This window comes from Aythya ferina (assembly GCF_964211825.1).
Source record: "Aythya ferina genome assembly, chromosome: Z".
Lineage (NCBI taxonomy): Eukaryota > Metazoa > Chordata > Aves > Anseriformes > Anatidae > Aythya > Aythya ferina.
Genome location: NC_140299.1, coordinates 6,109,160 through 6,253,338, shown reverse-complemented (window position 1 = coordinate 6,253,338; position 144,179 = coordinate 6,109,160).

Below are 144,179 nucleotides of genomic sequence, written 5' to 3'. Positions count from 1 at the left end.
GTCATCGATGAAGATATTAAAGAGAACTGGCCCCAGCACTGAGTCCTGGGGAACGCCACTAGTGACTGGCCTCCAAATGGACTTGGCTCCATTCACCACGACTCTTTGGGCCCGGCTATCCAGCCAGTTTCTAACCCAACGAAGCGTGCGCCAGTCCAAGCCAAGAGCAGCCAGTTTCTTGAGGAGAATGCTGTGGGAGACGGTGTCAAAAGCCTTGCTGAAGTCAAGGTAGACCACATCCACAGCCTTTCCCTCATCCACCCAGCGCGTCACTTTGTCATAGAAGAAGATCAGGTTTGTCAAGCAGGACCTGCCTTTCATAAACCCATGCTGACTGGGCCTGATCACCTGCTTGCCCTGCAAGTGCTGTGTGATAACTCTCAAGATAATCTGCTCCATGAGCTTCCCTGGCACTGACGTCAAACTGACAGGCCTGTAGTTTCCCGGGTCTGCCCTCTGGCCCTTCTTGTAGATGAGCGTCACGTTTGCTAGCCACCAGTCAACTGGGACCTCCCCCGATAGCCAGGACTGCTGATAAATGATGGACAGTGGCTTGGCCAGCTCCTCTGCCAGTTCTCTCAGTACCCTTGGGTGGATCCCATCCAGCCCCATCAACTTGTGCACATCCAAGTGCCGTAGCAGGTCACCAACCAGTTCTTCATGGATAGTGAGGGCCACATCCTGCTCCCCATCCCCTTCCACCAGCACAGAAGGTTATCAAGTTGGTAAAACATGACTTCGCCTTGTTTTCTCTCCATGCTGACTACTCCTCACTCATGAGCTGTGTCTGCATGTGTCTGCAAATGACTTCCAGGACTTACTGCATCACCTTCCCAGGGAGGAGAGACTGATGATCCTGAAGTTCCTCAGGTCCTTCTTCTTGCCCCTTTGGAAGATAGGAACAACCTTTGCTTTTCTCTATTATTTTATTATGGATATATTCTCTAATCTGATCCTCTACTACCAAGGATGTCTTGCTTGCTTCTAAATTCTATGACCATCTTTCCTCCTACTCTGTCTGTTGTTTCTATCTCTGAATGACGTTGTGTGTTAATTTTATTCCTGCCCTTTGGTGGGTATATGTAGACTGAACTCTACCCTCTGGAATTTTATGATTTTCTCATTAAATTTGACCACAGTTATGAACTTTTTAAATATAGTTATTATTTTTTTTATATGAATATATATATATATATATATTCCCATGATGGTTCCAGCATAATTATCAGACATTCCTGGCATTCCAAGCAAATATTTTTTAAGCATGCGGTCTTCCCTCCACCTTCCATGGTATGCAGTTGTGACTTTCTGGTTTAGAGGGATTTTCAGCTTATCTCATACCCAAGAAATCTGCATGTTAACTTATGGTCACACATATAGCAGTGTCTCTACACTGAGAGGCAAACAAAGACATAGAGACCTATTTGATTTAATGAAGACCATATTAGATATTTTTGTTTCGGGAGAGTAATTATATATGCTGAAATTTAGGGTGGTCTCTCATTTCATCTCTTCCTTTGTAACAAAAAACTACCATGGAATTTAAAGTCTCTAAATTGCCAGAATTGCAGTAATATTCTTGCCAATGAGTTTACTGTCATAAGCATTTGTAGAAAAAGCCCATTTTAAAAGAATATTCATGAAAAACATATTCTGAATACATAATTGGGAGAAATGTCACAGCAATTGTTAGAGTTGCACACACTAATTAGAGAAGATACAAAATACCATGTGATTTATGTGTTCCATCAAAACTGAACTAGGATTTCTGATATTGTATATTCACAATGAATTTTACTTGTGTTTCAGTATACAGACTAAGCTTCAATTGCAGAAATCACTCACTGAATCATCAGGATGGAACAGATGCAAGAAAATTGTGATCTTCTTGATGAGAAACAGTAAAAAAAATGATAAAGGCACTGGATCAATTATTCACTGCAAATTACACACTCGGCTACCATGATCGTTATAACCCCTTCACATCCTGTTACTCTACACTATTATTTCTGCTTACCCCTATGGAGCCTGCCCTTTTACCTTCCTGACACTCCCCCCCTTTTCTAGCTGTCAAACAGTGTGTTTCATTCTACGTTTAAAGGATTTCTTATTTCTCCTTTGTGTGCTGCCTGTTTCCTGCCATCCCTATCTCCCCTCCTTGCAGCTCCATCAGAGTAGTGTCTTTCATGACTAAAATGGTGGGGGAAATGCTGTTTAAAGACCATCTGGATTCTATTCACAAGGACACTATTGAAAACCAAACTGGTTTCTTAAAACTCCTACTGAAGTGTAGAAAAATGTTCTTTTTTTCTTCTTCCTTTTAAACTATGGGATTTTTTATATTTTTTCCAAAGTCTTCAGACTGGTTCCTGAAACCTCTGCTGACAAGCAGGAGCACTGTATGGCTTCCTTAATGAATAGTACTAAGTAATTTTTAACGAATTCTTCCTTTATCAGCAGGGCTCAGCACAAGAAAGGATTATGCACGGTGAATTTGATATAGAGGACACAACGATACTAGCTTATGGGCTACCTGTTAATTTATGTGGGCTTACTAATGGTATTACTCCAATTTACCATTTAGCTGTCTAGGGTGCCTTTGTTGTTCTTACACTAAAGAAACCAAATATCGTCTCCTCCATCATTGTGAGGTAGAGCAGGATCACTCCTATTTTAAATTTAAGCTACTAATTCAAGTAAGTTAGCCCAAGTCAGGCAGGAAGGAAATCTTGTAGCAAAGAGAGGGGAGAAAAAGAAAAGTGTCTTGCAATCTATGCCAGCATGTTCCCCTGGTACAGCACATCCCTGACACTCAAAAAGCACAGAAGAGTTTACCTGACTGCAATACTCTAGAATTCATGGTACCATAAGCTACTTTATGCTCTTAAAACATAAATTTACTTTCTAAGAATTACTATTAATAGGGACAAAGGTGTAGGCAAAGGCACATAAAAGGAACAGAAATTAAATGTTAACTTCCTGATTCATAGTTCCCATAGCTTCCTGCCCACTGTGAAGCAGAGAACTCAAAATTTCAGACTTACAGCAAACACTTTTCATCTCCACTGATACCTTGTTTATTAAATAGGTAACTAGATACTAACATCTCATCTGCAAAATCCTTTCCTTACAGTTCTGATTTCTGTTCAGGGAGATGGTCATGCACAGATACTGTAAGTCAGTTCTCTATGGGACTACTCTACCCCATTTACAGTCTGGAAAACAGAGCCACCCAAGGGGTTAAATTGCTGCTCTAAAGGTCACACAAGGCAAAATCCAAAGGGCAGAAGACTTTATTTATCCTGTATGTACCACTCAGTCCCTGTGTTCACTGTTTAAAAGGATCTTCAGAGAGATGAAGGTAGTCGCTGTGCCTAGGGATGAATACGTCAATGACAGCAGGAGGACCGAATTTTTTCATCTCCTCTCTAATCACTCGGGCACAGCTACCAGTTTGCACACACAGGAGTATCTGCATCACTTCCTTATCAATGTTCCAATAACGTGAGTCTTACATCTGCTGGAATGACAGCTCAAGGCTGGTGTATGAAATCTTAGTTAAAATGCCAGCAGAGGGGGGAGAGAATATCTCTTCTTTAAATATATACACACACTTACATATATATAGTTCCCTCTTCCATTTAATACGTTTGTAAAAAATCCTGCATTTACTGTGCTAACTTTTGTCAGTGGAGCGGCATGAGTATCACAGTGAAAGGGGATTTTCTGTTTAAAAACAAACAAACAAAGAAACAAAAAGTCAGCCCACTCCTCCACTAGGTTCAATTACATATGTGCTTTCTTAAAATACATTATATATATATTGGGGGAGGGGGAGCATGTCTCGACACGTACATTATATCAGTTGTCTGCTGATGGCGACAGGTGCATTTCTCAGGCCCCAGGGAGCAACTCTGCTGGATTCACTTTATTAATTGCACAGATTATATATCTTGGGAGATCCATTCCTTCATACCACCCACTCCCCGTCTCCTCTCCTCTCCTCTCCTCTCCTCTCCTCTCCTCTCCTCTCCTCTCCTCTCCTCTCCTCTCCTCTCCTCTCCTCTCCTCTCCTCTCCTCTCCTCTCCTCTCCTCTCCTCTCCTCTCCTCTCCTCTCCTCTCCTCTCCTCTCCTCTCCTCTCCTCTCCTCTCCTCTCCTCTCCTCTCCTCTCCTCTCCTCTCCTCTCCTCTCCTCTCCTCTCCTCTCCTCTCCTCTCCTCTCCTCTCCTCTCCTCTCCTCTCCTCTTTTTTTTCAGGCAGGGAAAAGGAAAATTAACTTTCTTTTGGCTTTATCAGGTTATAATTAAGCATGAGAGAAGCAAAAGGATCCTACAGTAATGCAGAGGGTTATAACACTGACAAGGTCAATTATCTCCTGATAAGACATAAATGACATGTATTAATAATATGACTGGTATTAATTGCATGTGAGTTTGTTGAGCTTTAATTCATTTTAAAAATATTTCTTCTACATGATGCAGACAGGATGGCAGATGCAAGTGAGAGGTTGATTAAAGGGCCTTAAACCCTACAGGATTTCTTACTATTTCATTGACTGAAGGTTCTTATATTATTTGCTGTTGATGAAGAATGCAGCAAGCAGGAGAGGGAAGCTAGGAAAGTCCTGTTTCTCTAGGATTTGGATATTTTCTGTGTTAAAATAATTTCAGCATATCTCAGTTCATGATGATTACTAACAGTTAGTGACGGAGCAACAGAACAGTGTTAGGTTCAAATATCCCAAGATTTGGCAGAATGTAGATCACTTGTTGGGAAGTGTGGATGTGAGGAATGACTGAAGTCACTTAGTCAAAATTCCTGCCTGTCACAATCATTAGGGCCTCCCCAGGAAGCTGCAGCTTGTCCAACAGTTAATGATAATGTTAGAAATTTTTGGATTTTTTGCAAGACTCACACTGAGAGGAATTCTGGTAGTGGATACACTGCACCCCTTCCATTTTAAACATGATTGAAACACAGTTTCAGTTCTTCTAGCCTGAGACCTGCTGAACTCACAGTTCCTTTCATTGGTTTTGACTTAGATGGTCAAAGTCCTGTTCCCATTAGAGGTGCATCACAGTAAATCAAGAATAACTCCAATGCAAACAGACATCTCAGTGCAACATAACAGTACAGATCTGGCACCCCTCTAAAAACTCGAGCTCTAGAATGGTCATAGACAGAAATGATGGCTCTCACAGCAGTTTTATTCAGTTCACGTGCCCTCTGCTATTCATTATAATTTATATTCCAAGTTACACTTTGGGAAAAAATGTTTATTTCCTTAGGACATTTCAAAGATATTATCCTACTTAGCTTTATCTAAAGTTATCCTATTTAAAAACAAATATTAATTAAAATTCTTGTTTTATTGTGTACTGTATTACACTTTCATATTCACAGAGAATTAATATGGCTAATTAACCCATTGTTTTCATTTTCTACAGAGCATCCAGGCATTTTACTAAGTGATATCAAAGTTGAGATTTTCCTGAAAATGTTCATGCTTTCCAAATGACCTAACTCTATATTTTATTGGAGGTAGAATCACATTGACTGAGCATGCCCAGACAGTCAAAATCCAATATATTTAGTTTTTGCTCCAGAGAGAACATTTTTTCCAGGGAATAAATAATATAGGTAGTTAGACTGTCCACTGCCACATGCATGCATTTTTCATGGAAAATTTATGAATTCAGTACACAAGATATTGTTGATATACTAAAAACAGAAAAGAAAAAAAAAGAAAAAGAAAAAGAAAAAAAAAAAAAAAAGAAGAAAAAAAAAAAAGCCAGTATCCTGTCTCTGGAAGATGAGAAAAAAATGAAAAGAAAACTATTTGGATGCATAAAATGTGCTCACTGGGGGAGAGGGGAGGAGGGGGGGCAAGATTCATAGGGCGTTGTGTGCACAATGCAGCACAAATATTGACTAGTAAAAAGACTGTTTACTGCTGAAAAGATGGGAGACTCATTAGTGGCATAACAGTACCATAAGCTGGCCTCCTCCAGAGGCACAGAAGTTAGTAGCAATGAAAATGACGTCTGAGAAGGACGCTGCCATCTGTAAGTTTACACACTGGATGGCTTAGGGGGGAAAGAAAGGCATGAAATTATTCTGAAATCCTGATGAAAAAGTTCCAAAGAAGGAGAAGAAAGCACTTGGGAAATAGATGGAATATAATCAGAAAGTGCTTTGGGTTTTTGATAGAGCATGGCAGTTAGTGAGAGAAAGAAAAACAATTTTTTTTTTATTTAATGTTTTTGCATTTAAATGCCATCTTTTTTATTTCCCATGGGAATAGTGAAATATAAATTTACATTTTGACACATAGTCCTACAATAAACAAAGTGTCCTAATGATTATGTCTGGGCCATTTTCCCCCAAACCCTAACCCCCATGAATTAGGAAGTGTGATATGGTGAGTGACAGCAGTCTGGGGACAGAATATTAAAATTTGAAGCCTGCAAGTCGTGTTCAATAAAAATATATCAAGGGGATGAAACCTTTACAATTCACCAGCACATTTTACTCTACAATTTTCAAACGGAAAGTAGCAGGGGTCTCAGTCGAAGCACATTGAAATATTCCATCAAACACGTCTCTTCTAAATGTAGCCTGACAGTGCCTGCTTCCATTTCCCATTTTCTCACTTAAATGGGTAACACATGTGTAAATGATGTTTATGTTATTGTAAATAGAGTGTTTTCTCTGGCCTTTAATATCATGGCTCTGTGGTTGCACTCGTGGTGTCTCCTTCAACTACTAATGCAGTCGTCTCCTGTACACATTTATTAAGGCTGGAACGGAGGCCTCTAGCCAGCTACCCCATCCCCCTGTACAGTGGCAGGATTGATTTCATAGGCTTTTTCCATGCCTAGTAACTGGGTATCACATCTTGCCTTGAATATCATTTCCTCATTTACACAAGCTCTCCTGGTATTTTATTCCATTGCCTGAACTGTTCCTCTGAGACTGGTTAAAGCTTTTCTTCATATTTAACCTATAGGTTCTCTGCTGAAGTGTAGTATACAATGTCCTCTTCCGTCCTTGTTGAGAGACAGAGGAAAAGTTGTTCTTCCCTTCCATATACCACTTCGGAAAGGTGCAGTTTGCTGCATCCCCCATAAGCCTGTTGTGAAACAGGGATTGATAAAGACAAGATGGGACTGTCTGACTGCATAGTAGAGAGAGCTTCACCAGGACACTCAACAGAAGTCACCCTGCTCCTAAGTACTGTAGACTTCAGCTGACATTTGAGAGCACAGAAACTAGGGATTGCTTCAGAGAGATCAGGTCCCTCTAGTGGCAATTTCTGGCTGACATTACCAGTTACTTCAGAAGAAGCCAGGGACAATTATATTCCTAGAAAGACAGCTTCTTCAGAAGTCCATTTAGTACCTCAGTCAGCGCCCAACTGCAGAGCCTCCTTTCAAGGTTCCTGCTAGGCCCTGCTGTCAAACCTTAGCTGCTGTTTACCCATGCTTCACCTCCACCTGAAACCTCTACACTGAAGCAAAAGTGTGTTTTTTTCTGTTTTTGAGATAGTATTCTCTCATTGTGTTGTATTTTATTGAAGCACCAAGCACTTTTTTTTTCAGCTTGGGGAGTGCCTCTCCCAGTAGTGTGAGTGCAGCCAACTATGACCACGTTTTCTGAGTAAATGATTCCAACAGACACATTAAAGTGTTTTGCTTTGGATTTCTAGGACACTTCCTCAGAATTTCAGTGAAGACCAGCATTCAGAATTATGCTGGGTGTTTGTCCACACCTAGGTGTTGGCTGGGGCGGGAACACGGGTGGTCTCTGAGGAGCCAGGGCTGCCCTGTGCAGTACATAGCCAGTTCCAGCCAGCTTAATGCCAAAAACTGCCAGACGGAGAGCCAGTGGGAGCAAAAAGAGTGAAAAGGAGCAAAAAGAGTAAGTATCAATGCAAACACTAAGGTCAGGGGGGAGGAGGTGTGCAGAATCCCCTGTGTGAGAATGTGTGAGAACTGATATACAACCCATGAGGGACCCCATACTGGAGGTGGGTGTTCCTGAAGGATCTGCAGCCCATGGAGAGCCCCTGTCAGAGCAATAGAAAAGTATGAGAGGGCAAAAGCAGCATGGAGAAACTGCAGGGTGCTGGCCATGTTCCCCCATGCACCCTGAGCAGCTTGGGGCAGGTGGAGGAGACTAGAGCTAAGGAGTGAAGCTGAGACTGGGAAGGGGAGAGAAGAGATGTTGCTTTAAGGTTTGCTTGTTGTTTTGATGTTGTTGTTGTCTCTCACTACCTGAATCTATTTTAATTGGCAATAAATAAAGTTAATTTTCCCCAAGATGAGTCTGTTTTGCCCGTGACAGTAATTGGTAAGTAATTTCCCTATCTTTATCTCTGCCCACAAGCTTGCTTTCTGTTTTTCCTATTTTCTCCCCCTGTCCTTCTGATGGGTAGGGGGGAGTGAGTGAGCAGCCAAGCACCACCACAACAACAACAAATTTAATTTTTTTGTCAAGTATCATCCAGTTAAGATTCTCAGCTGTAAGCCTTTCTGCATTAACTTTTTTTTTTTTTTTTTTTTTTTTTTTTTTTTTTTTTTTTTTTTATATAAGCTATAAAGAAATAATTTGGGTCACTACAAAGAAGTTAAGCTGGAGCATAACCTGATCAGTTTTTTCCACTCATTTTAACTTGTTAATTCATTCCTCATTGGTTTAGTATCTGGTTCTATGAATATTTCTGTTAATAACTTTACACACATGAATAGACCCATTAATCACAACTAAGGAGACTGGAAGGCTCTCAGATGTTTGCAAAAGAGGGCTGTTAGACTGCAGAAGTCAGCTGCATGCAGGTTTTCAGCAGTGTTCTTCTCGGTGATGCTTACCAAAAGGAATAAATCTAAGGAGCATGGGCATGATTATTTTGGATGGGACCTAAATGCCTCTGTGAATTTAAACCTAAGTCATTTATACTGGCATTCTGTCAGGTTAAAAAAATGTAGCAGGCTCACACAAGTCTTAATCACAGAATCACAGAATTGTCTAGGTTGGAAGAGACCTCAAGATCATCGAGTCCAACCTCTGACCTAACAAGTCCTCCCCTAAACCATATCACTAAGTTCAACATCTAAACGTCTTTTAAAGACCTCCAGGGATGGTGACTCCACCACTTCCCTGGGCAGCCCATTCCAATGCCTCAGAACCCTCTCAGTAAAGAAGTTCTTCCTAATATCCAACCTAAAACACACCTGGTGCAACTTTAGCCCATTCCCACTCATCCTGTCACCAGGCACATGGGAGAATAGACCAACCCCCACCTCTCTACAGCCTCCTTTAATGTACTTATAAAGAGCGATAAGGTCACCCCTGAGCCTTCTTTTCTCCAGGCTGAACAAACCCAGCTCCCTCAGCCACTCCTCGTAGGACTTGTTCTTCAGACCCCTCACCAGCTTCGTTGCCCTTCTCTGGACTCGAATAAGACAGGACTTAATTTTTGCACCTGTAGAAAATTGAAATACTTAATGAAAATAGCAGCCCTCTAAACATAAATGTAGATGCTGTCTAGGCAAACTGGCAACTAAATCAAGCACCAACATTTGACAATAAAGGAAACCTTTCTGTGTATTTGCATATTTGTGTCCCTTTATCAAGGTGTAGAAGGCCATGAAGCAAGAGACGTGACACAGAAGAGCAGAGCTAAGCTGTGGCTGTGGATGGGGTTCTCAGACAGGGTTACCTTTAGGACTATTTTACTTATCCATGCTTAAATATCATCCAGAACCTCTTTCTCTACAAGTTCATTTGTGATTAACAAATAAAATAAAATCAGAGTCAACTCTGTCTGAGCTGTTTGCACTGGATATTGTGCACACAGAGCAAGTGAAAACCCAAAGTAAGCAAACATGGTCTGGGCCTAGTTGCAGTGTGAGAGACTCACAAGGTCTGTCTGTGCTTTTCAGATATGACAAATTATGTTCCTATGCCTGTTTGGGGATCTAAATCCTTCTGGATTCTATCCCAATATTATATGGACAATGGCCTGGAGGTGTTTAGAAGGAGAACATGCAGATTAATATTTCCTCAGCAGTCCTTCTTCTGTCAGCACACAACCTCGACACCTTAGTGTTTAAGTCTGTAATTCTTTAAAAAGGACTTTCATTAATTTGTCTAATCACTTTTGAATCTGTTTGATGTGGCTGGCATCCACAAGTTGCTGTGGCAACAAGTTACACAATTAATTATGTTTTATGTAAAAGTACTTTCCTTTGTTTGGCTTTAGAACTTCCCATCTGATAATTCTGTTTGAATACCTGTAATTTTTGTGCCATGAGAAATAATAAATACCCATTTACTATTCTTCTTCACAATTTAGAGATCTGTCTCAATCCTTTCAAACATTTTTTTTTTTTTTTCTTTTTTTTTTTTTTGGCTAAGCAAAAGATCTTTGAAGCAATTTCATATGTTCAGTCATCCTTGCCTGCATCTTTCCGATGGTTGTTTTATTCTTTCTGAGAAGTGAAAGAACTATACAGAATGCACCCTGTGTTCAGTGTGGATATTCCATATAGGAGAATAAGGATTTTTTATATTGTTATTTATTTCTTTCTCATCGATTTCTGATGTGCTGTTACAGAAATACCAACATAAATGCCCCATTGTAGATGCAGTTATGCCAGCATAAGATGCTTTGTGATACATGGGAATGGGAACAAAACACACTAGCATCAAGGAAAAACATTATAAAAGTCAAAGTGCATCCACTATGAGGGCTGCAAACTATCAGTAATAACAATAATAGCAATGATTTTTCTGAGATAAATTGTACCAATAGTTCTGTTCTTGGAGTCCATGCTCATACCAGCCATAAACCAGAGCCACCCAGGAAAATGTTTCAGTGTATACTTGATTCTAAGCTGTGAATAATTCTAAGATATTCTTTCATTTTGCTGGGAGAACTCATCTGCTTTTCATCTGTAGAAATGCTTTGCTGGGTCAGGGCCCAAAGCATTTGAACAAATATTTATCAGATATTTCATAGAATTTTCCAGCTCTGCTGGGAGCCAGATTCATTACACTACTGCATTTTCTTATGCCAGAGGTGAAAATGAGCCTATTCTCTTATACTTTGGAAAATAACTGACTTATCTGATTGGAACCAGGAACCTAAGTTTAAGCACATTAGCAACTCAGTTCTGTGTCTAGTCTGTGCAGACAATAACCAGATTTGTATTTGAATAGTGCAAAGCTTTTCATCCTGGTGGCTTAGTACAGAGGTGTAATCCCCTACAAAATGGATTACTTTTACAAGCTGGATTCTGTAAATAGGGTAGTGGGTAGCATTCGTGGCTGTCTACACTGATTTTGCCATTCTGGGCCAGGAATCATACTAGGACTTGGTGTGATCCCAAACCCACACTACTTTATCCATCTGTAATTTGATCTGTAGGCTGCTCATTACAAATGCCATCTCTTCTTCCTCCACATGATATTTTTGTCCTTGAAAAGGTACCCTGGATCCATGCTATCCTGCTAGTCCCAGATAGGCTAAATGCAAGTAGCCAAGACTGTCTCAAATATGCATAGGAAGTAGGTTCTGTTTTTCACTGGTGGTTTGGACCTGAAGTTTCTCCATTGTTTCCCAAATACATTAACTCAAAGCCACATAAGATAGATGCAGAAGGATTTTTGTACACAACTTTGAGCTTCAAGTGACATTTTAAATGTAATAGAGCTGATAAACTATGTTTGTTATCCTTCCAATCATGTTTTCAAACTCTTGGGTAGTTACAGAACTGGGCAAGTGTATATATATATTTTTATAGACTCAAGTTCATGTTTTTTGCATCCTGTGGCTAGTGTGGAGCGAAGCATTAGGTCCTGTCTACCTATCCAAAATATAAAAGGGAGCAACAGCCTTCTATCTTCTATGATTCATTAACGATTTGGGATTGCATTTATGTTAACTCTAACTTCATGTACACTAGCTGGATTTTAGCACCCATCTCCCCATATAGTTTTACTTAGAAAGTTGATCATTCACCTCTTCCTTGATGTTTTGAATATATTCTCCCTAGCCTATCTGGTTATTCCTTGTAGTACCAAGAATTCCTCACATCTGAGATTCCTAGTGCTATTTAATGTCTGTCAAGTTTTCCTGGAGTTCTCTTGGTGTCATTATTAATGAGATTTTATTTTTATTTAGTGTTTTTTTTTTTTTTTTTTAATTATTATTATATTTTTTTTTGAGTGTATTGTTGAAAATGGGTTTCATTTGAACACAACAGAGGCCCTTAAATTCAATGTGTATGTTACATTCCAGCCATCATTAGCTTGTCCTTTTGCTCATTAAAACAGTTCTAAATGATCTCTAACCAGTTTCCATGGATGTATTCATACAAGCACTCTTATTCTCCCTGGCTTCTTTGGTGAGCAGTAATTTGCAATGCTTTATTTATTTATTTATTTGGTATTATTATTGCTTCCCATCAAACCTTAAAAGATTTTGCACTTGTGTGGTTGCTGGGCTATTGAAGAAGAGCCACAAGACCGTGTTCCAGAAGAAAATTTAACCATGTTGTTGATAAAAACTGGAATCAAAAGCGTTGCTAGGATTCAGCTGAGTGAAATGGGGTGGTAAGAGGTGGGGATTTAACTCCAGGGAGCTTAGAATATTGCCAGGGGATTTTAGCCAGCTTGATTCCTTTCTGAAGAATGAGGTAATGGTGGTACACTGGACTAGAAGTAAAATAAAAACTGCTCTAATGTTTAAAATCCTGGTTTTCAAACTGAGAAGTCTCAAATAAAAGATGTTGTTACAAACAGAATGACTCATTTGGGGCTGAGCTATGATAGTCAAGGAGCTTTTCTTCATCTTCTGTTGTTAATAGAAATCATTTAACTGAGTTAGCTCCTAGTTGTCTTTTCATTTGCATAAATGTAAAGCGTCACTTTCTTTCCCCTTAAAATGCACAGATATTTTACTCTTCTGATTTGCTGTCAGACTGTAGAGATGTCCTCTGAAGGGACTTACATTTTTGATTGTTCATTTTACACCCCCAATGTAATAAAGATGAAGCTAAAGTCTGTTGACAGCACTTGCGAGACTTTGGAATTGTGAATTTCCATCATCGGGGAAAAACTAGATAGATAGCCAGCCCCTGCACAGCTGCATATGGAATTTAATTCAGTAAACATAGAACTAAAAGTAATAGACATATATAACAGTTGGCTTCTTCAGTAGATTACTTTCGTGACAGAACAAGGGGATGGAGGCAGCTGGAGCGAGTGAGAAAGAGAGGTAGCTTCCCTTTGAAAAATTATATTATTAACAGAATGTAATGGTTTTGACACTGAGTGGACTGACAGCTCCAGAAAAGAGAAATCTTCAGTTAACTCTGTGAGTCCAACTGCATTACAGATGCAGAACTGCCAGAGGGACCAATTACAGTAAGGTTGTCTCCTGACCCACCTGCTTACAAACCTGTTTTAGTCTGCACTACAGACAGAAACTTCACGAGGCTTATATTCAGACGCTACAAATTAGACATGGCCAAGTTTTAAGCTCAGTGACAAAGCATGGTTAAAGCTATATTTACAACATTGATCTGTTACAGCAGAGAAGGGCTTAATCATGTTAGATCTGTGGCCCCAGCAATGTTGATGGACCAGATGACGGTCACACAAATCCTGCATTCAGACTTACAAGTTGTTTTGAAAAAACATCGAAGACACAAAGGCTTGTCTGAATATATATCGATTTCTGTGGTTTGGCCAACCATGGCAAAGGGTCTTTCATATACAAATTTTCTCCACCTTCTGGAACTTCTGCCCCCCCTTTTAAAATGCAACTCTTAGAGAAAAAAAAAATAATAAATGATGTATATAGGCAGGTTTCAGTGTCCAACTGTAGCATTCAATTTTGAATGCTAAAATGGAAACTTTTCCAAATATGAATTACATTCATATACAGGGCTTTGTTTCAACTGCCTGAATCAACGTGCTAAAAAGATTCGTAAGATACTTAATCACTCCCTCATCTCTTTCACAAAGTAATTGATACATGCTGGAGACTTATGAACAAGAGGCAAAGACTCTTTCTCTGGGAAACCACGTTTGTCTACAGAGAGACGCCAACCCTTATTTCAGGAGTGGCCACATTTATTGTATCTGATCTCATGCTACATCTGGGTGAGATTTTTGTTTTTATTTTTATTTTTATTTTTATTTTTATTTTTATTTTTATTTTTTATTTTTATTTTTATTTTTATTTTATTTATTTATTTATTTTAAAGAAGGTGCTGTTTCTATCTGATTTTTTTTTTAATTCATCTAATTAGAGATAAAGGCTAGGTACAATCAACACTGACATCAAACTCTCCCATTGTCTATTATTTTCTATTGGATTCATTTACAACATCTCACTTTAAAATAGTTTTTAAATGGAGTTCAGCTCTTAAACATGAACTTTTGTTTTTGACATCTGTAACTTCACACATTTTCTGGAATAATTGTTATTTTACCCAGAATTGTAAATATCCAGAAAAAAAAAAAAAAAAAAAAAAAAAAAAAGTTAGTGAAGATATTCTCCTTTTTAAGCTACTAATTCTAATGGCAAAAATATGAACTCTCTTTGATGGTTTGTCTGTACCCTGCAATCTTCATTAGCTGGATGAAAAGATGAAAGATCAGATTTTCAAGTCAGTTACCTCTGTGAAACTCTGTTGTTGTCATCTTGAGTAAATGAACACAGAAAAAAAAAATAAATAAAATCCCAGCATGTGATTTGCTATCTTTTATTTTCCTAAAAATTCCCTAAAATTTCCACAACAAGAACATAACCATCTGGGGTCCATTGCCTGTATCATATTTGCTCTCTGCATGGAGACAGATTAAAATTTTATGTAAGTCATCCCCATAGGGGGAAGTCCTGCATACCTGTTAGCACAGTGCCTGATTCTTCCAAAAATTAAATAAAAATCTATGTCTTTAATGTTGCTCACTGAATTACAAACTGGGGAGCTGGCACATCTCTCATTTTATTCATACTAATTACAATTGCCCTGTCACTGAGATGCCAGCTTGACTAAGAGCAAATCAGGTAGTGACTCTCTAGGGTCTTCTTTGTAACAGGAAGGCTGTCTCTAGTGGCTTCAAAATGACAATTTCCCCTCTTTTACTTCAGAGTGGAGTGTTTCCCCTGGACAGTTTCACATTTGATTATTTTCACTAGCCTCTCTGTCTTGAGTTGCTTGATTAGCATCTCAGTCACCTAAGAAATTAGACTAAAGTTTGTGCCTTGGAAGAAAAGAGTGGAAGGAAAGAAAAAAAAAAAAAAAAAAAAAAAAAAAAAAAAAAAGAGCTAGTGAAAAATGACATTTCCAATAGGGAAAGAGATGATGAAGGTACAGGAGAAGTGAAATCCTGACAAAATTTTTTTTTTTTTTTTTAACTGCATCACCTCTGAAGGAAAGGCTGGCTCCTTGTTTGGAAAGGTCTCTTTACTCTGAATATTCTCCTCCAGAAATGTTAATGGGTTAGAAAATAATTTATACTCCTGTCTGATAATGTGTTCATCTATTGTTTTGAAAAGCAACTTGAAAAATTATGTCATAAACCCAATCAAGTGTCAGAATCTTTGGCTCCTCTTTAGGAGTGTGACTATTGATTAAGCTGTATAATAGTAGAATCTCAAGATTTAAGATTCCAATTGTAAACTTTTTATCTTGCCATGATAAACACAAGGGGAATATAAATACATGTATAAACCATGGAGAGAGTTGTGTACAAAACAACGCAAGAGAAACATAAACCCGTGAGGAGAACCAACATGATTTTTCATCAGGAGTTCAGTTACGTTGCTGGGGAATATCCTACTGATCTCACTGTGTTTGGGATGAGTTTGCTTATTCTCAGAGAAGGCAGAGGGCCTCCTTGGTGTAGTATTCTGTGTTAACGGGCTGTGTGCAAAAGCCAGAGTTCAGCCTGGATACTTGGTGCATGTGAGCCTTAATGAGGTTAAAAGCTGTGGTGGTTCCGCCTTGTTGATCTGTCTAATCCATCTGACTTTGCTGATTGGAATATTCCTGTTACCTTACTTCCTAGACATCAAATGTAAGAATTAGGGGAGCACAAATGGTGTTCAAAGAGAGAGCAAATGATCTCTTTTTTGTGAATCACTGGTATGGCTGTGTTCTTCCTGGTTGTCTTTGTTGCTTCCTTTTCCCATGTACAGTGCAATAAGGAAAGAAATAAATACATTTTGGAGAAGATACAAGTCTGCACTTTATCTTAATGTCACTTCTCTAAGAATTATGGAGGGAGTTTCATCTAAACTGTGATAATGAACAGATTTTCCTCTAGGTGTATGAATTCTTGGATTAAGTTGGTATTCAATTACATGTTAGTGTTGTGTACATTTCTTATCCCCACCCAAAAGATTTACAAAAATAAATCTAGAAGTTAGTATCATATTAACTCAACCTGAAGTGAAAGATGGAATAATTTACAGTGTCCAGTCGCACTGATCAAATGATTACCATCTTTACATCTCCTTGCAAAATATTTCCACCTTTCACTAATACATCTAAATTTCTGCCATTCCAGTCAAACTGAAATTTATTAGTGCCCACTTACCTAGATTTACTTGTGAAATGATTTGCATGGCTTCTGTCCGTGCTATTTGCATATCTTTATTATGAATACGGCTTATTTGGGGGCAGATTTGATTTATGACTGTTTGACGTGGTGTGTCTAGTTATTTAGTTTTAATTTCTGATTTACAGAAGAGGAACAAAAGAGTCAGTAATTCTTTTTCTCCTGATGCAGAATATGTGGAGACCAAAACAACAGAATTTGAAATATTTTGCTTTGTTTTATTTTGGTTTGGGGGATAAGTTTTCAAATGGAAACAATTACATGTCTGGTCAGGTCTTTATATTATTCTTCCCTATGTTCAGCTCAGATCAAAACTAGTGTAGAAACTTGAAAGTAAAAACATAAGTACTGAGTGAAACATCAGGAGGACAGGAAAACAACAGCAACTGGAAAATCTGTTTTCTGCTGTAGGATCTTCATCCTTACTACAAAGAAAAGTCATATAGTCTTCAATAGTGACACCATGACATGCATCCTTTTGCTTTCTTTTATGCAGCATATGTTAAAATTCATAGCTCACCTTTGCTTACAGGAAGATGAGGCAATAGCTCTTTGCACTTACCTGTTTATATAATTCTATATTTGTCACTTTTTGGCCTCGGATCACCTATTTAAGTAGGTGGGTGAAAGATAACCATACTTACCTTTTCCTCCTCAAAGTCAAGTATATAATTTTGTTTCACTGAGCAGAAAAGCATTTTGACATGTTTGGAATCAGAGCTGATTTGAGAGTCTAACTTTCAGGTTCAGGAGTGGATTCAAGCCTGCAGACTCTGGGTAATAGGACTAGAAATGATAGAACATTACCTGGATGCTACAGCATGAATGCTTCTTCCTACAGGGTTTTGCATTACATGTGTGAAGGATTATCATCTGAGATCTGCACTTGAATCTACTGCCTACATTTAGTGATATTAAGAGTCTGAACTGGCTCTTTAAAATAATTTGCAAACCAGGTAAATACAGGTGTGGAATCCATAAAATATAAACATAGTCAAAGGTAGGTCTCAGATGCAGAACATGGGATTGCAGTGGATTCGTTTAGACTCAAAGGAAAGAAGAAGCATTTCCAAAAAGTAAGTAATTTCACCTATTATAGAGAAATACCTCAGGCTGATTCTATTCAGGCTCTGTCTATTCTTAAACAAGCATGAAGAAATATTCCCAGATGAAAGATATAATCAGTAATTCAGCCTCTACTAAATTAGATAGAATAAAGAGTATCCTGTGTATGCTATTGTAATCACTTAATGTTTTGTTTGTTTGTTTTGTTTTGTTTAAATAAAATAGTTATTTCAGTGAGTTTTATTTAGGTTGAATTGCAGTAGCACTAGTGCTACAACACTTGTGGAAAATACTAGGCTCTATAATGGTTATGCAGTCAAAGAATAATGAATTATCTGAGACTCCTTATTCTTGATTGTGGGAAAAAGTCCTTGCAATACCTTTTTGCAGCAAAATAATATTGCTACCCTTTTATATGTGATAACAGAGTATGCAGATCTTTTGAGTGATCTTGCACCTGAGTAAGAATAAAAGCCAGGCACCTTAAACATCAGTGTTGTGCTCAATTCGTAAACTGTACTACTTTAGAAGTCAACTTTTCTATGGTTTCAAAAGACAGTGACATCCTGCAAGCCAGCCTAATATGAACTGGGATGAAAAGCAATTTTATAAAGATGTGTTTGCTTTAGGACTCTTTCAGCTTCAGCTTTTTCTCCTCTCCTGTCCCTGCTTTTATTCTCTGGCATAAGGTAAATTTTGACCTAAGAGAATGGCTTTTGGAGAGACTGATAATGGTGCAGATAATGCAGTAGCACAATGTCTACTAAGGTAACTTTCCTCCTACTGAAGAAAATTACTGCTAGGTTATGTATGAATTTTATTTCTCTGAGGAGCGCATGATACAGTCCTAAATCTATCTCCCTTCTCAAGTAAGGATACCATCAATGATGTTATTTGACACAACTTGTGCTTTTGTGCCGTTCATTTTAGAATGCTGTTGTAAAAATTCTTCATTCTCATTAGCTGGTTGCTATGTCATTAACTCACTATAGAGCCCCCATAATGTCCCATTATACTGTACTTTCAAGCTTTTGGCTGTTAATTAAGCATGGAACATTCTCGTTTGTTACAGGACTGAAATTAAAGGAAGGAAAACTTAAATTATGAATAATACTGTTAAATAATAATAATAATAATAGGATTAATGGACACCCAACTATGTACATAATTAGCCTAATTCCAGTGAGAGGGTGATGGTGAATGTTTTATCAGTGTCACCAAGACCCCGTAGTATAATTACAGACCTATTTGTTCAATGCTTAGTGTGTGCTATTCATTATGTTATGTGAAGAATTAAGCCTCTGTTTGGGAAGGAAAAAAAAAAAAAAAAAAGTAAAATTCAGGACAAACAGTTTAAAACTATTTTGGATGGGATCTTCTATGTTTGGCTTATGCAGAGGGTTTTTTTGCTTATTTTCATTGTCTTGTTCCTGTCCTTAGTTTTGATTAGGAATTAAAATGTCAGCATGACTTCCACTATTTTCATGAGCACCATTATACAGTAATGAAAGCAAGCCTTGAAAATGAAAAGGAAGAACAAGAAAAAAAATGCACTTGCTTCCAAAACTGCCCCCAAACAAAGATCTTTAAAGTAGCAGTGATAATGTTATCTCTGGATTATTTAGGTTTGATTTAACCAAGTCTTTCAGCCTTCTGCCCACTTCTAGGTACTACATAACATCGTTCAGTGAAGTCAGATGTTATTCTGGTCAGCTAAATGTCAAAACAGAATGCATGCCTCTTGAACCTGTTTCTCTTTAAAACTGTCTCCAAAATTTTCAAAGGTAATTTTCAAAATTTTCCTATTTATATTGTCACAGTCTCAATTACATATATTTCATATTTTCTTGGTTGTCTGCCTATGCCATTACAACTTCTGAGCATTACAGCAACTGAGCTTTGATACATGGATCAGAAACTGGCTGCAATTTTACTTCAGTCTAGACATCTTAATTTTTTCCCTATTTACAACTTTTTTTTTTTTTTTTTGACAAAAGTTATATTAAACAGTAAGTAGCCTTAGGAACACTAGCATTTTGGTCAGAAAGGGCTTTTGGAGGCTGTTTGTTTGAACTTCCTGCTTAAAACAAAGCTAATTTAGGTCAGATTCTTAGCTTTTCTCACAATCTTCAATAGTTCTGGAGCAGAGTCCTGAGGATGGAAAGAGGAAAGGATCCTAAAACATCAGACAACTTAAATGTGCATCTGTTTTGTCAGGAGCTAGATAAGAAAGGGCGTACCAATCTAGAAAACACTTTATTATTTAAAAACATATTTTTCTCCTATAGCTTCTCCCATTGTTTACTGGAGTGGAACATGAAAGTAGCTAAACTGACTTCTGTTGTAAAAGGTACAGTACAGGACAGTCTTCTGGTGAACACTTGTTGAAACAAGTGAGTAATTCTTAAGAATGAAAAAGATACACCTGAAACTGAACAGCATGCAGGTGATTATGTCCTCTGTTCTGTGAGGACAGAGCAATAATTTGAATTTGGATGAACAACCTCATGAGGAATCATCTGTCTGGACCTTTTTTTTTTTTTTTAGTTTTGATCTTGGCAAGAATGTAGATTTAAGATTCATGAAGTCTTCAGTAGTTCCCCTAAAGTTCTCCCTTCTTCCCCTAAAACATAAAACAAAACCATGTTGCTTCAAATCCTCCCAGCAAACTTTCTTACTTCTGAACAATATTGTTTTGGATGAGGGTCAAAGCTGGACAGATCACATAGTACATAAAAAGCATAAAGGTTAGTGTAAATAATATTCTTCCTTCATCTCTATTTCCCCTATGAACAGTTAACAGCTAATTCTTTGGGCTTTATTATTTTTTTGGTTTTCCTACTTTGAAATCAATTTTGGAAGTGCATTCCAGGATGGTTAAGGACTGTAAGAAAATCTGGTTGTTGGAAGGCAGAAGCTTGAAGAGAATGCTGTGATTACAGTAGTGCTGTGATCCCTGTTAGTTATTCAAGCAGCTACTTTGGCCTACCGTACACATCTTGACATGGAACTTAAAAGACACTTCAAAAATCTTCCTCCTTTTTACCCTTGATCCTGGTAACCATAAAGCCACTTGAATGTCTATACATGACTTAGAAGTTTCAGAGACCTTTGAAATAGACTATTGATACTCTGCCCCATTATTATGATTCTTCCATCTATTCAGTCCCTATGACACTATGGAAAATGTCTCATTTGCTGCCTATCGTAACTCTACCTCATTTTAAATATCAGCTTATAAGATAAATAAATATTATTATATAAATGTTATATTTTTATAACAGTTTATTAAATAATATTATTTTCTTTCCTTGGTATAGTCAGTATAGTTTCTTAATTATTTTTCAAAATGTTTCCAGCCTGTGTTTTTATTTTTTCCCAGTATCTATGCATTTTTTTGCAAGTGTATTTCTCAAGTTCATATTTTTTTTCATAGATCTTTGCAATTTTATATCTCTTGAAAAGTTGGAATTTGCAAGGTCTTCGTCCTTGTCCTAATCCAGCAACTCACTGAACAAGGATAAAATAGCTTGACTAAGAAAAGATCTAAGTTCTATGCTTTGCTTGTGTCTAGTAATAATTATTTATAGTGAGCGTTTATATTTTGGCATGATCATTATTATTAGCACTGCTGCATTTTCAAATACAGAAGAAATGATGCTGCAAAATGCAGTTTATTTGAATATTTAAATTCCATACCCTTAATTCTTTGAAAAGAGTGGTCAAGGGAATAGATAACCATGACAAAAACATCCATTTACATTCATGCAATAGATCTAAAACTACCAAAATTTATAGTGCTGTTCAGATCTGTCCTTTATTTATCATGATAATAACAGTAACTTATTTTTATAAGACAATGTTCCATGAAACAGGATGAAATGAATAGGACAATAATCCTTGTCCTAATTTTTTAGTAACAGACCAAAGCAAACAGACTTCCAAAGGATAAAATGTCCTTTTAAAATATGTGCCTCTATCCTTCTCCTCCCCTCTACAACCTTTTCTTTCACAATGTTTCTGAAATCTTCTCTCTTCCCAGTGTCCAGTGACAGTTGTCCCCTCTGTACCAGCGTTTTTGCTCTTACGGCTTTCTTAAACTCCAGAGATGGTACCTTCTCCCTTCTAAATTCAGCCACATGCTTCCCCTGTCTTCAGAGGCTCTGATCAAAAGAGCAACTCCCTCATCTAGAAGGACTAGTTTGCTGTGATTTTTATTTTTTCTTTATAAGTGCATGCATGTGTGAGTGAATTTCCAGATGATTTCCAACATGCAGATCACAGTAAGGGTCGGGTACCACACTTGAGGGCAGTGAGCAGTATGTAGTTAGAATGGGAAGGGAGATTACATAGAAATCCTGTCTGTCTGTCTGGTTAGGAGAAACTAATATCCATTTTATACTGTGAAGTATATACATAATTTATAATTTATACATAATTTACCTCCTAACATTGAAGAGCACAAGCCAGGCTGCAAAATCACTTAGCATCCTCAGAAAACTAAGAAAATATCCTCAGAAAATTAATTGTAGATGGTACCTTGGTGACTGGGGTACCTGAGTTAAAATCTTATTCTGAAAGTTGCTGATTTTTGAGAAACGGTATGTTTCTTCAGCTTCAAATAGAGTCAAAAGGGACTGACAGCACTGCTGAGAGCTACGTTAGGCATCACTTTTCTTCAAATCACCCTTACAGATGGTAAATAAACAGGCTGTTTTGGCAGCTTCAAATTCAAGCTTGTAATTATAATAATAACATTGACATCCTGGCCAATCCCATTTTTTTTTTTTTCACTGTGAGATAAATACCAATTTGTCAGAGAAGGTTGTGGGTGTTTTTATTTGTTTGTTTTGTTTTTAGTAGTCATTCACTTCCCTAGGAAGTAGCAAAAATCACAGGTCTCTTATAAGCCTTGAAGTAATTTCAGTCATATTCTTCAGACATACATAATTGAAAAAAGAGGTTAATGTGGGGAAGCAGGAGTGGATAAACTTTCTACAACTGAAACATGATGGGAGAGAGTGGGGGTGTTTTTCTGTCACAACTGAAAAACCCAGCTCTTTCCTAAATTATAAATGCCATCTGAAGTGAGTCAACATTCATCTGAAAGAGGTTACCCAAAAGTGGTAGCAATGAGTATACAGGCTTGAAGAATATGGGCACCAAATGTAGACCAAAGAGTGTAAACTGCATGACTGTGACAGAAAAGAGGAAAGAGGAAAGTGGATGGCATGGAAGAACATGAAGAGATACCAGAAACACATAATACTAAATGAAGCTATGCTGGAAAGATCAGTCTTGGTCTTAGTTGCACCTTTTGTTCATGATGAATGCCAGTATCTTTCGGGAAGGTGTTAAAAAAAAAAAAAAAAAAAAAAAAAAGACTGTAGTACTTCAGGCACTGAACATGAAAGTTCCCCGTCATACACACCATCTACATGGTGAAGAACATAGCTTCAAACAAGACATTTTTGACACTTGACTAGCAACTCCGTTATCTAACAGTAGTGGCAAGCATTTATCACCTTAAAGACATCAAGAGAAATTGTCAAAAATTGTCTTACTGGAAAAGTCAGCACAAAATATTCCATTTTAGCACAGAACATTCATGCCAAATCAGTTTGCTTGATCAAACTGAAATAAAAAAAATTCATTTGTGGCCACCTTGCTAATGGGAGGTATCAGGCAGGCTGGCTGCCTGATACCCTCTTTTCCTATCTAACCAGATGTGTCGGATGGACCCAACTCCTAGAAAAAGCCCAGTCTCCCCCTTCTCTGAATTCATACCACTGCAATGTATGATGAGGACTGTGTTCTACCTAAGAATTTAGATTTTATTGCAAATAAAAACTAAAATTAGATGTGAAATTGCAATTTGGTGTTATGAAGAACGAATCATCTAAATTAAAACTTCCTGGTTGAGTCTTCTGTATTTCTGTATATGAGATAGCCTCAAGTTACACCAAAAGAGGTTTAGGCTGGATATTAGGAAAAAAATCTTCACTGAAAGGATTGTGAAGCTTTGGAACAGGTTGCCCAGGGAAGTAGTTGAGTCACCATCCCTGGAGGTATTCTAAAGACATGTAGATACAGTGCTTATGGACATGTTTAGTGGTAGACTTGGCAGTGCTAGGTCAGTGATTGGCCTTGATGACCTTAGAGGTCTTTCCATCCTAAATGATTCTATGATTCTGTTTTACCAGATGTTGTTTTGCTGTTTACTTTTTTTTTTTTTTTAATTCCTAGCAATTTTTATTTATATATATTTATATATGTTTAAATACCTTTAAATTATTTTTTTGGGGGGGAGGGGGTCAGCTTAAGGTAAAATGTATAATAATAATAATAATAATAATAATAATAATAACAATAACAATAATAATAAACAGTTATTGCAAGTTCTCTTTTAAAACAAAACTCAGGTTTTCTAGCTAGTCAGTATTTTGGGGGCTTTAAAATATTTTGGTACAGCTGCAATAACAACACTGAAATTATCAGGCATAGGGAAATTAGGAGCTCTAGGCTTAATTCTGTAATCCTGTTTCAAGACTGTAATCCAGTGATTGGCAAAACTTGAAATTTCTCCAGGAAATTCACTTTTTTGAATGCTTCTTTTTCATAAATCAGAATGAACTCCTTAAACATCTACATTATCCACAAAATTAAAGTTCTGACAAAAAGCAGTCAACATGAGATTTATTTCTATTGATATTAAACTTCAGAGGAATCATTTTAACCAGGTTTTTGGTGAACATACCAGTGAAACTAGTAAAGCGTTTCATATGGAAAATCAGCATTTCTGACAGAAAATTGTTGCGTCATAAAAAGTTCCATTTGCTTTAATGTCATTAATGCTCAGAAGTTGATTTCTTTTGAACAAAATGGGATTGATTATGTGAATAACATTTCCTTTTATTAATCAGATTTTCTAGGCAGATCCATTACCTCCCTTTTCATACACATCCTTTGACTTCCAGTGTGCACTGGAGATTGCACTATTTATGACAAACTTTCTAATGCCTAAATCATCTTTAATGCCTAAAGCATGTTTACAGACCACTGTCTGCAACAGCCAAGTGAGAGATAGCATCCTGCTTTTTTCATTTCTGGGACTAAATATCTCCCTGTGCTAAGCAGGAATACTGGGACAACAAGAGAGAAGGAAACAACCTTTCCAGGTTGTAGTCAACATGCTGTCAACATGTTAATATGTAGTCAACAGGCTGTCATTCATATCATTCTGCTCTTCAGTAATTGACCATCAAGTAATAATATGTTATAATTACATCACTTTTAGTTACATTCTGAAGTGGCTTAAAAATACTTGAGAACTGTCAAGAGCTGGTAAGAAACTGCAAAGAACTTGTTGCTGGATTTTGGTCTGAACTGATTTTTCTTTTTCCTTTTTTTTTTTTTTTTTTTTTTTTTTCTGAGGGGGAATGAGGGTATGGATGATGGAAAAAAAGCAGTCTTTTCATTTATATGATAATACATGTCTTTCATAGACAGTGACAGGCCTACAATAGAATGTTATTAGGTAACCTCCTGTCTATAGAGATGCTTTGAATACAATTCTTTTCCACTGTTATTAAGTTACCTCCTTTGTTAACCAACCAGTTTTGGTCAGTCCCACAAAACATGCCTCAAATAAGGTGCACCTGTACAATAGAACATTTCCTGTGAAGTTTAACTATGAAATAGTACATTTTCATATTTAAAATAGGGACAATTATTAATAGCCTTAATGCTTTATCAAGGCAAAGGGGAAAAAAAAGGATAAAAAGGAAACTTTTAAGGACATTTGTAATAGTTCTTTTATTCTTCAAGTGAAAATCAGAAGTTAAGATTATTTTTACTTGGCTCTAGCTACCTGAATGTTAACCTTTTAGCTTAAGCTGTCACTGTAGTGGGTTTACGTGGCAAGGTTTTGGTAGCAGGGAGCCATAGGGGTGGTTTCTGTGAGAAAGATCTAGAAGCTGCCCCATGTTTGGGAAGGGCCCCATTGTTTTCCAGATCCGAGCCAATAAGCGATGTTGTTTTGCGCCTCTGTGAGAGCATATTTAAGACGGGAAAAAAAATGCTGTGCCACACAGCAGCTGGGAGAGTGAGAGGAGTGAGAGAACAGCCTTGCACCAAGGTCAGTGTAGAAGGAGGGGGAGAGGTGCTCCAGGCGCCGGAGCAGAAGTCCCCTGTGGCCTGTGGTGAGGACCATGGTGAAGCAGGATGTCACCCTGCAGCCCATGGAGTACCACGGTGGAGCAGGGTTCCACGCTGCAGCCCGTGGAGGAGACCACGGTGGAGCAGGTGGCCCTGCACTGACGGAGGCTGCCACCTGTGGAAGACCCCTGCCGGATCAGATTCCGGGCCGGACCTGTAGCCCGTGGAGAGGAGCCCACGCAGGAGCAGGTGATCTGGCAGGAGCTGCTGCCCGTAGGGGAGCCAGGTTGGAGCAGTTTTCTCCTGAGGGATGGACCCCGTGGTACGGACCCATATCTGGAGCAGTTCTGGAAGAGCTGCTGCCTGTGGGAAGCCCACGCCGGATCAGTTCATCAAGGACTGCATCCCGTGGGTGGGACCCCACAGCACAGGGGACGAGAGTGACCGAGAAGGAGCGGCAGAGAAGAAGTGCTGTAGACTGACCATAACCCCCATTCCCCGTTCCCCTGCGCCGCTCGGGGGGAGGAGGTGGAAGAGGGTGGATGGGGGGGAAGGTGCTTTTGTTTTTTTTTTTTCCTTTGTTTTCTCACTTCTCTCGCTTGTTAGTTGTAGGCAATAAATCTTACTATCTCCTTATGCCGAGCCTGTTTTGCCCGTTACAATAATTATTGCGTGATTTTCTCGTCCTTATCTCAATCCTTGAGCCCTTTTCACATATTTTCTCCCCATTCCTCTTTGAGGAGGGGGAGTGAGAGAGTGGCTGTGGTGGAGCTCGGCTGCCCACTCGAGCGGAACCACGACAGTCACCTAGAAACTCTGTGTGTCAATAGAGTGACATCTAGAGATGGTGATTCATCCCACCTATCTAGATACAGATCTCAGGATGGGGTGAATCACACACAGAGTTTCCAGTATATCACCACTTGATCATGGAGTGAGATTAAGAACCTAGTTTTGGTTAAAACCCAAGGATGTCACAGGTACATGAGATATAATTTGCCCCAAGTGTGAAAAACAAAACAAAAAGCAATAGTGATTTCTTACTTCATATTGAGACCCTTTTGCTCCATATTGACACCTACACATACAAATTGCTAGTAGTTTGAAGGAGGTGATTCTCCACCACTACGCCACTCACTATGAGGCTTCACCTGAAGCCTTGCATTCAGCTCTGGGATTCCCACCAGACGAAGGACATGGATCTATTGGAGTGGGCCCAGAGGAGGGCCACAAAGATTAACAGTGGTCTGGAGCACCTCTCCTGTGAAGGCAGGCTGAGGGAGTTGGGATTATTTAGCCTAGTGAATAAATGGTTCTGAAGAAACCTGATAGTGGTCTTTCAGGCTAAAGGGGGCCTACAGGAAAGATAGAAGAGACACTTTATTAGGGAGTATAGTTACAGAACAAGGGGTAACAGTTTAAGCTAAAAAAGGGTAGATTTAGGTATAAGGTATATAGGTTTATATAGGTATAAGGAAGAAATTCTTCAGTGTAAGGGTAGTGCACAGAGCACAGGTTGCCCAGAGAAGCTGTGGCTGCCCCATCCCTGGAAGTGTTCAAGGCCAGGCTGGATGGGTTTTGGGGCAACCTGGTCTGGTGAGCGGTGTCCCTGCCCATGGCAGGGGGTTGGAACTTTGGAACTGGTTGATCTTTAAGGTCCCTTCTGACCCAAACCAAACAATCATATTCTATGAAATTTATTTAGTCTCTACTCAACAAATGTGACTGGGAAGGGAGGGAGGATACCTCATAAAACTGATCTGCTGATGTCCAAAAAGTGGTCAGTGGACCACACAATCTTATTCCTAGTCATGACAGGCTGCTATTTCTTAATTGCTTAAAGAGTCAAAAGAAATTCAAAATAATGGGGAAACAGCCCTGGAAATAGCGTGCATACATAACTCCTTGTGTGGCTTAAACCAAGTATCAATGAAGTTAGCTAGAATATGCTTCATCATTAAAGTCTTGCTTCAGAAACTGCACAATGACAGCTAAAACTTTTTTTTTTTTTTTTTTTTTTTTTTTTTTTTTTTTGAATGCTCAGAAGAGATAAGAAAACTAGAAGAAGAACAGATGTGTCAGAAGTGTGAAATGGATTAACATCAAAGCCCCCTGGGAAAATCTGAAACATGAAATGAAGGATCCTGAATGACAAGAGCTATTCAGAATGCATTAAAAGCTCTGCAGTGCATTTTGGTTCTGTCTGTGTGAGCAACGCAAGGCCCTGTGTGCTAGGGAGAGATGCTGATAACTAAAGCTCTGTGAACTTCAGGCAAATTCAGTTCATTGCTGAGAACTCACCTTGTGGTACAATTTGCATGAGACAGAAAAAGCACCCAAAGTAGTGATTGGCAATATTCATTGTCCTCAGAGATAGGAAATGAATAGGTAATTTGAGTCTTGGACTAACAAGGCAATAAGTGAACCATCAATGATTTAAAATACAATGCCTATTTTAGTTATATATTCTTTGAGTGTTTAAAGCTCTCTATTAATATTAATCAGTTGACGGATTAGGCAAGGACAGCGTATTTTGATATGCCTAAAATCAGAGAAGGTAAACAAAAATGCAGTAAGAGAGATCTTTTCAATTCCTTGATTTTTACAGAGATTCTTTGGAAGCAGATTATAGATTAGGCAAATCAATGTTCCTAAATGGCTTCTGAACTGGCAGGTACTGCTCTCCCTTCAGTTTTTGATGGAAAAGGTTCACCAATATTTGAAGTGTGAAGGAGCATACATTCTACTGCTGAGTTTTTGCTTCACCTAAACTCAACAAAAGTCAAAGGAATTTGGTCAAATAATACAGAAAAATCATCAAGATTTAATTCCCACTTTATTGCAGACTGAATTTACTGCAATTTCAGAATATAAATCTCATACTGGACATTTTAGATAAGTACAAACCCAGGTGAAACTCACATAAAAGGACAGTCTTTTAGTTGGCCACAATGGTCCTCTGATGAGGACTCAGAAGAACTTCCAGTTAAAAACTGCCCAAAGTAATTTCCAGCACTTCATACAACATGAACTGCATTCGTTCTATAATATCTCTCTTGTACAGACATCATCATGACTTGAGTGAAAATTTCAGTCCTTTAAGTTTTGTTCCAAGTGTATTTTCATCCCACTGCTGATATAGAGCAAAGGGTGATTTAAGCCAGACAGCTTTCCTCAAAAAGGTATAGCTTTAGTCATCCGCAGGTGTAAGGCCAGGTTAAAAACAAACAAACAAACAAACAAACAAAACAAAAACAAAACAAAACAACAACAACGACAAAACAAAACAAAACAAAACAAACAAACAAACAAAAAAAGCAGGATTTCTCTGTCTGAAAAACAGGCTAGCTCTCAGAGATTAGCATCCTCTTGGTGCAAAGGTTTCTGCCTCTATTGATCTGTGTCAATTTTGGGACAGGTGCATCAGGGTCTGATACAAGTGAATTTATGAAGCAGACAGTTCCATCATTTTTTCGTGTTCTCTGGCAGTTAAGTTCATATATTGTCTGAAATATGTCATGAGCTTTAGAGAATTTCCAGCTTACTTGTGTATACTATCAACAAAACCCATTACTCATAGACTGAGGTACATCCACTGCATCTGCCATACGTGCAATTGACTGATTCTTTTGAGCTTCTTTTCTGGTGCCTTTTTTTTTTTTTTTTTTTTTTTTTTCCTGAAATGGCAAAGGATTAACTTGAAATGACATAACTTTCTTTTACTCTTTACTTGAAAAACTTTTAAAAATATAACCAGAAGACAATTCACTTTGATGCTTTCTAAAGTAAAATAATATTCTTCAGACTCAAAGTTTTATAGTTATGAGAATCTATTCTAACAAAATCTATTAGTTTGTAATCAATATCTCCTGTTGATTAACATCCTAATAAAAACTACATATGTCTTTGTGCTCAGTTCTACTGAATTCAGTTGTATTATTGGATTGTAAAAGATGATTCTTACACTCTTATTTATGTTCACACAAATAATTATATTTTCAATGAAACTATTAAAATGAATATTATCAGAATGCATATTCTAATGTAGAAGGATTTTGGCACAGACTGAAGTTAAAATTTTTAATAACGTGTGAGAAGGATGTGTGCAACACACAGGGAGAGGTTTATTTAAATCTTACTTAATTTTAGAGTTACATAGCTGAACAAGTCATCTTTGCCTCCCTTTATAGTCAACCGAGAAAAATAAGCTGTACTAGAGAATCATTTGTCTGACATTTTAAGTATCTGTTTTAGTGTGAAATGAATCATAGCCTAGAAATTTTTATTTCTATCCAATAAGTATATAGGGAGTGGCCAATTTAGCTGTAGACACCTAAAATTTTAATGATACGTTTTGAGAAACTTGTCCTTGTATCTATCGCTCTTAATGAAGTTAAGCATTATTACATCTACAGTATATAACAAACAGATGGGCTGCACAAGAAAGAAAAAAGAATGTTATTTTAAACTAAATAGTATCCCAAAATTTGCTTTTTTGAAACAGTTAGACATGGAATTCAAACTTTTAAAACACAAGTGGAAAGCTGAGTTAAAGATAAGTAGTCCCTAGAATGTTTCTTTACATAAGTTTGCTATGTAGCTGACAAATATTTTCTTCCAAATAAGAAGAGTTGGGCCTATTTAAGTGCCTCAACATCTTGTTGAAGATGAAACTTTCACTGTTATCTGTGTGAATTCATTGCTCTTGTACTTAATTTTTGTAGTAGCCAAAACAAATGCGGTAGTCTTGAAATGTTTAAAAACACTAGAACATCATACTTCCTGCAGCACAACTTCAGTTATAAAAGCCTTCTTTGGCATACATATTGTGAGACATTTTGTAGGCTTCGGTAATAATTCAGATATCAAATGAACTATTTAATCTTATAAATTTGTAGCTTCCTAGTGAGAGCTGTTTCAGATTCATCCCTCTCTGAAAAGCTGGGTGGACAAAGATTGGTTGTGTAAAGATGGAGGCATTAGCTGATTTCAAAAATCCAAATCTATCTTTTTCAATACAGCAGTGATGAAGAAAACAGAACTAATGCAGTTTTTGCACATACTTGGTAAATTATAAAATAATTAGTCATGTTTCAGTTTAAATAACATGAAAAAACTCTTTTAATTAAGATTCTTAATTAATAGTTGAAAGATTAATCAATCAATAATTATAACTATCATTATAGGGTGTAATTGTGCTTAATTGGAGGGGCTGATTAATGATCAGAATAAACCTTTCAAATTCTCACACTTGAAAATGGTGGGAAGTGATGGATTCTAGCCATAGAGTTATAAAGAAATCCAAGGATCATAGAAGATGAGTGTTCAGCTATGTGGCCACAAAAGAGAAAGCACGTGACTATTTGCACTATTTAGCATGAAAATTTTCCATTGTTGGACATGTACACTATTGCATTACTAATGTATGAGTAGTTTTGATTAGCATGAACAAAATACCCCTAAGAAGAAGATAAACCATATCATTTCTGAAAAAAACAAGCCTTTTTTTCTTCATCCTAAATGTAAATTCTCATATATCTAAGTATAGTTCTGCACCTCTGTTTGGCTTCTGACTAGTCTTGTAGGTGCCTAACATTTTTCTTGCAATTCACTAAGAATTTGGAGTCATAACTTTGAGCAGGACAAAAGCTGTCCCATCCATGGTAACTGTGATATGTGTGCTGTAACACATGTAACTGTGTAATGCACTCTAGCTTTCTCATATGTCTGTGGCAGTTCAGAGCTGAAGCTGTCCACTGCTGAAATGTTGGAGGAGATTGTTCCGGCAGCAGATGGTATTTTTTGAGAGAATCTACTGGCACCAGGCAAGATTTAAGACATGTTAGGAGACTTGCAACTTTATTCATTAATTTATTTATTTTGTTTCTCACATTCAGTAGCCTACAGATTAGTACAGTCTCTGGGGTGGCCTTCTTTAGTCCAGAAGTAGAGGATCAATTTTTTTGCCAGTGGTGTTTCAGTCGCACACCACTCCCAGGAATGTCTACAACAGGCTACGAGCTGCTCATTGTGATAAGGTGTGTGAGGCTAGCACCTATGGAGTTTGGCTACATACTGTAGTGACCTGAGACTTTTCAGCTAAGGAAGAAACTTGCATTCTGGTTCCTATTCTAGCAGCACTTTGACTGTTTGTTTGTTTGTTTGTTTGTTTGTTTTTCTGAACAATATTTAGTGTCACTGCTTCTCCCAGCCTATCAGAAATGAGTTTATCTCTTCAGTGATCTGGAGATTAAGGAAAAAAAATGGGAACATGAAAATTCTAACTATTAAGTGAAGCTTTAATTTTAACAGTATCCATTATTCCCCCTCTAGATATAGAAAAAATTTCTGGAGAGAAAACCACACTTTAACATGCTGAAACACTGTGTTAAAGATGGTAAGAGCTGTTCTTTGGAACAGAAAAGAGACAGAAATAATCCTTGCAGAAGTTAGCTGAGATGGGCCAGAATCACTATTGTTGTAATTTGCTTTCAGAGAAAGCAAGGCAAAGACATAAAAACGAGAGCGACAAAGGACAGAAAGAGGGCATAAGCAGAAAAATGCAGCAAACCTACAAAATCCAGTTTCTCTTTCTGATGTTCGCCCTGCTTTCCAACCTGGAGAAACACAATCACAGAACACATTCCTATTAGCCCTGCAAGACTTTGTACTTGTGTTAGGCTGCTAAAGACATTGCTTTAGCTGCCTTTTTGGTCACCAGCTCACAGCAGTTTTGTGAAAAAAATTATCTTGTCTGGCTAACCCAGACTGTTATTAAAGAGAAAGCCAACGCTATCTCTTCTAGGAGAGAGTGCAAGCAAGGGAGGAACGAAGTAGGACAATTAATGAATGAAAGCAGAAAATTAACTGGTATATTGGAAACATTTGAGACTTAGTTGAGACTACTGATAGACTGTTCCATGAGCCTTCTTCCCTGTCCCAGTTTAGGGAAATTTTCTCTCAAGGAAAAGAAGCAGTGTTTAGGAAATATGAGTCCCAGAAGTGGGGTTTGGTGTACTTTAGAAAAAGCACATATAAAGCTGCTTGCTTTTTTGTCTGTTGTGGGGTGAATGAAACACTTCAACCTTCAGGACTGTCACTGCGGCACCTCTCAAGAGTGCAACATTTATCAAATGTCTTTTTGAAAGTTCTCAGCATAATTGCAGTACAAGGTGTGTTTCATTATAATGATTCTGAAATCATGATACACAGTTACTCATCCTGTAACACAAAGTCAACCTTCCTTTGGCAAAGATAATTGAATTAGACCCTTACAGCTTGATTTGCAAAGCACTAAGAATTTGGGGTGATAACTGAGCAAAAGATTTAATCGGTAGTTCAAATTTAATCATGGTCCTGTGGATTTCAGTGGAGGTATGCAAATTTACTGTAGCTCAGAGATTGGTATTCTTTATACAAGAAAACAGTATAAATCTTATTCTTCATTACAACGCACAGCTGTGCAAACCAAGAACTTTTTTAGAAATAGAGGAGAAAAAATGCCTCAGTCCCAGTCTGATTCACAGAACTCATTAGTCAATACTAATATATATAATACTATACTAGTATTACAACTGTTTTCTGGTGCCAAGGCCAAGTAGCACAAAATAGCTTGTGTTCATAGTGTTGGATTCTTTTAGCCTCCAAGAATGGGTAATGGCAACTAAGCTGCTAACTGCAAATGGCCTTAATACATAAATTGCCTACAATAGCCCCAGAAATTCTGGGAAAGTCTTATATTTCCTTGAATTAACCATACCATATACTGTTTCAAGGTATTTAAGCTTTGGTACCTGGAAAGATTCCTGAACACTGCCTCAGACTGCTCTTTACACTGGAGAAGACAACAGTCTGATAACTGCTGAGAAAAAAAATAAATCAGAAATTAAAGATGTATCTGAGACTAGGCTGGAACAACCTCTACTGATATGAGCTGTAGAATTGATGAGTACCATTCTTACACCAGTCATCTCTGTGGGAATCCCAGGGCCGGTGTCCTCATGGTTTAAGGCAAGGTAGGAGATTCAGAACTGCAATCAAGAAAACTCAGGAACTTTCAAAATCTGGCAGAGTTTATAAATCGAACTATGTGCAGGGAAAAATAGAAAAGGGAAAAGAGATGCAGTGGTGAGATATGTCTATACTTTCGAAAAATTTCAGTCTGAAGCTGGTAGAATATATTTCTAATAATCATGCTGAAGTAGTATTGCCACTGCTTCAGGGCACCTTTGTCCTGTTTCAGGTAAACTTAAACCACAATGCTGGATGAGCAATGCTAAATAAGACAGACTATGTTAAAGCAATACCTTGCCTGTCTGCTTCCAACCCTTTTTTTTCAGACAAATCATTCAAGATAACATTTGAATGAAAATAGGCCTTTGGACCATGAGAATTGTATCCCACTGGTGTATTTGGTTTACCATCATTAGAATATGAGAAGCTCAATCCAATGGGGACACCGACAAGTTTAACAAAGAAAACAGATTTTGAATCCCATTGGGAATTTTGGCCAGAAAGTTGCACAACAATCTGAAGTTGTGCAACTTCAGATTTAGGTTATATTATGGCCAAAATATTTGTATCCAGAGGAATTTAGTAAAAAAAAAAAAAGAGTTGCTGAAATACTTAGATCATTCAAAGACCACATGGCCAAGAGTCAGGATAATAAGAGCATAAGAGCCAGGCAAGGTGGCAGTAAGCACAATTTCTAAATCCTTTCTTGCATGTGCCATTTAATCTCATTGGTTTTCAGTTCGCCATCTGTAAAATGGGAATAATGGTACTTATTTTCTTTCATTCTTTGTTTATTAAGAAACAAAAAAAAAGTCACGAGGATGGAGCGGGAGTGCAGGTGGTGTTTTCGTCCATCCCTATGGTGGCAGGGAGGAGTTCAGAGAGGACACAGAAAGCCCACCTGTTAAACACATGGCTCCGGGGCTGGTGCCAACGCAGAAATCTTGGGTTTTTTGATCATGGGGCACTTTACTCAGCACCTGGCCTGATGGCCGCAGACGGGTCCCTATCTTTTAGGGGAAAAAGGATCCTGGGCCAGGAACTGGCAGGGCTCATTGAGAGGGCTTTAAACTAGGTAGGAAGGGGGATGGGGCTGAGGCTAGGATTGTTGGGGCTGTGCCAGGGGGAACAATGGCAAGGCCGGAGGATAAGGCAATGGCCCAGCTGAAGTGCATCTACACCAATGCACGCAGCATGGGTAACAAACAGGAGGAGCTGGAAGCCATCGTGCGGCAGGCAGGCTACGACTTGGTTGCCATCACGGAGACGTGGTGGGACCAGTCTCATGACTGGAGTGCTGCAATGCCTGGCTATAAGCTCTATAGAAGGGACAGGCAGCATAGAAGGGGTGGTGGTGTGGCTCTCTATATTAGAGAGTCTTTCGAGGCTGTAGAACTCGAGGTTGGGAATGACAAGGTCGAGTCCCTTTGGGTTAGGATCGGCAGGGACAACAAGGCTAGTGTCCTGGTCGGGGTCTGCTATAGACCGCCGAACCAGGATGAGGAGACGGATGAGGAATTCTACAGGCAGCTGACAGAGGTTGCAAAATCATCAGCTCTTGTACTCGTGGGGGACTTCAACTTCCCTGACATATCCTGGAAGCACAACACAGCCCTGAGAAAGCAGTCTAGGAGGTTTCTGGAGAGCGTGGAAGATAGCTTCCTGACGCAGCTGGTTAGTGAGCCTACCAGGGGAGGTGCCCCGCTAGACCTTCTCTTCACAAACAGAGAAGGACTGGTGGAGGACGTGATCGTCGGGAGCTGTCTAGGGCAGAGTGACCACGCAATGGTGGAGTTCACTATTCTTGGTGAGGCCAGGAAGGGGACCAGTAAAACCGCTGTATTGGACTTTCGGAGGGCTGACTTTGAGCTGCTCAGGACACTGGTTGGTGGAGTCCCTTGGGAGGCGGTTCTGAAGGGCAGAGGGGTCCAGGAAGGCTGGGCGCTCTTCAAGAGGGAAGTCTTAATGGTGCAGGAACGGTCTGTTCCCACGTGCCCAAAGACGAGCTGGCGGGGAAGAAGACCGGCCTGGCTCAACAGAGAATTGTGGCTTGATCTTAGGAGGAAAAAGAGGGTTTATAAGCTTTGGAAAAGTGGGCAGGCCACTAAGGAGGACTTTAAAGAAGTAGCGAGGCTGTGCAGGGACAAAATTAGGAAGGCCAAAGCTCATCTGGAGCTCAATCTGGCTACTGCCGTTAAAGATAACAAAAAACGTTTCTATAAATACATCAACACAAAAAGGAGGACTAAGGAGAATCTCCATCCTTTACTGGATGCGGGGGGAAACTTAGTTACAAGAGATGAGGAAAAGGCGGAGGTGCTCAATGCCTTCTTTGCCTCAGTCTTTAGCGGCAATACCGGATGTTCTCTGGATACCCAGTACCCTGAGCTGGTGGAAGGGGATGGGGAGCAGGATGTGGCCCTCATTATCCATGAAGAACTGGTTGGTGACCTACTACGGCACTTAGATGTGCACAAGTCGATGGGGCCAGACGGGATCCACCCAAGGGTACTGAGGGAACTGGCAGAGGAGCTGGCCAAGCCGCTGTCCATCATTTATCAACAGTCCTGGCTATCGGGGGAGGTCCCAATCGACTGGCGGCTAGCAAACGTGACGCCCATCTACAAGAAGGGCCGGAGGGCAGACCCAGGAAACTACAGGCCTGTCAGTTTGACCTCAGTGCCAGGAAAGCTCATGGAGCAGATCCTCCTGAGAGTCATCATGCAGCACTTGAAGGGGAAGCAGGCGATCAGGCCCAGTCAGCATGGGTTTATGAAAGGCAGGTCCTGCTTGACAAACCTGATCTCCTTCTATGACAGAGTGACGCGCTGGGTGGATGAGGGAAAGGCTGTGGATGTGGTCTACCTTGACTTCAGCAAGGCTTTTGACACCGTCTCCCACAGCATTCTCCTCAAGAAACTGGCTGCTCTTGGCTTGGACTGGCGCACGCTTCGTTGGGTTAGAAACTGTCTGGATAGCCGGGCCCAAAGAGTCGTGGTGAATGGAGCCAAGTCCAGTTGGAGGCCAGTCACTAGTGGCGTCCCCCAGGGCTCGGTGCTGGGGCCGGTCCTCTTTAATATCTTCATTGATGATCTGGACGAGGGCATCGAGTGCACCCTCAGTAAGTTCGCAGATGACAGCAAGTTAGGTGCGTGTGTCGATCTGCTTGAGGGTAGGAAAGCTCTGCAGGAGGATCTGGATAGGCTGCACCGATGGGCTGAGGTCAACTGCATGAAGTTTAACAAGGCCAAGTGCCGGGTCCTGCACCTGGGGCGCAATAACCCCAAGCAGAGCTACAGGCTGGGAGAGGAATGGTTGGAAAACTGCCAGGCAGAGAAGGACCTGGGAGTGATGGTGGATAGTCGGCTGAATATGAGCCAGCAGTGTGCTCAGGTGGCCAAGAAGGCCAACGGCATCCTGGCTTGTATCAGGAACAGTGTGACCAGCAGGGCTAGGGAGGTGATCGTCCCCCTGTACTCAGCTCTGGTGAGGCCGCACCTCGAGTACTGTGTTCAGTTTTGGGCCCCTCGCTACAAGAAGGACATCGAGGTGCTTGAGCACGTCCAGAGAAGGGCGACGAAGCTGGTGAGGGGCCTGGAGAACAAGTCCTACGAGGAGCGGCTGAGGGAGCTGGGCTTGTTCAGCCTGGAGAAGAGGAGGCTCAGGGGTGACCTTATCGCTCTTTTTAGGTACCTCAAGGGAGGCTGTAGCGAGGTGGGGGTTGGCCTGTTCTCCCACGTGCCTGGTGACAGGACGAGGGGGAATGGGCTTAAGTTGAGCCAGGGGAGTTTTAGGTTAGATGTTAGGAAGAACTTCTTTACCGAAAGGGTTGTGAGGCATTGGAACAGGCTGCCCAGGGAAGTGGTGGAGTCACCATCCCTGGAAGTCTTCAAAAGACGCTTAGATGTAGAGCTTAGGGATATGGTTTAGTGGAGGGCTGTTAGCGTTAGGTTGGAGGTTGGACTCGATGATCTTGAGGTCTCTTCCAACCTAGAAATTCTGTGATTCTGTGATTCTGTGATTCTGTGTTGTGTTTTGTGGTATCTTGCCAATGAAATGCTGATCCCTACTGGGGCCCCTGGCCACTGCTGCTGTCTAAATAAATTCATAGCTGTGGTTGTCACAAAGAACTATTGACTGCAGGTGAGGAATAGGTAGCCAAAGCAGATTAACTCTTAAGCAGCGAGGATCCTGTTTTCCAGTTCTTTGTAAGAAGGGAAAAGTACAGAGAAAAAGAGAAAATATATAACACATAACATGAATCATTTCTAAAGGGAATGGTTTTGAAAATTTCTCCACAATGCATCAGCAGCCTGTCTGCAAGCATCCTTTTTCTTTTTTTTTTTTTTTTTCCTCCTTTACACATTTTTTAGCAAATTTCATGCCAGTGAAAGATGCAGGATTGACACTCTTAAATCTTCCTTTTATCCATAGAAAAGATAAAGCATAGTCAGGAAATATTCAGGTTTCCTCAGATTTGCAGGGCAATATGCCTTCCTTTGACCCGAAGGGACATCTCTAAGGGAGGAAAAAGCAATTTAGTCACCATTTTCATTTTATCCTTGGCCTTCATGCTGAAATGATTATCTTGAGAGCTGAGTGGGATACTTTGGTTTAAGTATGATACGGGCACCTGTTCACTCTGCTGATGCCATCCAACTCATTTCACAAGGGCCAATGTACAGTCTTCTGAAAACCTCCTTCAGTCACTTCCAACCAGAATGCAGTTGCAAGTTCATTACAGCCTGAAACAGTAAACCCTGATTTAGGGGGCTACCCAGACTAGTGCCAGTCTCCCAGAGCCATTTAGCCATCCAAAACACTGCAGCCTTGCCCCAGCATGCCTCTCTTAGATATTTCTAAGGGACACAGATGAAATTTGTTTTTTTGCGAGGGCCACCAGCTCTCACTACTGTCACTGTAATATGGTCACTAAATTCCCAAAGACAATATTACTGCAAATCACCTCAAATGTGCTGCAGGCGGTAGAATGATCCCATAATCAAAGAGCTAGGTCTTTGAGGACAAGTTTAATTACTTTAATCTATACAGCCTGGAAAACATAATGGTTAATGGGGTAATCTACTGAAGTATGTGGAATTTTAAATAGTATAGACTATGCCACTCTATGACACTACTCTCGGCACAGCAGAGATGATAAAACCAAGAGCATAAATGGTGACTGGAGAAAGCCTTAGATGTTCATAAATCAATAATTGATAAAATGTACTCTTGTGTAACTAAGTAGAATTTTATGTTGCAGGTAGAATAAACTGATTACATGATACTACAGTGCTCAGTGGAATTATGGAATGAGCTTCATTCATTCACTCTAATTGCTGCATATTTGTATACAAATGGCTGGAATGGTTCTATCAGTTTTGTAGTCTATAAAATCACAAGAAAATCCTGTCCTTTGAGTCCACAGATGAAAGCCATGATATTTTCCCAGCATGAGGCACCACACTCCTGGAAAAGCTGAGTGTCACCAGATACACAGAGGTTGATGTTCTTGATGCATCTGGCCATTACAGATTTCAAAGCATTTTTTCTCCTGGGTAGAGGTGTTAACCCCCCTGTACTGGCAAGATTCCAACCTGGGTAAGAAGCCACCTGGACCAGATGCTGCGGGAACTTAAGGATGTGGTGGTTAGGCTGCTAACAAAAACGTATAGTCTCTCGTTAACATCATCCACTGTAGATGTTATACCTGTCTTTTAAAAAGACATTAGGAATGACCCTGGGAATTACACACCAGTGAGCCTTACTTCAGCAAATGGATTGCAATGATAATTAAAAGCAGGATTATAAAAAAAACTAGATAAGTGTGATATGTTACACACAAAGAAATGTGTGTTGTGTGAAGGAAAATCAAACTTCTTTAATTTACTAGAATTCTTTGAAAGTGTCAAATAAATATTGGATAAAGAAGAACTGGCTGACATAATCTATTGGGACTTTCAAGAAACTTTTGAGAAATTCTCTCACAAAAGGCTGTTAAGGAAACTAAGCCGTTATGGAATACCAGGGAAAACACATTATAATGGGCCAAAGACTGGCTAAGAAACAGAATACAAAGAAGGGGAATAAATACTTCGTTTTAAGCAGGACTTGGCAGGAACACTGGATACATGCTCTGTTTTTTGTAGTTTTGGTGTGATTTTCTGTTTTTCTTTGTTTTTCTTTTCCTTTTGTCTTTTTATTACTGGTTGCTAATTGAATTAATGGAAGCTCTCCTTTAATGCTGTGTGAGAGGTGGAAAAATGCTTATGTTGCAATAAAGGAAATGCAGACTTTAAAAATGAATTTAGCCAAAGTTTGGTTTCTAGAACCAAATCCTATGATAATTTGCGATGGGCACTAGTGTAGCAGCCACAGCATTCCAGGTTGTCTTCTAGTTACAGGCTACCTGCTGACAGCAATAGGCAGGACTCAGATGATCCTACCCAAGTTTCTGGTTTGCTAAAGTGAGAGACAGTCTACATTTGGATGCTAGTCTGGGAGACAGAAGACTGAAATCTTGGCAGAGCTGTGAGATGCCTGTAAACCATAACCCTTCACCAGCTTGTACCTACAGGTGTGTTCTCCCCCACACCCCACACCATCAGTTTTAAAACATGATTGGAAAAAAAGAAAAAGATGTGTATTAGTCTTGTCAGACTTGTAAAAAAAACTGATTTTGTAGTGCGGATTGCAGTGCTTCTTCCAAGGCCCTTTCTAGTACTTTACAGTGTGGGACTGCATTACACGAGGCTGCAGCTACCCTGCAGCTACCTCTGCTTTCTCCAACTGTGTGCCTACCTTGTGTGTTCCCTGTGCATTTGTAAGGCAGCTCTTGCAAAATGAAAGGCTACAGAGAATGGGAATAGAAGGATGTCTTGGTCTCCGTCACTCCAAACAGAAAATGTTCCAATGATCTTTTTTTTCACACCTTGTAGAATTTCAATTTTCCCTTTAAAATGTGGATTAAACAATGTTGCCAAAAACATATGCTTCTGTGTCAAACATTTCACTTATTCAGGAATCTAGAGGCAGCTGGAGAGTTCTCACTGCCAAAGTGACTTCAACAATCGTCTCTTTCACTTTTAATTGGAAACATGTTTGTTTCAGGCATAGGTGTGGATAACCAATATGTGGCAGTGTTAATTTCCCTCGCCATTCAATGTACATATTTCCTAAGTGACCACTCGTAAATAGTTGGAGGAAAATGATCCAAATCCATTGCCAAAGTGCCCTGTGCACCTGTAAATCTGTGATTTTCCATGGCACAGATCTCAACTGCTAATTAAAGATGGGAGTGGTCAGCATCAGATAGGACCAGTCTCTTGCTTCTTGTAAGACCTGCATTGAGCTGCACCAGAGGGTTACAGGGGAGTTACTGAAGCTGAGGACTTTCCCATTACATTAGCTTTAACCATCACAAAAATGTGGTGCTGGTGTTTGTTGCCTTGTGGATATTTCCTCTGTGTGTGATGTGTTGTGTAGATGGCCTTCATCACACTGCAGGGCTGCAGCCAGCCTGGCTGCAAACCTCCCTGTGCCAGACAGTCTCCTAGTTCCCCATTTTTAAGGGACCTCCTCTATTTCTCCTTCCTTACTCCCACACCGTTTTTTTTTTGTTTGTTTGTTTGTTTTTTTTCTTCTCTGTGGGGAGAAGGGGGGAGGTGACATTATTTTCTCATGGAATCTTAGTTGAAGGCAAAAGCCAACAGGTGAAATCTCATGTTTTTTTTCACATCTCTTTCATATCCAGTCTCCGCTTCTGTAGAGGTGATTGTGGCACTCCTTCCCTAAGTTCCCTTCCGTTTTCCCCTTTTTTATTTGTTGTGAACCTCATGTTTGTTCGTACTGCAGGAAACTAACTGGAGGACTAGGTTTTGTAACTGTAATACCAAAAACAGCCTGTACCAGGCATTTCCAAGGAAAAGATGACAGAAACAAACAAACTATATTCAATACGTCCTGATAGGGTAATTTTCTCACAAGAGACTCGTCCTCCCTGGCTTTGAAACCTAGAAGGTGGAAAAAACCCTGAAGATTGATGGTAATCACTTTGTCAAACAGGACCACCATGTGCACGCCATGGAGCTGAGTGACTGTTTCTGTGCTTTGAATTACAGGGGCCTCATCACCAGGACATCACTACCAACAGCCAGTGGCAAGGCTAGGGGAATCTCTCTGAGATTCCTGCTGTATTGACCTACGCAGAGTTCTCAAAACTTGACTTTTCCTATAAGATAAACCATCACATCATGGTGATATTATCCAACTGTCTCCTTTAGTGCTGGACCACTATAGCACTCTGTGGAAATTGACATCCACTTTTCCTTTTCTTCTTTTTACTTCCATTACATCCTTCCTCCTGCCTGCTGTTTCTGCAGCAAGTTTTGCTTTTTTTGCCTGTTTTTAGGTGCATCTGAGTATGTGTATGCTTGCTTGAGAATTACATGGATACAGTCTTGATAGTGCCAGAGGAGGTGAGCCCTGAGTCTGTTCTGGGACAAGGAAATCTGGATGGTTTTCTGTTATTTTTGTATTTTATATACAAAGTGAGATGAGCACTTTACAGATATGTAAATAGATGCATATACTAAAAGCTTCTGATCAGAACAGATAGCTTTGAGATATTTCTCAGAAGAGAGACCAGACAGCAGAAGTCTGGGAGAACAGAGGGCAAGGAGTACGGAGAACAGATTGTATGGGGGAGTATGGGTCTTTATATCCTTCATGGAGGGGTTTATTTGAGTGGAAAGGCCTGAAATTACTTTTGGAAAGGTGATCAGAAATACTTCATGTCCTCAGCAGATGCAGGTAATGTACGTTTTGTCTTTGATGGCTAAAATTCTATGTAAAGCTAGGATGAGCTTGGTAATGAACATTCTGCTGGTCTGTTTTTCTTTGTGCTTAAAAAAATATCAGTGCACAAGATCCAAGATCCCCATGTCCGATCTGCCACCCCCCATACACACACACCCCTGGGCCAAGAGGGATACGGATCTTGCAGTTCTAGGAGAGGAAGCGAGGGATGTTGCCATCTAGTGGGTATTCACCGGGTAGAAAAACAAACAAACAAACAAACAAAAAAAAAAAAAAAACAGACTTTATACCCATGGCTACTACGAGATTTCTGCTTTAAATCAGCAAGTGTGGAGAGGCACATCTGAGAGGGAGAAAAAGAAGAAACTACCTCCCAGGCCAGCTTTCTGGGGGAATACACAGAGCGTTTACCTGCTCACCCGAGCTCCTTACATGTGTTAATGCCTGTGCAGGATGCTTTGGGAGGCAGGGATACTCTGCAAAGAAAAGCTGTGCTAGGGGCCCCTGGTGTTCCCCCTGTGGTGTGTTCAGGCAGCAGTGTGCTGCAAAAAGGGTGGAGGGTGAAATTCATCCCCCCAGTCAAAAACCCTGCTCTTTTCTTGACAACAAGGCCAGGCAGGCACCTTTTGCATTGTTCTTGCCGATCTCTAACACCTTTGGTAGAAGGGGACTTTTGCAATTAGTGTAAAAATAGAGAAGGGTTATTCATGCCCAGGCAGCTGGCATGATCTTATCCCTCAGCCCAACTGAAACAAAGAATTAGCCAGCAATGATCATCATCCTAATTTACTTAGCTCTCTCTTTCTTTAGGCACCTCCATCTGCAGCCCTGGTGGTGCTGGAGGAGTGGTGTGGGTGCAAGGTGTGGGGCTGGGAGCGTTCGGTGGGGTGGGTCCAAACCTGCTAGGGTGCCTCTTGGCTGGGACGCGGCACTGGACAGCAAATTAGCCCAAAGTTTATTCTTAGCTCTTCCTCTCATCTCTGGCAGCATGTTCAACAGCTTGTGCATTTTGTAATGCCTCCTTGCCTCGCCATGGCAACCAGTAAAATTTCAGGTGCATGCCACTCACACGCTCCTGATGCTGCAGGCTGATGGCAAAATGAAACCCTGGGTCTGCGTCGCTTCTCATTGCTGTTCATTCAGAGGGCCACCGTGTGCTGGGAAGGCAGATGGGAACATGTGTTTGCAAAGTACTTTAGGCACAAGAGTGTAGTTCGGTGTTTTAAGAGAGGCTGTGAATCTGATTTTTCTGTCTGGCTAGTCATTTGAGCTGGGGGACAGGAGCTATTGCTTCTGAGCTGCTTCTCCACTTCACATTGTCCCGTACCAGCTTTGGCAGAGAACAAGAGCATTGGTGTATCCTAAAATGCAGCCTCAAATAGTTCACAAGCTGTTGGGTAATGGGGAGGGCAATAAGAGCTGCACGATCATAGGTAGATCGATGGGGTGTAACTTGGTGCTGAGAAAGTGCCAGCTGCTACCAGCTGGCAGATTCAGGATCCATTTCCCCCTTGGAAGAACTTGCTTTTATACCTTAGTTACTCACTTCAAGCAGCCTGACTTCCCATTCAGCTGGTAGCTGCTGTAGTCTACCAGAAAAAACAAAACAAAACAAAACAAAACAAAACAAACAAACAAAAAAAAAACCTGTCTGGGGGGATGAAACCTCCAAACCTTCCAGCCCTTCACTTGGTTAGTGTGTCATTGAACCTATGTATAGAGTTATATCACCACCATGGCTGTATCCAGCCCAAATGTGGCTGAAGGAGTTGCATCAGCCTCGGGCCGTTGCCTGCAAAAGCAGACCCTGCTTTACCATGACAGCTTTCATAGTGAAGGCATTTTTCCTTCCTACAAAACAAATTTGCTGTGAATCAAATCCTGCAGCCTCTAATAATTGTCCCCGTGGAGAAATCCTACAGAATGGAAACGGGCTGAAACCTATAGGGGTTTATAGGAATTAAATTGGATTCTATAGAAATTACTGTAAATAGCCACTTAATTTAATAAAAGATGCTACCCCTTCTGTAGATTTTTTGCATCATATGGTAAATCTGGAGGGACAATAACAGCCCTGCAAATAGAATTGTTCAGATCAGTTTAAAAATCCTATAGAAAACTTATTCCTCTCTCTTAATTTTGCTAAGGCTTTTCTTGTGCACCAGTGGCTTGAAATTGTATATCTCAAAGCTGTTCAAGAAAAAAAGCACAACTGTCCTGAGATCATGCAGCCCATACAGTGCCACATTCTGTGCCTGGGAAAATAAATCCAGGTAGTCCTGCACTCTGAAGTCACCCTTTCAAACAGGCTGCTTATAGCATTTTAAGCTGTTCCTCCCTGTCTTGAGAAAAGAATGACAAAAAGTTCCAAACACTTCCCCTTTCTCCATCTCCTTCCAAATACCTAATCTTCCCAGAAACAGAAATGGGGGACTGAGTCATTTTAAGCTGTTTCTTTAACATGACTTCAGCTCAGTGGTGTGCCCTACAACCTGCAGAGATTTGTAGCCGATTAGGTTGCAGTTGCAAAATCAATCTTTTTTATGCAGTCTGTATATATATATATTTTTAAATATCTGTAAGTGATGAAAACGCAGTGCATTGCTCTCTATGTAGTATTTCTTAATTTTTGCAGTTGTGCACTAGAACCTCTTTAAAATGTTTGTGTTTTGATGTGTGTGTTGCATTCAAACTGGCATCTCCAGCTGCTATATATTTGGTGGCTAGTAATCTTTTCCATTATATTTTGAAAGGAACAGATTTCTTCCTGTCTAAAATAAGCAACCAGCTACAAGGAAGCAATGGCTACACTGTGGTTTGCTGTTTTGTTGCATGCTTAAAATACTAGCACTCTGGAAAAAAAAAAACTGCAGGTAATGCTGAAACACTGCTGCTTCTACTGCTAGAAATTTTAAACTGAACCCTCATCTGGTGAATATCAGCATAACTGTAATGACTTGAGTAGAAATACTTTGATTTGCACTACATGGCAGTCTAAATTTTCTTTTAGTTTTCCTTTTTTTTTTTTTTTTTTTAGTTCTGATTTTCTACTCCAGTGCATGAATGAGTTCAGGGAAAGATGAGTCTCTTTGCAGGGCAGTGGGCTAGTAGTACAATGTGTACCCTACTCTCCCTGTGGGTAATACTCTGTGCATTGTAACCAGAGGGAGTATCCAGTGGGGAGGTGCTATACAAAACACACTGTCCTTGATTTCAGCACTAGAATTGTTTAAGACAATACTGTAAAGGTAAAGAGGTGGCTACAATGATCAAAAATGTCAGCCCGGTCTGTTTTGGGGATGTCACAAGGAGTCACAGAAGAAAAAATAAGCTGACACAGAAAAGCTGTAAAGGAACTGTACTTTAATAAATTTCTTTTAAATTCCCATATATGCCCATTAATGCTTGTAATAATACACAGATGAATAGATAATACCAGCAAGTCTGACTGCCCCGAACTCTAAATTTAAATTGATCACTGCAGCATTTTCTCACCTTCAGAAAAGGAATCTTAGAGCTGCTGTACCTGCATATGTGTGTATCCCCACTGGCAAGATATTTTCTAGTTTTCTGCATGGTTTTAGTAAATTTTCTTAGAATAATCTGAGTTGAGCAACTGGTTGGTGCAAGACAAATTCTTAATACACAGTGCTATTACCCACCAGCTTATCTAAGCACCAGAGGGAGATGAACTACAGCTCTGACAAGTCTTGAGGTCTGTTTCTGTTTTCACAGACCTCTGTGGGGAGAGAAGAGTGTATCAAATGCTGAGGACAGACTTTTCTCCCAGTGCCTCTAAGAGCTGATGGTAGCCCTATCTCTAGATTTGTTATTTAAAAACAAGATCGTCACAGTCAGTCCAGCAGTCAATAGGGATAAGAAAGGAAATAAATCCAACAACCATTAGAAACTAAACTGCAGAATCCTGGGTTATAACAACTATCTTGTCCTCCTACAAGTCTCTGTACTGTCCCAGAATATTCCTCTTGCCCTCTATGCCCCATAAATATCTCTACAATTTAGGGCAAGATGAATGTATGTAGGAATGAGTCCTGAGCTGTGTCTTTGGTGACTGCAGGGATGTAACGTACCTGATGAAAACTTAAAAGGCATCCTTCCAGCCAGAACATCCTTTCATGAACATGCTGGTTTGGATCTCTCTCTCAAAATATTATCGGTTCTCCAAAAAATATTTAAGAACTTAATTATAATTTTTTATCGCAGTTAGAGCTGGTCAGGAGCTTCAAAAGTTTGACTGGAGGAGGGAAGAGGGAGAAGGGAATTAGAGACAGTCTGAATGATCACGTTCACAAAGGTTTTGTTTTTGTACAAAGTCTGGAACCCAGATTCAAAAAAAAAAAAAAAAATGCTTTTGAACTTGTATCAGCAAACATAAGAATCATAGATCTGGATCCTTACCTCTTGCAGAGTCTAAAGGCAATAACAGCACAGCATAAAGGCTCTAATACTCTCTGAAATGTTACAGGGTCCTAATATCTGCTCAGCTTTCATGCTGCTTGGCAGAGAAGAGTGTAAGTTGTTCAGGTTAGAAAACAAACACTGTAGCCAGCACTGAAATCAATAAGACTGTGCCTGAGAGCAAGTCCTCCATGTAGAGATGAATAACCACCACAGTGGCATCTTGCAGGTTGACAGACAACCTGGAGAGCATCCATCAAGGAGAGACTGAGACCTACTCCTGGCCCTGGTTGAGTGACCACCTTCTCATTTGTCATAGCTCTCCTTCCCATGTTAGGGGAGAGATTGCTCCCATGTAAGTCAAAGAAGCATCAGGACCATCCTTAATAGAGACCTTCTTGCCAAAAGTGACCTCAAACAAGTGCTAGGAAGCTGGCTTTATTTCTAGGACACTGTGCATTGGCTCAGAGGATCCCATTGCTTATTTCCATTCAAAAGCTAATTTAATGCATACTTTGGTGGTCTAGTGGCTGTAAGATTTTTCTGTGGCCAGCAAAGAGAAAGATTTCCCTTCAAAAGCTAATTCAGGTGCAGTTTCACCAGCAGTTTCAGCTACCATAAGTCTATATAGGTGTCAAGAAGGCAGGGACACGGCTTTCACTCTATTGCCAACCATAAATTAACCCCTCCTCCTGCCAGTACTAGCAGTTTTCCTAATCATTTTCGTTCTGGGTTATTTTCAGCAAGGTCTGACCATGAGGCTATTGCTGGCACCAAGGAGGGGTTTAGAAACAGGGCTTTAGGAACAGCATAGGCTTCAATTGACTTAAGGGCAACCACACCTTGGTTTAAGTTGAACACCTAACCTAACTGCCTTCCTTTGGGGCTATGCTCTCTGTGCTGTTGTTATCACAGGTATTTCCTCCTCAGGCTGTTCCCCAGGTTGTGCTGTCCACAGGAATTTTTTATGTGGCTGTCGTGGTTCCGCTCGAGTGGGCAGCCAAGCTCCACCACAGCCGCTCTCTCACTCCCCCTCCTCAAAGAGGAACGGGGAGAAAATACGATGAAAAGGGCTCAAGGGTTGAGATAAGGACGAGAAAATCATGCAATAATTATTGTAACGGGCAAAACAGACTCGGCATAAGAAGATAGTAAGATTTATTGCTCATTACTAACAAGCTAGAGAAGTGAGAAACAAAGGAAAGAAACCAAAAGCACCTTCCCCCCCCCCCCATCCACCCTCTTCCACCTCCTCCCCCCGAGCGGCGCAGGGGAATGAGGGAATGGGGGTTATGGTCAGTCTACAGCACTTCTTCTCTGCCGCTCCTTCTCGGTCACTCTCGTCCCCTGTGCTGTGGGGTCCCACCCACGAGATGCAGTCCTTGATGAACTGATCCGGCGTGGGCTTCCCACAGGCAGCAGCTCTTCCAGAACTGCTCCAGATATGGGTCCGTACCAGGGATCCATCCCTCAGGAGAAAACTGCTCCAACCTGGCTCCCCTACGGGCAGCAGCTCCTGCCGGGTCTCCTGCTCCTGCGTGGGCTCCTCTCCACGGGCTACGGGTCCGGCCCGGAATCTGCTCTGGCAGGGGTCTTCCACAGGCGGCAGCCTCCGTCGGTGCAGGCCCACCTGCTCCACCGTGGTCTCCTCCACGGGCTGCAGCATGGAACCCTGCTCCACCGTGGCACTCCATGGGCTGCAGGGGGACATCCTGCTTCACCATGGTCCTCACCACAGGCCGCAGGGGACTTCTGCTCCGGCACCTGGAGCACCTCTCCCCCTCCTTCTACACTGACCTTGGCACCTGCAAGGCTGTTTTCTCACTCCCTTCACTCTCCCGGCTTTGGTGAAGGGACGAGGGGTGGTGTGTGTGTAAAATGTCCAACTTGTCGGTGCTGTGATGATGTTATGTTTATTTTGGTGTGGTGAATTCTTTTTCTTTTTAATTTAAGTGAAGTTTGTGAAGGTTGTTGTGATAATTGTAAAGTAAGAGTATATTGTGAGTATTAGAAGGAGCGGCAGAGAAGAAGTGCTGTAGACTGACCATAACCCCCACTCCCCCTTCCCCTGCACCGCTCGGGGGGAGGAGGTGGAAGAGGGTGGATGGGGGGGGGGGGAAGGTGCTTTTGGTTTCTTTCCTTTGTTTCTCACTTCTCTAGCTTGTTAGTAATGAGCAATAAATCTTACTATCTTCTTACGCTGAGTCTGTTTTGCCCGTTACAATAATTATTGCATGATTTTCTCGTCCTTATCTCAACCCTTGAGCCCTTTTCACATATTTTCTCCCCATTCCTCTTTGAGGAGGGGGAGTGAGAGAGCAGCTGTGGTGGAGCTTGGCTGCCCACTCGAGCGGAACCACGACAGTGGCCACTCGGTAAACTGGATGGAAGAACTGAGACAGCTGAAAAATAGCCCATCCACAAAAAAAAAAAAAAAAAAAAAAAAAAAAAAAAAAAAAAAAAAAAGGCAATTTTCCAGTCCACCCTTCTGGTGCACCTTACAAAGGTGTGCAGGAACTATTTAAACCAGTAAAAAGTATTTCACTTCAGGAGTGGCTGCTGTGGCTGTGAAGTAGCAGGTCTCAGACATCCCCCTGTGCTTCAGCAAGCACAAAGAAAAGGCCCCTAGAGAAAGTTTAGCACCGAGAGAAAAATTTTAATGAATATTTTGCAACTGGTTTATGACCCTTTTATGCCACATAAATGTTTCCAAGGATCCCAAAACTGATCTTCCAAATCACAACCATTGCATGGCTTTAATTAACTGCTGCTCGTACGATGCACTCAACATAAACAGCGTATCTGTAAATGCTAATTGTTGTTATTGAACCCCCATGCTTCCTAGTGCAGTAATAACCTGTACAAAGCCTAACTTACTGGTATACAAGATCCAATTGTGTATCTTCCTCAAGGGATATTTATCTTCACAGCGTGATTGCTAAGATAAATGCTAAAGTTTAAAATTCAGAAGTGCTTACTTCAGGGCATTACAAGACAACAAAAATATAAATTTGACAGAAGAAAAGCTTATGCACATAAATTATGTAGCCTTTTAATTGAAATATATTTCATAATAGATTTCATAGCCAGCAGATTATTTTTCAAGGCATTTCTTTTTTTTTTCATAAATAATAATAATTTGTAAAAGGCACTTTTTCTCTCCCTGTAGCTTTACAGAAATATAGAAAAAAAAATCTTGAACAGCAGAGCATTGCAATTTTAGCCATAATAGTCAACATAACAATTAGAGCAGTTTGTTATGGGGACAGGGAATAGGACTGTCTTCAAGAAATGCGCTAAAGCGAGCGCTGTTGACTCACACGCACTGCACACTGCTTCTTTTCATCTGAAGGGGAGCAATGCCACACAGCAGCTATTGTAGGAATAGCAGCCACAGGAGACATTGTCTTCAGCAGCGATAAGCCAGGCCGAGAGGCTTTATTTTGCTTTCAAATTTGTTTGCGTCTGCGTTATTTCTTTGTTTTCCTGGGGAGTGATGTGAATTTCTTTAATTTGCGGTTATTTCCATAACTGGAAGGAAAATTGTGTTTCAGGGCTATACAGTTCTCTTGGAAGCCAAGTACCCAGGGCCAGTGGAAATAGGACTGGTTTTGCTTGTGAGATTAAAAGGATTGTCAAAGCTGGCTTTAGCATGCACAGCTTTGCCCTATGCATTTTCCATCTGCCTTGCTGACTGCTTGTAACTCAGGCTTGTCATACCCACTCCGTGACTAAAAAGGGACGAAAATGAGAAATTCTGGTAGCTTCAGTCCCACATGAGCCCAGTCTGTTCTGTTTTTACCCAAATAGGATGAAATTGGTAGTACTTTGGAGCTCTCTAAATATCCACCTGAGTTCTGGGTAAGCTGTATGGAGGAAAAATGAAACTGATCATGACATGGGTCAGCACTTAACTGACATCAACCAGGAAGGGAGGGCTATCAGTGCTGTTTCGAGAAATTAGATCAGCAACAGCCCTTTGAGCCATTTAGTTGAGGAGTTTTCTGCTTTTATATCTGGCAGCTCCCCTCTTTCCAGAGGTGTTATTTAATCTAGCCACCAAGTCACATCTGTGGTTTTAATTAGTGTGTGTCTCTGTTGTTTTTCCTTCTCTTCGTAGCACACTGAGTGCCAGTGCGTAACTGGCCCTTTAGAGCAAGCACGTTTACTTTAGGTACCGCTGGGCCAAATTCTGATTTTCAGTAATTTCCCTACAGTCCTGTGGACCTCAGCAGGACCCCTCAGATTTACACTCGTCTCGCTGAGAACAGAATCTGGCTCAGGATATTTGAAAGCCTTGTTATCAGTGAAGCAGGCTATTGAGTTGCATGGTGCTCTTATTTTTACCTTGTTAGTGGCAAGGTTATCTTTCAGGCTAGTTTTTCCACCACAAGTCTTGGATCCCAGCACAGTGGTATATGATTTAAGCTGTTCTCAGCACTGCAAAAACATAATAATAATAATCATAATGTATTAATAGTAATTAGTACAGTCGTACTAACACCCAAACAGCTAATTCACAGTACATCTGAATGCATTAAATCTTAGAAAGATGCTCAGGTTCTCCCTTCTCAGGAGATGGACTCTTTGTCAGGGTGTGTATTGATAGGACAAGAAGAAATGGTATTAAACTAAAAAAGGGTATGTTTAGATGGCATATTTGGAAGAAATTATTTACTCTGAGGGCGCTGAGGCACTGGAACAAGCTACCCAGAGAAGCTGTGGATGCCCCATCCCTGGAAGTGTTCAAGGCCAGGCTGGATGGGGCTTTGGGCAACCTGATGTGGTGGGAGGTGTCCCTGCCCTTGGCAAGGGGGTGGTACTGAGTGAGATTTAAGGTCCCTTCCAACCCAAACCATTTGGAGATGGAGAAATTGAACAGTAAAGAAGGAAGTTAGTTGTTTGAATCCACCCAGAGAACAAGCAGGAAAGGTGGGAAGACAAATTTAGTTCCCTGTCCTGTTCTGTGTCCACAGGACACTGTCTCCTCAGAATTAGCTGCAGTTCTGTTATTATCTGCATTTTCTTGATTTAAAATACAAGTAGGCAGAAGACCAAACATCTTTAGAAAGGATACTTAGTGTCCTCTGTGAAGAATAATACCAAATATCTTGTGTTCTGTAGACTGGTGTACGTCTGTACCAGGTGATGTCTATTGAGGATATGGATCTTCCTACAAAGTCTGGAGCTTCCACATCTGGGTTTCATATTGCAGCTGGAGGTGAACCTAGAGGTAAATCTAGTGGTGAGTTCTCTGCAGTGAAGCAAATGCAGCTTTCATCAGCTGAAAATTTAATCCATTCAGTGACACAGATTTGTTCTCAGATGTACTCCAACAAAATCACTAGTTGAAATTTTGCTCTATAGTTCTGCAGTTTATTGTGTTTTTCTTGAGCTATATATTTGTCTGCTTGTCTGTTTTCTATAAGATATTATAACAAAGAACAGTAATAAAAGAAAATACCTTGGAATGCTAAAGATAATCCTTGTAAATAACTATTAAAAATTAATTGAGAGAAAAAAAAAAAAAAAGTGCAAGTGTCTGGAAGTTTTTAACAATGAAAGATCTGAACCTGAAAAGGAAAAGAAAAAGGGGTTAAAACAGAGTGCTGATGATCTTTCAGAAACCACGGATTTAATTCCCAGCACTTCTGATTTCATTAAGAACTGCAGCCTTTTCCACTGGCAGCACAATTCTTGAGCTTGACAAAAACAGATGGGGAGGATGGTGGAAGTGGTAAACTCCAGAAGTAACACTCTGTCTTCTAAATCAGGAGGTCACACCTTCGAGTCTTGACTGAAGAACTCAATCTTCCCCAGATCCCACAAACCCTGTTATACAGGTACTTGCTTATATGAGTCCCTGAGTGACAGATTAAAAAGCTCCCTCCTGTTGACTTGTCTCAGTATTTTCCCAGGAAAAGATAGTCTTCTGGGGAAAAAAAAAAAAAAAAAAAAAAAAAAAAAAAAAAAAAAATCATCAGAATAATGAAGGGTAGATACAGCCTTCCTCAAGTGCCACATAATAACCTGTGCCTGTGAAAGGCTTGCAGCTGGCAGTATGGGGTCACAAAGGCTGTTTCACTCTCCTGGCATTATTAACATAGCTATCTATTTCCTTCAGAAATCAGTGTTAACTCTTTCCACATTCACAAGTCACGCTCACTCTGCAGTCATGACAGCATCATGCTTAGGGAGAGGAAATTATGGTGCTGTGTGTTTGCATTTTGGAACTTACAAATGGGATGTTTTGTTTAAGGCTCTTTGGTTCTCCCTGTGAGCAGCAGGAGCTTAGGGAAATGGTAAATTTCAGGAGAAAATGCAGAAGTCCCTAGTTCTCAAGTCTCCTGATCCCTAAAACATATAAAAGCAGTCAATTTACTTTCTTTATCTACTGTGGATAGCTTTTGTTTCTATAGGTAACAACAATTCTCTAATAAAAGTAATTGTTCAGGTCATTTATTTTAAATAATAATAATAATAATAATAATAATAACAACAATAATAATAATTTCTTTGTAGTTGCAGTCTCTCCTACTCCAAAATCACTTCTCTGATTCTCTAGCATTTTTCTAACAATTTCAGGAGAGGTGTGTCTCTTTTATTTTTCAGGGATTTGCCTGTGTGGAAATTGTAGTATGCAATTTTTCCTGATGTTTTTGCAGTCTGCCAAATACTCAAGGTTTTAAATGGATTGCGTTAGGTATTATATGAAATATAACAAGAGGAGAAAGAATATCTGTCTAGAGAAGGGTTCAATCAGAAAAGGAAAGTGAAGTCCACAAAGTTAATCAGGTGGATGCCCATGAAGTACATCTGTAACGTAGACATCGGTTTGCTTATGTGACTCAGTATTAGTTGATTGTCCCCAGTTGTGCTTTCTTTCTTGTCACCAGAATGGGTGAATTTGTTCAGCATGACAATACTGGACAATTGTGTGAATAATCTGGTAGAGAAACTACAGGCCTCAGATGAAAAGCAGGAGCTTATTACAGTTTTAAAGCAATTGCCGTCACTATTTTTTCTGCCAGATCCTAGGATTACACAAGAGCTGCTAAAGTGTCTTTATAGTATCAGACCTGTAAAAAAGCAAATGCTGTGTTATGAGTTGGTTCTGATATCCATGGGTTTTGTCTGCTCTCTAATGAGCATATTACAAAGTTACTGAAGGTATTGTTTCCGTTATACATCATCATCACACCCATAACTTCTTCCAGCAGTGGATCAGTCCTAAAGTAAAAGGTGTGCCAAACTGACTGCAAAGGCAGCTCTGGCTGAAAGCCTGTATACCCGGGCTTGACAACTAGACCCAGTCATGCTCTGCAGAAGACATTTATGATTTTACCCTCTCTTTTTGTTATAGAAATTAAACCAAGAAACTTAGTTTTGACTTCCAAATATGTATGTATCTTGCTTATATCTGTACACAGATGCTTGGACAATTTTCAGGATCAGAAACAGAGATGTCCTGAAAGTTGTTTATTTGTCAAAGCAATTTACTAAAAGAAAAGGAGAAATCCTTTCACCTTGCTTTGGAAAGGTTTGATTAATAATTTTATATTTTCATTTTATACCATATGCACAGGAAGCTTTACTATGGATAGTAATATGTATTTTTACTTTCTAAAGCATACACATCTCCTGTTGAATCATCATAATAATAGCATATATGAATGACACCTCCATTAAGGTTTCCAACATAATTTATGGAGATAGGGCCTGTAGTCTATAGATAGTCTTTTGGTGAATTAAATCTGTGTTGGTTGCTCAGATAATGAATCCACCATATGCTTTATGCTGTTCCATCGGTATGAAAAAAATAAGGAAAGAATAAGCCTCTGTGAGAAGGAGGGAGGGAAAACCATTTGGAAAACTGAGTGGCAAATTACATAAGACTATGGGGCTAGATGTTTGTAGAGCTTAAGATTTGTACATGGCAATTTGACATATCCTCAAGGGATTTTTTTTTTTTTTTTTTTTTTTTTAAGAGAAGTAAGAATCAGGATGTTTGCAAAATTTCCTAGTGTGGCTGTTTCAGAGGGTGATGGGAGTATGGCCTCACTGGATTACAGATTGAACAAAGCTGCTACAAGGAGAAAGGAAAGTCATACCTTACCCATACCACTGGGCTTTCTGTGCTAGAAGGAGAATTCATCCTTCAAAGGCCAAACAGCATAACTGCAGGCAGGAGGATCCACAGAAGAAATAACTTTCAGGCTCACTGGAGCTCCTTGAGAGACATCTCAGTGCCTCCCTTGGCCTCTTTTGCTTTTTAACATATGGCCAATCTTTCTGCTCTAGCTCTTGATGTTGCTGTCCTCCAAGAGAAGACTTGTGTCTACGACTGAAGCCTTGTACAGGGTCCTGATTCCTGAGCCTATGAAACCATGAATATGCATAAGCCACTAACAGATCAGAGTATAGCCCAGGGCTGGACATGGGCAGGTGGAAGACAGTTCTCAATTTTGGCATAGCATGGAACCTTGAGCTATCTATTTAGAGCCAAATCCAAACCAGAATATTTGTGTCCAATATACAGGTAATGTGATTTAGGTGTTTAGAAACATGTCTATTCATGAAGCAGTGCACATGCTGAACTGTCCGGACACAATATTGCTCCAGTCAGCAGGCCACATAGCTATGTTAATAAAATGCTGAGTCTATGCCAGTAAACCATACTGAGAAGAGAGATGAATGGTTTGCAGCACTTAACAATCATATTGAAAGGGCTTTCATGAGGAATATGAGCTCCTAGGTCAACAATTCAAGTGTATTCTCCTTTAGAATTTAGGTGGCCACATGGAACAAGTTCTTTTTTTGTCACAGATTTTGCTAACCTTCCTAAAGTGTTGCCACTGTAGGCCTGGTGCTGCTGTATTGTAGTGCTGCTGTCTTGGCTGATATACCTATTGAAACACCAGAAGCTATCCAGGACTGACAGAGCTGGTGTCCTGTGCCTAAATGTAAGGAGGATGTTTGTCTAGAGGGTGAGGTAAGTGTTTAGAAGAGCAATACGTTTTGTAAGAAATTTGACATTCTGAAACCATTCAGAAGTTGTTAGTGGTTAAGTCAGCCAAGAGATGGGAAAGGATTTCTCCCTTTGCATAAGGGGATTTTCCAATGCTGCCCGACCCCTTGTACAAGAAGCATTGACTCCTTCCTCAGAGCTGTGCACATCACACTGGGAGATGAGTGTCTACCTCTGAGCATCAGAATGCTGAAAATGACAGCACTAAAGTCCTTGTCTAGGTCTGACCTCTCTTTTCTTTCACAACTTCCATTTTCTTGTGCTAATAATGGTCCTGACAACCCATCCCTACATTGTGAAACAGCAAAAGCATTAGTGATCCTGGGTAAAAGGCTCTGAGACAGGTGGTACCATTTGTACACATTGATAATTACAGCAAACACCATTTAGAGCACATTGTAGTGACATGCAGTCTGCAAACCTCACCTTCTGCCATGAATTCCAGGTTCTACCTATATGTTTTGTGTGGATGTCCTTCAGCTGTCATCTCCCACTTTCTAACCACAATGTTTGAACTGGGGATACAGGAACGAAAGTAGCATTTTTCTTTCCCTTCCTTAATTCTCCCCATAGATGACTGATTTTAGTTGCAAACCTTGCCACCTATATTGCATAGACAGTCAGTATTCAGTAACAGTCTGAGCCCAGCATTCCCTACTCAAGCAAAGCCACCATGGGATTCATAGGGAGTATTTTCTGCATCAGAGCTTGCTGAATTTTGCTTTAACAGCTTAATTTCCTTTCCTGAAATCACTCCTTGCATTATTAATCTGATGGGTTTTAAGACGGGAGTTATTCTTCTGCCTTTTTGTGGTGTTTTTATTGCATTTATTTCTTATTTGCATTACAGCAATGATGCCACAGTGCAAAATAAGACCTCATTGGGTTGTGAGCTGTATGCACAAACAGTGCCCTTGGAACAAGTTGCATTGCTCCATTTTTATAATGAAATTAGGCTTCTTGGTTTTATATTCTGCTAATAGGAATTTTCCCTCAGGGCAGTTTAGCACATGCCATAGAGTTATTTCTCTTCTCGTCTGTAATGCGGGATGAAGTCCACTTCTTAACATCAGCCAACAAATGCTGTGCTATTGCAAGATCCCAGGACATCAGCTAGGCTTTTGAGTTTGACTTCCCTCTTCCTGTGACACAAAAGTTCAAAGGCTCTGCATCTTTTGTGTCAAAGATGTGTTTTCTTCTAAAACACTGGCAGAGCTCACATATCTTGTACTGAATGTGGAAAAGAAGAAAAAGGAAAACATTCATGCTTATATGGATCCCTCTAAGTGGAATGAACAAGACTTATTAATCAAGCTATATCATTCTGAAAATCCAGTGCCAAGTCCAAGTTGGTAGGGGCTACCCTTCCTCTTCAGCCTATTGCCAAATCATTGTAAAATGTCTCAGTTTCCTATTAAATTGGAAGCCACTCTGTAAAGGGAGACTAGGATACTAATTTAATCAGATTTTTGGATATTTGCGCTTCATTGAAGTGAATTCCTTCCTAAGACATAAATCCTTGCACAGGATGTTAAAAGAGCCTAAGGATGGAATCAGCAGTAGCCTTAAAATCCTTGCACTGTTTCTTAACTTTGTGCATTTTTCAAAATTTTTGTTAATTACAAGTTGTTTTATTTATTAATTTATTCATATAATTTTTTATATGGATGGCAGAAAAAGAACAGCAGTGTTGTATACCCAAACAAAAATCAAAGAAAAACTGAAAATCAAGTAATGAAGTGTCATTGAGTGCTCTTATTAAAATTCTGGAGGCTTTATAACATAATTTAGTCATAATCCTCATTAAATTAGTCTGCAGATACCTTGCTCCAAAAACTGTAGAACTATATCCTCAATTTGTATGAATCAGTGAGACTGAGGATACCTTATCTGTGCTAATTGATGTTACCTGAATACTTAGCATAAAGATCTACAGGCCAAAATGAGTCTATAACAGTTTTACATGACCTCTGGAGTAAAGGAGCTTGTAGAATTTGTAGAAAATGTTGTTTCTCAAATAGTTTTGGTTGGAGCCATGAGCAAGGAACTACCAGGAAAGCTCAACTTTTCATGCTTTCATGGTGCTGTTCAGTCCTAAAGCTGTTTCCTTTATGTTTAACCACTCATCTGTGGAAAAGTGCAGAAAGAACATAAAGCATGGAGGCAAAAAAAGTGTAATGTCCTATTACAACTAAAGATCTCATGTCATGTAACATGGCTAAAAGTTCTGTTCACTAACTGTGACTATGCCTCTTATGCTAAAGCAAGTGATTTGGTTGTCTATGGGATCTTATTCATCATGAAAGTATGCAAACACATCAGGTCTTTTTAACTGCCTCAGAGACAAAAGAACTAGTTAAAAAGTTTGGAAAACTACTTGTCTGAAAAGATGCTTCTGTGTTATGTTTTCTTTTAGGAAGCATACAGAAAACTTTTTTTTTTTTTAAATAAAACTTATGTCAGCTGCATTTATAGAATTTTTCGTCATTCATTTTTTTTTTTTTAGGATGTGTTCATGACCAGCTCTTTAAAGATTAATCTACACTGTTGGCTAATGTATCTGTGTGTCACTGCAGGATAGGAAGAGATGGCATCACCTTGCTGACACTACTATGCTGAAAGGTGCTCGTAGCAGATGAAGTAATGCCAACAAAGTATTTTTGTTGTCTTAGCTTATGTCATCGAGGGAGATTGTGCAGGAAACAAACAAAATACTCCTCTTTTCCTTTGCCATCTCACCAGGAGACTCTGCAGATATCACATTCTAGTGCTGCTGTAACACTGGGGACTTGGCATGTTTAGTGCTTTGTATGACAACCTATTCTATGGCTGTAATTCTACCAACATACCCAGATCAACACTTCTGATTAGACTTAAAGCTCTTTAATTGGGGTCTTCTCCTCCGTGGCTTCCCCTCCCCTCCCCTCCCCTCCCCTCCCCTCCCCTCCCCTCCCCTCCCCTCCCCTCCCCTCCCCTCCCCTCCCCTCCCCTCCCCTCCCCTCCCCTCCCCTCCCCTCCCCTCCCCTCCCCTCCCCTCCCCTCCCCTCCCCTCCCCTCCCCTCCCCTCCCCTCCCCTCCCCTCCCCTCCCCTCCCCTCCCCTCCCCTCCCCTCCCCTCCCCTCCCCTCCCCTCCCCTCCCCTCCCCTCCCCTCCCCTCCCCTCCCCTCCCCTCCCCTCCCCTCCCCTCCCCTCCCCTCCCCTCCCCTCCCCTCCCCTCCCCTCCCCTCCCCTCCCCTCCCCTCCCCTTCCCTTCCCTTCCCTTCCCTTCCCTTCCCTTCCCTTCCCTTCCCTTCCCTTCCCTTCCCTTCCCTTCCCTTCCCTTCCCTTCCCTTCCCTTCCCTTCCCTTCCCTTCCCTTCCCTTCCCTTCCCTTCCCTTCCCTTCCCTTCCCTTCCCTTCCCTTCCCTTCCCTTCCCTTCCCTTCCCTTCCCTTCCCTTCCCTTCCCTTCCCTTCCCCTTTGCTTTCACTTTCACTTTGCTTTCCTTTTTTTCACTTTTGGCAGTGCAATGTCCTGGTCTTCTAATCAAGCCCTTGTTGTATAGTTATTAAAATTAACAGCAGCTATTCACAATATTAACAATAGTTACATAATAATTGCAGTAACATGGAAAGTTTACAATTGCAGTTTTTCAAGCCAGATTTTGTTAAACACATGCGCTCATGCAAATGTGTGTATAAAACAGGTTTGGGGGGGTTGATGGGAGTAAATTTGGTCTTTTTCTAAAATTTGTTAGAAATTATCAAGTTAAGCTTTGTTTGTTTGTAATTCCAGAGGATTGACTCCTAGTGTGCACATTGCATCACCCAAGCTAACAAGCTCACATGGCTTTGACCACAGCCATGAAGTCAGATGAGTTGTGCTTATCCCATGTCATTTCCTTGCTGATGCCCCTTCTCATTCCTGTCAGCACTTCTAACCCTGCTGCTTTAGAGACTTCACTGGAGCATCTGGTGGAAGGAGGAAATGGGATGTTTTCCATGGACTTATTAATTCCTTTTGCAGTTTCCTCACGTGAGTTTTCACATGAAGCAGTGGTGCCAAAGTTGCTGCTTCCTCAGCAGGTAAGAGTACAAAGTAATGCTTGATAGCAACACCAGGAAGGTCAGACAGGTCTGAGTCTGAACAGGAAAGAAAGAAAATGTCTTTGTATCATCTCAATTTTGAGTTCAATTGAATTATTATGAGGGAACAGAGATGCTACAGCATTAAGTATAATTTCAAAGGCTTTTCATCTTGCTTTGCTTACTTTTGCATGTAACAGCCACACACTGGATCTTTCCTTTATGGTTTCTCGCTTTCTTTTGTGTATTTGTATGTATGAAAAAGGGGAGGAAGTTCTTTTGTCTTTTTTAATCAAATATTCAGACTAATCACAGACTACTACCACTGCTTGATCCCATCAACAGAAAGATTTTAGAAATAAAAAAAAATAGGCTTCTGATGATGGTACAGAGTCTCCCTGCACACACATACACATACCTATCCCTGTTTTTTTCAGTAAATGTGCTGTTCTACTTTATGACATTATGTGGTGATAATGCAGTTGCTATTTTCCCCCTTTTCAGTGCCTTTTCCATTGGAAGCTGATGTTTTGTTTTCTGGCCCGGAAGCACAATGTTCTGTGGCATTATTGTCTCAGCGTGTTGACAGTGCTGTCACTTTGAGTTTCCATCATAGCTTTAAACTAATAGGATGGGAGTAATGATTTTGAGCTATGACTAAACTTGGGCAAATGCCCCAAAGAATTTACTAAAAATTCTCATACATTTTCATATAATTTCACATTGACTGCTGCTCCCTTCTCAACAAAGTACTTCAAATAAGCTTTACTATCATTTTTTTCATTTTGAACACAAACTCATTGCCTTAAACATCCAAGCTTCCTTCCACCTACTTTGTTTTGCTGATTAATATTACTTGCATTGTATTTGCGAGAAATACCAGCCCTGTCCTACCTATGTCTTCTTCCCAAAAGTACTACATTGTTTACCCTTACACTTCATTGAGGGAGGGGAAATATTTCCCAATCTACATCTCAAGAGATACCTCCTCCAGAGATACCACTGAAACTGCAGTAATGTTCTGCCAAATTTGACACTGACATTCAGGCATTTGCCTACTGTGTGCAAAAAGGGTTCAGTTCATTCGTCTTTTATTAACTGAGGAGAAAAGGTTTTCAGCTTAAAGCTGGCTGTTAGATTTTTGGAAAAAAAAAAAAAAAAAACAAAACAAAAAAAAAAAAAACACTTTCCACCAGAAACCCAAATTTTACATCAGAAAAATGAGAGTTGCACTACTGTGACCTGGAGTGAGTAATCAAAGCAGGGAGAAATTTGCATTTTTTCTCATCAGGCCTTTTAGATCATGCCATGCTGGAATGAATAACAAGTTTTCTAGTGCTGTCCTCCATCCCATATCACTTGACTTCCACAGGAAAAAAAAAAAAAAAAAAAAAAAAAAGTGATTCCTACACAGGAGAATAACAACTGAGGAGCCATTTATTGTCACTGGGAAGCTGTTAACTATTTATTAATGGTCTATGAAGTCTTCATGAATCTTCAATATAGAATAATCACAATATTAAAAAAAAAAAAAAATCAAAAATATTTTAAAGTGCTATTTTTTCAATACTATGAAAAAGAACTTTTCTTGCAGTCATATAATGTACAATCAAACACTTAACAGCCTAATATTTCCATACATAGTGCTACTTAATGCACAGTGTGCTACAATGCTTTCTTCTTATCCCACTTGTACATGTGAAATAAATTATTATTTTTCACCACAGTTTAAAGAAGTACAAAAGCTTTTAATTCACAATGAGGTGAACATAACAATAATTATTATGAATAAACTGGTGCAGAGGAACTTTTTACTCCAGGGCCACTTCCTTGTGTGTCCTCATCCAGAAAAAAAGGCTGGTCTTGTAGCTAATGTAGACTGTCTGCAAGACACTTGTTCTTTGTCACTGTTTCTTCAGTTTTCACGGTGTGTGTAAATATGAAAATAAAATAAAATAAAATAAAATAAAATAAAATAAAATAAAATAAAATAAAATAAAATAAAAATAAAAACATTTGTTTAATATATATAAAATTTATGGTCCTCTATTTTTAGTCTTCCAAGTTAGGTAGACTGAGATTTTATATTTTTCAAAACCTCATTTTGCCCAAGATGGATAAAATGCAGTTGTTCTAGAGAAATCATAGAATCATAGAATATCCTGAGTTGGAAGGGACCCTTAAGGATCATCAAGTCCAACTCTTGACACCGCACAGGTCTACCCAAAAGTTCAGACTATGTGACTAAGTGCACAGTCCAATCTCTTCTTAAATTCAGACAGGCTCGGTGCAGTGACCACTTCCCTGGGGAGCCTGTTCCAGTGTGCAACCACCCTCTCTGTGAAGAACCCCCTCCTGATGTCAAGCCTAAATTTCCCTTGCCTCAGCTTAACCCCGTTCCCGCGGGTCCTGTCACTGGCATGGAGAAAAGGTCTCCTGCCTCTCGACACCCCCTTACGAGGAAGTTGTAGACTGTGATGAGGTCTCCTCTCAGCCTCCTCTTCTCCAGGCTGAACAGGCCCAGTGACCTCAGCCGTTCCTCGTACGTCTTCCCCTCAAGGCCTTTCACCATCTTCGTAGCCCTCCTCTGGACACTCTCCAACAGTTTCATGTCCTTTTTATACTGTGGTGCCCAGAACTGCACACAGTACTCGAGGTGAGGCCGCACCAGCGCAGAGTAGAGCGGGACAATCACCTCCCTTGACCTACTAGCGATGCTGTGCTTGATGCACCCCAGGACACGGTTGGCCCTCCTGGCTGCCAGGGCACACTGCTGGCTCATATTCAACTTGCTGTCTACCACGACCCCCAGATCCCTCTCTTCTAGGCTGCTCTCCAGCGTCTCATCGCCCAGTCTGTACGTGCAGCCAGGGTTTCCCCGTCCCAGGTGCAGGACCCGGCACTTGCTCTTATTGAACTTCATGCGGTTGGTGATCGCCCAGCTCTCCAACCTATCCAGATCCCTCTGCAAGGCCTTTACACCCTCATTCAAGTCCACAACTCCTCCAAGTTTGGTGTCATCAGCAAACTTGCTCAAAATACCTCCTATTCCTACATCCAGATCGTTTATAAAAATATTGAAAAGTACCGGCCCTAAAATGGAGCCTTGAGGGACCCCACTGGTGACCGCCCGCCAGCCTGACGCAGCCCCATTTACCATAACCCTTTGGGCCCTGCCCGTTAGCCAATTGCTCACCCATCGTATGATGTTTTTATTTAGCTGTATGGTGGACATTTTGTCCAGTAGGATCTTATGGGAAACCGTGTCAAAAGCCTTGCTGAAGTTAAAAAAATCACATCAGCTGGTTTCCCTTGGTCTACCATACAGGTGATCTTATCATAAAAGGAAATCAGGTTAGTTATGCAGGACCTACCCTTCACAAAAATGGGAAAATAAGATTCTGGAGCTCTTTTTTTTTTTTTTTTTTTTTTGGGGGGGTTGGGTGGGTGGAGGCCCCAATTCTATACCATAGCTACATTAAATTTTGCAGAGAAATGTCGGTGGAGAATTTCACCCTTAAATTCCAAAGTTTTTAATTACTTACTTGTGTTGTTATTTTCATCTATGGTACTGCATGCTTATCAAAGTATGTTTCCTTGCTACAGCTGGAACAATCAAAATTATTTTTGTTGCTTATAATAAATAAATGTTCAATTGTGAGAATGTTCTCAGGGAAAGTTCATTAAAAAAATAAATGAAAATGCCGAGAAATAAATGGTTACTGTGATTGCACTTGTTTTGATATAATATGCAAAATTTAATTTGTCTCTGTTATGTTTGGGACACACACACACATATTCACCAACACACATACACATACTGTAAAAGAGAAAACTCAAAGAGACGTTTTATTAGCAGTAGTATTTAATTTTTGTTATTATTATTTTATTACATATCCTTATGTTATGACCCTATTTGATGCATGTGCATTGTGTTGAGAGAAAAAAAAATCTATTATAATTTATATTATTGGTGAGTAGGGGCTCCAGCTGTTTCACAATTGCTTTTGTACTAGGGATTGTGCAAATGCTAAAACAGGCTAGCATGGCATAGAAGAATTCAGCCTGAATGGACAAAACATGAGAAAAGCAGAAAGGCAATACAACCAAGCCAAGGTTACATAGGCCTGTGTAAGTTAGCTGAGGATCTTCATCAGTATTGCATAATTCAGTTTGCTACTCTACCCAGTGTTGCAAAGCTTTTTGAGATGATAGATCAAAGGATGAACAAACAGAAATAGCAATTCAGATTGTAACATGTCTCTCAGAAATAGTTAAGTGATCTTTCTTGTTTTGGCTGTGGTTCTACAGTCCTTGGTACCTGGTTTAAAAAAAAAAAAAAAAAAAAGTATGTTTTGATATTCTCTTATAGATGTTTTCTGTTGGGAATACAAATTTAATGAGAGCTCTACATTCAGTCATGACTCTGATTAATAAGCATTTCCCAGAGCCTGGATGTAACTTCCATTTCCAGAGGTCCCTAAAATCTCTTAAGTCTTGGAATGGCACTGAGATTTGCTCTCATCTATGTCTTCATCCAGTTCTACTGAGATTTCATGTTCTTTTCTTCCAAGCATCCACTGCTGCTCACTTCCTCAGATGCATCCTGTCATTTCTCTATGTTCTATTATTTGGTTGCTATTTGCAGTTCCTGGAGTGTTTACATACATATTTGTTCTCCTTGGAAAAATGTGGGCAGAGATGTTCATCTAACTCACTGAAATGGGAAAATCTCAACAAATTAAGAGGGAATGGAACTGCGTGTTTTTATTATTAATTTTTTTGGGGGGGGGATTTTTGGATGACCATACTAAAACTGGGCTGGTATGCACATGATATCTCACCACCAGTGGTAATTTAAATACATTGAGCCCTAGTTTGATTTTTGAAAGAAAGGGCTCAGAGGCCTGTTTTATGGTGAAAGAACCAAATGCAAGATAGTGAAGGGTAAGACTATTCTGTTTTAGGTAGCTGCAAAGGTGCTACCTGTCCAACTCATTCTCTTTAGGTAGATCCTTGTTCTTTGATTTTAACAATTACACATCTACATTGTGCAGGATTAAAAATAGGCTTTTAAAAGAGAGGTAGATAACTTTAAGGAGTCAGAGTCATCTAATGATCACATTTACGGGCTTATTTCTGTACTGCTGCATGGGTTAAGTAGTTCCCATGGAGTTCCTATTTGTTAATTTTGTGCTGAGATTGAATTTGAAGCTTCTGGCCACCTCTGTTCCTCCACTGTACCATCCTGACTTGCTGCTGTTGACTAGAAGACAACTGTCCAGGCCTTTCAGCTGTGTTGCACTTATAGAAGAAATTTAATGTAATTTATCCAAGCTGCATGCTGAAGTTCAACTGAGATTTCAAAACAAGGACATTTTCTTTGCATCACCAAAGGGAAGTTACATAAGAAAATGTTGACAAGAAGTATCTGATGTTCCTAATGAGCCTTACCTCTTTACTTGTGACACCAGAGAATGTCCTGGGACCCTGTCTTACTTGTACCTGATTATGCACCTTACCAGACTCAATATCACAGCCTTGATGATGTGTGACACAGATAACTCTCCTACAGACCCCTAAGTTTATCCCTTATTTAAGTGTGCTGGCTGTGAAACCCATCTGACAAGGTATTTGTGTCAGCAGTCTGCTGACAGCAAGGTGTTCAACATTTCAATAGAAACATCTAAAGTAGAATTTGATAAATGGGCAAAATACCAAAAAAAAACAAGGTCTCAAATTCCTTTAGATGTCCTTAGATTTAGATTCCTTCAAATTGAATGTTTAGATTCCTTCAAATTCCTAAACAATTAACAGTTTAAATATGATTTGGGGTACCTACCTCTAGAATAGATCTCTAAGAATTAAAATTATATTTATTAAGAAAAAGAAAGAATCATATCCAAGCCTTTCCATTTTATTATTGTTCTATAACATGTAATATTCAAGACTTTAAGCCTACAGTAAAAGTATTGGCAATCAAATAAAAAATTAATAATCATAAAATAAAAAGGATAATGATAACATTTATTCTAATAAGCACATGTTTTAAGCCAGTAAAATAAAAGGGAATAATTGCCATTCTTCAAGCCCATTACAAAGAGAAGGAAGAGGGGAGAGAAGTGACTGCAAAGAACAGGAAAAAAAAAAAAGCGAATTGTATTACTAGAAAAATATAATGTCAGTGCTTTAGAAAACACATTTTCTAAAGTTTTAGCAGGCTTAGCCATCAATACATTTCAAGAAAAATATACCCTTTATACATGTATTTTTCTGCAGCTTGTCTGCATTTCTGATACATTGTTTAAATGGGTTTTGCCTGCCTTAATAAGGCACATCATTTGAACAGAAACCTCACTGTGTGATAACAGGCAACACATAGCGAAAAAATGCCTCAAGGTTTTTTCCTTGCTATATTTGGCTCTCTGGGCTAAGTCGATTTGAGTTGGGCTGATTATAATAAGCCAGAAAGTCACTATGAACTAATTATTTTCTGTTCATTTATGTGATTAATGGTGAAAACTTGGATAACTTTTACATATCTTGAGTCCCATATAATTAATCATCTTGAACTTTACAAAAAAATAAAAAATAAAACCCTCAAGGTGCCCCTGGATTTTCTTCCAAAGCATTGGAGTTTCACTGGCATTAGCTCATGCAGCTGACAAAATCAGTGGATGCTTTGCAAGGAACTGACATGTCTGTGTAAGTCCTCAGAGGGCATTGCTGAATTTCTTCAGCCACCAAAAGACTTGGAAATTAAAAAACAGAGGAGCAAGTAAGTTATTGGGTGAACTGAATTTCTCCCCCAGTGCCAGGGGAGAAAGAGGGGAAAAAGCAAACAAACAAACCAACAAATAAAAAACACAAAGGAGCTGTCCTCCAGAGAGATAGTACAGATCAGAGGAACTGGTATGGTGGAGACTGTTGTTTTAGATCTGTTCTTTGGCAGCCAGCTCAAGCCCATAATAAGTCCAGATACTGAGGCAAATGCCAGCATCTGAGAAAGCTAAAGCACCATCTTCAAATTGTCAGAGTAAGGAGCTCTACCTTTGCTCCGTTTCATTGTTATTTTACCCCCCATATGTTGTATATGTGGCCTTGAAAGCAAGATTTATGCTTAAAGCGTTAAAATAAATAAAAATTTATTTACTACATATTTCTTTGGGTGACTTACTTTGTTTTAAGCACAAATACCCCTATGTATTGAAGACTGACACTTAGCAAGAGAAGGTGAATGTCACACTTTTGGAAACAGAAGCAGTCTCTTGAACAATGAAGTAGAAATGCCAAACTGCAACCCTGGTAGACATGGACAGTCATGAGAGTCTGGCTCTGTAGCCGGACACATGAGTCCTATGTCTGGTCTTGTGTTGTGCATCACATCAGCTGCACAAGTACCAAAAGGGTAAGGATAGATTCCAGAGTTAACTTGATTCTTAGGCTGTGCTCACACTGAAATCAAAAATTAGAAGAGTATTTGTATTCAGTGTCCCAGATCATGCAGGCTTTCAATCAATTTCAATCAGTTTTGTGTTTGCTCTGTAGTCTAGGAAATGAAGATGGGAATTTTGTTTCAAAGAAATTGTCCTCACCAAACCCCTGTGATTTTATTGCAAGCACCTGGATATACCAGATCATTTTTCTCCTGGCTGCAGATTTGCTGTTTGCTGTACCAGATAGTAAAACTCTCGAAATGGTGGTCCCTTTTGCTGCTTTCACAGGTGGTCTGAGCCAATCCATTTTCCATTCTAGAGCTTAAAATTAACTGGTGTAGTGACTGAATTAGGAATTCCTGTGCACTTAGTCATTGGAGGATATTAATTTGTCACTGCCTGGACTAGGCCCATATGCAAGTTTTAAGTAAGGGTTCCCCTGCCCAAATCCTGGGAGAATAACTGAAAACAGCCTGGCTGACGTCAGTGCCATTGCTGTGGAAGTTCAGGGAAATCTCTCCCTTGATCCCTTGAGGTCTCATTGGAAAGCAATGCTCATCTTTGGGAAGATATCCTGAAGGTACTCGTCACTTCCAGCATGGTCCCTAAGGAGAAATGTCTATGTTCATGTTTCACAACTTGTTTGAGGTTTGTTACAACTACAAGTTCTGCAATTACATGATCATCCTCGGTGATCTATTCAGAAACTATCAGTGATTTCAGATCTTTGAAAAGATGTCCAGAAGTGGCAAGTAGCCCTCTGGTAAATGACAGATCTGTATCTGCTACCATAAAGTCCATTTAACATTGCACATTATATGTTCTGTTATTCAAATGATAAGGTACATATATGTACAGGCTGGACTGTAATCTCTTGCATAATTTCAGCAAAGAAAGGGACAGAAAAGTTGGCATGCTGGCTCCTTGACAAATTACTCCTTTTGTCGGAGTCAGTATCTTCAGTAAGGAAGGCAAGGAAAAGAAAACCTGGTGAGAGAGCTGGCAGATAAGCATGAATTGACAGTAATTACTTGAAGAGGGCCTTGCAGAAATTCTCTGAGATCATACTTCTGCAGGGAATACAGCAGAGGATCATTGCATTGTGCTGTAATTATTACACCCTTCTCAGTCACTCGCTTTGCCTCACAACTGAATTAGCCACTAGTGAAAAGTGACATCCTTTTGTTTAAAAACATGGGAAAGGGAGACTGCCTAAGGGCTGTAGAAGAGGTATTTCTAGAGAAAAAAAAAAAAAAAAAAAAAAAAAAAAAAAAAAAAACAGCATCTTTGGCTAGAATATTGACTCCTCCCCACTTTTACACAGTACAAGATGAAGGTACTGATTAAAAGTAGTCATGAGTTACTTACACTAGATTCCCTTTATAGTCTATATAGGTTCTCTTTATAGCAGGGCTTAGGGTTGGGTAGGGACACACACACACAACAGAAGACAGGAACTCATAAGCTTCACCTCACCCTTTAACAGCTCTGAGACAAATCAAACAAATCATGCCCTGGTTCTCTCCACCGAGTACACAGGATGTCTCTAGTAACTAGATGAGATGTTGAAGCCAAATTTTTTTAAAGTAAATCTGTTTGTTGATTTATGTGGTCTTGGATATGTCCGAAAGTAGCAAGTCCAGACATTTGGAACAATATCAATATGTGTTTAAGATTACCAGTATTAAGAAAACATATTCGGAGGCATACTTAACACTAAGGTCTATTTGCCTTTGGAGATAAGCATGTGAATGTGCTGAAAATAACCATCAAAAACTGTTTTTGTTTTTATATTTGTTTGTTTGTTTTTGTTTTTAAGAGGTTTTAAGATAATATTTTCATTTTTCCTTAAACAAAGGTTATCTGCCTGGCAGCCCACGCATGACAATGTCCCAGTCCCTTCTCAGTTGCTAGATAGCTTCCAGCATACTTTCAATCAACCAAGTCCTGTAGTTGCTGGTTGCCTACATAGTCACCCAGTAGAGATTGTCCAAGGTTGTCCTTCCTCTAACCTCTCCGAGTTTCCCCACTATGCTGAACTATGATTTCTGATGGCTCCAGAGCACATGGTATAAGCTATCGTCTTCTGTAGGATGAACTGGGTTTAATCATGTTCCTTTTGAGAAGTGGAGTAGGGAAAGGGGCAAGTAGGGCCAGTTCTCTTTTATGTCTTCATCGATGATCTGGATGACTGGATCAAGTGCACCCTCAGTAAGTTTACAGACGACGCCAAGTTGGGTGTATGTGTTGATCTGCTTGAGGGTAGGAAGGCTCTGCAGGAGGATTTGGATAGGCTGGACCGATGGGCTGAGATCAACTGTATGAAGTTCAACAAGGCCAAGTGCCAGATCCTGCACCTGGGGCACAACAGCACCAAGCAGCACTGCAGGCTGGGAGATGAGTGGTTAGAAAGTTGCCTGGCAGAGAAGGACCTGGGAGTATTGGTTGATAGTTGGCTGAATGTGAGCCAGCATTGTGCTCAGGTGGCCGGAGGGCCGACAGCATCCTGGCTTGTATAAGAAGCAGTGTGGTCAGCAGGGCTAGGGAAGTGATTGTCCCCCTGCACTCGGCTCTGGTGATGTCGTACCTCAAGTACTGTGTTCAGTTTTGGGCCTCTCACTACAAGGAGGACATGGAGGTGCTCGAGTGAGTCCAGAGAAGAGCAACAGGGCTGGTGAGGGGTCCGGAGAACAAGTCTTATGAGGAGCATCTGAGGGAGCTGGGCTTGTTCAGCCTGGAGAAAAGGAGGCTCAGGGGTGACCTTATTGGTCTCTATAGGTACCTTAAAGAAGGCTGTAGCAAGGTGGGGGTTGGTCTATTCTCCCCCGTGCCTGGTGACAGAACCAGGGGGAATGAGCTAAAGTTGTGCCAGGGGAGGTTTAGGTTGGAAGAACTTCTTTACTGAAAGGGTTGTTAGGCATTGGAATGGGCTGCCCAGGGAAGTGATTGAGTCACCATTCCTGGAGGTTTTTAAAAGATGTTTAGATTTAGAGCTTAGTGATATGGTTTAGTGGAGGGTTGGTGTTAGGTCAAAGGTTGGACTAGGTGATCTTGGAGGTGTCTTCCAACCTAGATGATTCTGTGAAGATAAAAGGGACAAGGGAGTAATAAATTTCAAAGATGACGGAGGACAGCTTCCACTAGTGAGTTTGAGGTTAACATGGGAAATATGAGCAATGGGGGGATCTGGTGAATTTGTCTCTGCTAAGTTTTCTGCCCATGGCAGGGGGGGTTGGAACTAACTGATCTTTAAGGTCCCTTCCAACCCAACCATTCTATGATTCTTGTGTAAAAGCAAGCCAGAAACAAAGCTTGATGACGAATTTTCAGCTTCATTTTGAGGTCAATCCACTGAAACATAGGTTGGATGCCCAGGCAAATCCCCAGCAATTTCTTTCCTTTTATGTGATTTTTAGTGTCTAAGCTACTGTGCATTAGGCCTGGCAGTCCTTAACTTATCCTTATCTGGGTGTTACATGGCCAATGTAAAGTAGGCTTAGTGAATGAGATTCTTCCTTGAAGGATCTCAAAATTGCTCCTACAAGCTGCTCAGGCTGATTTTACTCCAGAACATCCCATAAAAAGGAAGTTTACACCTACTCTTTGCCTCCTGGTGGAAGTTTCCCATAGACCCTCCAGTGAACCTTCAGTGAAGTCAGTAGAGAAACAAGGACATAATCCCAGCAAACATTATCAGCACCAAAACCTCCAATGACAGGGAGGATAATCTGGTGTGTGGTAGAAGGGTGTTGTTTTTGTTGTTGTTGTTGTTGTTGTTGTTGTTTTTGGCTTTTGTTTGTTTTTTAGTGAATGTACGATGGACCCAATCTCCAGTAAACATTATTTCTTATATCTTCATGGGAGTCACCAAGATGATGCTGATTTATGCTGATTGACAATCCAGACCAGGGGAAATTCTGATGTATATTGTGCATATTCTTTATTTGTTATTTATTGTGTATATGTGTTTTATTGGTTTTATAAAATTTCAGAATACCAATAAAAACAGAATTTTAAAAAAATTTTGGATGCCATCAAGTTGTTATTTGACAGCACTGATTTTTCAATAAGATTGGATTGTACATTAATGTTTAATTTGTCTTTTATTGTATTTTAACTGCCTTTTTATTATATGTATATTTATTATTGTGAAGTGCCTTGGGATAACTTTGTCAAGAAAGGTGCCATATAAACAAAATTGTATGATCTGGTGATAAACAGAACAACAATCAAAGAAGTGAAATATTTCCTAATAAACTCACATATGGCAATACACTGTTACTGTTGTTTTTTAGGTTCACATTTTTACTGGTTGAAAGTTATGGAGATGACAACTTACTGCTCCCTATTGGATCTTTGATTGACAACTTTACTTCCATCAGCCCTCTTCTGCAAACTGTGGTAGAGAGGTTTAATTGTGTTTGTAATTAATTGGATTTTAATCAGACTGTATAAAGAATTTGCAGAAGATTTTTTTTTTTTTTTTTAAACAGCAAAAAAAGACCTCTTTTAACATATTGCTAGGGATGCAAAAATATTCATTGCTACAACAATTTGAATAGTGAATTAAAATGCGTTCATGATTCAATGCAAAATTGGTTAGATTAGTTAGCATTTGAAGAACTGTTTCATATATTCCAGAGGAAGAAAAAAAATAAAAATAAAAGAAGAAAGAAAACCCCAAACATAAAGCTTAGTTTATTTTAAACCAAACACCTATCGTTTTGAATTGAGCATTCAAGAAAGGTATCTTCCAAGCACTTTAAATTGCTAGCATTGAAACTTGTAAACATTCATTAATAATTTTCTATGGAAAATAATTTTCTACTCCTTCTGCGTAATGTTGCAGCATCTATTCAAATAATATTTTGCCATATCAGAAAGATAAATCCTAATAAGGAAGGCAATTAAAGCCAAGCGGTGAAACAAAAACTTCCATAATGTTATCTCTAAGTACCAACTGGTAATGAATTGAATGCAGAAATCTACGTGGGAGTTCACAGTCTTTTCAGTGTCTTCAGGATCAGGATGAGTGGGTTGGCCCTCGTTCCCAGATTTGCTTTTTCCTTGCTTCTTTCGTCTCCTAAGTCCTCACTAAATCTGAGTCTGGAGAGTTTTATGCATGCAAAAAGGCTGACCTAAGACTTTAAACGCATCTGGGTAGACAGTCATTTGCATGCTCCAGCAATTACTATTTAAAGCTATTAAGAAGAAGAAGGGGAAAAAAAAAAAAAAAAAAGTACAAGCAAAAGTAAAAACTGTCTGTCTGTGAATCTGTAGACTACAGGCTGAGTGCCAGCATCACCACTTAGGTGCCACTCCTTTTTTTATAGGATAGGCTGCTGGGCCTGGTGATATGTTGGGCCTGGTGAGATTGGACAACCTACAGTGACCAGCCTCTGAAACATTCAAGTGGTGGAGTCTTTAGCCAAGGATTCTTGATCAGGAGACCTGCTGTCCTGTGTTACTTACTCTGCTTTTAAAGTTACTCTCCACAGCAAGCTTGTGCTGGCCTAAGTGAATTGACATTACAACAATATCCAAATATCACTGACAGAACTGTTTGGATGTGGGCAAATGTCAATGAAATTCCTTTTAATGCATTTTCCCTCCTGCTGCTCTCCTTACCTCTCCTTTTTGCACCACAGCAAAGCAGGCTTGTACCCTCTACTTTCTATTTCTCCTGTAGCTTTTTTTAACATCACCCACCTTCTTAAAGCACAGCATTTTTGGGAGAGTAAACATCGAAACAAATCAGCACAGCCTTATTTCTTCTTATTTTTTTTGTCAGTCAGTTAACTCATTGTAGATAAAATGTGATAGCAAATTAACAGTAATAAATGTTAAACATCGGATCCACAGACAGCGCTGTAAGACAGTCTAACTCAGACTTAGAACTCTGTTTTTGTGGCACAGAAGCAAGGAAAAAGTCTCTTTGACATACAGTGATTGCACTGTTGCAGGCAGGCATAATGAATTTCTTCTGCCTAAATAGCATTTTTTTTTTTTTTTTCCTTCCCCAGGACATTTATCCAAGTGTGAAAGTCTTTACTGAAGTTTTGTGCTAGTGCTTCCAAGCTGTTCCCTCTGTCACCTTCACTGCAAAGAAAGAATGACTCTTCCACGAAGCATCCCCAGTAGTGAACACTTTAAGGTCACCCAGGAAATAGTTAGCTGTACATTAAGTTATACCTAGCTGATAACAAGATGGATTTAGAAGGTGATGAGAAATGACAGGGTACACATGTACATTAGAGCAGATGACAGGAAATTGAAAACATTACTGTAACTTATTAAACATTGATTTTCCAGATATTCATTGATGTTGTTTGACGAAAACAAATGTTAACAGTAACGACAGCAGAAACAATCAGAAGGGAATGTGATATCATTTTGGAGGGGAGAGTGAGAAGCAAGATCAGAGGGGGTAAGAGAACAAATCTTGAAAACTGTAAGTCCAACCACTTCATACATAACTAGAAAGTACCAGTGTTATACTAGGGAGGAAAGACTAAAAATCCACAAAAAAATAAATGGGAAGTTAGGATATAACTTCTAGTTTTAAATACCACTCTTGACTTTAGACGTTCTTTTGCAGAGCACATTTTAGATAATTTAAGCTTAGAGACACCCTACAGAGACTGAACATTGCCAATTTGCTGATGTAAAAATATGATCTGCCTTGACCAATTTTCTAAAGTTTGATTATGTTTAAGTTTGAAAAGTTTTCTATAATCAAATATTCTACAGCTCAGTCCTTTCCTGAACATTGATCCTAGCTCAGAGCGATGATCAGACTTTTATTGAGGATCAAATTCTTGTAGTCATACTCTTGTTGATAAGCACTTTAGAAATTGTTATGGTTTTATTTTAAATCATATTTTAATCAGGTTTCATTTGAACTCAGATTAGTTGAACTGATGCAAGAGGCTGCAGAGTCAAATATGTTCATTTTAATGACATTTTCTCCTGTAATCAGCTAACAATAGATTTCTCCTGAAATAAATCAATGTTAAACTTCAGTAAAGATTTGGGTTTAAACTCATTGAACAAATTAGTGATCCTCAGTATGGAATAGTAGTATCTACAAGGTGATACGCAGTGGCTTAACTAAATGGGTGCAAACAGGAATGTAGACACTGGCTGAGCCTGGCGAGGATGGCAGTGCTGTAACATGAAGCAGCAGCACAGCCACTGCTCTCAAGGAGCTGTGTGAGGACAGGGCAGTCCGGGTTTACAGTGACAACGTGACAGTACTAGGATCCGGTTGTCTTGTTGCCATTTGGGACTGCACATATTTAGGATCTCAACCTCACACCTTGCCTCTTGACAGCTGTTGGCTCACCCTTGTGGCACGATTCTTGGCCATTGACTTTAAATTATTGTCCCTATTTGTAATATGGCAATTGTAATATGACAAATGTATTTGTAAAATGGCAATTGTAAATTAGAGAGGATCGTGATGAGTAGAAATTTTCTGTTATAGAGAACTTATCTCTTAATATTCTTGCACCTCTGTGCCTTTGCTAATATAGGGTGGTCTTGCTCATGCTGCCTTTTGAGGACAATCTTTTTCACTTGCCTCTGAACCCCTGGGGACTGCCTTGGATAACACTACTCAGAGCAAGCCAAACCTGGTTCACAAGCAAGACAATAATAAAATAGTATAAGTGATCAAGTACTAGTCCTTAAACTTATGTTTTGACCCTGTTTCATTTGTAAGTATAGGTATAGTCTTTACTTCCCGAATTGCACCTCCTTCAAGTATGTATTAAATATGGACATGTTATTTCATTTCTTTTATGTCATGCAGTAATGTTTCATTCTTCTATGCATATGTCTGCATATGCAATGGAACAGAAAATATCTTTTCAAGGAAGAGATTTGAAAGTACTAAATATATCACTAAAATGTAGGCTCTTGATCTGGTTAGAGCATTTTCATCAAAACATTTTTTAAACATCTGAGCACTCAGATTTTTTGGTAGAAAATACTTGTCTGCATTTATTCTTGTGTCAGTGAAAACAAAACCAAAAAAATAAACACACAGTTATCATACCTGCTTCTTAAAAACAAAACAAAACAAAACAAAACAAAACATTTTTTTACTCTAGTAATCTTTCCTCGTCTGTTTTTACTTTCTAAAAAAGCAAAAATGGTAGACATAATTTCACCACTATTTAAAATTAAACAAATATTGAGCAGATTTGGTGTAAGACAAACATAGTCTTCCCTCTGCATGGGGATGGCTTAATCAGGTGTTTTGGGGTATCCATTTTTTCTGATATTTGTGCTTTTCATGAATCTGGCTAAGGCCTAAGAAAACAAAACAAAACAAAAACAAACAAACAAACAAACAAACAAAAAACACAAACAAACAAAAGACAAAATACTTTGTTCTTTTAAGCATTTATTTTTTATCTTTTTCTTTCAGAACGGTGCCTGGCTCCATGGTATAGTAACACTCTTATTGTACTTGCAACAGTCTGAGAATGCTTTGTCTCCATTGTAAGTGGCAACTTATGACATCTTCCACGCTAAAACTGCTGAGTTGCTGGTATGTTGTTTCCTAGGTAAAATACACTTGAGAGTGAAACGGCAGCTAGGTAAGTCAAAAAGAAAGTTGATGTTTGCTGGCTTTTGTGGGTGACGCTGAGAGTACTGGTGCTCTGAAACGCTAGGCTCCTGGCACCAAATTTAATTGCAATGCAATTTGGAACCTTTTCAGACACTACTCATATCATTGCAAATTTTACACATGCACACACTTTGTGAAAGCCTTGCCTAGGGGTATTCAGCATAATGATACTTTGAAATAAAAAGTAAACCCTTATATCCAGAAAGAAAGGTATGTTTTTTTTTTTTTATTATTCCCTTTCCGTCACTTTGCTTGGGTAAAGAAGCTCCTTAGCAGGGTCTCCCTGTCTTTCTTGCATTGCAGCGTTTAATTCTTTCTTTCTTGTGCAGTGTAGAGAGATGCAGTCATATCTACTTACCTACCCAAGGCCCCACAGAAACATATTGTTAAAATCCAGTGTTCCAAATCCTGAGACTTTGCTCCTGCTTTTCTGGTCAGTTAATATCACCTTAGCTATTTTGACGGTGCCATCAGGCAAAACAGGCATTTCCTTCTGAGGAAGGACTTTTTATAACTCTTTTATATTTCTTTATAGCTATATCTATATGAAACAATACACTGTCATCTCTGAGGGCCTGTGATAGGGTTAGACATCTACAATAGCAGCTGAACTAGGTATAATAAATAACAAGACAATGAGAATTCACACTGGATATATCAAGAGATATTCAGATGGAGTCTCACATACAGAGTGAATTCCTTCTGACAAAGGACATCTAGAAGTGAACATTAGAAGTTTTTTTTTTTTGCTGCTCTGTGAACAGGTGAGTTACAAAGTCCCCTACAGAAGCCTATTAGAGTGAGTCAATAATTAATCTGCATAACTAATGAAGGCATGCAGTTATTTCTATGCTATTGCAGATGTAATATAAAGTTGCATAGTATGTTTAGTGACGGGGAGCACATCTCATACTTGACAACAGTATAGTCTGGCAAGGCTCAGTTTCACCTCCAAGAAAATGTTTAAGAAATGCAAAGGGAACTGCATTTAAAAACCTTAGGAAAGAGGACAGCTAAATGTCTCTGACATTCCACTTTAGTAATGAATTGTCCCATATGCTTAAGTCCCCGCTAACTTAACTAATTATAAGTTTCGCTGCTTTATTGTTTCTTGCTCAGTGCTTTGTTGTTTTTATAAGCTCAAAAGTCAGGCTTATGCATAAGTTCTTGCCCATTTGATATGAGCTATAGATTTGGGCCTGGATGATTTTCTGTAGTTGCAATGTCTGAGGAAAGGGAAGGGAAGGGAAGGGAAGGGAAGGGAAGGGAAGGGAAGGGAAGGGAAGGGAAGGGAAGGGAAGGGAAGGGAAGGGAAGGGAAGGGAAGGGAAGGGAAGGGAAGGGAAGGGAAGGGAAGGGAAGGGAAGGGAAGGGAAGGGAAGGGAAGGGAAGGGAAGGGAAGGGAAGGGAAGGGAAGGGAAGGGAAGGGAAGGGAAGGGAAGGGAAGGGAAGGGAAGGGAAGGGAAGGGAAGGGAAGGGAAGGGAAGGGAAGGGAAGGGAAGGAAAAAGGGAAAAAAAAGGAAAAAGGGAAAAGAAAAGAAAAAGGGAAAAAAAATGAAAAGGGAAAAAAAAGGGAAAGGAAGAGGAAAAGGTAAGAAGGCCTTCAATATGCAAGTGAAATCGTGAAAATCATTTCCTCTTTTGTTAGTAAACTATCCCTCATGGCTGCTAGTCCTGCTGCACCATCTGTTAGCTGCATTACTGACCTCGGAAGACAAGTGACAGTCATGTAAAACAAGCAATAGAAGCATTAGTAAAACCAGTCATTTCCAAGGTACTTTTTATTAATATATAGAAAGCAAGTGTACAAACAGCAACCCTTCACCCTAGAGCCTCTGAGTGTTCTGAAGTATCTAACTGAATGAACTCCTTTAAGGGCTGTGAAATATTCAGTTACCTTTTATTTTTCTCAATTTCAAAATTTATTTTTCTCAAATTTCTAAATTTCTCAATTTCAGTTTTATTGCATCCCTTGGTTCTAGCCAGAACAGAAAAGAAATTGCTGAGGTATCCTGAGAAAGGCTTTTATTGTGCTATTTTTATGTCAACCAGAAAGATCAGACATCTAATAAAAAGGTCATTCCTGGCTGTATTTCAGCAGGTGGAAGGCTTTGTTATATTTTCATACATCTCGTTCATGTTCATACAACACACCTCCGGTGCATGAAAGACTTTGGGTTCTAAAAAATAATAGCAGCAACAACACTAATAAATGAAACATTAACAATAATGACATGTTTTATATATAGTGTCCACACGGTCACTTCAGATATGTTTCTGAAAAGTACCCAGGCTGTGGATCATGTACCACACCTGAGAAGTTAGGATGATGATGGGGAGGACTATGGCTTGGTGAGATGAGGTGAAGTAAGCTATGGTCAGGTAAACTGGCTTACTAAAGTCCCAGTCTACCTCCAAGTCTTTACCTGAAGTGTTTAAAATCTATTCCTATATTCATCCCATTTCTTGCATATCACTGACCATCCCACTTTACTGCTCAGCACTGTCTGAACTAGTACATAAGCTCAGCAGGTCCCAGTGAGGCCAAGCTCTGGCTTTGCTGAAGTCAGTCATAATTTTTTTTCAACTGAGCCAACAGGGTACAATCATTTTTTCATCCTAGTTTTGCTCCATTGTTTTTCCCGTCATAGATCATAACAGGGAAATGCTACACAATGGAGGCATCCTTTCATGATGGAATAATTTACTTGACCTCAGTAGTGTAATAACAGACTCAACCTCATCCAAGCAATAGTAGAGTCCTCCTAAGCAACGAAGCTGCACTGTTTGCGAACAAAACAACTACAACTACAACAACAAAAAAGGCATATATAAGTCTGTATATGTTCTGGAAGATGTGATAGGCATCAGATTCTTTCCCTTCTATAGAAACAAAAGTTAAGTATACCTTTGTCACTGGATGCTTTTTATTTCCATCCATGCAGTCTCTCCACAGTGCTTAGTGCCCCAGTTTGTACATAGCTAACATATGTGTACAAATTTATCTTCATAATTTCCTCCTCTTATAGTTATCCTCCTTGTTCAGCACATTGGAAATTGAGGGAAAAAAAAAAAAAGAAAAAGAAAAAGATGAAGTGACTGGTCCAAGGTCATTGTGGCAAAACCAGTACTAAAGCTAGTACTCTGGCAAAACCAGTACTAAAACAATTCCTGTGCTCCAAGTCTCCAAACTGTATGTTAAACACAGAACCTCAGAGCTGCTCTTCCTGTTCTTGTGTTTATCAGTTAACAAGTACAGTACAACTGGGATATTATAAACAAGTTACACACTTACTGATTACTTAATTATAAAAGTAACAGCTCACCATGTTACATCCCTAGTTAAAGAAGCAGGAAGGACAATCCATGTCATATCTGAGGGCAAAGACTTTGCTTCCCTTATGTCCTTCATATCTTCACAAACACTTTAAAACAAACAATCAAACAAACAAAAAATATAATCCACCTGGAGGGAACTTGAAAAAAAAAAAAAAAAAAAGATGGAAAGCAAACATTTTTTACTGAGAATAAAATGCCAACCTCCCATCAGTGCCTGTGGATATCTTCTTTCAAATCCATTTGTAAGGTTTGAGATAATGAAGGTGTCACTGTTGATTTACAAGAAGATAGTCATAGTATCCCATGATGAACTTTATCTTAAAATAACTGTAAGCATAATTATCTAACATAAATGAGCCTCCAGGGAATAAATTTTCTTGAAAGATAAGTGTCCATAGTTCTTGAACAAAAGCATCTTCAACAGCTACAGTGTACTGCAAAATGCATCAAGAATATGTCTTTTGTCTCCCTGTCTGCCTTTAAAATATTAACGTTCCATGCAAATAATGGCTGCTGGTGCCAAAGGGTTGTATACAAAATGGGCATTCTTACTAAAAGAGACCCCTACCATTTTATTCAATTTTATTATTATTATTATTTTATTGTTTAACTTCTGTCTGAGTCAAAGCAGATAATGAGTTAATCAAAATAGATTGGAGAGCTCCCAACACAGCACTCTGCAAGGGCAAAGTTCATAATTTCTTTAGGAAAAGGAACCATTTAAGAAGAATTGAATGAAAAAGGGACCTAGATTCAAGCTAGATGTGGGTGTTAGGACACTTCTGAAGTAATTGATACGTGTTAAAAGAAGGTTAGGAACCGAGACCAAAGTACAAACATGGCTGTTCTGCTGCTGTTACTCTTTCTAAGGAGAGGCAAACATCTCCACAGATGGAAAGACTTGTTCTCACTGCACTACTTTTAGACAAGGTCTGTGTGCAGTGTAGAAAGTCAATTACCTTGCCTTTCATTTCACTTCTTCCTGGGAACTAAATTACTGAGCAGGAGATACATTTGATCTTCTCCATTGAAGACAGGCCCACTGAGCATTCCTTTCTGATGGCAGGTTCACCCAGCCCTGTCAGAGTTTAATTAATGAAAGTTAAGAACAAATAAGAGATGAGATGGTGCTTGTTTACTTCCTTGACTCAGAACATAGGAGAGCAATCGTATTGTTGAAGCTTTACCATAGGAAGTAGAAAAGCCTTCCCTGCCACACACTGCCTGTGGGATGGTCACTGCACTCATTGCCTTCTCACTTCTCTGTTTGTAAAATGAAGATATAAACATTCTTCCATTACTTAGACTGTAAGTTCTTTGGGGGAGTGGCAAGTGCAGTGCACTTCAGTGGCTGCTCTTCAGTGGGGTCTCTGGATGCTGCTGCACTTAGAGATCTGAGGACCATGATATACTGGAAGCTGCAATCAAACCAAACCAAACCAAACCAAACCAAAAGTAAAAAAAAAAATAAAAACAAACAAACTAGACAATGACATCTTGTCTTTGCAGCAGCTGTGGTGGTAGCCATTAGTTTTTAAAACCCAACAGCATTTATGTGTGAAGACAGAAGATTATTGGCTTTCTTTTCCTACTTTTTTTTTTTTTTTTTTTAATGAGGTTTCATATGTTACAGAAAATAAACTTGATGTCTTGAACGCTACAGTGGATTCAATAGGGATTCTTCTGCACAGCACCACTGGTTACAATCAAGCACCAATCACCAATCAATTCAGTTTGTTTGGGTATGTCAGCATTTTCTGAGGCAAGCAGACTTGCCAAGATAGAAATGTAAAGGTAAGATGACAAGACATGCATGTTGTTTGAATACAGATTTACAGAATGGGCAATAGGATGCTATTAAGTTGTTTGGGGGGTGGGGGGGTTGGTTCTGGCATTCAGCCTTGTGTTTCAAGACAGGTTTCTTAAATTAGGCTTCCTTCTTAAATCAGAGGAGGTAAATGACCAGATGCTCCAAGAAAACCAGTGTCATTGGAGCTTTCTAAAAGATCCATATAGTCTTGGTGTGCTCATTTGCAGTAGAATTTACATGAAAAGGTGTTTCAGATCAAAAAGTGATCACAGTGAAACATCTGTAAAATGAGATAAGCTATGCAGTGGATGGGGTTTCAATCTGAGTGAAAGCTTTCTGCACTGAAAGCTTGAGAGTCTTACCTTCCACTCTGACACTAGCTTTCAAAAATAATAAACAGATTTTTAAAATGTTAAACTTTTCTGGCGACTGTTTTTTGTCCTAGCAGAGAAGGTTGTGATTCACCTTCTGGATTCTCTGTCTTTCAGAGACATGGGCCAATAAAAATCCGTCAGTGTCTTACAAGTAATGTAGTCTTCCCACAGACCTGATGTTACCTCAAATCTTATTTTAGCAAGACTTCTTTCAGTCCGTGTTGTATAGTAAAGTCAGAGGCTGTGAGGTCAGAAAAACTCAAAAGGAAACAAAAATCCTTCCATGGTTGCTTCTTACCAGGTCTATCTTGTTTAGTTAGCCTTGAACTTGTCACTTTCCAACTCAGTAGTATCACAAATGCAGAGTGCCATCCTCAGCAGGGGTGAAATGTAGAAAATGAACAAAATCACATTGGCTTTGCTTTTATTGAAGGTGGATACCAAGCAAGATTAAACTTAAAGCTGTTGTGTTCATAAAATGTTAGACTCCTATTTCTAATTCTGTTAGGCAGCACTTTACAAGTGTTGACTGTAATGTGATTCTGGAAATATTCGGAATCTAGGTAAATACTTTCAGCTATTTAGTGCAGCGGAGCATAATTTTTAATGTGTAAGGATTCATCTCATGTAAGTTTGGCTAGCTAAAAGTTAGTTATCTATTCTTACCTGGTTACCCTGCAGCAAATGGAAAGGTACCTCCAGAAAGATCAAGCACCCCAGTCAGTGCCTGTGTCTTTCCATTGATTACACAGATAGTACACAAGGCTGGTTCAGAATACACATTTTACTTTTAGATTACTAAACATGGCAGAGACGATTTTTGTGTAATGATCATCTGGTATAGTCACTGCTGAACACTCTTCAATGCACCAGACCAGTCTCTGAAGTCACTGCTGTAACGGGTAAAAAAGGCAGTTAAAGATGCAAAGCAGCATTTTTGGCAGGTTCACAGACATATCTGTACTGGTCTTCTGGGTCAGCCTATAAAGCCTAATAAGCTGGTATTTCCTTACACAACTATCAGAAATGAATGCCCACATACCAGTCTTAGTGGTCAGTACAAGCATTTTTCTCAATAAATCTTTTCAGAGCTCTCATGAAAGGAAACAAGGAAATAAAGATCATGGGTGTTTTGTTCTCTTATTTCATAATATATATTGATCCACCCTGTTTAGATGACCAACAACTGACAGATAGATCTTCTGAGGTTATGAGAAACACGCTGGTAAGATCTTATACTGTTGCTCTAAGTCCTCATTTGCTTGGGTTCAGCAAAGTTGAATGTCTGCTTGCTGGAGCCCTACTTACATTTTTAGGAGATCTCACTAAATTCTGGACAAATAGGTGAGGTACAGTAAAACTGCTAACTGCACATTAACTCTGCTCCTCAAATAAAGTTTTTCAAGTCAGATAGTTCTGCGGAATAGATTGAAGCATAAATCCTTGTGTTTTGTGATATAAACCTACCATTTGCTGATGTAGGCTGGTAAGAAATTTCCCCTCTGGGCAACAATTATCCATAAGGCTGGGAGCTTGGGAAATCAGGTATTATATGAGCTCTGGTCTTCTATTGTATCAGCTGTGAAAATCAAGAGAAGGGTAATATTTGCTGTCAATCCCCCAAATGAGGTACAACCCACTAACAGATCAAAGCCCTCTAAACCTTCTAAGCATTTGACATTATTTATTATTATGAATATAGTATTGACTCTCCATACTTTCATATGCACTGGCCATACAAAACAATTATGAAAATATGCAATTGAGAAAGAGGAAGCTATGAACTCGACGGATTTTGAAACTACTTTATTAACACAGAAATGCTGTTATGCCAGAAAAATGTTGCTAATGCAGAGGAAAGCAAACTGCCAACCTTTTGCATTAGCACAGAAAAGCTATGGAAGTGGCTTGACAGGTAGAAGAAATTATCCTAGTAAAATATGTAAATAAAAAGAAAAAAAAAATATTTGTATGTATAACTATTTTCAATGTCCAGTCAGTGCTGTTGCTAGTGGTCTATATATTCTTTCTCATTCAACAGTATTTTAGAAGATAGCAGTGTAGACAAGACCAAAGAAATCAGAATATAAGTACATGAGAAGAATATAAATTACATGATGTTTGAGATAAGAAAATAAAAACAAAATTGATCTGGGAAAAATTAAGTTTTATAATAGTACATCAGTAATTGATACCCTGGAACACCAGAAAGCTCTAAAAGAGATTTTGTAAAAGCAGCAAATGAGATACAAATTTACAATACAACATAATATAAAGAAAGTTCAGTGCACTTTTGATATTCATTAGCAGGTGTTTCATATAATAGGTTAAAAAAGGCTATAACTCTTTTCCTTCCCCAAAACACATAAATATGGATTGTCTACTAGAGTTGTTCTGTGTGGGCAGAGCAAATGCAGAGTTCCACTTCTTATCCCCCAGAATTTTTCAGATTTGTTTGTTTGTTCTGTATTAACTTGGAGCCACAGCCTAAATGTTAAATGACAGTTTTATATTTCTATTTAAGACAAATGGACTTTTCATTTTATGCTTGACAGGAAAACAAACAAACAAACAAACAAAAAGGTAATTATTCTAATGTTTTGCTTCCTGTTAAACCTTTAAAAAATAATATAAAAAGTACAATACAAAAATGGATAAAGTTGCAGCTTGTACATTTTTTTATTATTATTTTCTGTGTAGTTTTCTTTAACTTTCATCTAGCTTATTAAAATTTCTTCAGTTATAGAGATATAATACAGCAGCAAAATCAAGCTCAAGTACAAAGTATTTTTAATTACTCTTCTGTTACCAGAAAGTAATGAAATGTTGAAGCCCTCATGTTTCTTTTTATTTGCCCTTCTACAGTTGGAGGGAAATGAGAAATTGATGGCACATTACAGTGTAAAAGACAAACAAATAAAAAGAGAAAGTAAAGGAAAGTAAAGAGGTAAAATAAATACTCAAATGCTATAGAAAATTTTGGACCCTGGAAAAAAAAAAAAAAAAGTGACAACCTGATGTTTTAACTAAAAGATAAATGTGAATATTTTTAAATAAGGTTGAATACAATAACAAATAACATATTGTAACTACTTATCTTTAGTAATTTTTTTTTTAAACTATATATATATTTAATATGAGAAAATAGTGTCAAACAAGCTGGACTTTGTTTATTTATTATATCAATATGCTTGGATCAAAAAGTGTAAAAACAAAAAACAAAACAAACAAATAAAAAGCAGAAAATATGTATATATTAGAAAAACTAAAGTAAAAACATTTAAATACATAGGGTCATATCCATATAATTCAAAAAAAAAAATCTTCAATGAAACTTCCATTACAAAATCAAAAGAAAATTTTTTCACTTGTGTTAAATTCCATGAAATAAGTAAATAGGACATTTACCTGAATTATTACCTGATGAGATCTGGCCCAGGACCCCAAATAGCAAAACAAAGCAAAAGAAAACAAAAAACAAACATCATCAACAACAACATCATCAAAACAACAAACAAACAAACAAAAAAACTTTTCAGGAGCCTTTATTTCTTTATTTGTATTTTTATTGGTGTCAGTAAATTTACACATCTATTATCTCAACTAATCATTGTTAGCAAGAGAATTATTAAATTATTTCATTCATATACTGATCATAAACTTAACCCTAAAATTTTGCGATGCTATTAAGGCTACTAAATCTCCTATGGTAATAATACCTAAAGTGAAAACCTAAGTGGAAAATAAAATATTATTTTAAATTTATTTTTTGTAGCACTCTTCCTTCAGCAACCTGATACAAATACTAATAACAGCAAATACTGAGACTCTGAAAATATCTCGACATAACAAATTCAACTGATTTTTAAAAATAATAAGTTCTTGCATTTGTTCACAGATATATGGATTTGCTTGAATACTCTGCTTATAAAAACAGTGTATTGCTGATGCACAAAGAAACTACAGTAAGTGGAGCATGCCCATCTTGTAATGAGTATGGCATTTGCTTTCTGTATATATGTCTTCTCTGCCTTTCCATATTTGTGTTCACATATAAAGAAGGAGTAAAATATATATATGAAAATAATCATATTCTGAATCATAATGCTATTCTTTTCTTTTCTTTTCTTTTCTTTTCTTTTCTTTTCTTTTCTTTTCTTTTCTTTTCTTTTCTTTTCTTTTCTTTTCTTTTCTTTTCTTTTCTTTTCTTTTCTTTTCTTTTCAATTTCGGAAGCTTAACTTCTCAGAAACATCAGTTTGTAATTTGTTTTGTGTGTGTGTGTTTTGTTGTTGTTTGGTTATACCTTTCTTATTAAAAGGAGGAAAAACAGAAGTTAAATAAAATAATAAGTGAAATCAATGTCTATCTGAATTTCTCTGGAAACAAACAAACAAACAAACAAACAAACAAACAAACAAACAAACAAAAAACAGCTTGGAAATAGAATAAATTATTCGTGGTTTTCTATTGTGCCGTAGAAAATATACATGGAATGCTAAAGTACTAATTTATTTTTCCATAAATACTTTCCTGGACAAGCTTTACTATGTTTTCTCAGAATTGTGATGTTATAACACAATAATGTAACCTTATAATTACCGTTGAATGGATAAATACATATTAAATGATAAAAGTGTTTTTTTCTGTTTGTTTGTTTGTTTGTTTGTTTGTTTTAGAATTTTATAAACCTGTATTAGGCCGATTTTTCTAAATGAGGCTAATGCATTCTTACATTCTTATGAATGTTTCTTACATTTTTCCCATGATTTTTTTAGAAATGAAGCTTTTACCTGGTTTGGCAAAAAAAAAAAATAATAAAATAAAGTTAAAATAAAATAAAATAAAATAAAATAAAATAAAATAAAATAAAATAAAATAAAATAAAATAAAATAAAATAAAATAAAATTGAGAAACTTACATCATTTTTCTTTCGTTTTGCTTTTCACAATCAAACATCAAATTATGTAATGTACTTAAACATTATATAATACTGATTATGCAACAAGGTGCTTGACTAGAGTTACATAGGAAACATTCATTTTCTTTTCTAGTGCTCTAGTAGAACAGAACTAATCTTGTTTTAACTTTCATGTATATGAATGACTAGATAGAAACACAGACTAATGAGAATTTCAGAGCTGAATCACAATTCATAGAAGGATGAATAAAACAAATAGCATTGGAAATCTTGATTGTTTTTAATAGCAGTTATATAATAACAGGTTACTCTCTTACACAGAAGACTAAATCCCTGTGTTCTCTATAAAGTTTTATATCCAAAAATGTCCAAAAGAAAAGTTTTGGTTTCAAAAGAAATGTACCAAAATAAAGCAGCTCAAAATAGAAACCTGAAACCTGCATACATACAACAAAAATCTGTTTATAAAGAAACTAGTAATAATGTTACAGGGTAAAATCATCTTACATAGAAAAGAGAGCCAGAATTGGACAGTTGTTCACAGTAACTTCATAACAAAAGTGGCACCTTTTATATGTTTGATAAGTGTATTCAGAGGTATCAGAATTGCAGAGCAGTGAATGGCCAGAGATGTGGGTAAGAGCTCTTTGCCATGGCTAGGTTAACACAGGAGTTGAAGGCAGTCCTACAGCCTAGCCAAACAAGCCAAATGAGCTTTGATAATGTCCAACACATTCACATTTTCCTCCTCACATGGAAACAGAGGTCCATATAAACTGAAGTGCATATCCACTTCTGATTTTTCTTCTTGAAACTCTGGTTGAATTGCATGGAAAATTAAGTGCTTCCCAACAAATAAAAATCCCTCTGTTTTCACACGGAAGATGCACAGATTGAAATCATTAACTCTGTTGTTATTGTCTGTTGGCCCAATGTGATTGAGATATCCAAATTTACTCAATGCTGGCTTTGTAAGCCCCTCTGGTTGCTCACACAACCTTGCAGCAGGTGACTTCTGCACAAATTGCACACACAGACTGTGGCTTAAGCTGTCAGTTATGCCACTGCAAACCTGAGTGGTTTCATCTTAGCAGTTTAAGCATCTCAGAAAGTTTCATTCCTCTAACAGCAAATCTTTAATTAAATAGAACATTGTAAAATAAATAAATGCATCTGTAAACCTGCTGGAGGGCAGAAGGACATGTTTTTATTTATACGATTTTAATAAAAGATATGTTTCTAGTTAAATCCCTTTGTGAGTGATCTAATATATAAAACACAGTACAAGAAAGTGGTGAGTCTGTGCACTAAAGCTTTAACCAACTTGGCACTTTCAGTTCAAAAAGATTATTGTCTCCTTTTTTTTTTTTTTTTTTTAAATTCTTGTCCCTTCCTTAAATCCTTTAGGACAGAATTTAATAAGAACAAGCTCTGCCTTCCTGGATCAGAGCCAGGATTAACATGACAAGAACCAAACCAGGCCATACAGAGAAAGGTGGAAACAACCAAATACCAAATAAACAAACAACAACAACAACCACAGCTATTCATGGAAGAAGCTGTTTTTTTTTTTTTTTCTTTTCTTTTTTTTTTTTTTTTTCTTGATCTATATTCTCTACCTAATGCCTCTAAGTTAGACATCTGTTTGATTTGAAAAAAAAAAAAAAATACTTTGTAATATCCTTTCTGTTATAGTTGTTTAATATTTTGTCCTTTAAAAACAGCCTCTGGAGGTCATGTTATCCATTTAAATATCTAATAATTTTAAGAGCTGTGCCTAAATCTTAGGTCCCATGACAATGAATGCCAGTGTCTATTTGCAGTGTGCATAGAAGTGTTTTTCTTCATCAGCTTGTTTTTAGTTAGCTCTGTTTCATTTAATGTCTCCATGGTTTTGATTACTGCCTGGAATAACATCTGTTTGCATATTTCTGGCTTCTGATAAATGTTTCTGCTATACACCATCCCAGTATTTCACCTACTAAAAGCAACATAAGAAACAACTGGAGTTGATTAAAACCTTGTATTTATGCTCAGCCTTAGGGACCAGACACCGAGATCTCATTGTTCTGCTCAGTCACCTTCCAGCGCAAAGTTTTGCAGAGAGCTGCAGCACTGGTGGTATGTGGGCTGGTGCAAATCTCACAGGGCCCCATGCAAGTTAACACAAGGAGAGCACACTGCAGGGTCTAGCCAGTTCTCCCTAGAAGGCTTTGCAGATATACTTCACACCAGAGTGGCACCAGGGCTGTTCCACTCGATACGTGACCATTGTTGGCTTCAAGGAATTCACAATACACGCAGCTGGCTGGCTGATTCTTTCCTGTATTAAATGTACAAATAAAAACAATTGTTTTCCTTCTGGTTCAAGCATACACCTCCCCCTCTTCTTTACTTTTTTTAAACATTGAAAACTTTTTATGGAGATTAAAATTGCCCTTGCTTTCACATAAAATAATCAGTTTAGCCTTACTTTTCCTGCTGTGAAAACAAAGGGTTATAATATTTCACAGTCCTAACTGCAACAGGAATGCCTAACTTCCCACTGTAATACCAAGCAAACCTTTTCCTAGGATCACATGCTATTTAAAGTGTTTCATTTTCTCCTGGTACAAGCAGAAGCCTCATCAAAACTGTGAATTTCAGATAAGCTTTTATCAGGCTTTTGCTGTAACCATCTCAGAAATGAGCTGTCATCAGCAAATTTAATCTGTCTTTGCCTGCTTTAATTGTTAGCACCATTTCTGCCAAATCCTTCACAGTCTTCATCGCATAGAAAGTTTCTTTAAGACTTTTAATTCAGTCAGCAAAGATTGCATATAGTATTTATTTATTTTTTTTCATATTTATGACTTACACATTTAAAAAGGTGGAGGATCTTGACTGAACAGTTGAATTATGGAAATGCAACTGCATCACTGGTATTAAATACCGAGACTGAAATGTACAGCTGTGGAGAACCCTGCCAGCAAGAATAAAGCTCTGGGAGATATTTAACTTTATTTGGAGTGAGGATAAATAGAAGCATATTTTCTTTAATGCTGTGTGTCATGGAATTTTATTGGTTATATATGAGTAGTTGCATAGGGTACCCAGTCTCAAGCAGGCTGAAGGACAAGAAAGATGGTCTTACACTTAAAGATGTTGCAGGAGGCCTCAGCAGAACTGGGTTGTCTCTCTCACTTTGCCACAGGCTTTCTGTGTGACCTTGGGCAATTTACTTTGGCCTGGCTTCTCCGAGGATTTGGTGATATAACAATCTTTGGAGCCTGGGTGCATGCAGTGCTCAAGTGCTTGCACATAGCTGACCCCGTGTGCCTGGTCCTACCCATGAGTACTAATTATCACTGAATTTTATCTGCCAGTTGGTAGCCTGGTCATCAAGCACTTCATGCCATTCCTCAGAGACAGCTACAACCCAACACTCCTGATTGGGGATTTTTTGGTTCTCATCCAAAATTCTCTCACTCCTCAGCTCTTTTTACAATTCATTTATCAACATGTTAAGTAACTTGCATACTAACTAAACCAAAAGGGGTTTCTCTTACTTTTCTCCAGTGAATACTGTGACAATCGACTCTTAAATTAGAGCTAACTAGATGATGTGTGATGCAGAACTGGGTAAATGGGGTATACCTACATATATACCACAGTGAGAGACTATGATTACAGCTCTGGACCTTCCTGACATAACATATTTTTTGTGGTTAACTTAGGCATTCATAACACCTAAGCTGTTGCTTCATTATGATAGCAATTACAAAAACTTCCTTGGCAATCTGTTCCAGATTCACTTAAGCACTGGAATAAGACATCTTGAATTGTTATCCCTGGATAGTTTTAAAGTTAAACAAGTATCTCCCACAAAAATAAAATATAAAATCTTTGACTGGGAAAGAAGAGGCTGTCATGTCAGTATCAGTAAATCTGTGATTCTTGGATAGCAGTGGTCCATTAGGCACCAATAAGCAGTCTTAGCCGATGTCTATAGTCAGTATGTGGTAGGAAACTATAAAGAAGTGGAGTTATATTTATCTAATTAAAACAAAACAAAACAAAACCCACTAATTTGATGAGTTTGGCCTCTTTCTCTTTATTATTTCAAATGGTTGGCATTTGTATTCCTTTATTTTTGTGAAACTTGTTTGCTTATGTGAGGATCTTGCAGAGTCCGTGGTAATTTGTTTTTATTTTGAATGCGTGCTTGTTCATTTGGTTGTTTGCTTTGGATAATTACATCCCTCCTGCCATATCATTCCCTTTTGTAAACTATGGGAGCTACTAATACAGCATGATTTGCAAATTCAGATTATTCTAAATGAATATGCAATTTCAAATTCACTTTGTGCAATTTCAAGCATCCAAGTTTATAATATGCTTTTGCATCCATGCCAATAAAGATCAAATCTGAATGCTCAGTAAAAGTGAAGACAAAAGGATATTTCTTCAATTCATCCATCTGATTGGAGCCTTTTATTTTGACCCTCAGTGACAGCTGTGCCTGATCTTCCCACAAGCTTTATGGATCTAACATGATTTCTCTTGTTGAGAAGAAGAATTTGAGATTGTAAATGTGATGTTACAGCCTTTCTGGTTTGGTTAAGGCAAGCCCTAGAACTGCAAGAATTGGAAGTAAGTCAGAATCAAATATTTTCTTCTCCAATCCATTTAAAAATGTAAACATATGACAGGAAAGTGAACAAAATGAAGATCAGTATTTCATCCACAAATGGGTTCCTCCAGAATGTGTGTGACTTCACATCTACTACGAAAGCCAAAAGGAGTCTCCAAATTCAGTGGATGAAGGGAATGTCCTAAGTACCACGAATAACATTAGACATAATTTCTGGCCCAGTAGAAAATTATTTCTGTTCCTCAAAAGTAGCTCATGCTTTCTCCTCTACACTATATCCAGCAAGCTGTTAGAATATCTGGGCTGTACGGGAATTTTTCATAGTCCCTGGTATTGAACATGTAGCATGCAGCCTATAAATTTAATGAGTCCGTATGTTATGAAGTCAATTACAAGGTACCTCCTTTCTCAGAATATACAAATACTGAGACCAAACAAACAAGAAACAACAAACCAACAAACAAACAAATGAAACACTTCATATGTTGTTGAAAATATGGAATAAATTCCAGTACAAAAGTGCCTGAATACAGAGGAGTATCAATAGTTAACACAATCCCAAAGGAAGTCATGTCCAATAAAGTGATTCTTATAAATTGTGAAAAAATCCCTAGAGAGACTGCTTAGGGAGTTATTAACATGATGATAGTACATTTTTCTCGTGTATAAGAATGGATCCAACAGGGATTCTTGATGTCATATCAATCTCTTATTTATATCTCTATATGAAGAAACTTTGAGTGGAAACCTGCTGACTGTACCTGAACTGTCTCAAGCAATAATGGTCTAAGACAGTAGGAGTCTCTTCATGACTTCATGGGGCTGTTGCTCAGAATCATAACACTGCATCTTGCCGTCCCTCCTCTATTCCTCCCAATTCACTTGTCATCTCATTTCTTTGCCCAGTTGTCCAGGAATTAGACAATACTGGGAATGTTTTTGTCGCATTCCTTACATTTTTGCATCAGGCCCTACACAGTCAGATCTAGGAAGTGCAGGGTTCTCTCTTCCACCTAGAAAACAAAATAATGGGTAAGGCTAGAAAGAACAAAAACAGAAACATACATACATATTCAATATAGAACACATATATATATATATTCCACTTGGATGTAGACTGAACTGAAATGACCTGTGGCATAACCAGTATTCTGTCTATAGCTCCTTATTCCCCTGATCATCTAGACTGGGAAGCTAGCCAGGCCCACCATGATTCAGATCTGCTGATATGCCTTTCTTCTCTTTGTGTAAATCAGTGCACAGAAGGGAAGGGAGAGAGTGAAAGAACTGGGACAGGTGCAGGTCATTTTCCAACAGTGAGACAAACTATAGCCAAGATATACATAATTACCCAAGTCTAGAAGTGTTCTTAGGCCACCTTGTAAAGACAGAACCTGTTTGTACCAAATGTACTGTTCATATAAGAAGGCTTAATGCTTGTAAACAACCCAGTTGAAGAGCTACAGTGTACTGATATACTCTGCACACATAAGAATTCATAAAATATTAGGTCAGAGGACACCCTTATAATTCTGGCATAATGCTGTCTAGGGGACTGGGGACTTCCTGACAACAAATTTGTTCCCACTCCAAGACAATGTCTTTCTGCAGACAAAACAGAAAACATCTAATCTTCATTTAAAGATTTCCACTGAATAAGAATCCACCACAACTTTAAGCTGCTCTGTTAATTAATTGGCCTCACTGTGTATTTTTAGATCCTATTTCTTACGTGAATTGGTTTGAAAGAATTAAGTTACGCAAACTAGACAGCAGAGGATTGACCAGCATGAAAGATGGTTTGGCTTCTTGAGTACTGTTCCCTCTTTACAAAGTAGGATTAGAAGCCCCCAGGTCCCTCAGCTCAGACCTAGATACCCTGCACCACTTGCATGGGCAGATCATCAGCTACAGCATTGACATTTAAACACTGAATTCCCATGCCTTTTCCTTCTGAAGACATTTTTCTTCTAGCTTTGATGATTACAATGCAAAAAAGAAGCATTACAAGAAATAAAATACAAGAAAAGTAATTATTTGATGGTGCAAATTTTTAATAAAGTGTTAATCTAAGGATTTCAGGATGTTAATTCTATTCTGGTCTTTTGCAAGTCTCATCCTCCTGTTTTGTGTGTGTGTGTGTGTGTTCATGTTTTGTTTTGTTGCTGCTGTTGTTGTTGTTTTTCTCTAGACAATACAACTCAAAAGTTTTCATTCATTTCCTTGACAGATACAAACATTATTCCCATTGTGTCCTTACTGAATGAAAAATTTAAAGTGCAGAGCTGGCATTGGAAGATTGACTGGATTCTAAATGAACTTTATGATACCAAATGTAAAACTAGAGGGAAAAGAGCACTAGTAATGAAGTGAAATACAAGGTTAAGTATTGGAAACTAATTAGTGAGTTCATCAGCAACAACTCCTTGACGGTCTGAACAGCTTCCAGAAAGATAAGGATACATTGTTGGAGAAAACAATTAAATCACATCCCATACTTGCATAGAATTCTTTCATATTCACATGCAAATCCAAAGACATGGATACACTCAAAATACTAATGAAATATAAATGCATGGACAGCATATTTTTCTTCTTGTTTACACCAGTATGAATAGTGGTAAATTAACAAGAGGTTTACAATACAAAACTGCTGTGATGCTAAGGAAATTCAAACCATCAGTCTCTGTTTTCATCAGCCATCAGTAGTAACTTACTTGCTTAATATTGCTATAACTAGGAATCTGAATGTAGTATAGATTATTATTGTTGTGGATACACTGTGAATGCATAACTACAGTCAGAATCTTCTACCAGAAAAATTTAATCACACATACGAATAGGTGGACAGACAGACTATCAAACAGCTTTCCAACTAAACCCATATTAACTCCCACATTCATTTTGGATCAGTGTGATTCCACTGTAGTTTCCAATGGTTTATGCAAGAAGATTACCAATTCCATAAACATTGTGGTAAATCCCTTAATTTACTACATTCCTCTTGGACTACTTAGTGGCAAAAGGACAGAAGTACAAACCCAAATTTTCACTCGGGAATTCCTTCTGCATTCAGTAATGACTAGCCCCTATCCATCAAATAGGACTGGATCCTTTTTTCCCTTTCTCCAAATGAATTTACCAGCTCAACATGTTAAGGAATAAGGCTGACAGTAAAAAAGGTAGTTGATTTTCTGCACATTAGAGTTGCTACCTGTCTCTTTTATCCTGCCTCTGCATCTGGGACCTATGAAGGATAAGGTTGAGCTGGAGCTTAGAACAGGCAGAATCCCCGCCATTGTCATCACCCCTGGCACATGCGACAGATATCCTGACAGTAGCTTCTACTGCTGCAGGGTAATACAAACAGTGCTGCCTACATGCCTCTGGCAGCACGGGCTCCTGCAGAGCTCCTGCCACAGCTGTCACCTCACAGCAGCAGGGGCCTCTGTCGACAGCCACTGGGTTCCCATACTCATGACAGTCACTGGGAGTACTCCCTGGCTGATTTTCCTCTCTTGGTGAGGAGGAAGCACAGCTTTGTTGAAGTTGCCTTCTCTTGCAGTCTGCTCTTCTACACCACTTTCCATTTCTGCATTATGTCCCCAGGATGGGACTGCCGTTTCACTGACTCACCCCTCTGGTACCACTCAGATAGCAGAGGGCTGGGACGTGAGCACAGAAAGGTCTCAAATTCTTCCTTTCAGAGAATAATGGGCTGTAGAAAAGGGGTTATTGTTCCTGGGATAATGCTATGTGATGACTAAATTTGGTGAGGAAATGGCCATCCAAGCATTACTGTAATAATGCAAGCACTCATTTATTTATCCTTTGATGAGGTCCCAAAGAACATAATCAAGTTAGAGACTCTTTATTGTTACTTTTCCTAGTCAGGATTTTGACAACTTATTCGATGTTTAAAGCTGGATGTTTTTAACTATTAGTTTGGTTTTCATTTTGCAGTTTTTGACTTAGTGAAAAATGAGACTTACTGTAGCTACATGATCCTGATCTTCAGTACATGCTGAAAAAATTGTGCAGTTTCCTGGCACCCCCTTAGGTCCAAAATAATGAAAATGGTAACTTGAATATGGGGGTAAGAGTGGGATTTATAGTGAATGAGTGGAGCAGGTTCAAGGATCTAAATCAGGTAAAACTCATACAGAAGTTTCCAGACTAAGTTCTCTGTGTACACAGTGGGAGGAAGCATGCATCATCAGTAGAGGAAACAAAACATTATGTATTGAATGCCTAATCTAGCAAGTACTGGGATTCTCTGCCTTGTCCATCTCTCCTCCCAGTCACATACCACAGTCATCTGGGAATCACTCTTCATCCCAGACTCTGGGAATCTGAAGAAAATGACACTGCATAAGTGAATAAGACCTGGGGTCTTTTTGAGAAGGAGTAGTGGTGCTCTGCATGGCTTCTTCCCTTCCCAGATGCAATCACTTGAAGACAGCCCAGAAGAAGTCACAGAAATTTACTCACCACACTGGCTATCACAAAAAATAATAACACGGGAGGGCCGGGGGTAGGGGGGGGGGGGAGAGGCACGATTAATAGAAGTTCCTGAACAAATATGTTTGTGAATTGCAAACGTATCTCTGAATCAGTGCCTCCAGGGCATGTCTTCCCTGCAGGGTAGTGTCACAGTGTACTGCTTTATGTATAGTTTGTGAAAAGCTCAAGGGTAAATCTTTATTTATTTATTTATTTATTTTATTTATTTATTTATTAGAGATAATACTTTTTCCATAGCTATATGTTCCAGCAATGTCAGGAGGTTTGGGGTCCGGTTTCCTGAGTTTCTCTGTCAGGCCTCGAGCTGATTCCAGGCAAACTGCCTCTCAGACCACCTCCAGTGCCTGAACTTTCTAACATATTTCAGTACACTGATCAATAGAGTTCTTTTTCCCTTCCCAGCCACACAAACTGCACAAGGCGAAAAAAAAAAAAAAAAAAAAAAGCCACTGAATTAATATTTATTTTGCAACATAAAAGAGCCCTGCACTATCTACAGATAGTCCAATTAATTGGGATTAATTTCATGTGCAAAATTTGGCTCTGAAGGTGTTGATGGAGTAATACATCAAAGAGGCTTCACCTCTGTAAAAAATCAATGCTAAAGTAACCTTGATTACTGTCTCTGTTGATGTCACACATAACACTAATCAGTCATGGTTTGCACTGAACACTATTATGAACAAATATTATTCCTTCTCTTATTGGCATTTTTGAGACCCTGGGATAATATTCACTGCAGTTCTCTAAGAGGATGTTTTCATCTTAGGGAAATTGTACAAGTTGCTCAGGAGCACATGGTCCAAAAGAAAAATTGAATGAATCTCAAAATTGAAAATAAGGGAACATTCACTGCCATGGCATAAGGAGACACTTGCCTTCCTCCCTCTCCCTTTCCTCACTATCTTCTTCCCTGCCTCCCTGCCCACCTCTCCTCCTCCTTTCCTTCCTTGATCTCCTTCTCCCCTCTCTTCTCTTCTTTCTTTTCCCCTTTTCTTGCCCTTTTCTTCCCCTTTTCTTTTCCTCTCTCCTCATGTTGTCACCCCCAGCTTAGAACTATAAAGTACATTTGAAACAGTGGCAAGTTTCTGGAGGGAATGTTTTGTAATACAAGAGGGTGATCTCTAGAGATGCTGGGTCTGAAGTACTTGACCTGTGAGGTATCTAAGCCCAATACAACCAAACATAACCACAGAGTGAAAGCACCTAACTCACCTTTAATAAGGCTCACTATCGATTTTTGTGATTGCTACTTTTATTCTTCAGAGAAAGTAAGCATCTGCCACCCAGCTGCTGCCCTTCTGTCCCCTCCCTTTTGATTATTCTTACTATTTTTCAGGCCCTCAGGATTCTTTCCTCTCACCCTTCAAGTTTCTGTAACTAATTTAAACCCATTTATTTCAGTGGTATGGCAAGTTCATGCTGCTTCAAGCACACCCTGAAAACAATTTCTGTACTTATATTGGCTTCAGGGCACTGTGCATGGAACCTTCAGGTACTATCAGGACCAGATAGACATCTTACCTGGGCTCTCTGCAAGATGCACCTTGGCTATGATTGTACTTGAGTGGAAATTTTCCATTTTTTCTTCTTGTCTTGGTAGGCAACCTGCCCAGACAGTTGAATCCCATGATTTAAAACCACCCTTTGTGGTGGACCATGGTCCTGTTCCCCTGGTTGTCCACACCCTGAAGAGCAGTGTGGCTTCCTCTGTGACTCATCCCTATCCTTGAAAATTTGAATTTGGCAAGGAGAAAGACAGTTCTTAGCCAAGTGTCCTCCCAGCAGAGGTTAAAGCTTAAATACAGCCCAAGCAAGGAGCAGCATTCCAAACAAATCTGCTCTGTTACATAGGCAAATCCTCAGTGTATCAAAGTTATAACTAAGTTATTCCACCTCTACTCACATGCCATCTTCCTTTTTTTTCCCCACATTTTCTCTGCACACATTCCCTCAAGGATAAAATTCAGTGTATGTTTTTTTTTTTTTTCTTTTTTTTTTTTTTTCGTCATGAGAACAAATGACATAGAAGTTTGAAGTGAGTTCTTATATTTGTCTAGTTTAGCTAGAATAAATTAGCTCAAGACAGGAAAATATCTTAAGACACTTCTGTCACAGAAACAGTCATGCATGACTTATGGATTTCAGCTGATGGAAAATACGTTAAAAAATTCATCCTGGTTTTTAGATACAGTGTGAGTAGCAAGTGTTTATTTACCAGTTGGAGAATGGGGCAGATCTCCTATACTGGTTCTGCCTAGTATAGCAGATGGCATCTGCATCATGCAACATTGTTTTCAAACCCACATTGAGTCAACATCCTTATTTCAAACCATGCAGCATCTGTCCCTGAATAGGATGAATTAACCACAAACACACAAATAACAAAAACAAATCTTACACCAAAACTGAGTGGATATGAACAACGTATGTACTCAAAACATGCCAGGTTCCTTTCCATAGACTAAAACATGGGATTACTGTCATATTTTGTCAAGTACTCTTTCTTGGTGAGGAGGATAGTGTTGGTCTTCTCATGAAATTTTGAGTTGTGAAGTGTGCTCATTTTCCTTGCCTTTTTCAAAACACCAGACAGCAGAAGGAAAAAAAAGGAGATGGTAAAGGTAGAGGAAATAAAGCATCGTTGATGTTCTCAGGATCCAAGGCGACTGGTCAGTCATGGACGGATGCTTTGGGCTGGCAGCCTGGCCACAGCAGATGTTGCTCTGGACCCTGGCTCACTTCCCGGGTCTGGGATGTCATCTGGCTTTTCAACTAAGGCCTCTTTTCTTTACCAGTCTTTTTAAGACCAAGCAGAGCTAGACAGCCTGTCTCCTCTTGTCATGATGATAACTGTGCAGTACAGTAGATCTCAAAGTCAGATTTGCAAAGAAAAACACAAACACAAAAAAGAAGAAAAATGAATGGGAAAGAATCAGAGAGGAAGGGAACAGAAAGTGCTGTTCCTTCTTGATTCAGTGGTAAATATTCCTACTGTTACGCTGAAGTCATAATGTTTATGAAAATACGATGCATGAGGTGAAGAGTAAGCTGAGAAACTGAAATTTTATTTTGTCTCTCTCAAGAGAATTTTCCATATTCTTGTGAAGCATCCTTTTTTTTTTTTTTCTTTTTTCAAAGAAGGCAATGAATACACAATCTCACCCAATTAAAAACTCTACCTGATATATTCATTTTAACCTATATAAAAAAAGGTTATATATATATATATATATTTAATCTTGTTTGAGTTTACACAAACTACAGAATCACAGAATCACACAGAATCACAGAATCACAGAATTTCTAGGTTGGAAGAGACCTCAAGATCATCGAGTCCAACCTCTGACCTAACGCTAGCAGTCCCCACTAAACCATATCCCTAAGCTCTACATCTAAATGTCTTTTGAAGACTTCCAGGGATGGTGACTCCACCACTTCCCTGGGCAGACTGTTCCAGTGCCTCACAACCCTTTCAGCGAAGAAGTTCTTCCTAACATCTAACCTAAAACTCCCCTGGCTCAACTTAAGCCCATTCCCCCTCATCCTGTCACCAGGCACGTGGGAGAACAGGCCAACCCCCACCTCACTACAGCCTCCTTTAAGGTATCTGTAAAGAGCAATAAGGTCACCCCTGAGCCTCCTTTTCTCCAGGCTGAACAAGCCCAGCTCCCTCAGCCGCTCCTCATAGGACTTGTTCTCCAGGCCCCTCACCAGCTTCGTCGCCCTTCTCTGCACCCGCTCAAGCACCTCCATGTCCTTCTTGTAGCGAGGGGCCCAAAACTGAACATAGTACTTGAGGTGCGGCCTCACCAGAGCTGAGTACAGGGGGACGATCACCTCCCTAGCCCTGCTGGTCACACTGTTCCTGATACAAGCCAGGATGCTGTTGGCCTTCTTGGCCACCTGAGCACACTGCTGGCTCATATTCAGCCGACTATCCACCATCACTCCCAGGTCCTTCTCTGCCTGGCAGCTCTCCAACCATTCCTCTCCCAGCCTGTAGCTCTGCTTGGGGTTATTGCGCCCCAGGTGCAGGACCCGGCACTTGGCCTTGTTGAACTTCATGCAGTTGACCTCAGCCCATCAGTGCAGCCTATCCAGATCCTCCTGCAGAGCTTTCCTACCCTCAAGCAGATCGACACACACACCTAACTTGGTGTCATCTGCAAACTTACTGAGGGTGCACTCAATGCCCTCATCCAGATCATCGATGAAGATATTAAAGAGAACTGGCCCCAGCACCGAGCCCTGGGGGACGCCACTAGTGACTGGCCTCCAACTGGACTTGGCTCCATTCACCATGACTCTTTGGGCCCGGCTATCCAGCCAGTTTCTAACCCAATGAAGCGTGCGCCTGTCCAAGCCAAGAGCAGCCAGTTTCTTGAGGAGAATGCTGTGGGAGATGGTGTCAAAAGGAGAATGCTGTGGGAGACGGTGTCAAAAAACTAGTTCTGCTGGACCTTTTAAATTGGACTTATTCTACTCTTCCAACTTCAGTTCTGCTCCCACTCTACCCCTACTTGTTGGGATAAAAGAATGTACTGGTTTTTAAACTTCTGCCTCTTTTCTGGCAGATAAAATTATTTTAGAGGAGGCCTGTCACATAACTGGTATTACAGTACCTTCTCTATTGTGTTTGTGCTTGACTGACATCAATCGCATGATTGCTTTTGGGTAAATTAAAATTGTTTTCCTTCCTTTCCCTGGGCAGGTAAAGCAGTGAGAACTTGGAGACAACACCCAAACAACACTCCACACATAAAGGATGATAAAATTTTGTTCTCACCCCCTGCCTCCAAATGTTGTACAGAAGAGAAATGATCTGTAGTGAGAGGGAAAAAAAATAATAATAAATAAATAAATAAATTTGGAAAGTTTCTTCATTCCAATTTCCAAAAAGTTTCTTCATTTCCAATTTCTTACAAGGTTTCTCATTTTTCAAGTATCCAAAAGGTGGTAAAACTTTACTTGTTTTGTCGCTTAATGCTATAAAAACAGTAAAAGTTAGAAAGATGCAAGGTGACATAATAACAGACCCAATGCTGTGCTGGCTTCCTGAAGATCTAAACTGCATTAAATGTCAACAGGGACCAAACATCAGACTTTCAGTCTATTCCTTTGTGAGAAAAAGAAAAATCCTTTTTGCTTTGCAAGTAAGGAGGTGATTCTTCTGTTTGTCTGTGGCGAGGCATAGGCTTCTACTTTTGGGGTTTGGCTTGCAAAGATAAGTCTGGAGCAGCATATAGCAAGTAGGCAGCAGTCTTGCAACTGCAGAGTAAGCCTTTCTTCCCAAGCGGCTTACAGACTGTTGAACCTTGATCTAAAAACAGGCTGAACTGGAACATGAGCCTTAGAAAGTCAAGCCAGCAGTACCTATAGGAATCTGTCAAAGCTAATACAACAAAGGTGTGTGGGTTTTATCTGTTTATTTATTTATATGGATTTCTGTATAGGGAATTTTGTTTCTTGGTGTTATTCCTTTAAATACATGGGCAGCAAAGAAAAGTTGACAATGGTATCTGAGATAGCAACGGACATGAAAACAGCAAAGATGACTGAAAAAAATGATTTGCTGAGGAAGTTTTGATGTTACATGTTATGTTCATATAGTTACTTAAAGGAAGCTATAAGGATATTTCTTAGAGCTAGAGATATAAGTGGACATGAAAATGAAGCTATAAGTAAAATGAAAAAAAAAGAAATCAAAAGTGAAGAGTGGGACTCTTCTATCTAATTTCAGATGCCCACAGAGTAGATATCACTGTCAGAACCAGTCATTATAGGTTCTTTCCACAATCATTAATAAGAAATATGCACTTTACTCATAATTCACCAGTCTTCTGTTGAATATTTCTTAGCACAAGATGAATGGTACACTTTAAAAATCTCTGATTCCTTCCCAGGAAGGAATTTAAAATAAATAAATAAATAAATAAATAAGATGTTTGGATCAGCTGTATATATGTACACTGAAAACATCAGCAGCTTTATTAATCCTGACTTACAAATTAATTGGAATGTGAAAGCAAGCTTATTTGGTATATCTAGATTAGCAATTTGGTGCAGATATTCTTTTTCACATGAATTTCCCTTGCTTTTGTATGACAAGTCTTATGGAACCACATTAAGCCCAGTTGATATGGGCAAAGCTGTTTCCCTCTCAAAGCAAACAAAGCTGAGGTCGCACAGCAGGACACCATCTGAAGCTCACTACTTGCAAGGGCAGTGGATGCATGGTCCTCCAAACATTAGCTCTGTGTGCCATGTGTGCCTTGGATGGGTGGCTGGCATGGACTTCATGGACAGTAGAGACATAATGTGGACATACAGTCTTAAAAAAATAACAGATAAGAGCACATCAAGTTGTAGTCTGTCCCTCTTCATACCATACTCCCTCTTCACACCATACTGGTGATAGTAGGTAATACAATAAAACCATAGAAAACCCTGAACAAAAAGCCAAAGCAGTCTATGTTATATAGTGCAGGGTCACGGATTAAACCCCTCCAAATTCTTTTGCACACTTACCCCATGCCACTTTGCCTTAAATTTGATTTATTCTCCATGTATTGAATGCATATGTATACAGTGTAATTGCAAATCATAACTGGAGGATCCAGATCATCCTGAAATCATCATTTTCTGAATTTGTTTATAATCAAGCAGTGGTATCATAAATACATAGATACCATGTGCATAGCAATGCTGTGTGACATTTGCACAATTTCAATTTCCACAAACATAAGCATTTGACAAACATCTGAAGTAATGCTGATCTCTGCAGGCACAAGGGATATGACAATGATTTCCAGATGCCCAGCTGGAATTACTGCTCCTGCTTCATCTAGCCTGCCAAACCCTTCTCTAATCCCACGCATTTACTGAAAATAATACTAATAATACTAATACCGAGATATCCTTGAAGTCAGCAGTCATAAATTGATTGAATATAAATTAAATGGAAAATAAGCAAAAGCAGGTCTTCAACTGGGTTACTCAATTTCAAAAGAGAAAACTTTGACAAATTACATGAACAGACAAGTGAAGTCAATGGAAACAAAAAGTTCAGAGGCTTGCAGTGTGACAGATTCCTCCAAGCTCTTTAAGTCAGCAGTGAAAAGTTATCTGAAACTTGCACATCAAGCAACTGCGGACAAAACTTTCAGGAAAGGTTTCCAAATGTATTTGGATGTATAGCCACCTCAAAAAGGACATTAAGAGTAAGCATAAAGCCTACAAGAAATCGAGAGGAAAAAAAAAAAAAAAAGAAAGAAAAAAAGATTTATCAGCAAATAAAGGTACACCTTAGAGGTCATGAAGTGTAGAAATAATGTAAGAATTGCCAACAGCCAAGCTGAGTTAGGCCTTTCAAAGTATATTAAAACAAATAACAAAAAAGCTCTTCAGTCACATAAATAAAAAAGAGAGAGCAGCAAAAAGTAGGAACAGTGTCATATACAGCAATTTGGGGTAAAGATAAGGTAATATACGTCCAATTCTTTGTATTTTGGCTCAATTTGCAGTAAATAATCATTAACGGGCAAGATAAGAGATTATAAATGAAGTATAGAAATTAAAATGTTTATGTACAAGAAAAAAACAAATAATATTTTGCCTGTTAAGTAGATAAAAAACAGGCTTTCTGAATTGTAAATTACCTTCTACCAGGTAAATATTCCAACCATAGACTAAGAGTACTAAGTAACATTAGTTCTTTTATTTCATAATGTTTAAATTATTTGCTGTTCGGTGGCAAAACTTCAAAGACATGACAAAATATCCCCCATCTTCCCCATTCCCCATCTAAAATAGGTCATGTCTACCCTGGGAATTAGGATGCTCTCTGAGAGATGATGGCGCAAAGGGACTTGCACAGTGGTACTGCTGAGACAGAACAGATGGAGCTCACCTCTGCCTAACTTAGGGGACAGAGAGTTTGCCACTTCTTTCTGCTCATCCTGGCACAATCAACAGGTGCTCTGTCATGCTCAATTTTCATATCACATCACTGGGTTTAAATCTCATTCCATGGATTCTGCTTGTAAAGTTACTGTATTAAATGTGGGGGAAATCAAGTCTTCTTCCCATGGCCCTAATTTTTTGCAAGGCAGGGGTTCTGGCTGTAACAGGAAAGGTGCTCTACATGTATATCTATTCCTCAGGGAAACTGAGGAAAGAGAATGAAGACTCCTCTTTATCCTCAGCTTTTCCCTTTTGGCTGTGTACTCAATAAATAAGCTTAAAAGCTTCTCAGTTTTACATGTGCAAGAATGACAAGGAAATGGTTGTCCAGTAATATTTGTATAAATAAACCCTTATACATATTCAGAATCCAGGACTTTCTACTCAAGTATCCTAAACATTAGGTTACCCAGACATGTTTTGCCTCATTGGCCCAACAAATCTGGCTTTCTTTTTGGCATTGTAGCACAGCTCAACCAGAAAATAGAATGAGGAATCAATTCACTGAGGAGATGAGATATATAGCATTGAATTAAATCAGATGGAAATATAAATAAATATACTGTGTCTTAAATCAGACCTCTCACCTTTCACGAGAATGTTGAAGTAAGTAAGAGATGGGGCATCACTGATGATCCAAGCCTGCTAGATTTGCTCAAAGCACATAGTTATAGATCACAGGTCTACAGGCATCTTTGTCAGGGCAGTACTTTGCTTCTGGTGAAAATTTTATGTGCAAGCTGAAAATTCTCTGAAACTAAAATACTCAAACACATGCAACTTTTCAAGGCAGAACCGTTTGAAAAGACTGTGGAAGCTTCTGCTATTTTTCCTTTTTAATGGGATTGCTTGGCAGGCACATCTGAGTGAAAAGTCAGTATAACATCTTCATTTAGAGATATAAGAGTGTGTGGGACAAAGAGATAGCCTGCTGTTTGGATAATTGAAAAGCAGGAAGGAAGGAAGGAAGAAAGGAAGGAAGGAAGAGAAAGAAAGAGAGAAAGAGAGAAAGAAAGAAAGAAAGAAAGAAGAGAAAGAGAGAAAGAGAGAAAGAGAGAAAGAGAGAAAGAGAAAGAAAGAGAGAAAGAAAGAGAGAAAAAGAAAGAGAAAGAAAGAGAGAGAAAGAGGGAAAGAGAGAGAGAAAGAGAGAAAGAGATAAAGAGAGAAAAAGAAAATGTGACTTTCCATTATTGCATAAGATATGGGGAACTACAGAACCATTTCAAATTCTTGTTCACAAAAGTGCAAGGATTGTATGCTTTTAATAATAGGTTTACTGTTTGTATGAAATTTTTGGTTTGTTTTGTTTTATAATAAAGATTACTACCAGCAGGACATTAAAATATATTATGAAAGATTTATACATTCATCAATTTCTTCACAAAGGTAATTTATATCACTCGGTAAAGACAATGAGAAATGTCTTTCTTATGAAATAAGGATTCTTAATGAGACCACCTACTCCTTTCTTCCCTGCTGAAACCAGTTAGATGTAACAATTATATGTTTTAACAGAAAGAGCACTATAATACTCAAGGAAAGAATGTTATCCAAGTATTTTTATATAGGCATTTACTATAAGGGGATTTTTACTATAGGGATTTTACTATAAATTTACTATATATTTTAAAATAAAAATTTGGTTTCTCTGGTCTGGGTAGCAATTAGACTGATTCTCTGGACTTCAGTGGAGCTCCATCAGGTTATGTGCGTCTGGAGTCTCAGGGAAGGTATGGCAAGTGAGACTTTCCAAAGAGCCTGGCTGTCTAACTAATAGATTTGAATCTAGTTGTGCTCCTGCGCTTTGGTAAACCCAAGAAGACACCTCTAAATATCTAAGATATTTAGCATTTCAAGCTAAATTTCAGGCTAAGATAGTAGTTCAGGTCACCCAGGTTGGTTTATAAAAAAATAAAATAAAATAAAATAAAATAAAATAAAATAAAATAAAATAAAATAAAATAAAATAAAATAAAATAAAATAAATAAAATAAAATAAAATAAAATAAAATAAAATAAAATAAAATAAAATAAAATAAAATAAAATAAAATAAAATAATAAAAGGCCTGTTCACCTTCTTTTCTTTCTGTTCAGCCATTATTTCTCTTGATGCAAATCTAATTGCATTATGCAGGAAAGTCTATGTAACAAAGACCACTAGCTGGTGATCTGCTGATGGTGGATTATTTTACTGCACTGTCTGCCTGTCAGATAGAGGAAAATCAGTTTGGCTTTACACTGGATGTGTCAACCAATTTGAGCAAAACATCTCTGAAAAGAGGTACTGGTTTGGGGACCCATTTTTATGATTTTTGGACCTGAAAATAATTACAGCTCTGCTTCAACAGAACTTACATTTATGCATAAAATTAAGTTATATCTAAATGCTATTAGGAGTAGAACTGGAATCAAGCATGATTAAAAAAAAAAAAAAAATCTTTTGTGAACACCTTGTTCATATTCAAGAATGAAATAAAGATATAGTTGCTTGGTTGATAAAAGGACTGACCAGTTTCTAAGCCAGTGTTCATCTGCCAAGATGCAAAAAGCCTAAGGAAACCACACACCTGACTGAGAGATGGCTCTGCTCAAGAGTGCATACAGAAAACACATGGGAATTACCTGCCTCTTAGAGTCTGCAGTGACATTTGAAGAGTTAACAGCATGCATCTCAAGCTTCAGGCAAGTGAGCTTCCACCCTGCTGCAGCACATTGGTCAGACACATGCCCCCTGCCCTCCCTTAAGACTACAGAGACATGACATTTTAACTTGAACAAGCAAGCCATCCATAGAAAATAACACCATGACAACTGTCTGTTGAAGCTGCCTCCCTGGGTGTGAGATCTGTATCGCCTGAGCATACATCACCACTTAACAAAACAAATATGCTTCAGAAGCTGGTGGGGTTTACTGCAACTTGGAAACTACTTTCTTTGTGGAGCTCACTATGAACTGCCTGCTGATGTGTTATTCAAAATGATGGTGACATCAAGATAGAAAGGCTATAGTAACTGTTAAAGCCACAAATGGGAAAAGAAAGGAAATCAGCTTAACTGTTATTGTCTAGGACTCATGTGGTTCTCTTGTGTGTGAATGTGCTTTTTGTTTGTTTTTGCATTATTGCTTCTAAATAGTAGAGGTTGTGTTTTTTTTTTTTTTTTTTTTTTTTTTTTTTTTTCATTTTTTCATTTTTTCTTTATTTCCTTTCTAATACATTTCCATTAGCAGGATGTTATTCTTTCCTTCAGAACTATAAAGGCTTTGAACCTGGAAATGTGTGCAAGAACTTAACTTTAATACTTAGACAAATAGTCCCACTGAAGGCAATAAGAGTATTTATTCATGAGTTGCACCGAAATACAGTTCCTTCAAAATTATAGTTCATTGCCTGATTATTTCACTCGTCAATGTTAGACAGAGCTTTAAAATTTACATTTAAATAAACAAAAGAAAGACTTTGCATTGCTGCTTTTGAAAAGATGAAAATTTACACAAACATTTGGTAGAAAGAATAAATAAAAATAAAACAGTATATTGTGGACATGAAATTCCTTTTGAGTCTGGCCCTTTAACAGATTTTGTTTGTCCTTCTAACTCACAGTAGATACAGTGTACAGCTTTCATTGTGAAATTAAACTCACAATGTTTCATGCAACATGATTATTCCTTTGCCACCAACTAATTATCTAAAAAACAAAACAGAACAATAAAATATATGAATTATAGCAGAACACTCATGGCAGCTGGTTGCACTTTGGCAAGTTTCATTTTCTTTAAGTCATTTTCATCTCTCAGCACATTTAAAGTTATCGAGTGGTGTTTTGTTTTGTTTTGTTTTTTAGTTTTGCTTTCTTTTAGTACATTTTTATGTTTACATTCATAAACATAAATAACTATATGTATGTATGTATGCAAGTAGGGACACATATTAATATATATTATGCATATGCACATTTCATATGAGATGCTGGAACTGAATGGTAGTGAATGAATATCTTTTAAAGAAACTCGTCTTGTAAAGAATGTAATTTAATATACCAGAATTTAATATTCTAGAACAAGAATTAATATTACTGGAAAGAAATGATAGATAACACATGCAAATATTTATATATGATAGTTATTTAACTCCTGACTAATTACTAAAAGATTTATAGGATCGTGGAATTTTATCTATAAACCTTATGGTTTCCTTGGCAAAAGTTCAGCTGATTTATTTACAAGGGAAATGACTTACAGACAACTGGATTACTGTCTTCAATGGGATCACATGGAAATTCAGATCTCCAGAGGCTCATCCAATCAAGCAAACAGCTATAGGAATATAGGTGGACACAATCAAGGGCATTACCTCCATATTGTAAGTTACAAATATGTACAAATAATTTGTTAAATGTGGCCTTCAAATCTAGACAGGCATAGGCCAATACATTTGTATGCAAATTGTTCTTCCTGCTTTAAGTTGCTAATCATCATCATTTTTGTTGTAATTGTATGTTTCCCCATGTGGAAAAGCATTACTGTGGTGCATTGAATAAGCAGCATAACCAATTTTGTGTCGCCTTAACAACAGGCTTACCATTCAATTAAACATAGTAGGGATAGTCCACAGAGAGATAAAAATCCAGCTGTCTCAGTAGCTTCCAAATACCTTACCACCAACCAAAATAAATTGTATCATGCTTTTGGCCACTCTAATGACCATGGGCCTGGCTTTTTACTGTAAATTTACATCAACAATGCAAGTGCAAAGTGAATGCTATTTCAGTATGATATATCATCTGAGCAAAATGGCAGCAGACTGCACCCATTTTGCAGAGGACCTAAGAATGATAAAAAACACAAAGTCCTGTACTGGATCATGGCTGATGGCAGGTGAGAGTCCTAATCTTTTAACAATTGTCAGGATCAAACAACAACACCTTTGTCTGCTTATCTCAGCAGAGCTTATTAAAAGTAGATTTCAAATATATTTTGCCATTTGATCTTTAACATTGCATTTGCAAAAATCAATCCATGTCTACAAAGAAGGAGGAAGCATTTACAAATATAGTATCCAGCTTAGTTCTTTGCGAACAGCTACATCATTATTTACTTCTTGCAAGGCACTCCAAAAACAGCCAGCTCCATTCTTTAGAACCCCCACACTAGTAATCTGCAGTACAGTCACCATTCCCAACATCTGTTATTTTTTCTGTCTTTTTATTTTTCTTCTTTTTTTTATACAACACTGCACTTGGTGGATTTCAGCTGCTATCCAGTTATTTGGCAAAAGGATGTGAGAATCCAGCTTCTTATGGGCTTTCAGTGTGTGTGGGATTGAGGTAGCACAGCAGTTCCCTCCTTTTTCTGAGACTGCTGCAGCAGCAGCTCCAAAATGCACAGTCGGCGGTTTCTTTATTTTCGTCTTTGTAGTGCTCTTGGCACAGAATTCCGGAATGGATAAATTAAAATGGTGTCTGCCTAATCCCTCTGAGAGATTTGATTGCAATTTAGACTATAGCTTTTCCCTTGAACTGGCTTAAAAAATTGTTAAGCTTCTGAGATGGATCTTCATTTTGATGTAATCAATTTTAATATGTAACATATAGGATATATTCTTTAAACTCTCAGGTACAAGTTGAGGAGTGAGGTAGTTCACCTGATGACTTATGACAGACATAAGTGCCTTCTGTACAGGAACACACAACAAAGGGTTTTATTCATGTTGCATTTCCTTTTAATAAGATCATCTAAGAGAGCCCAGGAAACATTGTATGCCATATCTTAGATTATTTCTTCTTTTCTTTCTCAAGTGAAAAGATCTTTTCTGTGCTTCTGCATTCAAAAAATACACACTTTACAGTGAAAACATGACAGATAGATGGTCCTGGAGTATTAAGTTTTCTATATACAGAAATGATATGTATTAAAAAGTAGTCCTTGTTATCAGTGCTTCAATGCTGATGAGAAAACACCAGTTGCAAATTTAAAAAATGGGCCATTCCTTCTAGAAATTGATACTTTGAAACTGCTATACCAGTTATGAATTTGGCAGCTTCTTTTAAAAGATACCAATATAGCTACTCATCCATAAAACCCTGGTAAATGATAATCACAATATTTGAACTATTAGTTCAGAGATTACCAGACCTAATAAATATTTGCTTCCAGGTTTTTATTTTCCTCTCTCCCTTACCTTCACCATGTGAATTCTCTGATGTTTAATAAAGTATGAGCATCTGAAGGTTTCACTAAGGGGAGTATGACAACAGTGTCTTTTCAAGCTGTATGTTTTCCCAGCAAAACAGCATTGTAGCAGCATATGACAGAATGTCTTTGAAACCTTTATTTTTCTGTCAAATTTGGATGAAATCACCAATTGTATAAAAAGATACTGCTGATGGACAGAGAGAGAGAATGGGAGAGAATGTGTATTCAATGAAGACATATACAAAACATGGTTATTCAGCAATGAAAATAAAATGTATTGTACTTTAAATGTGATTAAACTAACTGCAAACACCTACGTAGCCGACACCTGTTACTGAATCTATTTAAATATATATATATTTGAAAGAAGATGTGGATTTTAGGAGGGGAGAATGGTGCCCTCCTTGTCCCAGTTTCTCTCTACTGGCTATAAAGAGGACTGGGGTTGTCTCATTCAGACATTGATTCTCCACTGCATTTAGTCAAATGTAGAGTATCCTTTCCATCTCCTTGACCTATCCCACCCAGTAATACATCTTTTTTTTTTTTTTTTTTATATATATATATATTTTTTTTTATTCAGAAAAACAGAAAAAGTAGCTTTACTTTCTAAGATATTACGCATATGATGTTTCGGCTAATTTTATTCCCAGATATATCACAGGACAACAGAGTAGGCAGAAGGTCACTTTTCTGCAAGTTTGTTTTCTGCATACAGCAAAATGTGAATCTAGTGAATCAGTACAAAGAAACATGTTTCAGACTCGTCAATGTAAATATCCCTTACCTTCAAATGAAATAAGACAAGAACAAATAGTATCTTACTCAGTCATTTTAGTGTCCTTTGTGAGTTCTGAGGCTCCCCCAGTTCTATAGCAGACATTTTATTGTTATTCCATTCCTTCCTATACAGATTGTTATGCTACATTTCTCTCCTTGTGCTCTCTCTTGAGCACCTTCTTTGAGTATGTGAAATGATGTAAGGAGGATCTATCTGTACTTTTTTTTTTCTTTCCTATTTTCTCCCTGCTTGCCCTACTGCAAAAATTTTACTTTCTACTGAATATCTGCTGTGCTACGTATGTATATACAGGAAGAATGATGAGCGGGCATTTTGTGTTTTTTTTTTTTTTTTGTTTGTTTGTTTGTTTTGTTTTGAAGTTACTATGAACATGGAACTCATGTATAAAATTAAAAACCAACAACAGCAGCAACATAGGAATAAGATAGAAGGGATGATTAGGTGGTCCAGATTAGGTTCTTGTTTATCACAGGCTATTAAATATGACTGAGTTGCCTTTATGTTAATTATAATACTGTGCATCTGTCAGGCACACATCTGTCCAGAGGTATCTGGAGAGTGAGAAACAATAACTGCTCACTGGAGTTTCCAAAATTAAAAATCTTTACCTTTAGATCAGTAAATAAATGAATAAATAAAGGGGGAACTTTATCAATAAATGTAATTTACTTCCCTTCATTTTTCAGTCATACTTGTGTTTTGATTTTGGTGTGATATCTGAAAAAAAGCACTTTTCCTTCCATTTGCATCCAGTTACAATATGTGAAGTGGGGTAAGCTAATGACCAAGCTCCTCAGGCTGGAAAAGTGAACATCCCCCTAGGAGGCTGAGATCAGAAAGAATAAGTATGTCACTATTGAACTTGTCTTGATATTCTGTAGGAAGCTGGTAAAATGAACATAAAATTGTTCTGAAGTATTCAAGAAGCTCATGGTCTAGGAGCTTTGGTCTTTTCTCAGAGCTATTGGAATTAATAAGATTTGGTGGAACAAATCTTACAACCATCATCTTACAGGCCATCAGAGGGATAATTTCAGAGGGATAGGCAGGGCCCATATGCCTATCCTGTATTTGAATAATGCCCTTAATAATACTCTTTAACTTTTAGTTAGCTCTGAAGTGGTCAGGCAGTTGGCTTTGATGATCTTTCTAGGTCTCTTCCAACTATTCTCATCCCCACAGTACTAAGTAGTCATAACTGTGGTCTGACAGTTTCATACCCATAGTGCTATAGGAAGTAATGAAGTTATGTGTGAGCAATAAGTCTAAGCTATCTTCCATCAAATATGAGTTGAGTCATCTAATCAACCTTAAATGGTTGGAAGCACTTTTTGTAGATTTGATTACATGAGGACATTGCATTCTGGGTTTTCCTTCATAAACTACAGGAAACTTGATCACTTTATGGGGATGAACGTATTCAGTTATACGAGATTCTGCCAAAACCTCAGACTTACTTGAATAGCTTTTTCTTTGCCATTTGGTCAGATTCAGCTTTGACTCTTCCCTCTCAGCTCAGCTCTGAGATTTCATTCAATCTCTAAGGAAAGAAATGCTCTATTAACACCCAATCTGCCAACAGCAACAAAATGATTCATAGCTAGTATGGTGCTCCTCAATAGTAAGGCACTGCATCAAGTGAAAAAGCTCTGATAGACTTGTCCTGGTTTCTGCAGAGGAATAGAGACCTCTAATCCACAGTCCTGTATACTGAGGAGGTATTCAGGACATCTTTTAGGCAGGCAAGGGAACAATTTGTCAACAGCTGTCCTGGTACAGAGGACAAGAGGAACTGAACCTAGCAAAGCAAAGTTCATTGTCAATTGTCTCAGGTGGTCTAAGATATAAAAAGGGATCTGAATCACTGTTGTAAAATATGCATGGCATAGTATCTGTATTTGCAGTATCCAACTGCATCTTCCTATTGTCGTGGTTTAACCCGGCCGGCAGCTAAACACCACGCAGCCGTTCGCTCACCCTCCCCCCTCCCTCTCTGGGACGGGGGAGAGAAATGGAAAGTGAAGCCCGTGAGTTGAGATAAAGACAGTTTAATAAGACAGGAAAATAATAATAACAAAATAATAATAACAATAATAACAATAATAACAATAATAACAATAATAACAATAATAATAATAATAATAATACAATGGTGATAATAGGAAAGTAATAATAATATGTACAAACAAGTGATGCACAATGCAATTGCTCACCACCCACTGACCGATGCCCAGCCTAACCTCGAGCAGTCTGCCCCCCCCCCCCCCCCCCGGCCAGCCACGCCTATATATTGTTTAGCATGACGTCAGATGGTATGGAATACCCCTTTGGCTAGTTTGGGTCACCTGTCCTGGGTCTGTCCCCTCCCAGCTCTTACTGCACCCCCAGCCTGCCTGTTGGCAGGACAGAGCGAAAGGCTGAGATGTCCTTGGCTTGGTATAAGCACTGCTCTGCAACAACTAAAACATTGGGGTGTTATCAGCACTCTTCTCATCCTAAGCCAAAACACAGCATTCCACCAGCTACTAGGAAGAAAATTAATTCTGTTCTAACTGAAACCAGGACAATAATAACAAAAAACAAGAAACCATAACAAGAATAATAACAAAAAATAACAAAATAATAACAAAATATAACAGAATAATAACAGAATAATAACAAAAAATAATAACAGAATAATAACAAAAAATAACAAGAAAACAAGAAACCATGGGAAGACTTCCCCTGATGAGTATAAATATTAATCAGCTCAAAATTAAGACTGTATTTCTCTGGTAATGTATCATCAGCTATTAAAAACTATTAATACGTAGTTCTGAAAGTATGGTGTGAATGTATATGTATGTATGGGTGTGCACACTACAATACTGAGTTTTGTTCTGACCTCACAGGTGATCAACCAGCCCCTGAAGCATGAGGTCTTGTGAACTTTCCAACATTTTTTTTTAGCTTCTGTAATGGCAAAACTGTTATTACCAACCATAAATATTACTTAGACTTTTTCTAAAATCCTGATATTGCAGTTGCCTTTGCTGACCTTGTCTGACAATGAATTATACAGGGTGACTATCAGCTACATTAAAATAAATAAATAAATAAATAAATAAGAAAAAGTAAAAGGAGAAGGAGAAGGAGAAGGAGAAGGAGAAGGAGAAGGAAAAAAGGAAAAAAAAAAAAAAGGAAAAAAAGGAAAAAAAAAGGAAAAAAAGGAAAAAAAAAAAAAAAAAGAAAAAAGGGAAAAAAAAAGGAAAAAAGGAAAAAGAAGAAAAAGAAACAACATTTGGTTTTATTGGTTTAAAATTTACTGCTTTTTAATTTCAGAAAGAACAGAGTAAGGAGCCACTCTCACTCTCCTGCACTGGCATCAAAAATGGATAAATGTATCAAAGTAAAACCTCATGAAAATGAAGCATTTTAACTATGGTTATATGTTGGTACCTACTGATTCTGAAACATTTTTCCTTTCTTTCCTGTATAACTTTTCTTCCTTCAACTTCAGGCAAAGAAATAACAGATTACAAGCACCATCATATTTTGACTGTGAAACAAAGGTGCAATGGGGTTAGATGTTCATCACATCTCTCAGTAAGATTTAAAGGTTTCATCCCAGTCTAGGCACAGAAGGTTCTTCCACACTGCCAGGGCCCACAGACCCCCAAAGGCCTCTCTCAGCCTGCTCTCAATCTGCCTGCGTATGAGGTTGTTCTGGGGGCCATCAGTCTCTGCCCCAGTGATGCTACAGGATGTTGATCTCCTGCCCCACCACAGCCCTGCCTGGCTATGGCATGAAATATGGTGGGTGAAACTAATTATGGTGGGTAGCACCACAAATAACACAATGTAGAGTTTATTACTTCAAATAAGTCTTTTTCCCTTGTTTGCAAGGCTGTACCCAGCCAGTACTGCCTCAAAACTGGGGAAAGAGGTTTCAATGAATCATCTTGTTACATCCTTATATCACTATGGCTGATGTGATCTTAGTCTCCTTATTCTTTGTGTTAAAATCTTTGTAAAGCATCCTTGTAAAGCATTTTTTTTTTTTTTCAAAGAAGCACGACAATTATTTGTTTGTAATTATTTTTAACACTGTTATTTTTCTTTCAGGTATTTCATCTTTGTGAAAGGAAGCACACTAATAACAGTATCGATAACTCCTCTGAGCTACTCTAGTCATGTCTCTGTATTCACTGACAGCCTTTAGCACATATCCCTAAACTCTGATCCATCCTGATTTGTTGGATTTACTAAACATACTCTGTTGTGTGTGCTCAGGTATTATAGTACCTTGGTAGGATATAAGAAAATCTGGTAATTATATTTCTCAAGCATGGCTAGAGTTATCTATGCAGGTGTGTTTGTGCATGCTTGGTAGTGAAGTGACAAGAAAATAGGTAGATGAGATCCTGCTGTATCACGTCAGGAATGAGAGCGGATTTAGAAAGCAGTGAGATCTCTCTAAAAAGCAGGAAACAAGCCTAGAAAGCACACTTCAGAAATGACAGAGAAACTTTCTGAGTGACCTCAAAGAGACCACATGGAGTATATTTTGAGACAGGAACTCCATAAAAGGGTTTTCTGAGCTGGAAAAATCAATATAAAGAATTTCTTCTGAGTCACATTATCTGATGTGTTTGACTAAGCTGATCAGAGTGTTTATTTTTATTATTTATTCAGGGATTTTACAAAGCCATAGAAACAAAAGTCCCTTAGTATTGTTAGACATTATTACTTTGGTAATAATAATTATTATGGAGCATTTAATCCTAGAGAAATTTTGCTCTGTTTGATTTGCCCAGTCCATCATTACACCAGTTCTTCCACAAAACAAAACAAAACAAAACAAAACAAAAACAAAAAACAACAAAGTTCCAAACATTACCCAAAATACAAAGTATAAATCTTCAAACTTCTACAACTGCAACTTTTTTCTATAAATCAAACTTTCTGAGAAATCACGAAAGCAAATGGGGAAAAGGCGAAGAGTTAGTAGCACCAGGTTATATACTTGTTGATTAGTACAGATTAGATCTGATCGAATTTACAGAACTACCTCATGAAATATGAGTTTAGAGCATGTCATTTTTATTGAGTCTATCTTCTGGTTTATCTTATCTCACAATCTATGGTTGCCTTCTCTTGATAAAGACATATATTACTAATACATTGGCAGAATGGAATAAATCTGAAGAATGAATAGGAATAAATTATATTTGGTTGGTTAGTAGTTTTCCCAAGTAAAAATTTTATATTATTTGAATCTAATAAAGGTTCAATAAAACACGGTATTTGCATGCAAGGTATAGCATGACAGGGGTGAAAGTTGTCAAGATATTAGGCCTTTTATTCCTGATTTTGCTGACAAATATGTGCATGTGGTGCTTTATAAGTCACTTACTTGAAGACATAAGCCTCTCGCAAAAACAGTAGTGAGAAAAAATGCAGTGTTTTAAGAGCTTAAGAAAAACAAAAACAAACAAACAAACAACAAAAAAAATCAAAAAAGTCAAAACAATGCAAATTTTCAACTATTTCTTTTAAAATTAGTATTGCTAAATTACATCTAATCCACAACAGCTCTGATAGTTCATTGAAACTTTAAAATATATTTTATTTCTTTCTCCCCTCCTTCTCTCATTTTAATCATTTTAGAATGTAGGGCATCATTTACTGCCCAGTGGAAAAGTCTTCTTCAACCCAGAGGGAGCAGGAAAGGTGATAGATGCCCCTGTACTTTAGTTCATCCATCTGCAGAATAACACAAGACCTTCCTCCTGGGAGTGCTGATGTCTGAAAAATACTTCAGGTTTCCCAGGTGAAGAGTGCAACTCATGTGCAGAGTATTATTATAATCTCTTTTTCTCCCAACACAAGCATTTCATAAACTTGCATTGTTGTCAGAATAGTTCTGAAATATTTTACCCTCAGGTTCATCTTTCTTGCTACAGAGTAAAACTCTTAGTATTTTATTCTCAGTCAGTCTGTCCGTGCACACACCATCTCTTCGAAGTGCTGCTGACATACAAATTCACAGGATATCTATAATGTTCTTATTAAAGAGACAAATTAGTTATTTAACTTAAACAAACAACAGAAGTATTACCCTCTGGAATGCCCAAGCACTCTCTATAAATAATACTGAGTGCTGATGAGATGTGTTTCAATGCATTTTATTTTACATTTTACCTTGGTAGCTAACTCAGCCTTTGTTGGATTGACTTCACTGCTCCAGTACCAAAATTCTTCTAGTATTCAGGAGTGACCTAATACTGTAACACTTGTGAGCACAGAATTTTCCTTGTCAGGAAATCTTAAAGTCCAAATCTGTCAACAGTTATTTGATTTATGGCAATGATCTTGAAACTAGTGTTTTTGTAAATAGAGGTAAAGAAACAAATAAATATACATGTAAGATGGAAATGGGGAAGAAGTTTTCATAGTTATCTGCTTAATGTTATGAAAAAGTTGTCAACTGGCACCAAAGTAATGAAATCTTTACAGAAACTTCAAAAGGTAGAAAACATTCTTCAGTGCACAGTGACAACACCAGCTTCTTATTCCTTGAAACTTTTGATTCTATCAGTCTTATCAGTCTCACCAAGAGGAGACTTTACCTACCTTTGCAAACAGATTGTCAATATCAGTAGCTACAAATGCTTCACATTACCTTAAAACCTTCTTCTCCTCTTCTACACATACGTGTTTTTTACAGGGAAGATCATACCGAACTTCAGACACCTAAAAAATAAGTAACAGCTGCCTACCTACCTAAAGTCTACCAAGCTGAACATTCTTGGGTTCTTCAGACATGACTAATTCCCCTCCAGAGTTGTATGCAAGATAATCATCTCCTTCCTTTTTTTTTTTTTTTTTTTTAATATTTATTTATTTATTTATTTATTTATTTTTTCTTATACCTGATGGCTATTTGTTTTTGTTTTTGATTGCTTTGAATTATAAAATTGCACTGGGTTAAGAATGGCTACATTTGGGGTTTAGAAGCTGTAATTGTCATTAGAACCTCATCTATTTTAGTCTCTCTGTGACTTCCCAGGGTGTTTTTTATACTTGTTTATTTTTTTTTAAATCACTGATAAGATAATTAAGATATATATATATATATATATATATATATAAAATTCAGTTACACAGTTTATCTGTTCTTACTGCTGTACAGAACAAATGAAAAACTTAGCCCATACACTAAATGGACTCCCCAGCTTGAATAGATGAGTAGAAATTCTTAGATGAATATTATAGATGGGTAGAAATCTTTACTGAAGATGCTCCACTGTAAAAAAAATGATGTGAAGGTTGATTTTTTTTTTGCTCTGATACAGCATAGCACCAAAGACATCAAAGATGACCAGCCAGCTTAGAAGGTAACTAAGCAGCAACTTTCAAATGAAAAGAAAAGCTTTACAGCTGCAGGTCAGAACCCTGAAAGAACTACCTAGTAGTATCACATCTGAACTAATCTGCTTCATAGGAAAGATGCACAGTGTCCATAATTTGCCTGCAAGACCAGTACAGTCTGGTGAAATGTGGTGCTTCCATAGAAAGTGTCTTGGCCCATAATATCACTAAAGAGTGATATTTCTTCACTCTCCACTTCCACTTTCTCCACTTCCATCCTTCAAATCATGTACACATGATGCAATTAAATCAATCAAGGAAGGATAGCAGCTGCTGTTAGATTAGCTACTAATAAACCAGAAGGGGGGGAAAAAAAAAAGTATGTTTGTGATCATACTAATGCTTCTGACTTCCTCAGCTCTATCAACTCCAGATCTCTATTGAATCCTATATCCCAACTGACTACTTTTCTCCATAGTCACAATACCTGGTACATCTATCTATGCAACGTGTTTTTGAAAGTCATCCTCCTAAATCTAGAGGTTTCACTACTGAAAAATTTTGTTGGAAGGATTTTTGCTTGTTTGTTTGTTTTGTCTTTGTTCTGTTTTCTTGTTTGTTGCTTGTTTGCTTTCTTTCACTCTCTCCTTACATCATGGTTCTTGTTCATAATATCTTGAGTGGTCCACAAAGCTGTAGGCAGTCCTATGTTTTCTTCTAAGAAAAATCACATGGAATTTTTCTCTCCGAGCTTCTGGAAAAAAAAAATAAAAAAAAAAAAAAAAAATCCTTTGTATCTATTATCTATTAGATATAGATCAATGAAGGACAAAGACATCGATCAATCTCAGCACAGATCATGTTGAGATTCTCATTCACTACAGCAAGATACTTCACAAGAGGAACAAAATCAACACCTCAAGATCACGCTGGGTGTATTAAAAGTGTATTAAAATAAGTCATTAGCCCAGATCTGAATCAGGTCCTTCTATACTAGTAAACAAAGTCAGTGAGTAAATAATGTTCATAATCATAAAAAGGGGGAGGGAGGAAATCAAACAAACAAAATATAATTTACATTTAAAATACTCAATGTCAAAGTCATATGTAGGAAGATACTTAGCCTTTTTATATATCTCTTCAGGCTCTCATCATCAAGATACATTTCCCCAAATTTTAGTGTCTAAAGACAGCTACATATATGTCCAAGCACATAAATATCTTTTTGAGATACTTAGGCAGGCATTCAACTAACCACCCAGGCATTTAAAGTGACATTTTAATGGAATTTCAGTTCCTACATTTGGGAAATTCAGTTAAAAAGAAAACACTTATATTTAGACACCTAAGACACACCATCTATTGATGGGTTCAGGAAGAACAGTCCCTGGTAATTATTTTAGGAAATTTTTTTTCCTAAAAAATATTTTAGGAAAATTTTCAGCAACATGTCTGCCTTTACTGAATTGGGTGCTTAAGTACTTATTTCCTATGTGTGGAAATTTATGACTGAAACTGAGTCATAAAATAAGTCCAGAGGATCCTGGCATGCTAAGTATACTCAGCTTTTGCCTAACCCTTTCCAGCTACAGTGGTGGTGCTATTATGTAATATATAACTATATATATATATATATATACATATATATATATTTATATATATAAATATGTGTATATATAATAAATATATAAATATATATAAATATATATTTATATAAATAAATAAATATATATAATATATATAAATAAATATATATATAATAAATATATATATTTAATATATATATATTTATATATATTTAGTGTCTAGAATATAATCACCTGAACTGTGCCCCAGAGGTGGACTAGAGTTGTTGAGAACCTGGTTGAAATGGCAGTTACATCACAACAAAGCACAGGCAGCAGGCCCTGAATTACGTGGAAGAAGCTGCAATCTACCTCTCCATCTGCACTGAGGTTGGCGTGCAGCTGGATAGGAAAGACCCACACATCCTGTGAGACAGAAGGGTTTTGGTTCCAGCTGTGCAATCAGAAATGTCTCCCAGAGAATTGGAAAGCCAAAGGAAGAAATGAGTCTAAATGGTGATTCACACTTGAATTTGTCCTTATTTTCAAGCAGTGATTACTCAGCTATTAAATGAACAGTTGTCATGAGCCATCCAGTAAGCAAAGTTCACAATCTCAGCTAAGCTCCTTAGCTGAAAACTCAGACTTTCTTTTGGGCTTTTATGCCATGCATGCAAAACTATACATCTGGAGAGAGAGTAAAACACTCTCTTCAAGCCCAGTTTGGACTTCTGATATGAAATTGCTAGAACAACTTCTCTTTTGCTAAGGAAAGTCTTGAACCCAGGTTTCATACCTGCTAAGGGCAAAGAAATGGTACTATTCAACAGATAGTTTCTGTTATATGAATAGTTTCATATTCACTGACTTCAGCAAGTCTTAGTTTAGGCCTTCAATATCAGACATCTATTTTTACACAGAAAAGCTGGTGATACTTTCCCCAGGAAAGAAAGGAATTTTCTGATATTTGAGAATTCAGAGAAGTGCTTCATCAAAATCTCTGGAAAAACAAGGACCACATTTGAAGGAAAAGAAAAGTTAGAATCACCTATTTTATTATTTTGATGAAAGAAAAATTTGATAACAGCTTCAGGCTGGATTGGGACCTGTAGTATAAAGTGTATGAAAGTCTAGCTCAGTTAATAACAAAGTGCAAATCCTGAATCTTCAGCCTAGGCAAATCAAAAAGGTTTTATCTTACTGCTGGCGGTATAAAATGCTATCCTTTCATTCAGATAATCTAATGTTTGGCCAGAAGTATTCTGAACCTAAAAAAAAAATAGATTAAAAAAAAAACAAAAACAAAAACAAAAACAAAAAGAGGGGAAAAGGAATGAGAAAAAAAAAATGTTTTCAGGTCTCTCTCTCTCTTTTTTTTTTTTTAATCAAACACTGTGAAGTCTATCTGTACTTTGCCATGTGAAAGAAAACAAACAAACAAACAAACAAAAAAAAACAACACAACAGAGAGAGAGATGATAAGCTACAGAGCTATGAGTATGAGTGGCTAAGAGTGATTATAATAGAGAAGACGCTTAGCTGCTGTTGGTAGCCGTGAAAAATATCAGTGGCAATTAACCTTCTGAAAACTGCTGCCATGTGATACCTTCGAAGTCCTTTACATAAAGTAAGTTTATTTCTTTCCTTAACTTTCTAATGAGATTGCATCAGAAAAAAAGTGAATGAAACGTTTTCTCTTTCATACAGTTTCAAAAGAAGAGCAAGAGTGTAAACTGACATGAAATATGAAATACCTCATCATCTGTATGGCTGGGCCCTCTTCATCAGGTGAACATATTTTAGTGTGGTATTATGAAGAAGCTGGGATCTATGACCTATGTTATCAGTTGAATGGAAAACTTTACTCTCTAGAGATTTATAAATTCAGGATTAAACATTTTCAGAACATTACATGTCTGAAATACTGAGATGTCAAAAGACTCTAAATATGTATGTATCCCATGAGACTATTATCTCCCATTATTTCTTTTATTTTATTTCATCTAAAACAGTCTGATAATATTTGTGGGAAAGGGATAGAATCAGCTTTCAGTTTAATAAAATCACACTCAAACATACAAATTTCTGGAAAATATTTTCATGCTGATCTGTGCCATATAAGTGAGATAACAGATTATCTAACATGCTAGTACTGTGACGCCATCAAATATGGATGATTTTTTCTTACTGTATTTAGCAGTGCTTCAGCATTACTGTTGCAGACTCCCTCGGGGGAATGAGTTGTAAAAAATAAATAAATAAATAAATAAAAATAGGAAGAAAGAAGGAGAGAGAAAATAAAGACAGAAAGAAATAATCATTGTAGAACATCCTGAGGGAACAGAGAGAAGTGAAAAAGCCAAAGAAAGAAGTAGCTAAGCTTGCCTTGACTGCATGAAATTTGTTGGAACGCCTCAAAGGAAAGAAAATAATCACTTTTTGGGGCAATGGAATTTAAATAACTTAAAATTGTGCATACACAATTGCTTCTTTTTCTGCTGTTAGGAAAAAAGATAATCTGCTCAGTCATAGCAAACTATTTTTCTGCAGGAAGAAAAATACAGTAAGTGGAAAATATCAGCACAAGTTTGGGAGCTTAGACATATTTCAATTACCAAAGTAAAATACAGCTCTTGAAGCATTTGTGTTGATATCCTCACCAGCACCTCTTTGCCTCTCCTTTCCAAGGAAATGCAAAGCTTGACTGTGTATGCCACTGCCTGTCCTCAACGAAGTGTTTATCTCCCAGCCATGGGGAGTATACACATCGCTGTAGGTGTAACCCAGACCCAAGAGTAAGAAAGGCCCGAGGCACAGTTTGGCCCTTTAGAATACAGTAATCAGATTTGAAAACTTCAAGAAAAGAGAGCTGAGGAAAGCTAATAAAAAGAAGGGAGCTTTGAGAGAGCGGGTTACAGTTAAAGAAGAAAATCCCTGCATACAAGAGGAAAGAGTCCGTCTGACACATTTCAAATATTTTATTTTGGTTGCCTAATTTGAGAAGTTTGGGAACACATACAGACAGGCTGAGGGGTGCTGAGACCACAGTTCAACAGGCCTGTCTTCCTCACTGACAATCTGGGAAGCCCAAGGCTGCTCATCTTTAATTCACGTATCTCAATCAGGTACTAAAAGTAAAGCGGTGCGAAGCCCTCAGCCTCAGTCTTCCTCATGGGTAGGGATTATTGACCAAACTGTCAGCATCCTATCTTTCATCCTTGCATTAACTCCCCTCTGTAGGTGACCTGGTACATCCACCCTGTGCAAAGAGTGAGACATAGGTTCCATCAAACCTGACCACATGCAGCAGAGGGCTGGGCAGGGTTACAAATTCATCTCCAGGGCCAACACAGCCACACTCATGATGTTGTGACAAAGTTTTTGGTAGGGCTTATTGGTTGAAGCATGGTGCTGTACAAAGGCAGTTGAAGTGGCTGGAGTTCACCTGTCCTGGATCAGTGGAGCCATACTCAGCTGCTTCTTGGTGCTTAGCAAGCACTGGGCTTTTTGCAGCTGTAGCACAGACATGCCCTGAAGCCCTGTAGAAATGTCAACCATCTGTTTTCAAGAAATCCAGAAGACTCTTTATAAAAATTGGATACGTATTAAGCAAGGCTTTACCTTTCATTCAAAGGGAGAATGCCGTATTGTTAAACTGCAGCTGGTGCAAATGCACATTGTGAGTTATGCTTTTAAGCTGCAGCAAAGTTACTTGCACCAGGGGCACCACAGGGATCAGTGTTGGAACCACTGCTTTTTCAGTACCTTAAATGACTCAGAGCATATTATTTAAACTAAAAATTTCTGGTGTGCAGATGATACTAAATTGGGAGGAAAGGTCATCCGTGAGAAACAATACAGTCAGGTAGGGAAGGATTTAGATCATTTAAGTGCTTGAGCTAATAGATAGCAAATTCAATGCAGATAAATGCAGAATAATGAGTCTCGGAGAATGTAATAAAAGGACATAATATCTGCTTAATGGGAAGGTAGTACAGCATATTGACCTGGAGAGAGATATGAGAGTTATTTTAATAATAAAAAAAAAAAAAAAACCTTATATTAAAGCCTTCAACTCAATTATTGTTAAGGAAATACAGTGTATTTCGTTAGGACCTCACCCAAAGTACTGCATTGAGCACTAATCACTCTACAGTTCAGAAAGCATATTTAGAATTGGTCTTAAAGGGGTGATTTGTAGAGCAATCTAATGAAAGAACATTTCAGAGATATAAGTTTTGAGGACATTACAGAGAAGATTGACTGTATCCTCACCAGAAAGTCAGAGACTTTAGAGGTGACTGTCTAAGACGTCCAGTACAAGCTTAATGAATACTTGGCAGCAAGAGGTGAACTGTTGAGGAACTCATTACTTTAACCCCTCAATCTTCACAATTCTATTAAGTTTAGAGCTGCTGTCACAGGTGAACAAATTCTCATCCAGATTTACACCACTGCGGTTTGAGTGAAATCTCTGGAGCTGCTCTTCTTACAGAAATGTGACCAAGAACAGGATCCTCCACTGCCTAATAAGAGACCGAAGGAGCCACTGCTTTCCTGCACAGGTCTCCTTCTTTGTATGCTCTCCTATTTCATGTGGCTTTATAGATTACAGGCTTGTTGAACATCAAGATCTAGAAAGTCTATCAGGACATGAGACTTGCCTAAAAAGGCAGTGAACTGTTTGCTATGTTAAAAATAAATAAATAAATAAATAAATAAAATAAAATAAAATAAAATAAAATAAAATAAAATTAAATTAAATTAAATTAAACTAAATTAAATTAAATTAAATTAAATTAAAGAAGAGCATATGCAATCAGAAGGCTTCTTTCTCTCTCTTCCATTAAAGTGTGACTGAAAATACCTGGTTGGGGGGAACTGGGATGAATGTTGCTTTGATAAATGGCTGTTCTTTGTAATGACAAAGCCATTACACAGGGTCTGCCAGTCCTACAAGAAGGAATATCTTGTGAAGCCAGTTTTGAAGCTGCTACTAAATGATTCTCAGATCTTTGCAATTCTTTTTTTGTTTTGTTTTGTTTTGTTTTGTTTTTGTTTTTGTTTGTTTTCCTTTCATGTTTTGCAAGTCATTATTTTCTCTAAAGCTAATGGGCAGTTAATATGACGAGTCAGACCCTTTGTGGCTATAAATCTGTGGTTTAGAGATGATGAAAATGAAATCTAGTATTTTTCTCAGTCCCCAGACATGAAGTCTTCTCTGGCAATAGATCTCCGCTTCATTCAGAAAGCACACGGGGTTGTTCCAAATGTATGGCTGTGGGTAAGCACTGTTCAGTACTCCGTAAGCAGAGAATAAGGTTGCTTGGGATTTTGTTCCCTAGTTTTGGTAATACAGATGGCACAAAACTTATAACCTGTTCCTTCTAAATAATGATATTCAAAAGACTGTTCAAGTCTAACCATTTCCTATTTTGCCAGTTCTGACATCTTCTTTTCCTCCTATTTCAAATGACTTTTATATGAATCAGAGAAGGTTTCTCAACAAGAAAGATGAAAGTTGCACATGGCTTTTATTTTCATCATTTTCCCAAGACAAAAATTGTGCCTTCTATTGAGCGGTTTCTACTTGAAATGTTGCTTTTGAACATCATGCTGGGGCAAGCAATGAGCTGATGTAGCTCCCTTCTTTCACTCCCTGGCATCTTTCATGCATCTTTGGCTTTCGTGAAAACAAGGAGTTTCACTCCTAGAATATATCAAGAGAAAGTTCATCGAGCTCTAGGCAGGCTGTGGCAAAGAAGAGCATGTGGGTGCAACTACAAATACAAAAAAAAAAAAAAAAAAAAAAAAAAAAGACAAATCTGATGATGTAGTGCACAATTGGGAATTACTGGGCATATATGTATAAGCAAAAACAACAAAAACAACAAAAACAACAAAACTTTTACCTCACAAACTAGTCACACATACAAAAATCTATAGCTATGCATATCTGCAGTTTTCTTTTGTTCCTCATGACTAGGAGTCACTTTATTTTAGTCCATCATTTGCTTATTTTTTCTCTTATTCAAATATGCAACTATGTTTCTACAATGTTTGTTTAATTCTAGATGTCTTTTGTCCTTTGTTTTCCCACTGCTTTTTTGAACTTTCATTTACATTTGCCTTTCTATTATTTTGAAATCCTGTTAATAGATAGATTCTTTCCCTTTTTCCAGTTTTCTGCTTTATGCTTTTCCTTGCCCTACCAATGTGGCTTTCCTTACCGGCAATGAATATGAGTAATTAAATCAAAAGTGAATGTCACAAATAGTAGAATAAAGTCATTTTCTCAAAGAAACAATTAATGGTGGAGTTCCAGAGAAGTTTCAGAAGTTTTTGTGTTTAACCTTATAACCAACAACACCTGTTTCATTGTAATTATACAAAAGTATATGAGAGATTATCCTCAATGCTTTCCACAGTTAAAATTGTCTAAAATTTAATTCTGTCATTTATGAAAATCATTCCAAAAATTTATTTTAAAATGTCTTTTCCATGCAGAAAAAGGAACATAGAAACATCTTTTCTTCATTAGTTGGAGACATTACAGTTTGGAAAGATCATTCATTAGATTTCCAAAGTGTTGTTCATAGAGTGCCACAGAACTAGGGGACAACAAGCTAGAAACTACATAGACTTTGTCTAAGGTGTATCTAATACTTTTATATTTAATTATATGGCTGCAATTAAATTGTTCCTTTGAGACACTTGTGCTGCATTTAGGGAATTCCTAAAGCTAGTCTGAACGTTTTCTCAAATATTTGGTATGGAGTTAATGCTTTTTTTAGCTTAAAACCCAGGTCACATTAACACTGATTTACGTTCTTGTAAAAGTGAACTATGTAAAGTGAATCAGGATCAGTCAGCCCTAATTAGAAACAGATTTAAATCAAACCCTTCACTTCTTTTCCCTTCTTATTACATAAACAAGAAATTAAATCTGTTATTATAGGAATAAAGACCAAAAAAAAAAAAAATCAGCCAAACAATAACAACAAAACTTTTACTTCACAAACTAACCAGCTAGATGGTGTATGTCTCTTTTCATAATACAGTCTGAAGAAAGGAACGCTTTCATTCCCTAAATGTCGATTTACTCTGCAGCTAAACTGAGCATGCATATCTCCAAGACTACAAATAAATTAAAAAATAAAATAAAATAATAAAAAATAAAATAATAAAACGAAATAATAAAATAAAATAAAATAAAATAAAATAAAATAAAATAAAATAAAATAAAATAAAATAAAATAAAATAAATAAAATAAAATAAAATAAATAAAATAATAAAATAAAATAAAATAAAATAAAATAAAATAAAATAAAATAAAATAAAATAAAATAAAACAAAATAAAATAAAATAAAACAAAATAAAATAAAATAAAACAAAATAAAGCCAAAGAGAGGAAAACAAACTGCACTCAAACTGCACTCACTTCGAACTCATTAAACTTTTTCAAACTAGTTCATTCTTTCAACCCTGGTAGCTATCTATGGTTCTTATGAAAAAGTCACTCTTGGAAATGAGATTGTGTCACCATGGCCTTGCTGCAGTTTTCTCATGTTATCTCACTTCAGCAGCAAAGACATGACTCTGTGAGCTCCCACAATGCAGTACTCTTACTGTTTAAGTTCTTGTTGGTGGTTTGGCATCCTGCTTGGCAGACTTCTGGCATCCTTTTCATTTGGACTTTAATCAGGAAACTGGTAAAAGGCATTTCAGAATGAACCCACAATGGGGCTATGGATCTAATTAGAATCTGTCCAGCAAAACTTCTTGTTATGCTACAAAGAGCCCAGCTAGCAAAAACATAGCCTGTGTATGCTCAATGAAAGTTAATATGTCTGCTTTTCTGTTACCTAGTGTTTTCATTGCAATGGAAAAGATAGCCTAGGGAACTCAGAGAACTTAAGAACATGTTAGATGAACATCTACCTGGAATAGGGCAGCTAATACTGCCTTAGAGGTGAGTTATATACATGTACTCCTCAGGCCCTTTGAGTTCAATCACCTTCCATATATTTAATGATATTGGAGGAGTAACCAGATCCTCTCTTCTCCTAAAGCTCAATATTTATGCAAAAACAAACAAACAAACAAATAAAAAATACACCCTATTTTTCCTATTTTTCCTATAACTGTGGTAATTACAGCCCTATCCTGCTGATGGTTGAACAAAATGACTTAGAGAGGTGTCTTCCAACCTCAACCATTCTGTGATTCTAAAAAGTTAAATTAACATTTCAACTATGAAAGCCATGTAGTTTTCTAATAAATGACAAGGTCAACTGAGAGTGAAAAGCAAGTATAGCAATTGCAAAAATAAAAATATGCTTTACTCCAAATTTGTCAGGGATGCAAACACAAGCTATGAGGAATGTAGAGTAGCTTAATTAAAGCTTAATTAAAATCTAGCAACATTATTATAAAAAGGAACATAATTTGTCTGGAAGATTCTTCTCTTTCTTGTTTTCTGCAATGGCAGTGAAATGCCAACTTCTAGTTCATTTCTTTTCTGGGATCTATTATTTATCATGAATTTCTTGTAAACATTTATATTATCTTAGCTTTAAAGGTAATCTCCCATTCAAGGAAATCCCAGAAACCATATAAATGCAGGTTTGTTCAGGAAAAGAAATCAGCAAATATCCTAATGTAAGCAAATTAATGCATTCCTAGCTGGTGTCCTTTACCTACTTGTTTTTGAGGAAGTGTAATCCCCATCCACATTTCTATCTAGGAACCATTTCCATCAAGTTGCATATTATTTGCATCTCAGGAATAACAATTCTTTAGATTTGTCTATGACAGGTTATTTTTTTTTTTCTTCTGTGGCCAGTCTTCCTAATTGTTTGGGTCTCTCAGGCAACAAGAATGTCACTGTCAGGGACAAACCAGCATCAATAGACCTCTCTTTAATTTTAGTCTAATCTATGATTGTCCATGTTTAAAATCACACATTCTTTTAACAGTTATATAAACTTTCAGAAATTTGATCAATTCCAAGACATTTGGATTTGTCTCATACTCTTTTTTCTACAACCACAGACCTGTATGCAACTTAAACTAGCAAGATGGGTATTTGTAGGAGTTTTGTGAATTTCCCTATTAGTTTGTCTAAGAACTCTCTCCTCTGGATGTTTCTCTATATTATTACTTTTTTAGTCTTTTTAGACAAAACCAAGTATTCTTTCACAGGTGGCTTTCAAACTACTTACATGTAGATAATTCAAAGACTTTGGCCTGAAATGAATTATCTGACTTCATATGGCACATTTGTCCCATCTAAAGATATTCAGGGCTCCTTTCCTACTCACTTTTCAGTCTTAATTCTCCAAATATTCTGAACTAAATATTTTTTTCCCAAAACAATATTTTTAAAACGATAGTATATTAATGTTTATGTATCTATCCAAGCGTTAACCTATTTCCAGGGCCACTGAAGGAAGGATATACCATAACTCTTCCTAAATGCTTACTTTATTCTTACTTTGATTTCATTACAGAGCAAGTAGTAGAGTCCTAAGAAAGTATTTCACAACATCAACCTTTTCTTTTACTTATTCACTGGAACACCTCCCAGAAGTAATCTCAAGAATGCTTATGCTGGAAAGCTTACTTTACTCAACTCATTAAGATTTTGCTTGAAAAAGCACCTTCCTGGGAACCTAAGAGTTTTGAAATTCAAAGCTGCCACTACTGTTTCTATGTCATATGGCCTGCAATTGTAAAACTCATCTGTGTATGTACAAGAATTGAAATACAACATTACTGCTATTAAAATTCCTCTCAGCTTTCAGAGGTGATATATGATGATCTGTCTGATTTTTGGGTGGTGAATTCAAAGAGGCAGAGGTCCCTGTGGGAGCAGCCAGATTATTTGCTTAAATAAACAATGCTAATGTGCCCTAAAGAAGCCTATGATCCAAGCAATGAAGGCGGATTGAAAGGCTACTCAAGGCTACTAGCTTAGCTGTGCATTTCTACCTCTTGATGATACTGCTAATTTTCTAATTAAGTCACTTCTGTGACAGACAGACCACTAAGTCCTATTCCAATCCTGTGAAAGTCTTTCCATCTCTTTGTTGCTCATGTCTGTCTGCTTTTTTTATTCATCCCTTCTAAGTATCTGTAATACCAACTGGACTCTATTCTTTGCAGCTCTTGTACAAAGTATTTACTGAAACTGTTAAAAATCAAATTTATGGAAAAAAAAAAATATATCAGTGGACAATAAGTGCTCTTATTAACATTCACAGATATAGAAATGACAGTATTATCACAACTGCCTTCTGGTCAATTCTCTGCAACCTTCACTGATAATAAGAGACATGACAAAATACTGACCCTGTTCTTTCTTAGTTACTCAAACAGCAACATTCTGAATCTAAGTTTTTGTCAAAAGGCTGACCATGCCATATCTTTGATTTCATACTAGAATCTAAGGCAGCACTATTAGCTACATCAGAGAACTTTCAAAAATTCGTTGACAAAAGGAACAATGAGAATACACATCCCTTTGTAAATCTCAAAGCCAAAAATATCCCTCCATACTACTTCTGCACAGAACATGAAGATTCTATGAATTTTGAACATAAACGGGTTCTTTAGGGTACTTGATCTTCCTTTTCCCACAGTGTAACGTATAACATTTCAGACGATTGCATCCACTTCTTATCTTTATTTCAATATACAAACTATCAGATGTTTATCAAGTGCAGAGACTCCATTATTAAGGGATATATTATATGCCACATCATTTCTTGGAGATGGCTATTTTACCTGTAGTTTTTACCTCTGGTCTGTAACTGAACCAAAAGATTCATCAGAGGTGGTCAGATTACCTCTGGTTGCATGCATTTAAGAAAAATGTATAGTGATCGGGATTTTCCAGATGAAAATGTTTATTTCTTATGTTTATTTCTTCTTTTTGTCACTACTGAGAGCAAATCTAAAGCCAACACAGAAACAAAAACAAACAAGCAAAACCACCACCACCAACAAAAACACACTAAGAGTTTAGATTTAACTTTCTCTGTACTTTTGCCCTCCTTGAGATCACCTCCATTAACAAAAATATTAATGGTGCTATAGAGCTTTCTTAACTATTTCTGGAGGGGAAAAGGGGACTATTTGATTCCTTTTTTATTACAATTTATGTCAGTATAAAAGTTATAGAGATTGCCTGAAACTAAAGGAACATGATGTAGAATCACAGGAAAAGTGTAAAATCAATATTGCCAGGTGTTTGAATGCTGCACTTGGCAACCCCTCTCTAATCCATAGTCAGTGCTGTATTTTATGCATATAACTGAGAATCTGCTTTTAGATAATCGTCAAACTCAAACACCCTGCACCAGAACAATGAGACAGAAATGCTTCTGTTTTCATCACGTAATGAAGGATTCTGTGACATGCATCCATATATTTTCTACAGCCACTGAAAAGGAGTAAGGCATCTCCAGGCTGTCTAAAGTCTCTTTAGGTTCCTGATGTTAGAAGAGATCAAGGATAGTTTTGCTCATAACTTACAAGTCTCATTTGCAGTGATGCATTCAGGCTCAACAATGGACATTTTTAGTTGTTGGGTGTCTATTTGTCATAACAGACTGTCAGAAGAAAATGCAGAGCCTTTTTTGCTTTCCCTCCTTTTCTCTTCTCTTTCAAAAATCCTGGTTGAAGATAATAAATAGCTAAAATAATTCTTGTGCATTCTCTCCTTCCAAAAATTGTCATTCATTTAAAATCTGTCCAGAGCTCTAAGTTTACACTACCAAAACTGTGAATTATAATTAGTTGTATGTCTAGTTGTTGGCCCAACATCTTGTTACAAGGGAAAGTCATTTGACTGTCAATAGAGAAAAATTAAACTCCTAGGACTGAAATCCCTAACATATTTAACATATGGCTTAGAATCAATAATACTGCTAAGTAGAAGAGTTGGTGCTAAGCAGAAGAGTTGGTGATGAGTAGTGTCTGATCCTATTTTCCTGAAAAGCTTCTGCAATGGGATTTCATCCCATGTTTGGCACTAAAGAATGTCAGATTTTTTCTGGTTTTGATTTTGGGTAGAACCTTACGCAGTTTGGAAGAGACTTATGTAAATCTTGTTTGGCTAAGTTCATGTGAATTTCATGGAGGTTTCTCAGTCTCATATCCTTGTTTTCTCTGAGTTTTAGACTTAAATCTAAGATTCTGGGCTTGTTTATTGTGTTTGGGTTGTTAATGCATTGTGGTCATCACCTTGTACTGTTCTAGTCAAAGAAGATAGAAAATACATTTAGGCCTATTTACACACAGAGAAGCAATAATAAAAATATGTGTAAGTGTGTTTTCACTAGCCCTATTTTGTACTTATCTTATAAATTCTTTGAAGCAGACCTATGTTTGTATAACATATAGTTCGATGAAATCCTGCTGAAGCTCTTTCTTAAGCACTACTGCAATACTAATGCAAATAGTGATAGTAAGAATAACAATAATAATAACAATAAACATCATTATCTTTGTCCACACTAAGGGCATGAAGAGACTTAAAACTATTTATTTATGCTTTTCTTTTATGTGTATAGTTTTATTATTTATCATCACTACTATGAATACTGCTACTAATAAAATACGATAAAGAAATTATAAATTAAATGACTTATTTAAGTGAGTCCTTACTTAAGACTAATTTAAGGCTTATTGTGCCCTTGGCATGGGCAAAGATAATGGTGATGAAAGGATGCTAACAGATTGTAGTTTATTGAAAACAAAGTTGAAATTCATACTTGCCACCAAATTTCTGTTGAGTGAAACTGTAATTAACGTATGTTCAAATAACAACAACAACAAAATAAAAACCACAAAGAATCATTGCAGCATCCTTAAATAACTTATAGACTCTTTGCTGAAAAACTACTAACTCAGTGGCTGTGAACTTGTGGTCTTAGATTCAGCATTTCTAAATTTAGGAACCTAAGTGAAGGATTTAACTTGGGAGCCTAGTCTCCATAGGCTCCCTATGCACTAAATGAAGAGAGACAGGCTGCTTTAGAAAGCCAGGCAGATCTAAGAAAGACCAAGGCACCCCTTGGAGAAGTCTCTCTGGCTACAAAACACTGAGACTCTCTTTAGCTGCCCCAGGTAGGTGTGCAGAGCTGGGTAGGAAGAGCTCTAGGATGCTGCAAATCAAAACTAAGCTTTTCAATGTTCTCTTACACTTCTCTTTCGCTACGTACTCATATAAAACCTGCTAATGACTTCCTTTGAGAAATTTCTTAGCAAATGTCTGAGGTAAGGTGTCTTTTGTGACTAAACAAAAATGTTTGAAGTGTCTGGACAGCTCATAACCTTGATGTAAGTCCAAGTTGGATCATATAGGCTCTTTTGCCCCCAAAATTGTTTAGTGCTTCCAGAAAAGCGAAGGCTGCTTGTTTTCAGTTCTGTGTTTGGACCAGATTTGACTGTACTGATACTTGCAGCAGCTTCCTTGCCAGCTTACTTTGTCAAACCAATAAAGCATCTTTACAGCATTACCTTACTACAGCCACTATTGATTCACTTGCATGTGCTACCTCAATAGTAAAAGGCTGCTAGGATTTACTCCCCCTGTTCTTCCCTTCTCCAGGCAGTCATTACTCAGTACAAAACCCCTTAACCTAGTAAAGTTGTTGCTCTTGTTAATACTGCTTTAGTAAATTATTGATCCAAATGATGAGAACAGGAATCATTTGCTCCTATTGCACAATGTGCAATTGGATATACATTCTGCCCCAGTAATTTCCTCTATAGATCTTTCAATGAGACTAGACAAATGGATCATAAAAAATAAATAAATAAATAAAAATACCAGGAAGCTGCCTGAGGTTGATGATGCACTTGAGCTGAATCCAAACTTTATTGGTGCTTCTCAGCCACTATTTGAAAACTTATAAACATAGCTCTTTGGAGCTTTATAGTCTTTTTTTAGTCCTTTATTTTTTTATTATTATTTTTTTAATTATCAAGTTAATTCTCATGTTCTAATGAAACTGATGTACAGCCCACCAACTTCCTATGCACACCTGTGCAAGGGCAGCACAAAGACAATGGCCCCAAAGTAAAACAAATAAATATTGTAAAGTACATTTCATAATCTATTAGGAAATTTAAGCTGGAGGTTGAATATTACAAGCTGCCATGTCACACCATACTGTAACCAACAAACTTTTCTCCATCCAGAGTTTCTCTTTAGCACTTTAATCAAATTTGTGTAAGTACATTCTCTAACTGGTCTGTTCAATGTGATAGTGAAATTTATATTTAGACACCTACAAAAAAATAGTTTGTTTTTCATGGGGTCAGAAAAACACATACATGCACATATCTACATGCAGAGCATGCTCTGTTGCTAAATACCTGGTTCGGTTTTTGTTCTCAGAGTACTGTCCTTCTTAGACCTGTTTAGCAAATTGCACATGTAGTTTTATTTTGTAAAATTATTTTGCTAATTTTATGTGTATTTAAAGTAACATTTCCTATATGCATTCATGCTGAATACTACGTTTTTATGTGAATATTCATTTTTAAGTCAGAAGTATATATTTGGAATTGATCTTAAGCAGATATGTATTTGTTCTGTCCCATGAAGTCCTGATACCATCTTGAGCTCTTGCATGTACCCTGAGTTAAGGCAAATTTTAGAGGAAGCTGTTTACCTAAAAACAGTTTTACATGTATAATGTAGTGCTGGTGAATTAAACTTATCTTTCGCTTTATCCATCTTCTGTGACATATCTTGAACTAATTAAGCCTTACTAGAAGACCACTCACATTGTTCATCTATGGAGCTATGGAGTTTGAAGGTAAGTGGAAATGCTGAATTATCTGCTATGAGTCAGACAGTTTAACCTAACATTATTTATTTATTTATTTATTTATTTATTTATTTATTTATTTATTTATCATTTCAGTAGCATTAATTGAATGGTGTTGAAGTACTGTCAATCACAGAAAGAAATATTCCATAATAAGTTGTTGAGTTGCTGTTGCTGATATCATCATCATCGTCATTATATCAAACAGCATTCCAGTGTGGCTAGAGGAGGAAAAACATGTGAGGAATAAATTTTTTTCTTCTGAAGAACGTAACAGAGCTGTTCATACAATCCAAGGAACTTTTTGGTCTTATTCTAATACATGGTAACCAAGCTTGGATCAGATGCTGATGGGCTTCATGAAGTACAGTGTCCCTCACACTAAAGAATGGACGGTCCTAGCTATAAATCCAGTTAAAAATGATGGAGAAGTGTGTGGAAAATACAAGATCACTTATCAACTCTGTTGTAGTCAATCTTAACTGTGTGACATGCTAAACATTGAAATCATTGTTCAGGTTAGATTTCTCTTACTCAGCCAGCCATGTTTTGTCTGTCACAGAATCAAAGAATCACAGAATGGTTGGGATTTGACAGACTTTCTTGATATTTTCTGGTTCAACCATGCTGCTTGAGCAGGTTCGCCTAGAGCAGGTTGCCAAGACTGACCAACTGTGTCTTGATAATCTTCAAGCACAGATGTTCCACAAGCTCTCTGTGCAATGTTATTGTGGTGTTATTGTGGTTATTGTGCTGTCTCAGGAAAGGTTATTATTATTCATAATCATGCTGATCCTTGTTTGTTCACAATCTGTGCCTGTGGATATTAGAACTCTTACCACACAGTGACTCAAAAAGAACATAAACTGTCTTTCTCTCATCTTTGATTATAGTCTAGTGGTCAGACCACATTTCTGAGATAAAACAACTGATTGTACCTCCAGTGATTATAGGGAAGATCGAAAGAGACTTGCTCAGAGTCATTTGTAAGAGTAAACAAAAAATGATAATTTGAAAATCTTATGGATAAAAGAGTCCAGAAAGCTGGGGTATACCTCTTCTGGCATAAGGGCCTCCTCAGTTAGTTATTATAGCAAAGTCAAATATCCCCACTTCCATGCACTTAGACAAAAGTGAAGTTAAGACTGGATCTGATTTGAGGTTTGGAATCCCAACCTTGAAGCCTACCTCAGTCCAGAGGTAGGTCCCTCAGTCCAAGAAGTGAAAGGTTCAAATTCTGGAAGTAAAATTCCAGACATCCTCAAATTTGGCTGTGCCCTGTTCAGAAACTTCAGTATCTAACTGAGATACTGGCTTTAGGAGTCTAAAAGTTAAGTCCTTTGGCATTACGATGTTTAAATGGCAATTTAAATGTCATCTTTTCTTTACAGTATATGTCATTCGGTGGAATGACGCTTTAGTTAAACTAGATTGCGATCTATTTGAAAGGAACAAAGAAAAGAGGAAAGAAGGGAGAGAAAACACTGAGAGTTAAGCCTTACACTTTGGAACAAAGTGATTAATTCAGTAGGGCAGCTATTGTCAAAAAGAGATCATAATGACAATAGGGACAAAAAGCTAGGCAACAAAGCCTTATGATGAATATAAGCTAAAAATTACCCTTTGCTACAGCTTCACATGAAAATTCCTCATTTTTAGCCTGTGTTCTTTTTTGTTCACACATAAATTTGGTCTAACCTTTTTGTTGAAGTACAATAACCTAGGCAAAGGCATTTAACTGTAGCTCCTATTACAAATGGAAGGTTTAGACTATGTTTTTATGTTTTTATGGTTTTTTTGTTTTGTTTTTTTTTTTTTTTTCAGTGCTTTTCCTAACCTGATATACTGATATAATTTCAAACCATCTATCTATAAACCAAGGTATATGGTAGAAACCATAGTTAGATGGAGATTTTCAGGCTAGTAGTTTAATGTACTTTACATACAAGTCTGGATACACTAGACTTAATTGATCAGTAGCATAAGTATATTTTTCCTTAAGATTTGCAAGCTAGACAATTTAAAAATAAACAATAAAATTTCATACATTGTTTGTAGTTACTTTTAGTAATAAATACCTATACATTTTTTTTTTCCTCTTTTTTTTTTCTCACAATTGCAGCAAATAATTCAGTTGTAAAAGTTCAAGAACTCCAACTTAGCAAAACATGTTTCATTAATTTTTACAAAGATTTTGAAAACAAAAAAAAAAAAAGAAAAAAAAAAAAAAAAAGAAGAAAAAAAGAAAGATGTTTCCTTATTAATTACCTCTAGGAAAGGGAGAAATTCTTGATCAGTTTTGGCAGTGGTTAACTAAAGATTACAAAATGCTGTACTAAGCACAAGAAATAAACCTGTAAAGGCAGGATGCAACCAACAAAAGCTACATGATGCAGACAGGTTCATGGCTATCTGTATACTCAGGCTAAAAGTCTGCAGTTTATAACGTATGAAATAGGAAGGAAGAAAAAAGCTTGACAGAGCTCATATTGCAAAATAAGAGAATGTGTCTGAGAACAGAGGTAGCTACAATTCCTGTGTGGGTAATGCGTTTCAGCAGCAAACGCATTACAGAATGTGAACATACACAAGGCAAACATGCTGGGCCTCTGGTCATTGCCTCATTGCTTCCCAAAAAAGTTTAAATTTGGTAGTATATTTGCATATGAGATTTCAGTTTATCTTTTCTAGATATTAATTTGACAACCATTATCAACAGTTCCTGAGCAACCCATCAGTTATCAAAGCCCAAATGAACACCCTACCTGTCTGAAATATTCTGAGCTTTACCCTGTGTAAGAAAAAGATCAAAGTTTCATTTAAAAATGGTTACAAGAAAGGGTTTTGTTGATTAAATTATTTCAACCTGACAGTAACTCTCATCAATAACAAAACTACATGTTCAGTACCATTGGTCTCATGCACCATTAGTCTTATAAAAGTATGCCAATTTACTTGGTCCATCTCAGACACTAACTAGAGATAGGGGAAACTGCCTTTAGAAAGGTTTGTTTTACTCCATTGAACTCCTGATTTTACTTCAGTCTTTTGTTGGGTTTTACAGAAGCAGCTTAGAGCAGAACTCAGTTTGTTGGGTCTTAGGTGTAGTGAGATGAGATGACCCCATTCAAAGTTGTCTCAGAGTCACCATTCAAAGTCACCATTCTGAGTCGTGCCAGACTCAGTATGCTCTAATGTAACTCTGCTCATAACATGTCCACTAAAAAATATATATCTATATATCTAATGTCTGACTTCTCACAGTGAAACATAAGTTAAACTCCTCAAAATAAACAAAACAAAATAAACAAACAAAAAAAACCCATAGGATCATAACAACTAAATGAGTATCCTAAACCTAAATGTCCTACCTCATTGAGCTTTGAAAAGAAACAGATAACTATCAAGAGAGGAAATTTTGGTATCATTTTCTATAACAGTAAAATGAATTGCGATCAAGACTGATCTTGAACAGGTAGTTTATGTGGTTATTTCCAAAATGGAATTTTCTCTTATAAAACATTTTATCAAAATGCAGAAATATATAATTCTGCATACTGAGAACATTTATAACTTTGTTAGGTAACTGCCAAATTTAAAAAGATGTATTAAGAAAGATGAATGTAAGCAAATATGATTTATGTAAAACAGAAGAGACAAAGCCTAACATATCTTAATTAAAAAAATAAACATATTGTCATGGTTCTAATATTTTGGACATTTCATATCAGTTTGGATAGAATATTGGATTTTTTTCTGCAGGACAGACTTTCTGATACTTTTAAAGAGTTGTCTGGAAGAATGATAACATCTTAAGATATTTGAGGAAACTTCTTGTAATTTTATATTAAAAAAAAAAAAAATCAGCATCTTGCTACAAACTGAAAACTTCTTTCAGGTTATACAAAAATAAAAGGTATTTTAAACACAACCATTTTTTCATAGCTATTTTAGGGTACAGATTCAACTTCAGGACAATGGAGGAAAACTGCCCCAAAAGACAGTAACTTGAGACCTGTCATCTGAAAGGTAAATTAAAAATGCTTTCAATTAATACAATGGGATTAGTATAATTTTGTGTTCAAGATGATTTTTTAACAAATAATCCTTTAGTTGATGGACCCAGGATAACAGCAGTGTACATGAATTAACTTCATCTGATTTTGTAACACCTTTCAGTCTTCTAACATGAGTCTTACATCTGCAATACATAGTATATATTCTGTAGCCTATTGTGTGTAGTGGTATAAAACTAAACTTTTTCTGGGCTCTTCTCACCCAAAAATCTACATTTGTAGACTTAATTCAAGTTGTTCAAGTCAGATGACTGGTTGGAGAGAAATCAAGGACATGCACACATGCACACATGCACACATGCAAACATTAAACAATAAAAAGTATAGATGGAGCAAAAAAAAAAAGTCTATCCAAAATGTTTTCAATTTATATCTCCTCTCCTCAACCTCCAAAATATCCAATCTAAAAAAAAAAAAAAAAAAAAAAAAAGACAACGAATCATATTTTTTTTATTTTTCCTTTCTTTTTATTTATTTATTTATTTATTTTTTCCTGAAAGAATTAAGTCAGACAAGCAGGAGTCAAAAAGGCAAGGAGGAAAGGAAAGGTGTGGAAAGGTGTGGAAAGGTGTGGAAAGGTGTGGAAAGGTGTGGAAAGGTGTGGAAAGGTGTGGAAAGGTGTGGAAAGGTGTGGAAAGGTGTGGAAAGGAAAGGTGTGGAAAGGAAAGGTGTGGAAAGGTGTGGAAAGGTGTGGAAAGGTGTGGAAAGGTGTGGAAAGGTGTGGAAAGGTGTGGAAAGGTGTGGAAAGGTGTGGAAAGGTGTGGAAAGGAAAGGAAAGGAAAGGTGTGGAAAGGAAAGGAAAGGTGTGGAAAGGAAAGGAAAGGAAAGGAAAGGTGTGGAAAGGAAAGGAAAGGAAAGGAAAGGTGTGGAAAGGAAAGGAAAGGTGTGGAAAGGTGTGGAAAGGAAAGGAAAGGAAAGGAAAGGAAAGGAAAGGAAAGGAAAGGAAAGGAAAGGAAAGGAAAGGAAAGGAAAGGAAAGGAAAGGAAAGGAAAGGAAAGGAAAGGAAAGGAAAGGAAAGGAAAGGAAAGGAAAGGAAAGGAAAGGAAAGGAAAGGAAAGGAAAGGAAAGGAAAGGAAAGGAAAGGAAAGGAAAGGAAAGGAAAGGAAAGGAAAGGAAAGGAAAAGGAAAGGAAAGGGAAAGGAAAGGAAAGGTGTGGAAAGGTGTGGAAAGGAAAGGAAAGGTGTGGAAAGGAAAGGAAAGGTGTGGAAAGGAAAGGAAAGGTGTGGAAAGGAAAGGTGTGGAAAGGAAAGGTGTGGAAAGGAAAGGTGTGGAAAGGAAAGGAAAGGTGTGAAAGGTGTGGAAAGGAAAGGTGTGGAAAGGAAAGGTGTGGAAAGGAAAGGTGTGGAAAGGAAAGGTGTGGAAAGGAAAGGTGTGGAAAGGAAAGGTGTGGAAAGGAAAGGTGTGGAAAGGAAAGGTGTGGAAAGGAAAGGAAAGGAAAGGAAAGGAAAGGAAAGGAAAGGAAAGGAAAGGAAAGGAAAGGAAAGGAAAGGAAAGGAAAGGAAAGGAAAGGAAAGGAAAGGAAAGGAAAGGAAAGGAAAGGAAAGGAAAGGAAAGGAAAGGAAAGGAAAGGAAAGGAAAGGAAAGGAAAGGAAAGGAAAGGTGTGGAAAGGAAAGGTGTGGAAAGGAAAGGTGTGGAAAGGAAAGGTGTGGAAAGGTGTGGAAAGGTGTGGAAAGGTGTGGAAAGGTGTGGAAAGGTGTGGAATTTAGGTGTGGAAAGGTGTGGAAGGTGTGGAAAGGTGTGGAAAGGTGTGGAAAGGTGTGGAAAGGTGTAGGAAAGGAAAGGAAAGGAAAGGAAAGGAAAGGAAAGGAAAGGAAAGGAAAGGAAAGGAAAGGAAAGGAAAGGAAAGGAAAGGAAAGGAAAGGAAAGGAAAGGAAAGGAAAGGAAAGGAAAGGAAAGGAAAGGAAAGGAAAGGAAAGGAAAGACTCATAATCTTTGTGATTTTTCACCACCACTCTTATGATCAAACTCTTAAGATCAGAGGATCACCCACCACTCTTAAGATCAAACCACTCTTATGGTTTGATCTTAGGTGGAACTTAGATCTTCCATAGTGGGTGATCAAAACGGGATGTATGTTTAGAGGCCAAACAGTCTGGACAAAAGCTGTCCAGTGTGGACAAGAGAAAGGTGGCAGGATGGTTGACAGATTCAGAGTGAACGTCCCTCAAGTATTTCTTAGAAATCTGGTGCTTTTCTTTGTTGTACAAAAGGAATATTCCTTTGCACAGTTCCCTGAGTATCAATGTATTCATAGTATTCATAGAGGAATGCTTGACTAAGATTGACAGAAAGATGACATATTCTTCTGTCAGTATTTGAAGAGTAACGTAGTGGAAGGAAAGTTTTTCTAAGAAACAACAACCTTAAAATCTAACAGAAATGTTTGAAGGGAGGGCAGACTTTCCAAATATTGATGAGATAAGTAACAGAGAAAAGGGGTAAAGAAATGACCTTTTATCCAGATAAGTTTTCTAGGGCCAAAGGAATAAAAACAGTTTCAACTGAGAACTCCTTCATAGCCACAATCACTATTGCATACCCTTAAATTCTTTTTTGATACAGATGTGTCTCAGGGAGGTACATGTCACTGCCCCAGTGACTGTTGGCCTGTTGCCTCTGCCCTCACTCTCAGGAAGCAGAAAGGTGGCTCTTCTTCCTGCTGTGCAGGTAAAAAACAGTTTGGCCATCCATCTGCTAACTCTGTAAGACTTGCTGCCATATTATTGTCATATTGTCTTATTCCACTTTCTGACATCCACACTTACCTTAGGATGTACTTATACTTTTCCTCTGGTGACAAACACATGATAAAAGATTCTTTATGCCAACTCGTTGTTTTCTAAGGACAGGTCAACATCTCCTCTGAGAGAGGAACTGGGAAAAAATTTACAATTTCTGAAAAAAAAGTACACTTTGAAGGAAAAGTCTTTTTACAGGTGTGTTTGATTTTCTTTCTGAGTATTGATAACCCAGCTGACTCTTATCTAGGGATGTCAGACTGACAGAAATGGAGATGGCATTCTTTAAGTTCTTTGTGGAGCAATGTGGTAATTTTTTCCATCTTACTTCAATGTCCTTGTACAGTGCTGTCATCTTCTAATAGAGAAAGCTTCCCGCATAATTTCTATATCCTTACCTTCTCTTTGATAAAAGGATGGTCTTGTATTTAATTAATTGACCCAGAAATTTGTGGAAGATCTATACTGGTTGATTGTCTCTACTGAGAACTGTTGATACTTCACGAGACAATTGATATGAATGCTGTTTGCCACATTTTCCCATCAATGAGAAAATGATACTCCTTTCTTATACATGTATTACAGAGAATTGTGATTATAAAATCAGTATCCTTTGTGTTGATCATGGTGACATGAAGTTGAGTCTTCTTGTCAAGCTCTCTGAGACTATGCCTGAACTGATACAAGCAAAATTTAGCTATTACATCAGGAGGGTTAGATGCAACCAGTGACCAAAGATGAGAGTTTTCATACCCTGAGAGACGCATAGTTTTCTAGTGTCTGTGTTTATTAGCAAATGCTTAACAAGCATTGTTTCCAGGTTCCTGTGAAGTTTCCTCATATTGTGTATAGCAACAGTTGATCCTTTAATTTATTAATTCATTTTTTTTTCTCCTTTTCCTATTAAGTGTTTGTTCTTTTGTTCTTCAGGCAAAACCTTTGTTTTTCTCCCCAGTTCCTGCCTTTTAATTACTACAGGCTTGATTTACAGAAAAACAGGCCAGAAGGATTTTTTTTTTTAATTATTTTTTTAAGTAAATTAAGCTTCTACTTCATCCTTCGTGACACAATGTAGCCAGCTATTAACAGGCTTTGTGTGTGTGTAAGCACAAGTGAAAGAGAGCAAGAGAGACAGGGAGCCAGAGAGGGAGAGTTTGATGATATTTTGTCATTTGATGATAAAATGCAGAGCTTGAGAGAATAATCACAAGGAATAATATATATATATATATATATATATATATGAAAAGTGAAAGTTAATTGGTATTCAATATTTGGTTGTGGACTGGCTTAATGGTTTAATAACTGCCAATTTTGTATACAGGCTCTGTGTAGTTCTAATAAGAATTTCATCCCCAGCTCTTACATGGAAAAGATAAGTAAGCAAATATACTGTGGCCACTGAATGCCCTAGTACCGTGTTTTATTATGTTTACTTTATAATCCCATCATCCCCATGCCACCAGCATGCTTGAGGGGTAGTGGAGGCAGCAGTCGGCACTCCCTGTTGGCTCCCTGTCTTTCACTGCTACCCTAAGGTACTTAAGAATGACAGTATAAAGAATTTCTGTGCAGATGAGCCTGTAGATTTGGGGAATTGGCTGCTTATAGACAGGGATTCTTTTGGTAGACTTAATTCCTTTAGCAAGGGTGAAGAACCATCTGTGGGGATTCTTGTCATGTATAAGGAAGTTAGTCATGCTCTCAGTGGAGTTGAGTTTCTTGAATTTTAATGAAACCCATGTCAATCTGTCTCTTCTATACCCCTGCGCTGAAATCAGTGGTCAGCTAGTCAACAATCACAACAGTAAATCACAGCAGATAAGCCATGCAGGACAGCAGTGAAGAATTTGCAGTCTTGCCTTTTTCTTTTTGTTCTCTTTCTTCTCATTTATTCTCTTTCTTTCTTTCTTTTTCTTTCTTTCTTTCTTTCTTTCTTTCTTTCTTTCTTTCTTTCTTTCTTTCTTTCTTTCTTTCTTTCTTTCTTTCTTTCTTTCTTTCTTTCTTTCTTTCTTTCTTCCTTCCTTCCTTCCTTCCTTCCTTCCTTCCTTCCTTCCTTCCTTCCTTCCTTCCTTCCTTCCTTCCTTCCTTCCTTTCCTTTCCTTTCCTTTCCTTTCCTTTCCTTTCCTTTCCTTTCCTTTCCTTTCCTTTCCTTTCCTTTCCTTTCCTTTCCTTTCCTTTCCTTTCCTTTCCTTTCCTTTCCTTTCCTTTCCTTTCCTTTCCTTTCCTTTCCTTTCCTTTCCTTTCCTTTCCTTTCCTTTCCTTTCCTTTCCTTTCCTTTCCTTTCCTTTCCTTTCCTCTCCTCTCCTCTCCTCTCCTCTCCTCTCCTCTCCTCTCCTCTCCTCTCCTCTCCTCTCCTCTCCTCTCCTCTCCTCTCCTCTCCTCTCCTCTCCTCTCCTCTCCTCTCCTCTCCTCTCCTCTCCTCTCCTCTCCTCTCCTCTCCTCTCCTCTCCTCTCCTCTCCTCTCCTCTCCTCTCCTCTCCTCTCCTCTCCTCTCCTCTTTTCTAAAAAAACACATTTTTTTTTCTTTTCCTCCTATTTTTCTTTTCCTCCTCATATTTTGACCTCCTTCCTTGTCATCTAGATCAGTATCTGAGGTGAGGCATTCTTTTTAACAATAAATCACAGTGAATACAAATTGTGTCGGCCAGAATACTTCACTAATGGAGCCTATTTAGTTTCCAAAGGACAACTGGCACCAAATCCAAAAATTGTTGCAAGACTCCCTAGTGAAGATGGATCTCTGTTTCGTGTTCCATAATTA